This window comes from Sapajus apella, unplaced genomic scaffold (assembly GCF_009761245.1).
Source record: "Sapajus apella isolate SASKATOON/1434 unplaced genomic scaffold, GSC_monkey_1.0 scaffold14, whole genome shotgun sequence".
NCBI classification, from domain to species: Eukaryota; Metazoa; Chordata; class Mammalia; order Primates; family Cebidae; genus Sapajus; species Sapajus apella.
In genome coordinates, this window is record NW_022436954.1 from 34,036,085 (window position 1) to 34,180,263 (window position 144,179).

General features: G+C 36.1%; 1 protein-coding gene and 1 long non-coding RNA gene across 7 annotated transcripts in view; both read right to left on the reverse strand.

Moving 5' to 3' along the window:
• Positions 1-19,630: 19,630 nt before the first annotated feature.
• LOC116555188 lies at positions 19,631-77,680 on the reverse strand. Its single transcript, XR_004270418.1, has 4 exons — positions 77,297-77,680; positions 75,788-75,895; positions 70,395-70,463; positions 19,631-21,488 (listed from the first exon to the last, which is right to left on the reverse strand). It is a non-coding gene; the product is annotated as an uncharacterized LOC116555188 (long non-coding RNA).
• A 13,658-nt stretch (positions 77,681-91,338) lies between these two features.
• The window catches only part of METTL15 (methyltransferase like 15), a 210,663-nt gene continuing 157,822 nt past the window's right edge, over positions 91,339-144,179 (reverse strand). For 4 of the 6 annotated variants that reach the window (XM_032283687.1, XM_032283685.1, XM_032283684.1 and 1 more), the window contains exons 5-7: positions 135,076-135,267; positions 130,960-131,138; positions 91,339-93,540 (exon numbers count right to left, since the gene is read on the reverse strand). In XM_032283687.1, coding sequence (XP_032139578.1) covers positions 93,098-93,540; positions 130,960-131,138; positions 135,076-135,267 — 814 coding nt within the window. In that variant the 3' untranslated portion in view covers positions 91,339-93,097. Of the gene's footprint in view, positions 93,541-126,474; positions 131,139-135,075; positions 135,268-144,179 lie in introns of those variants that run through there. The other 2 variants (XM_032283690.1, XM_032283689.1) reach the window with 2 other exon arrangements.

Consider the following 144,179-nt stretch of genomic DNA (forward strand, 5'->3'; position numbering starts at 1 on the left):
TTTGTAAATTCTGGATATCAGCCCTTTGTCAGATAGGTAAACTGCAAAAATTTTTTCCTATTCTGTTGGTTGCTGATTCACTCTAATGACTGTTTCTTTTGCCGTGCAGAAGCTGTGGAGTTTGATTAGGTCCCATTTGTCTATTTTGGCTTTTGTTGCCAATGCTTTTGGTGTTTTGGTCATGAAGTCCTTGCCTTTGCCTATGTCCTGAATGGTTTTGCCTAGATTTTCTTCTAGGGTTTTTATGGTGTTAGGTCTTATGTTTAAGTCTTTAATCCATCTGGAGTTAATTTTAGTGTAAGGTGTCAGGAAGGGGTCCAGTTTCTGCTTTCTGTACATGGCTAGCCAGTTTTCCCAACACCATTTATTAAACAGGGAATCCTTTCCCCATTGCTTGTTTTTGTCTGGTTTGTCAAAGATCAGACGGTTGTAGATATGTTGTGTTGCCTCTGAGGCCTCTGTTCTGATCCATAGGTCTATATCTCTGTTTTGGTACCAGTACCATGCTGTTTTGATTACTGTAGCCTTGTAGTATACTTTGAAGTCTGGCAGTGTGATGCCTCCCACTTTGTTCTTTTTGCTTAGAATTGACTTGGCTATGCGGGCTCTCTTTGGTTCCATATGAAGTTTAAGGTGGATTTTTCCAGCTCTGTGAAGAAAGTCATTGGTAGCTTGATGGGGATAACATTGAATCTGTAAATTACTTTGGGCAGTATGGCCATTTTCACGATATTGATTCTTCCTAACCATGAACATGGAATGTTTCTCCATCTGTTTGTGTCCTCTCTTATTTCATTGAGCAGTGGCTTGTAGTTCTCCTTGAAGATGCCTTTACGTTCCTTGTTAGTTGTATTCCTAGGTATTTTATTCTCTTTGTAGCAATTGTGAATTGCAGTTCGTTCTTGATATGGCCCTCTTTAAGTCTGTTATTGGTGTATAGGAATGCATGTGATTTTTGCACATTGATTTTGTATCCTGAGACTTTGCTGAAGTTGCTTATCAGTTTCAGGAGGTTTGGGGCTGAGATGACAGGGTATTCTAGATATACAATCATGTCATCTGCAAGTAGAGACAATTTGACTTCCTCCTTTCCTATTTGAATACCCTTTATTTCTTTTTCTTGCCTGATTGCTCTGGCCAGAACTTCCAGTACTATATTGAATAGGAGTGGTGAGAGAGGGCATCCTTGTCTCGTGCCACATTTCAAGGGGAATGCTTCCAGTTTTTGCCCTTTCAGTATGATATTGGCTGTTGGTTTGTCATAAATAGCTTTTATTATTTTGAGATACGTTCCATCAATACCTAGCTTATTGAGGGTTTTTAGCATAAAGGGCTGTTGAGTTTTGTTAAAGGCCTTCTCTGCATCAGTTGAGATAATCATGTGGTTTTTGTCTTTGGTTCTGTTTATGTGGTGAATTACGTTTATAGACTTGTGTATGTTGAACTAGCATTGCATCCCTGGGATGAAGCCTACTTGATCATGGTGGATAAGCTTTTTGATGTGCTGTCGCAATTGGCTTGCCAGTATTTTATTGAAGATTTTTGCATCTATGTTCATCATGGATATTGGCCTGAAGTTTTCTTTTCTTGTTGAGTCTCTGCCGGGTTTTGGTATCAGGATGATATTGGTCTCATAAAATGATTTGGGAAGGATTCCCTCTTTTTGGATTGTTTGGAATAGTTTCAGAAGGAATGGTACCATCTCCTCTTTGTATGTCTGGTAGAATTCAGCTGTGAACCTGTCTGGACCTGAGCGTTTTTTGGGTTGTAGGCTCTTAATTACTGCCTCAACTTCAGACCTTGTTATGGGTCTGTTCAGGGTTTCGGCTTCTTCCTGGTTTAGGCTTGGGAGGAGGCAAGTGTCCAGGAATTCATCCATTTCTTCCAGGTTTACTAGTTTATGTGCATAGAGTTGTTTGTAATAATCTCTGATGATGGTTTGAATTTCTGTGGAATCTGTGGTGATATCCTTTTTATCGTGTTTTATTGCATCAATTTGGTTATTCTCTCTTTTCTTTTTTGTTAATCTGGCTAGTGGTCTGTCTATTTTGTTGATCTTTTCAAAAAACCAGATCTTGGATTTATTGATTTTTTGAAGGGTTTTTTGTGTCTCTCTCTCCTTCAGTTCTGCTCTGATCTTAGCTATTTCTTGTCTTCTGCTAGACTTTGAGTTTTTTTGATCTTGCTCCTCTAGCTCTTTCAGTTTTGATGATAGGGTGTCAATTTTTGATCTCTCCTTGCTTCTCATGTGGGCACTTATTGCTATATATTTTCCTCTAGAGACTGCTTTAAATGTGTCCCAGAGATTCTGGTAAGTTGTGTCTTCATACTCGTTGGTTTCGAAGAACATCTTTATTTCTGTCTTCCTTTCATTGTTTATCCAGTCAACATTCAAGAGCAAGTTGTTCAGTTTCCATGAAGCTGTGCGGTTCTGGGTTAGTTTTTGAATTCTGAGTTCTAACTTGATTGCACTGTGGTCTGAGAGATTGTTTGTTATGATATCCATTCTTTTCCATTTGCTGAGGAGTGATTTACTCCCAATTATGTGGTCAATTTTAGAGTAGGTGTGATGTGGTTCTGAGAAGAACGTATATTCTGTGGATTTGGGGTGGAGAGTTCTGTAAATGTCTATTAGGTTTGCTTGGTCCAGGTCTGAGTTCAAGTCCTGGATATCCTTGTTAATTTTATGTCTGGTTGATCTGTCTAATATTGACAATGGGGTGTTAAAGTCTCCCACTATAATTGTGTGGGAGTCTAATTCTCTTTGTAAGTCATTAAGAACTTGCCTTATGTATCTGGGTGCTCCTGTATTGGGTGCATATATATTTAGGATCGTTAGCTCGTCTTGATGCATTGATCCTTTTACCATTATGTAATGTCCTTCTTTGTCTCTTTTGATCTTTGTTGCTTTAAAGTCTAATTTATCAGAGATGAGAATTGCAACTCCTGCTTTTTTTTTGCTCTCCATTTGCTTGGTAAATCTTCCTCCATCCCTTTATTTTGAGCCTTTGTGTATTCTTGCATGTGAGATGGGTTTCCTGGATACAGCACACTGATGGGTTTTGGCTTTCTATCCAATTTGCCAGTCTGTGTCTTTTGATTGGGGCATTTAGTCCATTTACATTTAGGGTTAATATTGTTATGTGTGAATTTGATACTGCCATTTTGGTGGTAGCTGGCTGTTTTGCCCAATAGTTGATGCAGATTCTTCATTGTGTTGATACTCTTTATCATTTGGCATGTTTTTGGAGTGGCTGGTACTGGTTGTTCCTTTATATGTGTAGAGCCTCTTTCAGGAGCTCTTGTAAAGCTGGCCTGATGGTTACAAAATCTCTGAGTACTTGCATGTTCACAAAGGATTTTATTTTTCCTTCACTTATGAAGCTTAGTTTGGCTGGATATGAGATTCTGGGTTGAAAGTTCTTTTCTTTAAGGATGTTAAATATTGGCCCCCACTCTCTTCTGGCTTGTAGGGTTTCTGCTGAGAGATCTGCTGTGAGTCTGATGGGCTTCCCTTTGTGGGTAACCTGACTTTTCTCTCTGGCTGCCCTTACTATTTTCTCCTTCATTTCAACCCTGGTGAATCTGACGATTATGTGCCTTGGGGTTGCTCTTCTTGATGAATATCTTTGTGGTGTTCTAGGTATTTCCTGGACTTGAATATTTGCCTGCCTTGCTAGGTTGGGGAAGTTTTCCTGGATAATATCCTGAAGAGTATTTTCCAGCTTGGATTCATTCTCTTTGTCGCATTCAGGTACACCTATCAAACATAGATTAGTTCTTTTCACATAGTCCCACATTTCTTGGAGACTTTGTTCCTTCCTTTTTATCCTTTTTTCTCTATTCTTGCCTTCTCATTTTATTTTATTGAGTTGATCTTCGACCTCTGATATCCTTTCTTCTGCTTGGTCAATTCAGCTGTTGAAACTTGTGCATGCTTAGCAAAGTTCTCTTGTTATGTTTTTCAGCTCCATCAATTCACTTATATTCCTTTCTAATTTGTCCATTCTCGTTAGCATTTTGTCAAATCTTTTTTCAAGGCTCTTTGTTTCTTTGCATTGGGTTAGAACATGTTCTTTTAGTTCACAGAAGTTTCTTACTACTCCCCTTCTGAAGTCAGATTCTGTCATTTCATCACACTCATTCTCCACCCAACCTTGTTCCCTTGCTGGTGAGGAGTTGTCATCCCTTGCAGGAGGAGAGGTGTTCTGGTTTCAGTTGTTTTCATCCTTTTTGCACTGGTTTCTTCCCATCTTTATAGATTTATCTACCTGTCATCTTTGTAGTTGCTGACTCAGATTGGGTCTCTAAGTGGACGTTCTGTTTGTTGATGATGAAGTTATTTCTGTTTCTTAGTTTTCCTTCTAACAGTCTGACCCCTCTGCTGTAGGACTGCTGAGGTACACTCTAGGCCCTGCTTGCCTGGGGATCGCCTGCAGCAGCTGCAGAACAGTAAGGGTTGCTACCAGTTTCTTCTTCTGCTATCTTTGTCCCACTAGGATACCCGCCAAATGTCAGTCTGATCTCTCCTTTATGAGGTGACTCTTTGGATATACAGGGGTCAGGGAGCTGCTTGAGGAGACAGTCTGTCCTTTATAGGAGCTCAAGTGCTGAGCTGTGAGCTCCGTTGTTCATTCAGAGCTGCTGGGCAGGTATGTTTAGGTCTGCTGCAGCAGAACTCATAAACCGCTTTTTGTTCCCAGGTGCTCTGTCCCTGGGAGTTAGGGCTTTATTTATGAGTTTCCATTGTGCTGCTGCCTTTTTTTTTTCAGGGCTGCGCTGCCCAGCAATGAGGCAGCCTGGTCACTGTCTGCCTGCAGAGGCTTTGATGAGCTGCTGTGGGCTCCGCCCAGCTGCCATGTGAACTTCCCTGCAGTCTTGTTTATATGGGTGTAGTTATAACTGCCTCGGCAATGGTGGCCCGCCTCTGTATTGGCTGACTCTCTCTGTAATGGCAGGTTGCCTTGGCAACGGCAGGCAGCCTCAGCAATGGTGGACTACTTCCTTAGTGGTGGAGTGCCTTGGTAATGGCAGACGCCCCTCCCCAACAGAGCTGGATCCTTCCGGGTTTAGCTGCACTTGCTTTGAAACTCTCAATCCAGAGAGTTTCTGATTGCTGTTCTTTTGTGGGGGTTGGACCAGCCGAGCCTGATCACCTGGCTCCCTGCCTCAGAGCCTTTTATTTCTTTTTTAGTTGAACTGTCGACTCTATCCCAGTCTCCTGCTGAAAGGGCACCAGGATCTGTGTGATTTTCCTTGCAGCCTCACTGCACCAGCTTAAACAGCGGAGCTGAGATTCGTGGAGCTTTTTGTGCCCAAGAATCTCCTGGCTTGGCTCCCTTTTCAGTCCCCTCTTTAATCAGATGAATAGATGACTTCCCGGGTCTCCAATCGCCAGTCAAAAGGGCACCCGGACCAGTGTATTTTGTATGGAGAACCGCCAGCCGGGGCGCCAACAAAGCAGCCAGCGCAAGGCAAAGCAGCTGAGCCGACCAAAAGAACTGCGCCGGCCAAAACAGCCATGCTGGCGACCCATGGGGCTCCTCCACCTAGGAATCTCCTGGTCCGTGGGCAATAAAAATGTGGTGCCCACTCACCCTCTGCGCTTTCACTAGGAGCTGTGACTCCAAGCTATTCCTAAACGGCCATCTTGGATCTTCCTCCAGCGATACCTAGACTTTTTAAACAAAGCAAGTCTGAATCCAGAATCTTTGCATTTAATTTATATAAAGATTTATGAGATTTATTTTACATTTTTTTTCTGACAAAAATGCCACTCAGTATTTTTTTTATTTTGTGGCAAAAAGTTAAATGCTGTTGATATGACTAATTAATAATTCATGGTAAGCAATTTTTATATTATTAAATAATATTCAAAGTAATGATTCTAATTATTGTGCATTTGATATCATATAGATGTACAACTATTTACTTAACCATTTCTCCTCTAGGTCTTAGTTCCCTCCATATTTAGTAACACAGATATCTTTTTCACTGGTTTAATTTGGCATGCAAAAAGATACAATAAAAATATTTGAAAACAACATTGATTATTTCCCCAGTCATGGCTTTGTCTGGGGACCACCAATACAGCCATACTCCCTCCTGCCTGACACCTATTGCCACAGTCAGGGTCTTAGCCCAGGTAGCTAAGAGACTAGGCAAAAGCCTCTGTGTCTACCCAACACAGGCACAGCTAACAAATAAAAAGCCCTAGGAGCAGCCCTGAGGACAGTTAAGCCAACTAAATGCCAAAATTGATGCCAAATCAGAACATTCTCTTATATCTGTCAACTCCACAGGTGAGCAATGAACCTACATGCTCTGCTAACATGTGGCAAGTTTCCAGACCCAAGGCATCTCCTCCAATTGAGAACCAATTATGCTGAAAGTACTTAACAATTAAAATCCTCCTCTCGGTATGTCCACAGTCCTATAAAATTCCAACAGATAATTGCAGTAGGAGTAAAAGACATCAAACTTAACAAGGCTTATAAAACACATCTCCAGTGACTCAAAGCTATATGATGTTAGTAGGATTATTTAGTACTCACGGAGTACCTTTTTACCTCCACCCTCCATTGATCCCACCCACAGGGATAATGAGGGAAGACAAATATAGAACTCTAAGTGAAACTGCACCATCAAGTCCAAGTTTAGGTACACGATGAGACATAATACTCAATAGATGAAATTTGGTTATTCTAAATTTCATGGACTGCTTGACTTGGAAACAATTTTCTTGATATCTCATGGACCACATTTGTCCCATGGTAACCCCTTCTTTTCTGCTGTCTTCATCCTGGGCACATGCTCAGCATAGTGAGCATTTATTATTCTTTTGCTAGCAGGAAGGTTAGTGGAAAGATTCTCAGAAATATATAACACACAATGGGCACCCTCCTGGGATTTTTCTAGGAAAGAAGTAGCCTTAACAAAATTGTCAACCTCTACACGTATCCTAGTCCCTTTAGGGCTTCAATTGTTCCCTCTATGGATTCTAAAATTGTTACAAGTTATGGCAAAAGAGAAAGTGCTCATCTAAGACTGAACAAAAATCCAGAGATCTTTAGCAAAAGGTAACAACTACTTTTCTCACTCTGCTGGGTCTTATGAGACATCCATCACAGCATTTATAGCACTCTTATTTATTTATTTTTTTTTGCATTCTTCAAACACACACACACACACACACGTACGCACACACACAGACACAATTAATGTTTTTTAAAGTGTGGTCTGGCCAGGCATGGTGGCTCACGCCTATAATCCCAGTACTTTGGGAGGCTGAGGCTGGCAGATCACCCGAGGTCAGGAGTTTGAGATTAGCCTGGCCAACATGGTGAAACGCCGTCTCTACTAAAATATAAAAATTAGCCGGGCATGGCAGCATGTGCCTGTAATCCCTCAGAAAGCTGAGGCAGGTGAATGCTTGAACCTGGGAAGCAGAGGTTACAGTGAGCTGAGTTTGTGCCACTGCACTCCAGCCTGGGTGACAGAGTAAGACTCCATCTCCAAAAATAAAAAATTTAAAAATTTTAAAAGTGTGATCTATGGACCACCAATATCAGAATCTTGGGACTGAGGTGGCTGATAAAATTCAGTTGGCTGGGACTCGGCCCCAGATCAACTAAACTTGAATGTTTAGAGGATGGGAAGTAGGATTCAGTCAGATGATAAAGTCTGACAACCACTTCAATGAACCCTAAATCTCTCAAGCACAGGGAATATGTCCCAGCAAGAAATAAAATATTTGGGACCAAAGTAAGGATTTTGTGATCTACCAGATAACCCCATGTAGGACGCAGGCACTGCCATTTCTGCCTAGAAGGGCAAGCCCAGTCCTACGTGGCCTGAAAAGACTCCAACAGCCCATATCCCTTGTTATAAACTCTGAAATAGTTCACTTTATAAACGAAGCTCCTGGAGAGAATAGTGCACAATTTCTCTTTCTCACTGCCTGGGAAAAGGTCTTTGAGCAAGAATGAAAACAAGGATAATAATAGAATTGAGTTCCTGGGCTGTTCTAAGGAATTACCATTAAAATCAACCATGAAATAATTTTCTAACATAAAGTGTAACTTCTTAAAATAGGAATAAGTCTGGATTTGTTTTCCCCCTACTTTGTTTATTAATTCATTTAGTTATTCAGTGATTCATTTTTTTATTCAGTAAGTATTTATTGAGCGCCTACCATGTACCAGGCACTGAACTAACAGCTAAGGATAAACAGAATAGACAAAGTCCCTGCCTTTGTTTGGTAGAAATTTGGTTCATTAATTTATGCATTCATTCATTTATTCATTCAAGAAATGTAACTAAACACACCATTTGGAAGAAACTGGGCTGGGCATTGTGAAGAATGCTTAGACAAATGACAGGTAAACCATATCCTTAAGCAGTTTTCACTCTAACTGGGGTGTCAGAGACCCAGCTAGAAATGATTTATTCTAGTATTAGGCAAAAGAAAATGACTAAGTACAAGATGAGATTGCTTCTGACTCAGATTGACTGAAAAGGAAAGATTTAAGCAAAGCTGTAAATTGAGGCAAATGTTGACATCCAGGTATGAAAAGAGCATTCATCTGCTGAAATCACAAGGGCAAAAGAAAGTATGCCCATGTAATATTTAAGAAAGTATAACAAGATGAGTGCTGTATAAGGTGTGTTTTAAAACTGGGGAGAAAAACATCTGACCAATTGAAGGATACCTGGCTAAAAATTTGGTCTATGTTGCATCCGGATATGTGCATCTTCCTTTTCCATTTATTTATTCAATTATTTATGCAAAATATCTATTAAGCACCTAATATTTGTCAGGCATCATACTAGGTGAGTGTATTAGGGTTCTCTAGAGGGACAGAACTAATAGGATATATGTATATATGAAAGAGAGTTTATTAAGGAGAATCAACTCCCACGATCACAAGGTGAACTCCCAGGATAGGCCATCTGCAAGATGAGGCAAGGAAACCAGTAGTGGCTCAGTCTGAGTCCCCAAAACTCAAAAGTAGGGAAGCTGATAGTATAGCCCTCAGTCTGTGCTAAAGGCCTGAAAGCCCCTGGCAAACCACTGGTTTAAGTTTAGGAGTCCAAAAGCTGAAGAACTTGGAGTCTGATGTTAAAGCGCAGGAAGCATCCCGCATGGGAGAAAGATGAAGACTGGAAGACGCTGAAAGTCAGCTTCACCCCCTTTCTTCTGCCTGCTTTATTCTAACCATGATGGCAGCTGAATAGATGGTGCCCACCCACATTGAGGGTGGGTCTGCCTCTCCCAGTTCACTGACACAAATGTTAATTTTTTTGGCAGCTCCCCCACAGATACACCCAGGAACAATATTATGTATCATTCAATCCAATCAAGTTGACACTCAGTATTAACCATCACACTGAGCACATATAAAAGAGATCCCTGATCTCTATCCTTGAAAACCTAGGAAACAAGAGACAAATCATGAGCATATGACATATGTGCTATCTTTGCTATCTCCCTTTCCCATGGCCGAAATCACGAATTAACAAAGGAGCCTTTTCAGCGGAGCCTATATACAGCCTTGCAACATTTAAAAACAGTATTCTGTGTAAGCATTTACAAAAAAAAAAAAAAAAAAAAAATTCAATGTAAGAGATACATGGAGGAGGGCTGAAATTTCCCAATCAAGGAGACCCTGGATTAGCCAGGTGCCAGTGGATCTGCCAGCTGACCACAGAAACATGAGCACTGATGCATTTGGCTTAGCTCAGATCTGCAAAATCTTCTATAAATCCATAGACTTTTAAGAAATAGTATACAGTTGTTATTTTAAGCCACTAAGTTTTGGAGTGGTTTATGATGCACAATAGCAAATTGATAAAGAACTGGGTATTGCACTTCTGTTCTGTCATAACTAAAACGTAAAAGATGTGACATTGGCTTTGGGTCAGAGTAGCTGGCAAAAGCTAGACTAATGGTGAGGAAGCTGTTAAAGGAGACTGGAGAAATGGTGATCCTGACATTCTTCACAAAACTGGAAAAAAACACCTTAAACTTCATATGGAACCAAAAAAGAGCCATACAAAGCCACGACAATCCTAAGCAAAAATAACAAAGCTGGAGGCATCATGCTACCTGACTTCAAACTATACTACAGGGCTACAGTAATCAAAACAGCATGGTGCTGGTACCAAAACAGAGATATAGACCAATGGAACAGAACAGAGACCTTGAGAGTAATGTCACACATCTACAACCATCTGATCTTTGACAAACCTGGCAAAAAAAGTAATGGGGAAAGGATTCCTTGTTTAATAAATGATGTTGAGAACACTGGCTAGTCAGGTGCAGACAGCTGAAACTGACCCCTTCCTTAGACCTTTCACTAAAATTAACTCAAGATGGATTAAAGACTTAAACATAAGACCTAACCCATAAAAACCCTAGAAGAAAACCTAGGCAATACCATTAAGGACATAGGCATAGGCATAGGAAAGAAATTCATGACTAAAACACCAAAAGCAATGGCAACAAAAGCCAAAATAGACAAACGGGATCTAATTAAACTTAAGAGCTTCTGCACAGCAAAAGAAACTATTGTTAGAGTGAACTGGCAACCAACAGAATGGGAAAAAATTTTTGCAAGCTACCCATCTAAAAAGGGCTAATATCCAGAATCTACAAATAACTAAAGTAGATTTACAAGAAAAAAACAAACAACCCATTCAAAAGTGGGCACTTTTCAAAAGAAGACATATATGAGGCCAAAAAACATATGAAAAAATGCTCATCATCACTGGTCATTAGAGAAATGCAAGTCAAAGCCACATTGAGATGCCATCTCATGCCAGTTAGAATGGTGATCATTAAAAAATCTGGAGACAACAGATGCTGGAGAGGATGTGGAGAAATAGAAATGCTTTTATACTGTTGGTGGGAGTGTAAATTAGTTCAACCATTGTGGAAGACAGTGTTGTGATTTCTCAAGGACCTAGAAATAGAAATTCCATTTGATCCAGCAATCCCATTACTGGGTATTTACCCAAAGGATTATAAATTGTTCTATTATAAAGACACATGCACACATATGTTCATTGTGGCACTGTTTACAATAGCAAAGACCTGGAGCCAACACAAATGCCCATCAATGATAGACTGGACAAGGAAAATGTGGCACATATACACCATGGAATACTATGCAGCCATAAAAAATGATGAGTCTGTGTCCTTTGTAGGGACATGGATGAATCTGGAAACCATCATTCTCAGCAAACTGACACAAGAACAGAAAATCAAACACCACATGTTCTCACTCATAGGCGGGTATTGAATGATGAGAACACATGGACACAGGGAGGGGAGCTTCACACGTTGGGGTCTGTTGGGGGGGCGAGGGGAGGAACAGCAGGGAGTGGGGAGATTGGAGAGGGATTACATGGGGAGAAATGCCAGATATAGGTTAAGGGGGTATGGAGGCAGCAAATCACATTGCCATGTATGTCTATGCAATAATCCTGCATGATCTGCACATGTACCCTAGAACCTAAGGTACAATTAAAAAAAAAAATTCAGTCAAAGCCTAATAGAACTTCTCTACTATTCAAAAGAGCTTAGAAGAACATTAAGTTGTCAGTTTTATCTCATGGAGTAGAATCCAACCATATTCATAGGAATTCACAATGTTTTTAATTCAGCTAGATTGGCAAATATTGCCAGCCCAGAGGAAGAAAGAATTGCGACTCTACAGAGGTGTCTCACACTTGTAGAAAGACATCTCTGCCCCTAATTTTCTATAGGCTGGAAGCAGGAATATTTTCCAACATTCTCTTCTGAAGTGAGAAAGAAAAGTGGAAGAGACATGCCAAGAACCATGGAGAACAATAGACTGAGGAGCCTTTCCAGAGAGCAGAACAAATCAAAGAACATTTCCCATCTCCAGAGTAGGGTAAATGGGAAACATCTGCCCAGAAAGACTTCAGAGTTTCCATGAACCAGTGACTGCTGTGTATTTTCTATTCCTTCCCTTTCTAAATGAGAATGCCTACATAGGTTATTCTGCCCTCATTTTGTCACTCTATGTTAAGTATGTTTAGAGCAAATGCTTTTTTTCTAGTACATAACTTTTTGAAACAAGAGGAGCATGTAACAAACTTGATATAGATTACAATGCCCTGGACTTCAAGCAGGATGCTGCAACTTCAGATTTTGGAGGGTCCTGGGATGGGAGGAATATATTTCACACTGGGAAGCATGTTAATAATGGTGCCCAGAAGGCAGGCTATGGTAGATAGAGTGGATCAGGGGACCCAGGTTTTCATAACTGCTATATCTTTCCCTTTTGGTACCACTGTCACACTCTAACTCTAGGCTTAATCAGGGGTTTTGTTTTGATGAGTGAGAAGAACTTGACAACAGCAGAGGCTTGAAAATTTGCTCGTGATTTCTGCCTTCCCTCTTTGATTCCTGCCACTGCCTGCTGAAGGGAATGAGAGACACATAGAAGAGAGACAAGTTGTTCTAGCTGAACCTATACTAGATTAAACCATCCCCCCTCAACTTGCCAGCTGACTGCAGATACCCAAGCTGGCAAAATGAGCTGAGCCCATCCTACATTATAAGGATCTTTCAGCCAGCCAGTACCTGCAAGAAATAATGACCACTAAGGTTAAGTTACACAGCAAGAGCGAACTGATAGAGACAGCATGTGTGATGACATCCATTTACTATCTCAGTAGTAAACTTCCTTTTAAAGAAGTTTGAGGCAATATTGAAGGATACTCCCTCATTAATAGATTCATCTTTTTAGTGATAGTCATAAAATATCAGCTAGATAGACATCTCTATATTTACAAACAGATAAAAAGAATAGCAGAGAGGAAATTACCAATATGAGAATTCAAGTCAATGTCTGAATCATTGAAAACAGCCTCAGTCAGAGATGTGATTATGCCATCTGCCTTAGTCCATTCTCACACTGATAATAAAGATATAACTGGGGCCAGGTGCAGTGGTTCTCACCTGTAATCCTAGCATTTTGGGGGGGCTGAGGCAGGTGGTTCATGAGGTCAAGAGATCAAGACCATCCTGGCCAACATGGTGAAGTCCTGTCTCTACTAGAAATACAAAAATTAGCTGGGCATGTTGGTGCACACCTGTAGTCCCAGCTACTCGAGAGTCTGAGGCAGGAGAATTGCATGAACCTGGACACGGAGGTTGCACTGAGCCGAGATCATGCCACTGCACTCCAGCCTAGTGACAGAGCAAGACTCCATCTCAAAGAAAAAGAAAAAAAAAAGGCATAACCAAGACTAGTAATTTATAAAGGAAAGAGGTTTAATTGACTCACAGTTCAGCATGTCTGGGCAGGCCTCAGGAAACTTACAGTCATGGTAGAAGAGGAAGCAAGCATGTCCTTCTTCATGTGATGGCGGGAGGAAGAAGAATGAGAGCCAAGCAAAGGGGGAAACCCCTTATAAAACCATCAGCTCTTGTGTTAATTTATTCACTGTCACAAGAACAGGTTGGGAAAAACTGCTCCTGTGACTCAATTATCTCCACCTAGCCCCTCCCCATGACATGTGGAGATTATGGAAACTATAATTCAAGATGAGATTTGGCTAGGGACACAGCCAAAGCATATCACCATCATAGACCAGTTCAGCCTCTTAAATGCAGAATGATACCAAGGAGACCATCCTTTACTTAGGAAGGAGTCTACTTTAATTACATTTAGCAATTAGATAATGTCTCAGTTAAAAAATTATACTTTAGATGAATGGGGCTTTCTCAGTGGTATGGAAGAAGAAAGGATTAATCTATGAGATGTATCAAGGACAATCCAACTAGTTACAGGGACTAGTTGCAGAAGGGGAAATGTGAAAAAGGAGGCATCAAAGGTCATCACAACTTAGTTATTAATCTACTTAACAAACCTTCAATAGCTCTATGGAAACTTATGTGATGTCTCTACTAAAGCCTAAACTCCATGAAGAACCAAATAATTAAAAATCATCATCATCACTATAATGAAAGCTAACATTTATTGAGTGTGTATGCATATTACATGTCAGGCACTAAGTGCACTAAGAAATTTGCCTTGTTTTACTATATCCTTGGAAAATAGGAATTGATATTATTCCCATTTTACACATGAGAAACTAAAGTCTAGGGAACTTGAAGTGGCTTGCCAATGGTCAGCCAACTAAAACACAATGGAGTCGAGTCAGGGTTCAGAGGACTTCCTCTGACTTGAAAGCATTTATTTCTAAACACTATCCTATTCTTCCACTCTTATTGGGATACTTGCTAGCTTCAAAATGCCATCTCCAGTTTGTCATGGTGTATACAATACATATTTGTTGAGTTAATGAATGAAATGAGAAGAAAGTAAATGAATAAAAGGATGAAATGACAACAAATGAGTAAGTGAATAATAGTACCAAGAACAGAGCCAAAAAAAACCTGAAAGAAGTACTGCAAGGAGAAGACAAGAAAACTTTGGACTTTATTATGCCAATAATAGAATGACAATTCCTCCATGTGTTCAGGAAGAAATTAGGAAGATGACATTTGCAAAAGAAATTAAGTGAACATAGGTTTTTGGCATATTTGATGTAAAAGAAAATGGGTTATTTATACAGATAAGAATGACCTTTGTATATCTGGAGGCAAAAGGCAAAAGGCAAAAAAAAAATTACAGAAAAAAAGAGGTCACCAAAATGAGCCAGTGCTTTGGGAGTTTGCTGCTAAGAAAAAATGCTTCACTAGGTTATGATCAAGCAAGGCCATGCTGTAAAGCATTCTTCCCAGGGCACCACTGCTTCCATATTACCTCCCCTAATTAACAAGAACAGCTGAGAATTCATTGATTATGTCCCTACACATACTATTCACTCTGCCAGACCCTTGACAATGGAATTCATAATTTAAGTTTCATGGAAACACTCTGAGTTCAATATTATTATTTCCATTTTACAGATGAAGTTCAGTGAGAGAAAGATCCTTCTGCTAGAAATGGTGGAGAGATACAAACTTAGATCTGTCTAACATTAAAACTCTTTCTCATTTTTCTATATCAGGCAAACAGAACTGCCAGACCACTGACTGTGAAAGAGAGAATTCACCCCTCTTGTATTCAATGGACAATACTGAAGAAGAAACTTCTCTTTCTTTTAATACATTTTTCCAAGAAGAGAAAAAAGTAATAAACATGAATGCTCATTTTCAATCATGTGGACATAAATAGACTCAGTTGAATGATTACAGCAATAATTATTGATTACTTTACTTAATTTCTTAAAAAGAAAGGTATATGCCCAACTTTGATTGAGCTACTGTAATATCATGAAGACAATATAAAACAGTTAAAACAGCAGCAAGTTGCCCTTTCTTTTCCAGCTTAGTGTCTTTATTCTTTTCCATCCCAATAACTATCTATAACATTTTTGTCCATGTCAGAATATAGGTTTGACTAAGAATTTGGTCAGCCTCATTATGCCTTGCATGGCACACAAGGTATTCTCCACGAGATAAGAGTCCATGTCACAGAAGGTTTTACAGTGGAAAGTTGGAGTCTTTCTATCACCTTAGTTACATACTCTGGTGTTACTGGAAGAGTTCCTCCATTCCTAATAGAATCTGGGAGAGTTAAGAATCCTATGATGGGCACCCTGTGGAGACACAGTTTGCTTGTTGTCCAATTAGCTGTTAGTCTGCCACGTTCCTGGAGTGTCAGTATAGATTCCACCAAACAAAAGCATTATCTTTCCCCTGTCTAATTCCTGTTTACTCTTTAAAGTTTTAGAAGCAGGCACTTTTTTTTTTACCAATACTTCAAGTTACTTCTAACTTTCAATCTTCTTTAATTGTCATCTAAGGACTTGCATTATCTCCCCCAAGACATTGTCGTTTCTTGTAAGCAGAGAAGCCCTAAACAGGAGTTTGGGTGATGGCAAAATAAAACTGAGAAGAGAGACCCAGACTGAGAAACTTACTACACAAAATAGTGTAGGATAAATAACAGAAGGCTGGCCCAGCTATACTCTAAATGAGTCATCAGAGCTTGGTAACCATACAGGAGAGAGGTAGCAGTCCAGTCAGACAGGCAGTATAATAGAGGGTTAAGTCAGTCAGGGAGACCATGGAGATGAACCTTCCAGATAAAGGTAATATGAATAGGTGGTCAGCACCAGAGAACTAGCATGGCAGCAGGGCCTGGGCTTTTGGAATAAGACTCCAGTCTTCAGATTGTAGGAAGGGGATCTGCTGGCAACAGATGCAGGCTCCAGGAGTATGAGAGTCCTGGAAAAGAAATAAAGATAGGAGAGAACAAGACAGAAATGCTAGAAGTGATTTAAGCTTAGGAGTTTGGAGAAGTTGGACTAGGTCATGGAAAATATGCCATATCAGCAGTCAGAATGATGGTTTTGAGCCCCTATGCCAGATTTAGAGCAAAGTGTCTCCCAGAGTACATGTTAGTGTTAGTTCTCAGCTTGTCTCAGGGAGCCATTTATGAGGTTTAGAGAAATTAAGCCAGTCCCTGAAATGACTTGTAGATTACATATTTTTAAATTCCACCACGGGTTTACATGTAGAGCTCTGTATGAAGAAGACAATTATCACATAGAACTAAGTGTATTATATGTGCTAAACACTAGCTAAGTGCTTGACATGAATTATCTCATTTAACGACATCCTAAGATTGTATATACTTGTATGTACAGCCATCCACCAAATAACATTTTGGTCGACAATAGACCACAGATGACAGTGGTACCAAAAGACCATAATATCGTATTTTTACTGTACCTTTTCTATTCCTAGCTATGTGTAGATACACAGATACTTACAAGTGTGTTATAATTGCTTATACTATTCAGTAACCTGCTATATAGGTTTATGGCTTAGGAGCAACAGGCTATAGTATATAGCCTGAGTGTGTAGTAGGCTACACCACCTAGGTTTGTGTTAGTACACTCTATAATGTTTAAACAAAGATGAAATTACCTCATGACACATTTCTAGAAATGCATCCCTGTTATTAAACAATTAATAATAGTACTATTATTACTACTTAATAGAAAGAAAGTCAAGGCCCAAACGGATGAAATAAATTGCCCAAAAGCTGGAAACACTCCCTTTGAAAACTAGCACAAAACAAGGATACCCTCTCTCACCAATCCTATTCAACGTCATATTGAAAGTTCTAGCCAGGGCAATCAGATAAGAGAAGGAAATAAATGTATTTGAATAGGAAGAGAGGGAGTCAAACTATCTTTGTTTTCAGATGACATGATCATATATCTAGAAAACCCCATCATCTCAACCCCAAAGCTTCTTAAGCCAGTAAGCAACTTCAGCAAAGTCTCAGGATATAAAAAATCTGGAGACAACGGATGTGGAGAAATAGGAACACTTTTCCACTGTTGGTGGGAGTGTAAATTAGTTCAACCATTGTGGAAGACGGTGTGGTGATTCCTCAAGGACCTAGAAATAGAAATTCTATTTGACCCAGCTATCCCATTACTGGGTATATATGAAAAGGATTGTAAATTGTTCTATTATAAAGACACATGCACACATATGTTCACTGTGGCACTGTTTACAACAGCAAAGACTTGGAACCAACCCAAATGCCCATCAATAATAGACTGGACAAGGAAAATGTGGCACATATACACCATGGAATACTATGCAGCCATAAAAAATGATGAGTTCATGTCCTTTGCAGGGACATGAATGAATCTGGAAACTATCATTCTCAGCAAACTGATACAAGAACAGAAAACCAAACACCACATGTTCTCATTCACAGCCAGGTGTTGAAAAATGAGAACACATGGACACAGGGAGGGGAGCATTATACACTGAGGTCTGTAGGTGGGGGCTAAGGGAGGGATAGCGTGGGGTGGGGATGTTGGGGAGGGATAACATGGGGAAAAATGCCAGATATAGGTGAACGGGGGGTGGAGGCAGCAAACCACATTGCCATGTGTATACCTATGCAACAATCCTGCATGATCTGCACATAAAGTACAGTAAAGTACAATAAAAAAAAATCTAAAAAAAAAAGAAAAGAAAATCAGTGTGCAAAAGCCACTAGCATTCCTATATGCAAACTGAAAGCCAAATCATGAATGAACTCACAGTCACAATTGCCACAAAAAGAATAAAATACCTAGAAATACAGCTAACAAGGGAAGGGAAGTACCTCTCAAGAAGAACTACAAACCACTGCTCAAAGAAATCAGAGAGGATAGAAACAAATGGAAAAACATTCCATGCTCATGGATAAGAAGAATCAATATTGTGACAATGCTCATACTGCCCAAAGTAATTTATAGATTCAATGCTGTTCCCATTAAACTGCCATTGAAATTCTTCAGAGAATTAGAAAAAAAACTATTTAAAAATTCTTATGGAACCAAAAAAGAGCCCAGATAGTCAAGACAATCCTAAGCAAAAAGAACAAAGCTGGAGGCATCACACTACCTGATTTCAAACTACAAGGCTACAGTAACCAGAATAGCATGGTACTGGTTCAAGAACAGACACATAGACCAATGGAACAGAACAGAGAATCCAGAAATAACACCACACACCTATAACCATCTGATCTTTGACAACCTGACAGAGCAAAGAATGGGAAAATAATTCCCTATTAAATAACTGGTGCTGGAAGAACTGGCTGGCTACATGAAGAAAACTGAAATTGGACTACTTCCTTATACCATATACAAAAGTCAACCCAAGATGGATTAAAGACTTAAATGTAAAACTGAAAACTATAAAAGCCCTGGAAGAAAATCTAGGCAATACCATCCAGGACATAGGCATGGTCAAAGGCTTCATGACGAAAATGTCAAAAGCAATTGCAACAAATGCAAAAACTGACAAATGGGATCTAATTAAAGAGCTTCTGCTCAGCAAAAAAGGGGAAAAAAAAGTATCGTCAGAGTGAACAGAATGGAAAAAAATTGTTTGCAATCTATCCATCTGACACAGGTCCAATATCCAGCATCTACAAGGAACTTAAACACATTTACAAGAAAAATAAATAAATAATGCCATTAAAAAGTGGGGAAAGGACTTGAACAGACACCTCTCAAAAGAGGACATACATGCGGCCAATCACCATATGAATAAAAGCTCAATATTGATCATTAGAAAAATGCAAATCAAAACCACAATGAGATACCATCTTATGCCAGTTAGAATGGCTATTACTAAAAAGTCAAGAAAACAGATGCTGGCAAAGTTATGGAGAAAAAAGAATGCTTTTATACTGTCAATAGAAATATAAATTAGTTCAACCATTGTGGAAGACAGTGTGGCGATTCCTCAAAGACAGAAGCAGAAATACCATTCAACCCAGCAATCACATTACTGGATATAGACTGAAAGGAATATAAATCATTCTATTATAAAGATACATGCAGCACTATTCACAATAGCAAAGACATGGAATCAAACTAAACACGCATCAATGATAGACTGGATAAAGAAAATGTGGTACATATATACCATGGAATACTATGCAACCATAAGAAAGGACGAGATCATGTCCTTTGCAGGGATTATCCTCAGCAAACTAACACAGGGACAGAAAACCAAATACCTCATGTTCTCACTTATAAGTGGGAGCTGAACTATGAGAACACATGGAAATGTTAGGGGGAACAACACACACTGGGGCCTGTCAGAGGGTGGGTGGGGAGGAGGGAGAACATCCGGAAGAATAGCTAATACTGGGCTGAATACCTAGGTGATGGGATGATCTGTGCAGCAAATCACCATGGCACACATTTACCTATGTAACAAAGCTGCACATCCTGCACATGCACCCCTGAATTTAAAATTTAAAAAAATAAATAAATTGCCCAAAGTCATGCATTGAGCAGATAGTGAAGCTGGAACACAGATTCAAATAGCTACTCAACAAAAGCCAATCTTTAAGATATATTGCCAGTGTTAGTCATACAATTTTACACAACAAATATCTGCTGAAGTCTTATGTGGCAGACTCTGTGCTAGCTATTAATGTCTCAACAACAAAAAATATATATAGGTACTATCTATGCCTTTAAGGAGCTTAAAGTATAAGGCACATAGAGATGCATTAAAGGTAGAAATACGTACTACAGCGCTGTGATGGGAGGCTAGAGGGTGCTATGAGAGCACTTAGCACAGGAACTGAATACTCCCTGAAGGTGAGGCCTCTTAGGTGAAGTGATGAATGATTAGAGGTCAAAGGATGGAGAGGAAGGGGAAAGACAACTTGCTCAAAGCTCCAAAGGCAGAAAGAAGCATAATTCTTTCAAGCTAGTGAAAGATACTCTGCATGACAGGAGTGTAGACTATATAAAAGGATGAGAGAAATCAAACAAGAGATGTCACTAGAGAAGTGGACAGAGGCCTGATTCTGATTATGCAGGGCCAAGGAGGTGACATTTAGGAGTCTGGACTTCACCTTGAGGGAAAAACTAGGAAAGGATTTAAAGAGGACAGTAACAGGATCAGATGCGTATTTTGGAAAAATTACTTTGACTTCTGTGTGAAAATAATAAATAAAAGAATGGGTGAATAGATGGAGGGATGGATTGATGGACAGAAAATCAATTCTTGCTCTTACTACTTTATAAAGCAGATTTAAGTAGGTTTGATTGTTCCTACAGCCCATCTGTCTCTCAGTATTCTGATAGGAACTAGAGCCCAGAAGATATCACCAGAGAGGCCAAGTCTACCAGCAGGAAAATGATCTTATTAAAAACAATGAATGTTTTTCACTTAAAAGTGGGTTATTTCCATGCTCTATATGGACTCTTATGCTCCCATCCCAGCAAGAAACTTGCTATAGTTCCAACAAGTCATCGACAACCAATCACTGCTATTACAGTAACTGTAAACATATGTTTTCTGCGTTTCCCACATCCCTATAGTGGTACTACAGGTTGTAGCTCAATGCAGAGAAAAAGGAGCATAGAGAAGGTCTGGAATGTCTGATGTCATACCAACCATGCACAAAGTTTTGGCCTTATGTGATAAATCATACCTTCCACATCTGTCGTGGGAAAAACTGAAAGTGGGCACATCTCTTCTGCATGTGGCCTAATGGTTTTCTCCCAACACTAAACAAGCCCATTTAAAGCACAGGTTGGCAGGGGTCACCATCCTCACCATCACACATGTTCTAACAATCCAGGTGTTCATAGAATATAAAAGTTCTGTAACGGACAAGAACCAAACAGCTTTGAAGAGCCTATGCTAATGCTTTTCAGAAGGGATTATGTGTAGACAACTCTAATTGTTGCATTGAATCTGTGCCCTTCTTTGCTTCCCTCCTACCTGTCTATGTCTTTTTTTATGTACGTGCCTTCTCTACCCTTTTACCTCAGGTTATCCTCCATGCAGAAAACTCAGTGGGAGAAAGGGGCCTGTAATAGTGACTCACCTTAAGCACCAGCAGACAAAGCAAAAGGTGGTGATTTTAGATCTTTTCCACAAGAACATGTGCAGCCTAGGAACAGAAAGGGCAAATTTTCAGAAAAAAGAAAACAAGCAACACGCTAGACAGTTTTTCTGTAAGATCAAGACACTTTCCTGTAAGATCAAGTTGAGACATTTTTACTTATTAGCAAGACTAGTTTAAGAAAATTTTTAAGTCATTACGTCTATAAAAATGACCCAATATTAACATCATACCAAACGACAGATGCAGATGTCAGTAGGGAGAACATATTGAACAGTATAAAGGGCTCTAAAAATGCAAAGCATTGTGATTAGGTTTTGCTTTCTTGTTTGGGTTGTTTTTTTTTTTTAATTTCATGAGTACATAGTAGGTGTATATGTTTATGGAGCATATGGTACGTTTTGATACAAGCATGCAATGTGTAATAGTCACATCAAGGTAAATGAGGTACACATCACCTCACGCATCTATCTTTTATGTTACAAACAATTCAATTATACTTTTTGTTATATTAAAATGTGCAGTTAAATTATTATTGACTATAGTCATTCTGTTGTGCTATCAAATACTAGATCTTACTTATTCTTTCTAACTTTTTTTCGGCCCTTTTAACTATCCCCACTAACCCCCATTCCCCTGCTACCTTTCCCAGCCTTTGGCAACCACCCTCTACTCTCTATCTATGGGTTCAATTGTTTTAATTCTTAGCTCCCCAAAATAGGTGAGAACATGTGAAGTTTGTCTTTCTGTTCTTGGATTATTTCACTTAACATAATGACCTCCAGTTCCAACCATATTGTGGCAAATGACAGGATCTCATTATTTTCTATGGTTGAATAGTACTCCATTGTGGAAACGTACTATAATTTTTTATTCATTCATCTGTTGATAGTTGCTTCCAAATCTTGGCTATTGTGAGTAGTGCTGCAATAAACATGGGAGTTCATGTATCTCTTCATTGAATATATTGATTTTCTTTTTTGCAGGGGGGCATCTACCTAGCATTGGGTTGATGGATCCAATGATAGCTCTGGTTTTTGAGGACCCTCCAAACTGTTCTTCATAGTGGTTGTACTAATTTACATTTCATCAACAGTGTATGAGGGTTCTCTTTCCTCTACATTCTTGAAAGCATGTGTTATTGGCTGTTTTTTGGATAAAAGTTTTTTTTAACTAAGATGAATTGAGATGTCAGTATCATTTTTATTTGCATTTCTCAGATAATACGTGATGTTGAACATTTTTATATACCTGTTTGCCATTTGTATGTCTTCTTTTCAGAAATGTGTATTCATATGTTCTGCCTATTTTAAACATTGAATTACTGAGTTTTTTTTTCTTATAGAGTTTGTTTGAGCTCCTTATATGCGTCATTTATTAACCCATTGTCAGATGGGTAGTTGCAAATATTTTCTCCCATTCTACGGGCTGTTTTCTTCACTTTGTTGATTGTTTCCTTTGCTATGAAGAAATGTTTTAGCTTGATATAATCCCATTTGTCCATTTTTGCTTTGGTTGCCTGCTTGTGCTTGCGGAGCATTACTCAAGAAATCTTTGCCTAGTCCAATGTCCCAAAGAGTTTCTCCAATGTTTTCTATCAGCAGTTTCACAATTTGTGGTCTTAGATTTAAGTTTTTAATCCATTTTGATTTTATTTTGCATATGGCAAGGAATAGAGGTTTGATTCTTCTGCATATAAATATCCTGTTTTCACAGCATCATGTATTGAACAGACTATCCTTTTCCCCATGTATGTTCTTGGCACCTTTGTGGAAAATGAGTTTACTGTAGATGTATGTACAGATTTCTCTCTGAGTTCTCTCTATTCTGTTCCTTTCATTGGTCGATGCATTTGTGTTTATACCAGTAACATGCTGTTTTTCATAATATAGCTCTGTAGCGTAATTTGAAGTGATGGAACATAACTCCTTCAGTTTTGTTCTTTTTGCTTAGGATGGTTTTGGATATTTGGGTCTTTGGTAGTTCCACATAAATTTTAGAATTCATTTGTCTATTTCTGTGAAGAATGTCATTGGTTTTGGATATCTGGGTCTTTTGTACTTCCACATAAATTCTAGAATTCATTTTTCTATTTCTGTGAAGAATGTCATTGGTTTTTTGATAGAGATTGCATTGAATCTATATATTGCTTTGGATGGTATTGACATTTTAACAATATTGATTCTTCGAATCCATGAACATGTAATAGCTTCCATTTTTTGTATCCTCTTCCATTTCTTTTATCAATGTTTTACAGTTTTCATTGTAGAAATATTTCATTTCTTTTGTTAAATGAATTCCTATTTAAATTTATTTATTTTACTTTAGGTGCATACTATATCTGGCATTTCTCCCCATCTTATCCCTCCCTTCCCTCCCCTCCCTCCCCACCCTCTCCTCCCTCCCCACCCCCTGCTGTCTCTCCCCTACCCCCACAACTGCACCCAGTGTGTGATGTTCTTCTGCCTGAGTCCACGTGTTCTCGTTGTTCAACACCCACCTATGAGTGAGAACATACAGTGTTTGGCTTTCTGTTCTTGTGTCAGTTTGCTAAGAATGATGGTTTCCAGATTCATTCATGTCCCTGCAAAGGACACAAACTCATCGTTTTTTATGGCTCCATAGTATTCCATGGTGTATATGTGCCACATTTTCCTTGTCCAGTCTACCATCGTTGAGCATTTGGGTTGGTTCCAGGTCTTTGCTATTGTAAACAATGCTGCAATGAACATATGTGTGCATGTGTCTTTATAGTAGAATGATTTATCATTCTTTGGGTATATACCCAGTAATGGGATTGCTGGGTCAAATGAAATTTCTATTTCTAGGTCCTTGAGAAATCACCACACTGTCTTCCACAATGGTTGAACTAATTTACACTCCCACCAACTGTGTAAGAGTGTTGTCTCCAGATTTTTTCATGATTGCCATTCTAACTGGCATGAGTTGATAATCTCATACAAGAAATAACTAAGTTTTAATTTTATATATATACTATTGTAAATGAAATTACTTTCTTGATTTCTTTTTCAGATTATTTGCTGTTGGCATATAAAAAATGCTACTGATATTTGTATGTTGATTTTGTATCCTGCAACTTTACTGAATGTGTTTATTAGTAATAGTAGTTTTTTGGTTGCATCTATAGGGTATTCAAAATATAAGATCATATCATCTACAAACAAGGATAACTGAATTTCTTCCCTTCCAATTTGTATGCCCTTTATTTTTTCTCTTGTCTGATTGTTCTAGCTAGTGTTTCCAGTACTACATTGAATAATAGTAGTAAAAGCGGGCATCCTTGTTATAGTCAAGATCTTAGGGGAGTTTCTGTTTTTTCCCATTTGTTATGATACTAGTTTTGGGTGTGTTATATATGGTTTCTATTATGACTATACCTTTTTTTAGGGGTTTTATCATGCAGGGATGTTGAATTTTTTCAAATGCGTTTTCAGCATCAATTGAAATGATTATACGGTTTTTGTCCTCCATTCTGTTGATATGCCATATGACATTGATACATTTGCATATGTTGAATGATCTTTGCATCCCTAAGATAAATCCCACTTGGTCATAATGAATGATCTTTTTGATGTGTTGTTGAATTCAGTTTGCTTGTATTTTGTTGACGATTTTTTCATTAATATTCATCAGAGATATTGACCTGCACTTTTTTTTTTTTTTTTTTTGATGTGTCTTTGGTTTTGGTAGCTGGGTAATACTGGCCGCATAGAATGAGTTTGGAAATATTGCTTCCACCTCTATTTTTCATAATAGTTTGAGTAGGATTGATATTAGTTCTTCTTTAAATGTTTGGTAAAATTCAGCAGTGAAGCTATCGAGACCTAGGCTTTTTTTTGTTGGGAGATTTTTCTATTATGGTCTTGATCTTATTACTTGCTATTGCTCTGTTCTGGTGTTGTATTTCTTCATGGTTCAATCTTGGTAGGCTGTGTGTCTCCAGGAATTTATTCATTTCTTCTGGTTTTCCAATTTATTCACATGTAATTACTCAAGTAGTCTCTAATTTGACTACTAATTTGAATTTCTGCAGTATAGGCTGAATGTCTCCTTTTGCATCCCTGATTTTTTTGGGGTCTTCTTTTTGTTTTCTTAGCTAATCTGGCTAAAAGAGTGTCCATTTTATCTTTTTCAAAAAAAAACAACTTTTAGTTTTATTTTTTCTATTGTTTTCTTCATTTCAATTTCACTTATTTCTGCTCTGATCGTTGTTATTTCTTCTACTAACTTTAGATTTAGTTTGCTCTTGCTTTTCTAGTTCTTTAGGATGCATATCTGGGTTATTTAGTTGAAGTTTTTCTTCTTTTTTGATGTACGCAATTATAAACTGTTAGTCCTACTTTTGCTGTATCCCACAGGTTTTGGTATGTTTTGTTTCCATAATGATTTGTTTTGAAAAAGTTTTTAATTTTCTTATTAATCTCTTCATTGACCTACTGGTTATTCAGGAACATATCATTTAATGTCCATGTATTTGTATAGTGACCAAAATTCTTCATTATTGATTTCTAGTTTTATTCCATTGTGGTCAGAGAAGATACTTGATATTATTTCAATATTTTTAAATGTTTTAAGACTTGTTTTGTGGAGTAACATATGGTCCATCCTTGAGAACGATCCATGTGCTAATGAAAAGAATGTGTATTCTGCAGTCATTGGATAAAATGTTCTATTACATAATTTGGTCTATAGTGTATATTAAATCCAATGTTTCTTTGTTGATTTTCTGTCTGGAAGATCTGTCCAATGCTGAAAGTAGGGTGATAAAGTGTCTAGGTATTACTGTATTGGGGATATATCTCTCTCTTTAGCTCTAATGGTATTTGTTTTATATATCTGGGTGTTCCAGTGTTGGGTGCATATATATTTTAAATTGTTATACGCTTTTGGTGTTCTATAACTTTCTGGTATTAGAATATTAATATTTGTCTCTAGGTCTGGAATGTTCTTTGTTTTTATCTCTTTAAATAAACTTTCTACCTTTGTCTCTTTCTCTACCTCCTCTTTAAGGCCAATAACTCTTAGATTTGCCCCTTTTAGGCTATATTTTCTAGATCTTGTAGATGGCCTTCATTCTCTTTTATTCTTTTTTCCTTGTCTCCTCTCACTGTATATTTTCAAAGAGCCTTTCTTCATGCTCACTAATTCTCTCCTCCGTTTGATCAATTCTGCCATTAAGAGACTTTGATGCATTCTTCAGTATGTCAATTGCATTTTCAAATTCCAGAATTTTTGCTTGATTCCTTTGAATTATTTCAATTTTTTTGTTAAAGTTATCTGGTAATATTCTGAATTCCTTCTCTGTGGGGTTTCTTTGAGTTTCCTCAATATAACTATTTTGAATTATCTGTCTGAAAGTTCACATATCTCTGTCTCTCCAGGATTGGCCTCTCACACCTTAATAGTTTGTTTGGTGAGGTCATGTTTTCCCGGTTGATCTTGATGCTTGTGGATGTTTGTTGGTGTCTGGGCATTGAAGAGTTATATATTTATGGTACTCTTCACAGTCTGGATTTGGGTGTTGTGATCTATGCTTTTGGTCACTGCAGCCATATCTGCATTATGGGGCACCCTAAACTCAGTAGCACTGTGGTTCTTGCAGACTTGTAGAGGAACATCCTTGGTGGTCTTGGACAAAATCTGGAAGAATTTTATAGATTACCAAGCAAAGACTCCTGTCTCTTTTCTTAATTTTTCTCAAACAGCAGTCCCTCTCTCTCTTTCTCTCTCTCTCTCTCTCCACCCCCCTTCCCCGCAAACCCACCGCCTTGCTGAACTGCATGGAGCTGGGGGAGAGATGACACAGGTACTCCTGTGGTCACCACCATTGTCAGACCTGAAGCTGGTATAGCACTGGGTCTTGCCAAAGCTTGGTGTAATCACTACCTGGCTACTACCTATGTTCACTCAAGACTCTAGGGCTCTTACAATCAGCAGGTGCTAAAGCCAGCCAGTCTTGTGTCCTACCCTTCAGGGCAGTGGTCTCTCCTCTGGCCCAGGCTATGTCCAGAAATGTCATCCAAGAGCCAAGGCCTGGAATTGGTAACCCGAAGAGCCCACTTGGTACTCTACCCAACTATGACCAAGCTGGTAGCTAAGCTGCAACACAAAGTCTTCCTTAGTCTCCTCTCTTCTTCTGTCAAGCAGAAGCATCTCTTCTTGTAGCCATCATAGCTATGACTATGCTAAGTCACACCTGAAGCCAACACATCTCAGTCTCACCCAAGGCCCATGGTATGTACTCCCTAGTAACCACTGCTGATTATTCAGGGCCCAAGGGCTCTTTAGTCAACAAGTGATGAATCCTGCCAGAACTAGGTTCTTCCCTTCATGGCAGCAGATTCCCTTCTGGCCCAGGGTATATCTAGAAATGTTGTCCTAGACCACGAGCCTGGAAAGGGGGCCTCATGACTCTGCCTGGTCCCCTGTCCTACCGTGACTGAGTGGGTATCCAAGTTGTAAGACAAGATCCTCTTTACTCTTCCCTCTCTTCTTGTCACATGGAAGGAAGGGGTATCTTTTGAAGCTGTGAGCTATACTGCCTTGGGTTCAGGGAGGTGTGATACAAGCAATCCTTTAGCTGCCTTGGCTGGTGTCTCACTAGGTCATATGCCCCCCAAGTCCATTGACTCCAAGCAAAGCACAGCATTAGAATTTGCCTAGGAGTTGCAGGCCTTTTGGCCTAAAATGCCTTTCAAGTTTATTTAGAACCCCAAAGCAGTTTAGCCCATAGTGGCAAGGCTTGCTGAAACTTAAGTTCTGACCACTGGGATGGGTGATTTCCCTCTGGCTAGGGCTGGTCTGAGTGTTCTTTCCATAGTCTTGGCTCAGATCTGCAGCACTGAGTTCCAATGCAAAGTTCCATATTTATTGCACTTTCCCTGCCCTAATTGTCACAGATTCTCTCTCTGCACCATGTAGCCACTGCAAAACGATGGGGGAGGGGTGGTGTTGACAATTCAAGACTGTCTTTTCTACCCTTTTCAAATGCCTCTTTCAGCAATATAAAACGAAAACCAAGTACTATGATTGCTCACCTAATTTTTCGTGCTTATGAAGGTGCTATTTTGTATAGACAGTTGTTAAATTTGGTGTTCCTGCAAAGACGACAATTCAGCCATCTTGCTCTGCCTCTGGTTAGGTTTTTCATTAGCCCCATATAACTATGGCATCCACCTCTAGTCAATATTCTATCATCCATCTTCAAAATAGACCCACTGAAAAGAACCACTTCACCTGCATGAAACTAAGTAATCCAGCAATCCCATTTTACTGAGACATAAAGAAAGAAAGTAAAATGGGCCACTGATCAGGCAAAGGTGCTATAATAAAGCTCGTGCACTTTTCTCACAGGAACGCTCTTGGAGGTAACAGTTGGAGTCAATTTGCTTGTATTTTAGGCACAAGTTTAACGAGCGTGATTGTCTGGTTTCCCAGTTCAAGGAATCCCAGAGGCAGCAGGTCATCAGAGAGACACACACTGGCAGTATCAAAGAGTGACAGCTGGCAGTATCAAAGACTGACAGCTGGCAGCTTGAGAGTTGATGAAGAGGACAGAAAAACTCTGAAAAGTTGATACCAGAACTCCAAACCGGATCCCCCACAGGTTCAAACACAGAGCCCTGCACTCAATAGGCTCTATTAAAGCCCGTTAGAATAATTTATGATTGAGTCATCAAGACAAGATCAAATTAGAATGTTCTATTTAATAAAGCAGGGAAGTATATATATATTTTTTCAAAGATGTTCACCAAAAATAGTTTAGATGAGCCTATTTTTATACATATGAACTTTGTAACCAGAACAACTCATTTCCTTAATGTTCCAGATAGAGAGTTGACATTTGACTGTACACTGGTCATGTTCCAATTTTAATCCTAAGCCACCTGCCCCTCAATGGCCAGGGAGCCACATGCAGGAAACACAAAGGCATTACGCTAATACTAGCCTAAGTTTAACAAAATTAGGTAGGTAAATCTGCCACCCTCTTCAAGAAAAATTACACACAGCCACTCCAACCTCAAATATAAAATCCAGAGTTATCTATGCTACCACCTGCTGCCAATCATATGTAACATACGTTAGCATGTATGCTGACCAACTTTAAATCAGTTTCAGCAGACCGCTTAAGAAGACATTCTTCTAATCTAACAATCTGAACTGTTTGTGATTCAATTTATCTTTGAATCCTTTGAAGCAGCTTCTCAAGAAATCAAATAATTGCCATCCAATATTACTGAACTCTTGAAACTAGAAGACAAAGACAATAGATGGGAACCTAGAATATGGAGCAAAGACTACCGTAAGTGATATTTTATTTTGCATAATTCTGCAAATACTAACAAGGGAAAAATCAGTGTCACCAACATCAGAGAAAACTTGAGATAAGAATTCTGCTGAACAGAATGCTTTGTATGCCTTTTACGTATGTCTAAGACATAGTCCTCCCTCCAAAGATGGCATGTGCAACACCCTTGTTCTCTCTCATAACCATGGAAGGTATTAAAAGTCAAGAAAAGTGTTTTTTTTCTCACTGAGTCCAGACATAGTCTCAGAATCCTTTACAACAGAGGGCTCCAAATAGCTGTGATTAATAAACTCATAGTGGTGGTTTTATTACAGATGGCATGGGTGGGGGAAGTAAAGCAATAGTATCTAAGTTGTTTCTCTTTTTATCTCAATAAATGATTATTTCCAAAGATGTTACAGAGGTTTGGGTTTCCTGTGGTCACACATTTCCATCTACATCTAATGTGTCTTCCTAAGTAATAAAAGCTGTAAAGACCAAACTGCATTTGCAGCTAACTTTCCACCCTGTTTCAGGTTCCACCAAAAGACAATGGCCTTGCAGGAAGATATTGGAACTCCTGGCAAACACAGGGCTGGAGGAGTTTGTTTCTCCTGAAGCAGCTGGTGGCAAAGTTCTATAGTCCAGTCCCTGGTATCAAAGTTACAAAAGAGCAAAATATCTGTGGCAGCCAGATTTATTTTTAACAAGTTCCTTATGGTGACTGGGCAATTCATTGGACTGCTTTACTTCTGAATGAGGCAATTCACCTATATTGGTTTTACTCTTAGATATAGGCAAGAGGGGCTCCAGTTCTGAACCCAACATGGTAGGGGTTCCTCACTGACTTTACCTTTTACATGGAGTGAGGAGTATATGAGACTAAGGAGACACACTTAGTTAGAGCTCTAGCCCCAGATGATGCCCTGGGAAATATGGACCCATATTCTTCACCCAAATGGCCCTAAGCTTGCTTCCAGGGTCTGTATGAATCTCTTTCCTGAGACCATTCTTTTGAGATGTCCCAGTCCACCAGTGTTGGCATCTTTGGGTCTGACAGTGACCACAGGGCAACTTGTTGCCAAGGGTATGATAGATCTTGGACATGTGGGCTGTAGTGTTCACATACATGCACACAAGGGGCTTACAGGACAGAATGAGCCAGAGGTGGGCAGAGAAGGGCTGGGAACCTCAGTTGGGAGCTGAGGCTATGCTTTCCCCAAGGCACTATGCTTTGGTGAGAAACCCAGAGAAGTCTATTGTAAAGTCAGTCTTGACTTTCCAGGTCATTTCAGAAGTACATTTCTTAAAGGAGAATAGTATTTTATTTAACGATTTGAAGATTACATTTAACTTTTAAGTATTTAGACATATGTTATGTGGGTTTCCACTTGTACTTTTATCCCAGGCCCCCACAAACGTTAGAAATAAGACTGCTTAGTTCTTTTTCCCTCCTATAAATTCTGTGAGCTACCTTGTACCCAATAATAAAAGCCCTTTCTGCCTAAGCTACCTAACATGGATTCTGTTTTCAATCACCAAGAATCCTGGCTATTACAGCTGCCTAGAAGTTTAGAAGGAGATGCTATTGTCCTTTTCATACACCTAAGTCTATATCAACTCAAGGAATTGATATAGACTTCATCAGATCAACTCTTCCAGTATCAGCTATAGCTTCTATTTGTTGTGAGTGACCCTTGCCATTCCCAAGGCTCTGTACTGTAGTAGAAAGAGTACTGAAGGTTGAATGAGAGTGTGGGTTGGAGACCTAGCTATGCATTCACTAGTTGGGCCACTTTGAACAAGTCATTTTTAACCTCTCTGAAACTATTTTCTCACCTGAGGATTGAATAAGATAATGTGTATACATATTCTTCATTGAAAAGCACTGAGCAAATGTAACATTTCCATTTCTAATGTTGGAACTAAGAAAATAGCTAATAATAGCTAGATTCATAGGTATATTCCCTGCAGTCTGTTCTCAGATACCTTTTCTTTTATTTCCTTCAAAAACATCTGCTCCAGCTACTTCTGCCTAAATAACCAATTCTACTGTCCTAACTATGACTCCATTAGAAAATATTTCTAGAAAGTCATTCAGATGTTTCCATTCACCAATTCCATTTTGGCACTGCAAGTTCTAACTCTGTATACTACAGAAAACCATTTCTTCCTTGCTCACTATTTAAAGTCTTCAAGAGCTTGTCAAGTATTATTATGTCATATTCACCCTACTCTGGGATTTAATCATATACTTCATCCACTTCACAACATATTCATTTTCTGGAGTGCCCAGTGACATGATCCACAATAGCAGAGATAAAGATTCAAGCATTTAAGTTCCTCTTGGATTTTCTTGATTTTCTGAATCTTAAGGAATCTTCTACAGTTAATCCTACAGCAATGTAAGCTTCAAATAGCTTTCACAACATAATGTATTTTCTTGTCATTATGTTTTTCAGATGAAGAATCTACTACAACAGTAGTCTTTGCAAGCAGGAAAATGAGCTTTCTGTGGCTTATAATCTTGGAAATTTTGATGGCATCCTTCGATTAAATGTCTAAGTATCTATGATGATATCAACAAAACTGCATTAGATAATTTTTATTTTCAAAAGATTTGTCTAGTTTCCAATTTTCTTCACCAGATAGTTCTGTGAAGTTCTCATAAACAAAAAGTAAATGATTGAACAAAAAATTGAAACTGTAGAACCATTTGAAAAACATGGCATCAAATAGATGAAACTTACATAGATCCTGTGAGAAAATGCATTAAACTTTGAAACAATATTGCCATAGGTGCTGCATTATTGAAACAATAATGCCAATAGTGCCATTGGGTGTGTCGGCTCAGAAACATTGCCTCCTATTCCTTCAAATCCATCTGACCAACTCTTTCTCTTTCATAAAATGACCACTTCTATAGTCAGGAGAAAAGGGGCCGTACAAATGCTCAGCAATTCGGAAATCATGAGTATTAGAATATAAGACCCATTTCATCCTTTTACTTCATTAAGAGTGTTTTCTATGTGGAGAAACCACTGTGTAGATTTGCATATACATTATTTTGTTTTACCCATAAAAATTATGTCCTGCAGGAAATGAATATAAATCTTTTTTTTAAGTGGAAATGTGTCTTTCCAAAATCAGTTTATAAAACATCTTAGTCTAAAAGCTTAGTTTGTAAAAAGGAATTTTAAACAACTTTGGGGAAAGACTGCTATCACTTTCAGGGAGGCAAAAATTAAATGAGAAAGAATGGTAATTAGGAAGCAAAAGAAGAAAAACTACGAAATAACTGTTCTGATGAAATAGATATGATGGCTAATTGAGCCCATATACAAATAAGTATCCTATTCCAGTTTGAGACAAAGATGGAAACCCACTTACTTAGTAGTATTTTTTGTCTTAAAAGGAAAGCATACTTGTTACAAAAAAAAGCTTTTAATTGTGTTGTGCATTGAAGTTTACAAATGATATTAGGGGATATATTATATTTTATGCATATAGATACATAGATACTTATAGATAGTATAATGGTTACTATAGTGAAGCCTATCAACATATCTAACATTTCACATAGCTACTATTGTATATGTGACAAGAGCAGTTAAAATTTACTCATTTAATAAGATCTCTAACGCAATACAATGTTTAACTTTAGTCCTCATGTTGTACGTTAACTCTCAAGACGTGTTCATTCTATGTATCTGCTATTGTATATTCTTTAACCTAAATCTCCCTTTTTCTTCTCCCCTGACCTCCACCCCTGGTACCAATGGTTCTTTCTCTGTATCTGTGCTTCTAAGCTCTCTTTTTAATATATTTTACATATGAGTAAAATCATGCAATATTTTTCTGAGTTTGGTTTATTTCACTTAGTGCAATGTCTTCCACATCCGGCCATACTGTGGCAAATGTCAGAATCTCCTTTTTTAAGGCTGAATAACCTTCCATTATTCCATATATATCCCACTAATATGGAAAGTGATATATGTATCACCTTAATTATATATCACCATAACAGAAAATGTGAGCTCTCGCTATATAAATAAAATATAGAAAACATTTTATTTTCTTTATCTATTCATCTATCCTAGGCACTCATTTCCATATTTTGAGCATTGTAAATAATGCTGCAATAATCATGGGCATGCAGGCATCCTTATGATGTGGTAATTTCATCTCCTTTGGGTATATACCCAGAAGAGAGACTGCTGGGTCATAAGATAGTTTTACTTTTAATTTCCTTGGAAAACTCTACAGTTTTCCACAATGGCTATACCAATCTACATTACTACCAGCAATATACTGCAGTTCCCCTTTCTCTAAACCTTCACTAACATTTCTTATCCCTAATCTTTTTGATAACAGCCACGCTTACAGGTGTGAGGTGATATCTCATAATTGTTTCAATCTGCATTTTCCTCATGATTAATGCTATAGAGTACCTTTTCATATACCTGCTGGACATCTTTATGTCTTCTTTAGGGAAATGTCTGTTCAAGTCCTTTGGCCATTTTAAAATCAGGTTATTTGTTTTCCTACAATTGAGTTGTAAGAGTTCTTTATAAATTTTGGATATTAACCCCTCATCAGATAGGTGGTTTGCAATTATTATTTCCCAGTTCAGAAAGTTGCCTTTTCATTTTGTTGAGTGTTGTGTCTGCTGTGCAGATTTTTAGTTTAATGTAGTCCCATTATTTATTTACGTATTTATTTGGTAGCCTGAGCTTTTGGTGTGATATTTTAAAAGAATCATTATCAAGGCCAAGGTCAAGGAGCTTTTCTCCTATGGTCTCTTCTAGGAATTTTAGAGCTTCAAGTCCTATATTTATTTAGGTCTTTTATCCATTTTGAGTTGATTTCTGTGTATGATATAAGGGTTGGATTTTATTCTTTGGCATATAGAAATCCAGCTTTTCCAACATTATTTATTAAAGAGACTATTGTGCCCCCTCTGTGACCCCTTGATGCCCTTGTTGAAAATTAGTTGTCCACATGTGTTTGAATTTACATCTGGGCTTTCTATTCTGTTCCCTTTGTCTGTTTCTGTTTTTATACCAGTATTATGCTATTTTTATTACTATATCTTTGTAATATAATTTTAAACCAAGTTGTAATGCCTCCAACTTTTTTTGTATTTATTTAGCTATTTGCAATTTTTGTAGTCCCATATGAATTTTAGAATTTTCTTTTGTTTCTGTGAAGAACATTAAAATTTTGATAGGGATTATGTTAAATCTATATATTGCTTTGGGTAGTATGAATATATTAACAATATTAATCATTCTGATTCATGAATGTTGAGATATCTTTCCATTTATTTGTGTTCAAATAATTTCATTAGTGTTTTATAGTGTTCAATGTATAAATCTTTTAACTCCTTGGTTAAATTTATCCCTAGCTATTTTTTGAAGCTATTGTAAATGGAATTTTAAAAATTATTTTCTTTAGTAAGGTTTTTTTTATGTATAGAAATGCTACTGATTTTTTTATATTGATTCTGTATCCTGTAACTTTACTAAAATCATTTATTAGTTCTTACAGTTTTTTATGGAATCTTTGGGGTTTTCTACCTAGAATCATGTCATCTGAAAATAAAAATGATTTTACTTCTGCTTTTCCAATTTGCATACCTCTTATTTCTTTTTCCTGTATAATTGCTCTTTCTAGTATTTCCAGTACTATGTTAAATGGAAGTGGTGAAAGCAGGCATTCCTGTCTTGTACCTGATGTTAGTGGAAAAGCTTTCCATTTTTCCTTGTTGATTATCATGTTAGCTGTTAGTTTTTCTTAAGAGGACTTTATCATGTTATAAATATTCATTCCATACCTAAATTGTTGAGCTTTTATCAAGAAAGAATGCTGAACTCTGTCAAATATTAATAATTTTTTGAGTCAATTCAGATGATCATGTGTTTTTACTTTTTATTCTGTTTGTGTGATGTATCACACTGATTGATTTGCACATGTTAAATCAGTTTTGCAGGCCAGGGATAAAACTTCCCTCTTAGAACTGCTTTTGCTGCATCCCATAGATTTGGATATGTTGTGTTTCCATTGTCATCTGTCTTAAGATATTTTAAAATTTGCCTTTTGGTTCTTGCTTTGATTCATTGGTTGTTGAGGAACATGTTGCTTTATTTCCACATATTTGTGAATTTTCCAATATTTCTGCTGTTATTAATTTCTAGTTCATAACATTGTAATCAGAAGCCATATTAGATATGATTTAAATCTTCTTAAAATCAAAATTGTTTCTTGGCCTGACATATGATATATCCTGGAGAATGTTCCGTAGGTAATAAAAGAGAATGTATATTCTGCTGCTGTTGGATGAAATATTCTATAGGTTTGTTAGGTCCATTTTGTTTAAAGTGTAATTCAAGTCCAGTATTTCCTTGTTAATTTTGTGTCATTGCTGAAAGTGGGGTGGTAAAGTTTTATTAAAAAATACTTACAAATATAAAGGAAAAATTAGTTTGTTCAGATATACATACCTGAACATTTTAAGGTATTTACTTCAAGATTTGCTATATATGTATACATGTGTGTTGTTTGTGCATGTGTTTGACAACCATATATTTATTACAAAATTGAAATGACGCTCTCAATATAATGTTGTATATTACATATGTCACTAAAATATTACATGGGCTTTTCGTCATCATTAAGTAGTCTTTGTGACTACTTAATATGATTTTGATAGCTCTATGACACTTTACTGTATTATCATTTATCCATTTCCCTATTATTAAATACTATGTTTTTCCCAATTTTTATTAATTATTGTTTTATAATTAATACATTTAAAAATTGTTCTTATACATGATTATTTCCTTATAATAACTTCTGAAGTGGAAATGGTGTAGTGAAGGTTGTGAATAAAGTTAAGCTGACACGACATTAACTCCATATAATAGAGAGAGACAAGCTTGAAACAGAAATAGAGGTGGTTTTAGCTAGCATGATTTTCTTGTTGTTGTTGTTTTTAATTTAATGTAATTATATTTTACGTTCTGGAATTCACGTGCAGGACGTGCAGGTTTGTTACTTAGGTAAACATGTGCCATGGTGGTGTACTGTACCTATCAACCCATCACTGAAGTATTAAGCCCTGCATGCATTGGCTATTTATCATGATATTTCGCCCTCAGCCCCCTGCACCGACAGGCCCCAGTGTGTACTGTTGCCCTACCTGTGTCCGTGTGTTCTCATCGTTTAGCTCCCACTTATAAGTGAGAATATGTGGTGTTTGGTTTTCTGTTCCTGCATTAGTTTGCTGAAAATAATGGCTTCCAACTCTATCCATTTCCCTGCAAAGGACACAGTCTCATTCCTTCTTATGGCTACATAGTATTCCATGGTATATAAATGCCCCATTTTCTTTATCTAGCCAATCATTGATGGGCATTTGGGTGATTCAATGTCTTTGCTATTATAAATAGTACTGCAATGAACATATCCAGGCATTTATCTTTATAACAGAATGATATATATTCCTTTGGGTATATATCCAGTAATGGGATTGCTGGATCAAATGATATTTCTGGTTCTAGGTCTTTAAGAAAACACCACACTGTCTTCCACAATGGTAGAACTAATTTACATTCTCACCAGCAGTGTAAAAGCATTCCTATTTCTGCACAGCCTCACCAGCATCTGTTGTTTCTTGACTTTTTAATAATTGCCATTCTGACTGGTGTGGGTATCACATTGTGGTTTTTATTTGCATTTCTCTATTGATTAGTGATGCTGTGCTTTTATTTACATTCTTGTTGGCCACATAAATGTCTCCTTTTGATAAGCTTTTGTTCATGTCCTTTGCCTGCTTTTTAGAGGGGTTGCTTTTTTTTTTCTTTAAAATTAGTTTAATTTCTTTATAGATGCTGGATATTAGACCTTTTTCAGAAGGATACATTTCAACCATTTTCTCCCATTCCACAGGCTACCCATCTACTCTGATGATAGTTTATTTTGCTCTGCAATTAGATTCTATTTGTCCATTTTTGCTTTTGTTGCAAATGCTTTTGACATTTTCATTAAGACATCTGCCCATCCCTATGTCTTGAATACTATTGCCTAGATTTTCTTCCAGGGTTTTTATAGTTTTGGGTTCTACATTTAAGTATTTAATCCATCTCGAGTTAAATTTTGTAAGAGGTGTAAGGAATGAGTTCAGTTTCCCTGATGAATATTGATGCAGAAATCCTCAATAAAATACTGGCAAACTGAATCCAGAAGTACATCAAAAGCTTATCCACCACAATCAAGGTGGTTTCGTCCCCAGGATGCAAAGCTGGTTCAACATATGCAAATCAATAAACATAATTCATCATAGAATTAAAGATTTAAAAAACCTGATTATTTCAATAGATACAGAAAATGCCTTTGATAAAATTCAACATTCCTTCATGTTAAAAACTCTCATAAATTAGGTATTGATGGGAAATATCTCAAAATCATAAGAGCCATTTATGACAAACACACAGCCAATATCATACTGAATGGGCAAAAACTGGAACCATTCTCCTTGAAAACTATCACAAGACAAGGATGTCCTACTCACCACTCCTATTCAACATAGTATTGGAAGTTCTGGCCAGGGCAATGTGGCAAGAGAAAGAAATAAAGAGTATTCAAATAGGAAGAGAGGAAATCAAACTGTCTCTGTTTGTAGATGGCATGATCCTCTATCTATTACATGACATCTCAGCCCAAAAGTTTCTTAAGCTGAAAAGCAACTTCAACAAAGTCTCAGGATACAAAATCAATGTGCAAAAATCACAAGCATTCCTTCACGTCAACAATAGGCAAGCAGAGAGCCAAATCATGAATGAAACGTCCATTTACAAATGCTACAAAGACAATAAAATACCTAGAAATACTACTAACAAGGAAAATGAAGAATCTCTTCAAAAAGAACTACAAACCACTGCTCAAGGAAATGAAAGGACACAAACAAATGGAAAATACTGTGAAAATGGCCATAACACCCAAAGTAACATAGATTCAATGCTATTCCATTAAACTACCATTGACATTCTTCACAGAATTAGAAAAAAAACTATTTTAAAATTCATATGGACCAAAATAGAGCCTGGGTAGCCAAGACAATCCTAAGCAAAAAGTCAAAGCAGGACACATTGTGCTAACTGACTCTAAACTATACTACAAGGCTACATTAATTAAAACAGCATGGTACTGGTACAAAAACAGACACATTAACCAATATAACAGAATAAAGATCTCAGAAATAAAACTGCACATCTACAATCATCTGAACTTTCTTCAACAAACCTGACAAAAGCTAGCACAGTTTTCATAATTGAATTTGAAAGGTAGGTGTGCCAAAGCATTAATTAAAATAGTGGTTATGTATTTCCAACAATCATTTGAAATGGGAGTTTAAACTAAAGACTAGTAAAGCTACAGCAATTCTTCATAACATGTGCTGCAAAACATTCATCATGTGAGATTTTCATAGGTGTTAACACTTCAAATGTGTTCTAAGGTATAGTGATTTTGGGAAATACAAATTTGGAGTCAAACAGAATTGTTGCTATTGCATTTTACTGCAGGTCTTCCCAGAGCACTTAATGTTCTTATATGCTTTTAAACACACCAAAAGGAGAATATTATCTGGAACACTTTCCATATTTATTTGGCCACAAAAACATCTGTGCACTAAGTACTTTGAGAAAAAAGTGTTCTGTGGAACAGAAGATTGAGCAAAATTACTCTGAATGGAATTGAGAAAAAGTAAATTATAGTTAAGACCAAATGGGAAAACCATGTCAAAATAAGTTAGATCAATTTTAATGGTCACACAGGCAAGTATTGCATGTCTTGAAATCTTGCTTTTAATTTCAATTCCTTATTTATCTCTTTAAAAACAGTGATTGATCTATACTCTTGTTAGCGCATTGCTCTAAATAAAAGTAATATTTGGCAGACCGTGAACTTAATCGCATCATGACATGCTTTTGAGGAGAGCACATAATATAGTGAAAAAGTCTTGAAAAAAAGTTAGGACAAAGTGGCCAGCTTTGCCACTAGCTAGTTTTGTATGCTTAGAACATTAACCCAAGCTCTATGAGTTTTTGTTGGCACACCACAGATGTACAACCAATGTTTGTTCAATGAATTATTTAAACTAGATGTTCAGAAGCTTTTAAATCATTCTTATTTTGTATCATTTATGGACTTGAAGAAGAACTAACCAGTTTTTCTATGATTGGCCTTACAAATACTAAGTTCTGATGTAATCATAATTTCTAACATTCATAGTATTTTTAATAATGATGCTATTAAGAGGAAGACAGATCATTATTCAACTTCTTATTAACAATACAAAAATAAATGTGTCTCTGTCCTGTCTTTTGCCTGGGCAGACATTTGTGCTCCAAGGATCAGGGGTCTTGCTCATCTACATTTTCTGCATTATCTCTGCAGTGCTACATTGGCCTATGATTTATTTGTCTTCTACAATACAGGTGTTTAAGCTGGGGTTACTAAGCCTCAAAGGGTCTGTTATGGTCTGAATGTTTTGTGTTCCCTCAAAATGTATATGTCGAAACCTAATCGCCAATGTGATGGTGCTAGGGGTGGGGGCCACTGGGAGATGATCAGGCCATGAGAGCTCCACCCTAACAAATGGGATGAATGCCCTTATAAAACTGTCCCCAGAGAGCTGTCTTGTTCCTCCCACCATATGAGGATACAGTAAGAAGGTGCTATCTATAAACCAGGAAGTAAGCCCTAACCTGACATCAAATCTGCTGGATCCTTGATCTTGGATTTCCCAGCCTCTAGAACTGTGAGTAATACATATCTGTTATTTATAAATGATCCAATTTATGGTATATTTTGTTATAGTAGTAACAACTATTTACGGTAATATTTTGTTATAGTAGACAGAATGAAGTATGGCAGGATTCTTGGACCCCATTGAACTGTGTGTAACAATTACTTTTTATGTGGACACATTTATTTTTCTGGAGAGAGACTCCATAGCTTTAAATAAATTTCCAAAAGACATCTTCAATCCCTCAAAAAGTTAAAAAATTATTGTGTATAGGTTTTATTTTCAGGTTTTTTTTTTCCTATAGACCTTCTCTGTGGTCATGTTTTCTAAAGTTTTTGAAGGAGTACATGAAGAACAAAACAAGCTGTAAACTAAAGCTTATGTTTAACACAGTGGTCTAAGTTATTGCTACAGTAATTTACCCATCATCAGAATGTATAAAAGCAGAAAGCATAGGATACAAAAACAGCATGGTTTAAAAAAATGAAGCTATTTAGAGGCATTTTTTACTCCTCTTTGCTTCCCCAAGCTTCTGCCGCTGTATAAGGAAAAGTAAAATTGCAAGAAAAATGTCCTAATGATATGCTATAAAAACAGCTATGCCATTATTGGCAAAAAAAAAAAAAATGAGATAACATTATCCCATTTCTTAGTCATGTTCCTGAAGTCCTTAAAAAGAAGCATTTCTATGAAATGGTCTTGTGTCATCAGAGTATCTATGACATAGTTCATTGTGTGTGGTTTTTATGAGATTTCTGGGAAAATCTATTCATGGGATAATTGGGCAATATTTTGCCTAATCCTGACTAATTTTGGTCATATATTATTTCCTATATGCTCCTGAGTTCCAAGACCTAAGTTATTAACCCCTATTCTAGATTCAAATCCCACATATACATATACCTCTGAACATCGTGTGACACTGATGATAAAATGTGGATGACAATGATAACTAACACTGATGTAATATTGAGTACGTGCCTCACAGAAAGCTTTTGTGGTCATTACTATTATTAACAAGTTTACAGACAAGGAAACTAAATCGGAGAAAAGTTAAGTAACTTATCCTGCAGCATAGAGCTAGCAAGTGGCCAAAGCAGGACTCAAACTCAGTCATATTCCAGCACTGATCATGCTATTTGGCCCAGGTGGGTAGTGTCAGACTTGAATTGAATTAAAGAACACCCAAGCCAGTGTCCACTGGAGGATCCACCAGAGAATGGCTTGGTATGTCTGGAAAACCCTCCTCACATCTGCTGTCAGAAATGTCAAATGACTGAAAGTAGAGATCTTACAGTAACATTTAAAGTGACTCCTGAACAATGAATAGAAGATGGATAAACAATAAGCAAGAATGTTCTGGATAGAAACAATGATTTCTTTTCCTTTGGGTGGATGGTACTGGAGGCTACTCTGTTTCTGGTGAAATAACTCAGAAACAGAAAGTCAAATATTACATCTTTCACTTATAAGTGGGAGCTAAATAATAGAGAAGGCATAAAGAATGGAATTACAGACATTGGAACTCAGGAGGCTGAGAAAGTGGGAGGGGGTGAGGGATAAGAAATTACTTATAGGGTACAATGTGCACAATTTGGCTATGGCTACACTAAAAGCCCAGACATCATCACTATGCAATATATCCATGCGACAAAACTGCATTTGTATCCCCTAAGTCTAAAAATTAGACTACAAATTAAAATTTTAAAAAGTTAAAAATGTTAAAATTTAAAAAAGAAGTTAAGCATTTAAATACAGCTCTTGCTTCTGGACCCTTGCATCTGGCCACTGCCTCTGGAAGTGTCCAGAAGCAAGAGCCAAAGTTGGGAAATTCCAAGTGACGAGTGTCACTAGAATTCAAGGTAAGAGTGGTAGTGAGAGATGACAATGCAAAAGTAGTAAGTAGGGTGTAGATCCAGAGGGACATTAGGTGACATTTAAGGATTTAAACTTTATCCTGAAGTCAGAGAAGCAATGGAGACTATAAATTGGCTAGGAAGTAGTGATTAGACTTACTTTGGCTACAGAGCAGAGAAGAAATGAGAGAGAGCCAAGGCTGAATGATAGCAAGGGATCAGCTGGGAGGCTGTTTCAGCAATCCAGGCTATGGAAAGGAAATGCACTGGAAAGATGTTTAGGAGGCAGAATCCACAGGTTGGATTGACTTGTTGCTACTGATGAGGGAAAGGAAGGAAGCAGAATGACATTCCAGATTCTAGCTTAGTTGGCTATTGTTTAATGATGACATTCCCTAACACAGAGACCTGAGTAATAGAAACAAATCTGTTCACAACTTTTTTGACCTATCTAGAATATTTCATAAAAGTTCTAGAAACTACCAAAACACTCTTGAATAAGTTTTAGAAGGCTTTATGCACATGAACAGAATGCTTGCTTCAGGTGAGAGTTTTTATATTTCTTTTACATTCACTGACAAAAAAAATGTCACTAAGTACATTTCTAAAAGTATGTTTTTATAGCTTAAAATTATTTTTGCAGAGATCTTGAATTACAATGAAAGTAAAATAAAGTTGTTGCAGCGTGACTTATCTGAGCTATCTTTGAAGTGTCGTGCTATTGAAGAAATTTGGCCTGAAGAGCTTACTAATTACAAAGAAATAGTGGTTCTTTATAGTCACTCTGAACTAGCCAAATGAGGGTTAAGTCTTCATCAAAGCCAAGTAAGTGCTTCCCTCCCGAGTTCAGCAAGGGCCAAGTGTAGGTCTGCTGTGCACTCTGAAGGCATTCAGTTATTTATCCCTGTGTGTGGGCTTGTATAGGCTTCACTGGTATTGCTGCTTACAATCCTCATTGAAAAGAAGAAAGATTGGAAAAGTTAAATACATGAGATAGAAATCATTGAAACAATTACTCACTAAAAGTGCAGAGATAAAAACAGTATGGTCAATAAAAGGAAAAAACATAAATCACACAAATATGAGGACCAGAAAATTCTCTAAATTTGAAAAAATTAAAATGATAAAACAAATTCTGAGTAATAATTACTAAAAAATAGATTAAGGGATTATTTCTTAATGGAAGTCTATGGGTAAAGTCCCTTCCAGATGATTGATTACCCCAGGCAGGTATTTGTGGACAGTAGCCATAGGCAGCTGATTTTTCTTTCAGGCAAGTCATGATTCCAGTAATCAATTCCCTAACTTAGGCTTTTTATTAAATTGAAACCACAAACATGGCAGTCTCACATCCACTGAAATCAGTAGATTTTAGTCAAAATTAAAATGATAATATTTGCCACTGGCATGTCATTTATTTTAGGGAAAATTATGTCAAGTATAAATCTATCTTTTGCTCTAATGAAAACTTGCTGGCTATTTTTAAAACAGAGATTGGTAATGACTTCTTCTTGACAGCTGTTCACATGCACTAATTTTTATTCACCACATAGGTTTAATGTCCTTTGTCCAATGGAAGTCTTGTGATTAACAAGACAAATAAGTCACTGCTCTTGAGTGTTTTCAGTTCCCTTCGATTCAATGGTGTTTGAGGCTGGTTACAGGAGAAACGCTTGTTTTTCCAGTTTCAGTCTTCTGAAAACACATTGTTGTAGTTAGGATGCATTACAAGACCCATCTAAATTTAGCAAACACTTTCATTCCCTTGACCAAGCCCACCCACAATAGTGGATGGAACTTTGCTTTTAGTCACATTCATCTGGGTAATGTAAACCCCTCAGGTTCTGCATAGCCCACTGAGCAAGAAAGCTGAATGAAGAAATGTCAGGAAAATATGTAACCTTTGGGCCTAAAGAGGGGTGAGAGATAGGGGTTAACTCAGACTCCACTGACAAATTAAAGTTAGTTTTAAACTGTTTCTCAACTTATCCACATCAGATCTCCTTTGTTTGCTCAGAAAGCAGCTGGAAGAATGACTAATTAGGGGAAACCAGCTTGATGTTTATCTGAGGTGCTGAACTCAGCAATCCCTATGGTTCACATCTGAGTGGGAGGTCAGTCCAAGGTGTCATATCTCCCCTCTATGTTAATAACTTTGAGTGCAGTCATGCTTTCTTAAAGGTTTAAAAAATGTGAAAGCTTAAAGTGGAGCTTGGGAGACTGAAGTTGAATGGAAGCTGCCTTGTTTGGTATATGGCTTCCACAGAGAGAAAAAAAGAGAAAATATGCTTTAAAAATGCTACACATAGTAGATGATCAGTAAATGATGGCTGAATAAATAAACTGTAACCATCGAAATAAAAGGCCAAATCTGTCATCCCAAATCAAATCTGTATGGTGAGATTTCTCTTTCTTTACTGCTTAAGTGCAGGGAAGAATGTAAGGAGGGGGAGAAAAAAGGGTGATCTAAGATTAGACAAATCCAGCTAATTGCAATAATTTCTGTAAAGACTTATTGTCTTAAAAGTTCATACAAGTATTACATATTATGTTGTGGTATATAGACATTTATTTCATGGCTTCAGGTATTCCCTTGCTAAATAGTTTGAGAAACATGACAATCTGTCATTCTGATCATGTTAACCCAAGAAAAATTTAGAAAAAGACTTTGGGGTTGTTTTTTTTTTCTTGTATATTTGTTTGAGTTCTTTGTAGATTCTGGATATTAGCCCTTTGCCAGATGGGTAGCTTGTAAAATAATTTTCCCATTCTGTTGGTTGCTTGTTCACCCTAATGATTGTTTCTTTTGCTATGCAGAACCTCTTAAGTTTAATTAGATCCCGTTTGTCTATTTTGGCTTTTGTTGCCATTGCTTTTGGTGTTTTAGTCATGAAGTCCTTGCCTATGCCTATGTCCTGAATGGTAAATTAGTTCAACCATTGTGGAAGACAGTGTGGCCATTCCTCAAGGATCTAGAAATGGAAATACCATTTGACCCAGCAATCCCATTACTGGATATATACCCAAAGGATTATAAATCTTTCTATTATAAAGACACATGCACATGTATGTTCATTGTGGCACAGTTTACGATAGCAAAGACTTGTAACCAACCTAAATGCCCATCAAGGATAAACTGGATAAAGAAAATGTGGCACATATAGACCATGGAATACTACCCGGCCATAAAAAAGGACGAGTTCATGTCCTTTTCAGGGACATGGATGAAGCTGGAAACCATCATTCTCAGCAAACTGACACAAGAACAGAAAACCAAACACGGCACGTTCTCACTCATAAGTGGGTGTTGAACAATGAAAACACATGGACACAGGGAGGGGAACATCACACACTGGGGTCTGTCAGGGGTGGGTGGCTAGGGGAGGAATAGCAGGGAGTCGGGAGATTGGGGAGGGATAACATTAGGAGAAATACTTAATTTAGGTGACAGGAGGATGGATGCAGCAAACCACCATGGCATGTGTATACCTATGTAACAATCTTGCAAGATCTGCACATGTATCCCAGAACTTAAAGTAAAATAAAAAAAGAAAAACACTTTGTGAATGACTTAATACCTAACTTGAATTTATGCATCCCAATATTTGTGCAAATCATACATAAAATTTTTTTAAATTTTATTTTTGGCATTTCATTATCAATAAGGAGATGCATTTTGATGGTAGATTAGAAAGCTTTTATACCTTAATATATGGAATTTATGTTAAGAAAGAAAGGTATGTAACAAAGTAAATGTGTATTAACCACTTCTGTGTATATAAGGTGTATATATGTCTCCACTATACTGTAGAATCAGAGGTTATAACAATTAGCTAATATTCTAATATATATGCTATAAAGATAAATGATTGTTTAAAAACCCTCTTGAAAATTAGACACATTGATTTTTCCGTCTTGTCTGTCCCAGGAGCTCCTAGGTGACTCTACCACAGTCCTTGTTATCCTGTGACCTGCTGGTACTGGGAGATCCCTAAGGGAGGACGTTGGAACATCTGGAGGCTGGAAAATGGCAATATAAAGGGAGGCTCTACCCAGCTTTGAATCCAGGCAATCGTGTTGGAAACAAAAGCAAGTGCTGGCATCTCCCAGAGAAGTTGATCATAATCCAGACATTATTCTTAATTTGAACGACCCTTAGCAGCACAAGAATATGCAAGTGTTGGGCACATATTGATTTCCACTGGAAATTTATTGTGTGACTCTTATTACAAGCAGATATGGGACTTGGCAGACCCAGAAGGTAAAGGGTCAATATTAGACAGAACAACGAGACAGAAAATCAACAAGTAAATCCAAGATTTCAATGCAGATGTGGACCAAGCGAACTTAATAGACATTTACAGAACTCTCAACCCCAAATCCACAGAATATACATTCTTCTCAGCACCACATCGCACTTACTCTAAAGTCGTCCATATAATTGGAAGTAAATCACTCCTCAGCAAATGCAAAAGAACAGAAATCATAATGAACAGTCTCTCAGACCACAGTGCAATCAAATTAGAGCTCAGGATTAAGAAACTAACACACAGTATTATTTTGCCATCCCTATTCCTTAACACAGTGCTCGATTCCAAGGAAGTGCTCAAGAAAAGTTTGCTGACTGGCACTCGCCTGAAAATCCGAATCTAGTCTCTTGTGCTTTACCTAACACCAAGCACAAAAGAAAAAAATCCTGAGTTCTCAAATTATGAAAGCAGAATCAGGTCCCTTCTGAAGCAGAAGGGAATTGTGGGCAAAGGATAAATGTCAGGCGATGGCAGAGAATTCTGCATATACAATAAACTTGTGGAAGAAACTCTCCAAAAATTGATTTTATTAAGTTTTATTGTAATTATGACTGATTAGTAAGGATCTGCTCATCATTACTGCAGATTTCAAAAACTGTGTGTACAGTAGTGAGAAATCAGCCATTGTGGAATCTTAAATATGATTGTTTTGAATGAATGGTTTAATTAATTAAGCTTATACTTAATAAGTATATATTATATATCAGACATTATGGTGTGTATAGAAAGATAAGTGACACGTGACTGTTTCATAGCCCAGGAGAGAGACCAGCACAAACTCCCAATTACAGAAAAGGAATCAAAGAAAGGTAAGGATTTTGTTGAAAAAGCCATAGGAGCCACTTCCAGTAGAGAGCAGCAATAATGTCTTTAAAAAGATGAAGAATCATTAGTATCTTTATGCGCACAACTCTTTTTCAGTGCATAATCTTGTCATGAGATAAATCTAGTATCTTCAGTGTATGAGGACCTCCAAGTAGAGGAAGATTTGAACTGAAAGTATCTGTGAAACATTTTAAGAATTTTTTAGTATTGAGAATTTTGATACTCTGCCATCTCCAAGACCACATACCTTTTTTATAAATTGCATCCTCCCATCTTGTGAGCCAGAGCATGTGAGTGAAATTTAAAAAAGAGGACAGAAAAGAAAATTAGGCCAAATACGACTGAATATGACTGTTAGAGATGTGCAAATTGAATGACGCCTAAGTTCGCACACATTCCTCAGCATTTGTATTGTGAATGGAAGCTTTTCTAACTCTTCCTGCTCCTTCTTAACTTCCTTTATGGAGATATTTTTCTTTGTTAACCATCTGTTAATTAACAGAAATAGAATTCTTATATGTCATAGAGCCTGTGACAATGAAACATAATTGCTCAAGATTGTTCCTTCCTTCCCTTACTGTCTTCTATTCTCGCCCTCTGTCTGCCCTGTCACTTCTTTCATTAATCTTTGGGCAAAACATGACACACAAAAATTATGAAAATCAAAAAAACATGACACACACATAAGGCACAAACCCTACTCACAGGATGCTCAGCCTAATGGAAAAGTCAGATACATTTAAAACTACACACATACACATATAAACACATACACACACACACACACACATACATATTTAAAAAACAAAACAGGATAATGGATGGAGGAGAAGCAGTTGCACTGTTTGGGAGATAATTTCAAGGAAGGCTTCCCAGAGGAATAACACCTAAGAAATAAAGAATAATGTGGTTGTAGACAACCTTCAAGATGACTTCCAGTGATCTTTACTTTCTGGTGTTCACATCCTTGTATAATCTCTTCCTATGGTGAACCAAGCCATCTAAGTGACCAAAAGAGTACTGCAGAAGTAATGGTGTGTAATTTCCAAGGGTAGATCATAAAAGGCATAGCTTCTGCCTTGGTGCTGGCGAGATCACTTGTTCTGAGAGAAGGCAGCCTCCATGCTGTGAAAACTGTCAAGTAACCCTATGGATAGACCCAGGTGGAGAGGCTGCCTGCCAACAGCCAGCCCCAGTTTGCCAACCATGGGTCATGTTATCATTTTGGAGATACATCCTCCAGCCAGCTAAGCCTTCAGATAGCTCCAGCTGGCATCTAACATCAACCCCAAGCCAGAAATGCCTAACTGAGCCACTTCCAAATTCTTGACCTATAGACACCCTGAACAATAAAAAATGATTATCATTTCTTTAAACTACTAAGTTTGGGGGTAATTTGCTATTCAGGATTTTCATTTTTAAAGGCTAAATAATAATTCATTGTATGTATATACCACATTTTCTTTATCCATTCATTCATAAATGGACCTTTAAGCTACTTCCACCTCTTGTAACTTTTTTGAATAATGCTTCAATGAGCAAGATTATGTAAATACCCCTACAAGATACTGCTTTCAATTCCTTTAAATATATATTCAAAAGTAAGATTGAAGGATCATATCACAATTTTATTTTTAATTTTTTGAGAAACTTCCAGGCTGTTTTCCATAATGGCTGCACCACTTTACATTCCCACAAAAAGTGCACAGGCATTCCAATTTCTCGACATCTTTGCTAACAATGCTGTTTTTTTTTCTGTTTTGTTTTGTTTTTTTCAGTTGTCATTCTAATGATTGCGAAGTGATATCTTATCATGATTTTGATTTGTATCTCCCTAATGAATAGTGATGTTGAACATATTTTCATAAGCCTGTTAGCCATTTGTTTATCTTCTTTAGAGAAATATCTATTCAGGTACTTTGCCCAGTTTTTAATTGGTTATTTGTTTTTTGTTGTTGTTGAGTTGTAGATCTTTATATATTCTGGATATTAATCCCTTTTCAAATAATGTGATTTGCAAATATTTTCTTCCATTACATAGTTTGCCTTTTCCCTCTGTTGTGTCCTTTGATGTGCAAAAGTTTTTAAGTTTCATGGAGTAGTAGTACCATTTGTCTGCTTTTGCTTTTGTTGCTTTTACTTTTGGTGTCATATCCAGTAAATCACTGCCAAATCAAATATCATGAAGCTTTCCCCTATATTTTCTTCTGGCACAGTTTCACATCTTATGTCAAATCTTTACTCTCATTTCTCATGTCATTTGTTGAAGAGACTGTCCTTTCTGCATTATATAGCCTTGGCACCCTTGTTGAAGATCATTTGACCACATACCAGAGGGTCTATTTCTGGGCTTTCTGTTCTGTTCCATGAGTCTATATGTCTGTCTTTATGCCAATTCTACACTGTTTTAATTACTTGAGCCTTATAACTTGTTTTGAGATCAGGAGTGTGAGGCCTCCAGCTTTTTCTTTCTCAAAATTGCTTTGGCTTTTCAGGGTATTTGTGATTCCATATGAATTTTAGAATATTTTTACTTCTTTGAAAAGTGTCATTGTGATTTTGATAGAGATTGCATTGAATCTGTAGAATACTTTGGGTAGTATGGACATTTTTAACAATATTTTCTTGTAATCCATGAACACAGAATGTCTTTACATTTGTTTCTTTTATTATTTCTTTCAGCAATGTTTTATAGTTTTTAGTGTAAAATATTTTACTTCCATGGATAAATGTATTCCTAAGTGTTTTATTCTTTTAATAGTATTATAAGTGGGATTATTTTCTTAATTTTTTTTTGCCTTGTTCCATGTATAGAAATGCAATTGATTTCATGTGTTGATTCTGTATCACGCAACTTTCTTGAATTCATTGATTAATTCTAACAGGCTTTTCTTGTGTGGAATCTTTAGTATTTTCTACCTACAAGATTACATCATTTGTAAATAGAGATAATTTCACTTCTTCCTTTTCAACTCTGATACATTTTATTTATTTTTCTTGGTTAATTGCTCTGGCTAAGACTTCTAGCACTATACTGAATAAAAGTATTGAGAGTGAGCATCTTTGCCTTATTCCTGATTGTAGAGAAAAAGATCATTAGAGGAAAAGATGTTAGTTTTTCAACACCAATATGTTAGCTATGAGAAGTTTATCTATGGCACTTACTATGTTGAGGTAATTTTCTTCTATTCCTAGTTTGTCCAGTATTTTTATCACAAAAGAGTGTTGAGTTTTCTCAAATGCTTCTTCTGCATCAATTGAAATGATCAAATAAGTTTTGTCCTCCATTCTGTTAATGCAGTATATTGTACTGACTGACTTTCATTTGTTGAACCATACCTGCATGGCAGGACTAAATCCCACTTGGTTGTAGTGTAGAATCCTTTTAAAGTATTTGCTAGTATTTTGTTGAGGAAATTTGTCCCAATATTTCTCAGGGTTATTGACATGTAGTTTTCTTTTCTTGTAGCATCTATGTCTGATTTTGGTATCAGAGTAACCAAAAAATGAATTTGGAAGCATTCCCTCCTCTTCAGTTTTTTGAAAGAATTTCAGAAGGACTGATGTTAATTTTTCTTTAAATGTTTTCTAGAATTCCAGTAAAGCCATCTTGTCCTGGGCTTTTCTTTGTTGGGAGATTTTGAAATACTGATTTAATCTCCCTACTAGTTATAGGTCTGTTCAGGATTTTTACTTTTTTATAATTCTCTTTTGGTAGTTTGTATGGTTCCATAAATATATACATTTCTTCTAGGTCATCCAATTTTTTGGTGTATTCATAGTATTATATCAGGATCTTTTAAAAAAAATTTCAGTGGCATTAGTTGTGATATCTCCTCTTGCATTTCTGATGTGTGTTATTTGATCTTTTGACTAGCTAAGGGTTTGTCAATTTTGTTGTTCTTTTCAAAAAACAGCACTCAGTTTCTTTGATTTTTATCCCTTGTTTTTATATTATCTATTTTATTTATTTCTACTCTAATATTTATTAGTTCATTTCTTCTGCTAACTTTGGGTTTATTTTGTTCTTTTTCTATTTCTCTGAGGAATGTAGTTAAGTTGTTGATTTAAGATCTTTCTCTATTTTAACATAGATTTTTATTACTAGAGCCTTCCAAAGCTCTCAGTACTGCATTTGCTGCATCCTGTAAGTTTGGGTATGCTGTGTTTTACTTTTTATTTTTATCAAGATATTTTCAAATTCCCTTGTTATGTCTTCTTTGACCCATTGATTCTTCAACAGTGTTCTTAATTTTCCTGTACTTGTAAATTTCATGGCTTACTTCTGCTCTTCATTTTTAGTATTATTTCACTATAGTTGGGAAAGGTATTTGGCATTACTTCAAACTTCTTAAATTTGTTAGGACTGATTTTGTGATCTAACATGTAATCTATTTTGGAGAATGTTCTGTGTGTATTAGGGAAGAATGTACATTGTGTTGGTATTGGGTGCAGTGTTACATATGTGTCTATTAGGTACAATTGGTCTATAATGTTGTCCAGATCTTCTGTCCCCTTATTAAGCATCTGTCTGGTTGTTCTATCCACTACTGAAAATAGAGTGTCCTAATATTAATACATTACCATTTATTTCTCCCATCAATTCTGTCAATATTTGCTCATATGTTTGGGTGCTCTGATGTTAGGTATGTATGTATTTATCATTGTTATGTCTTCTTGGTGAATTGATTTTTATATTATTATATAATGTTTTCTTTGTCTCATGCAACAATTTTAAACTTAAAGTCTATTTTTTTCTGATGTAAGTATGGTCACCTTGTTCTCTTAATTACCATTGTCATGGAATATCATTTTTCATCCTTTTGCCAATGTTTATAATGAGTCTCTTGTATACAGCTCATGGTTGCATTTTGTTTCTGTTTTTATCCATTCAGTCTGGGGTATTTAATTTATTTATATTTAAAGTAATTACTGATAGGGAAAGATTTAAAACTGCCATTTTAAACTGCTTTTTGTATAACTTGTTATTTTGTCATTCTTTACCCTCTTACTGCTTTCCTTTGTTTTGCTGATTTTTTGCAGTGACATGCTTGATTCCTTTCTCATTTTCTATGTATATCTTCTATAGGTATTTACTCTGTGCCTATCATCGAGATTATGTAAAATATTTTATAGTTATAATAATCTATTTTAAACTTCAATCAGATACAAAACTCTAGTCATTTATTTCCCCCATAATTTTTAAAAAATATTTTGTATCCATTAACATAATTTTACAGTTATTGGTATTTGTTATGCTTTTATCTTTAAAAATTCTATGCCAAAATCAAAAGCAACTTATGAGACTTCTGGTTCCAAAAGGGCACCATAGAAGTACTGACCTTATTTCCTATCCCCTCACACACACAGAGAAAATTAAAAACAAAAATGTACTTTCAAGATTATCATCACCTAGAAAATAATGAATATTATTAAAATGACCATACTACCCAAAAATATATACAGATGCTATTTCTATCAAACTACCAATAACATCCTTTGCAGAATTAGAAATAATTATTTTAAAATTCATATAGAACTTCATATGGAACAAAAAGGTCCAAAGAGCCAAGACAATCCTAAGCAAAAAGAACAAAGATGGAGGCACCATGTTACCCAACTTAAAACTATACTACAAGGCTACAGTAATGAAAACAGCATGATAGTAGTACAAAAACAAACACATAGACTAATGGAACAAAATAAAGAGCTCATAAATAAGGCTGCATACCTACAACCATTTAATCTTTGACAAAGCTGAAAAAAACAAGCAATGGATAAAAGACTCCTTAGTCAACAAATGGTGCTAGGATAACTAGCTAGCCATATACAGAAGGTTGAAACTGGATCCCTTCTTACACCATGTACAAAACCATCTCAAGATGCATTAAAACCTTAAATGTAAAACCCAAAACAATACAACTCTGAAAGACAATCTAGGCATACCATTAAGGACATAGGAATGGGCAAAGATTTCATGAAAAAATGTCAAAAGCAATTGCAACAAAAGCAAAATTTGACAAATTGGCTCTAATTAAACTAAAGAGCCCCTTCACAGCAAAAGAAACTATCAACAAATAGTTTGTTCTTCAAATAATGTATAACACCTCTAAATTAATTTAACCAAAGAAGTGAAAATTCTATACAAGGTTAACTATAATGACTCATGAAAGAAATTGAGAAAGACACAATGAAATGGAAAGATATTCCATGTTAATGAAATACAAAAATTAATACAGAATCAATGCAATATCTTTCAAAATATTAATGTCATTCACAGAAATAGAAGGAAGCTTTCCTAAAAAGTATATGGAACCACAAAAGAGCACATATAGCCAAAGCAATATACTGATCAAAAAATAACGAAGCCAGAGGCATCATGTTACTTGACTTCCAAATATGCTACAAAGCAATGGTAAACAAATAAGCATGGTACTAGAATAAATACAGATACATAGACCAATGGAATGGAGTAGGTAATCCAGATATAAATTCATACATTTATGCAAAGTTATTTTTCACAGAGCTTCTATAAAAAAGGCAGGAAATAATGCTGATGAAGATGTGGAGAAAAGGGAACACTAGTACACCATTGGGGGATATGTAAATTCACACAGTCACTATGGAAAACTGAAGTTTTCTCAAAACAAAAACAAAAACACAACTACTGTATGATATAGCAATTCTACTACTGGATATATATCTCAAAGAAAAGAAATCAATGTATCAAAGAGATATCTGTACTCCCACATTTATTGCAGCACTATTCACAATAGCCAAAATATAGAATCAAACTAAGTGTCCATCACTGGATTAATGGATAAGGTAAACATGATATATAGATATCATAGAATATTATTTAGCCATAAAAAAATGAAATCCTGTCATTTGCAGCAGTATGAATGAGACCAGAGGGAATTATGCTAGATAAAATAAGCCAAGCAAAGAAAGAAAAATATTGCATGTTCCCACTCATATGTGAGAGTTAAGTGGATCTCCTGAAAGCTTTAGTATAGATTGGTGGTTACCAAAGGCCAGGAAAGATAGGGGACATGGGGGAAATGAAGTGTGGTTGATTAATGGGTAGAAACATACAGTTTGATAAACAAGACCTAGTGTTTGATAGATCAGTACGGTAACTACAGTTTACAATAACTTATTCTATATTTTAAAATAGCTAGAAGAAAATAATTCAGATGTTTCTAGCATAAAGACAAATATTTAAGGCAATAAATATCCCAATTTCACTGATTTGATCTTTATAAATTAGATGAACCTATTAAATTTTTAACATATACCTCCAACATATATATACCTGTTATGTATTAATAAGGAAATAAAATTTTCAAAAGTGATTTATGTACTACCATTATTGTATTACGGGATTCTGTATTTGTTGATCTATTTACCTTTTCCAGAGATTTTTATTTTTCCTTATACCTTGGTGCTGCTGTCTCACGTCTTTCTTTTAACTTCAAGGACTCTAGCACTTCTTGCAAGTCAGGTCTAGTTTTGATGAACTTCATCAGCTTTTGTTTGTCTAGGAAGGTAACAAAAGATGGTATTTCTCCTTCATTTTTGAAGAATACTTTTGCCAGTTATAGTATTATTGTTTTGCAGGTTGTTCTTTTTCCAGCACCTTGATTATATAACCCAATTTCCTAATGTTTCGGCTGAGAAATCTACTAATAATTTATGGAGTTTCCGTGTATATGACAAGGCAGTTTCTCTTTCTGTTTTCAAAATTCTCATTGTCTTTGCCTTTGGACAGTTTGATTATAATGTATCTTGTTGTGGACCTCTTTAGATTGCATATTTGGGAAGCTTACAACCATTATTTCCTCATATAAGCTCACTATTCTCTCTCTTTTCTCAATGTATAAGATTTTGTTTGTTTGTTTGTTTTTTGAGACAGAGTTTCGCTCTTGTTACCCAGAATGGAATGCAATGGCGCGATCTCGGCTCACCGCAACCTCTGCCTCCTGGGTTCAGGCAATTCTCCTGCCTCAGCCTCCTGAGTAGCTGGGATTACAGGCATGCGCCACTATGCCCAGCTAATTTTTTATATTTTTAGTGGAGACGGGGTTTCACCATGTTGACCAGGATGGTCTCGATCTCTTGACCTCGTGATCCACCTGCCTTGGCCTCCCAAAGTGCTGGATTACACGCATGAGCCACCGTGCCCGGCCCTCAGTGTACACATTTTATAATACAATACTGGTCCACTTGATAGTGTCCCACAAGTCCCTTTGCTTTTTCTCCTTGCTGCTTTTTTATTTTTTGTGCTTTTGGCTTAATAATTTCAAAGTACCTGTCTTTGAGTTTGCTGATTCTTTCTTCTACTTGATTCAGTTTTCTGTTGGACCTCACGAGTGAATTTTTAAATTCAGTTATTATATCTTTTAGTTTCAGAGTTTGTTTGCTTCTATAGTTTCTATCTCTTGATTCATATTCTCATTTTGTTAATGCATCATTTTCATGATTTTGTTTAGCTGCCTATATGCATTCTTATACAGCACATAGAGGTTCCTTAACATATTATTTTACATTGCTTTTAAAGAATTCATATACCTTTGTTTCTTTTTGAGCAGTTTCTAGAGATTCATTTTGTTCCTTTGATTGAGCCATATTTTCCTGTTTCTTCATGTGCTTTGTTGTTGTTGTTGTTGTTGCTGCTGCTGTGGGGATTTGGGCATTCGAAAAACAGACACCTCTCTCATTCTTTATAGACTGTTTTTGTACAGAGGAAGATATCAATCAGCCTGGCTCGAGATGCTAGAGTCCTCTCAACCATTTTTCAGGAATGTGTTTTCTCTGAGCTTGTGCATTTACTTTCCTAATTAGAGAGGTTTTCTGGTTTCTTTTTTAGAAGCCCATATCTTTTTCTCCCATGGTATCTGTCTGTGTACTGCAGGTTTGGGAAATGTAGCAACAAGCTGCCTATCTTTTCTTTATTTTTTCCTCAGTGGCTCCCAGACATCTAAAGTATGCCAGTTCCCTGTCAACACTCTGAGTCAGATGAGACAGAAACCAGTCCCTCAGGCAGCCCCTGAAAAGCTGAAACATTGGACTACATTTCAGTCTTCTCTTTCCTGAGACAGAAGCCACAATTTGGACATTCTTTTTTTCCTGATTACGCTAAGCACTTAGCTGTGCTAGCTTGGAAGAAAGGGTTATCATGGGTGAAATGCAATGGCTTTTATTATCCATTTAAATGCAGCTATTCTTGGCTTTATGCTTGCTTGGGGTACTGTGACTTCTTAACTGATTTCTGGAGTTCTCATAAAGAACTTTTGGTCTATATATTGTTGTCAGGGTCTCTGGGGAGAAATGAGGGCTGGACATTTTATTCTGCCATCTTGCTCTGACATAGAGCTTTTAGATAAACTCTATTTAAATATGGGTTGACAGAGCATGCTGTGCCAATTTAGCCCCACCTTCATTCTTCCTCTTGTCTTATATATATATAGTCTCAAATGATACAGAATTTTCTTACAGGCTCTTACAGACATTTTATAGCCATGTTTTTTAGTCTTTTAAAATGCAATATCAACTACTTGCAGGAAGCCCTACTAGGTGGGCTCCTCTCTTTTTATGGGTGAAGTGACTCGCTGCTTCATGAATGAGTTAATTCTACTGATGGCAGTTATGGTCTTCAGAAAATGAATTTTTACTTTTTCTTCTTTATTGAGCTGTAATCTGCTTTCTTTATAGTTTCTACTCATTGCTCCTAGTTCCACCCTTAGTAGAAATGAGAATCAAGCTTATTTGAGATTTTGTTTTTATTTTTAATTACACAGGGCAGTCTTCTATTTAAAGATGGATATAATGCCTCACCATACCCAGGTCTGCTTCTGTATTAATATCCATAAGCTCTTCTGCCATATGGATTCAAGGCCTTCTCTCCATTCTTTTGCCCTCCGCTGAGTCAAATTTGCTCCTGTTCTTAAAAAAATATCTTTTTTACAAAGGGATCCCTGAACTAAACCCAAGATTCCAGATGATGTGTGACCAGTGCAAAGTGGAAAGGAACAATCACCGCCTGAAATTAACTCATTGTACTCCTGATGATGGGATCTTTACTTTATTTTTTATTATTTTTAAGCAGTTTGTTCAAGTTAAACTTCTGCTTTTTAAAAAATCCCTAATATATTTTTTTCATACACAATTATGCCAGTTCAAGTCTTCCTCATCCTATACTTACAAAAGAAGTACCACAATTTTCAGGTCCAGAGTCCTAAATGAGGAATGTAATTAACATAGAAAGCAGGAGGTTTAAAGAAAAAAAGAGAAGATTCACAAAAGTATAATTGGGTATGACAAAGATGACATTTCAGCCAATCCCACAGAAATACAAAGGATCTTCATAGACTATTATAAACACCTCTAGGCACACAAATTAGAAAATCTAGAGGAAATGGATACATTCCTAGAAACACAACCTCCTAAGATTGAATCAGGAAGAAACTGAAAACCTAAACAGGCCAATAGGAAGTTTGGAAATAGAACCAGTAATTTAAAAACCTACCAATCAGAAAGAGCCCTGAACCAGATGGATTTACAGCTGAATTCTACCAGAGGTACAAAGAACTGATACTAATCCTATTGAAACTATTCCAAAAAATCAAGGAAGAGGGGTTCCTCTCTAACTCATTCTATGAAACCAGCATCATCCTGATACCACCAGTTGGCAGAGACACAATGAAAAAGGAAAACGTAAGGCCAATATCCCTGATGAAAATAGATGTAAAAATCCTCAACAAAATACTAGCAAGCTAAATCCAGCAGCACATCAAAAAGCTAATTCACCATGATCAAATAGGCTTTATTTCTGGGACACAAACTTGGTTCAATATACACAAATCAATAAATGTGATTCACCACAAAAAGCTCATCAAAAACAAAAACCATAAGATCATCTCAATAGATACAGGAAAAGCCTTTTTAAAAATCTAACTTTCCTTCATGATCAAAACCTTCAACAGATTAGGCACTGAAGGAACATACTTCAAAATAATAAGAGCCATCTATGACAAAGTCCAACATCACACTGACTGAGCAAAATCTGGAACCATTCTCCTTGAGAACTGGAACAAGACAAGATGCCTACTCTTACCACTCCTATTCAACATAGTACTGGAAGTCCTAGCCAGAGGAATCAGGCAAAAGAAAGAAATAAAAGGTATCTGAGGAGGAATAGATGAAGCCAAAATATCCCTCTTTGCTGATGATATGATTCTATACCTAGAAAATCCTAAAGACTCTGCTAAAAAAGCCTCCTGGGCCTGATAAATTAATTGAGTAAGCTTTCAGGATACAAAATCAATGTACCAAAATCAGTAGCATTTTTATACACCAATAGTGTTCTAACTGAGACCCAAATCAAGAAAACAATACCCTTTACAATAGCTAAGAGGAAAATGAAATATCTAGGAATCCATTTAACGAAGGAAGTAAAAGACCTCTACAAGGAGAACTGCAAAACACTTCTGAAAGAAATAAGAAGTGACAGATATAAACAGAAAAACATTTCATGCTCATGGATTAGAAGAATCAATATAATTAAAATGGCCACACTGTCTAAAGCAATTTACAGGTTCAGCACTATTTCTATCAAAATACCAATGTCATTTTTCACAGATTAGAAAAATCAACTGTAAGTTTATTTATAACCAAAGTAGAGTCCAAATAGCCAAAACAATTGTAAGCAAAAAGAACAAAGCTGGAGACATCACATTGTCTGACTGCAAGCTATATTAGAAGCCTATAGTAATCAGAACAGCATGGTACAGACACAAAAACAGGCACATAGACCAGTGGAGAGAATAGAGAACCCAGAAGTAAACTCACAGACCTACAACCATCTGATCTTTGACAAAACCAACAAAAATAAGCAATGGGGAAATGACTTACTATTCAATAAATGGTACTGGGATAACTGGCTAGACATATGCAGAAGAAGAAAACTGGACTCCTACCTCTCACTATATTAAAATTCATTCAAAATGGATTCAAGCATTAAATCTAAATGAAAGTCATAGAAGAAAACCTAGGAAAGTCATAGAAGAAAACCTAGGAAATATACTTCTTGACATTGGCTTTGGCAAAGAATTCATGTCTAAGTTTCCAAAAGCAATTGCAACAAAAACAAAAGTTGACAAATGGAACCCAATTAAACTAAAGAGCTTCTGTACAGCAATAGAAATTACCAACAGAGTAAACAGACAACCTAGAGAATGGCAGAAAATATTTGCAAACTATGGATCTGGCAAAGATCTAATATCCATAATCTACAAAAAACTTAAACAAGATAAAAACAAACAATCAAATTACAAACTGGGCAAAGAACATGAACAGACACTTCTCAAAAGAAGACATACAAGTAAAGGCAAGGCATGGTGACTCACAGCTGCAATCCCAGCACTTTGAGAGGCTGAGGTAGGCAGATCATGAGGTCAGGAATTTGAGACCAACCTGGTCAACATGGTGAAGTCCCATCTCTACTAAAGAGACAAAAAATTAGCCACCATGGTGGCACACACCTGAAGTCCCAGCTACTCAGGAAGCTGAGGCAGGAGAATCACTTGAACCCAGGAGGTAGAGGTTGCAGTGAGCCAAGATCGCGCCATTGCACCCCAGCCTGGGTGACAGGGCGAGACTACGTCAAAAAAAAAAAAAAAAAAAAAAAAAAGACATACAAGTGGCCAACAAATATATTAAAAAATGCTCAATGTCACTAGTCATCAGAGAGATGCAAATAAGATCACAATTAGATACTATCTCACATTGGTTAGAATGGCAGTTATTAAAAAGTAAAACAACAATAGATGTTGGTGAGGCTGCAAAGAAAAGGGAAAGTTTATACTCCATTGGTGAGAATGCAAACTAGTTCAGCCACTGCAGAAAGCAGTTTGAAAATCTCTCAAAAAGAACTTAAAAATAAAACCTTTGTTCATGTGTGGGTATATATATCCAAAGGAATATAATTCATTCTATCATAAAGACACATGCACCCCTATGTTTGTTGCAGCACTATTCACAATAGCAAGGACATGGAATCAACCTAAGTGCCTATCAACAGTGGATTGGATGAAGAAAATGTGGTACATATACATCATGGAATACTACGCAGCCATAAAAAAGAACAAAATCATGCCCCTTGTGCAATATAGATAAAGCTAGAGATCATTATAAAATATGCATAAAGCTGGAGATCATTCATTATTCTAAATGAACTAATGCAAAAATGGAGAGCCAAATACCATAATTTTTCACTTATAAATGGGAGCTACACATTGAATACACATGATCATAAAGATGGGAACAATAGACACTGGGGGCCACTAGGCAGGGGAGAAAGGGCGTGGGGCATGAGCTGAAGAACCACCTGTTGGGCACTATGCTTGTGGCCTGGGTGATGGGATGATTAGGACTCAAAGCCTCAGTGTCACACAATTTACCCATGTAACAGATCTCCATGTGTACCTGTTAATCTATAGTAACAGTTGACATTTTAAAGAAGAAAGTAGGTTTTAATGTTTCAACGATACCAAATGTACTATGATATGTAATCTTCCTGATATGTCTTTCCTTCTACTTTTTCCTTGTGTTTTTCTTAATATCACAATCAGGACTGTTAGTTTAATTGCTATTGTATAATTATTTGTCTAATGCTATTTCTACTTGGCTTTAACTTTCATAAGGAAAGAAATTACATTTTGTTTCCTGATAAAATTGGTGTTTAGGATACTTCCTTACCATTACTGATGGCCACTATGTATTTAGTAAATAAATGGTAATACTCACTCCATTTTTCTTTGAAGGTCATCCAAGTTGTTTGGGTCTTCTAGGAAGCTGACACTGAGATGAAGTTATGAGAATAAGTAGTTTATTGGGGGGAAATGCCTGTAAAACATAAGAAACATAAGAAAGAAGCAGAATTGCACAGGGAGAGCCTCTGATAGTAAGGCCAGTCTTACAAAGTCTTGTCCCACCCAGTGAGGAGCTCTAGAGGGAAGACTACTCATTAGAGGAGTCCTGTGTTCAGAGGGAATGTCCAGGTTCCAGAACCCCAAATTCCTGGAAGCCATGAATGTGGTTTGGTAGTCTTTACTGATACAAAATAATTATTAAATAAATAGCAGTTCTATAGGACTTTTTTACCCCTCCCCCCACCCAGAAAGGAATTATGTGATTACAGGGAGAAATTTCAGGTAGTATATTTATTAGAACTCCTCGTTTAGAGGTAACAGAAACCAAATATAGCTGGAGTAAGAATAAAAGGCAGAAAGGGATATTTTCTAAGGATAAAGAGATGCTTTGCACATCCTGAAAGAAACATGAAGTCAGGCTTCCTAGATTCTACAGATCCTCTGGAACCCAGAATGAATGGAACATTGGAGATGAGCTAGGAATGAATGTTATAGTGCCTGTATTCCCGGAGATTTTATTTTTTTTTTTATTTTTATTATACTTTAAGTTCTGGGGTACATGTGCAGATCCTGCAGGATTGTTACATAGGTATACACATGCCATGATGGTTGGCTGCCTTCATCCCCCCATCACCTACATTAGGTATTTCTCCTAATGTTATCCCTCTCCAATCTCCCCACCCCCAAGAGCTTCTGCACAGCAAAAGAAACAATCATTAGAGTGAACTGTCAACCAATAGAATGTGAAAAAATTTTGCAAGCTACTCATCTGACAAAGGGCTAGTATCCAGAATATTATTATACAAAGAACTAAAACAAATTTACAAGAAAAAAACAAGCCCATCAAAAAGTGGGTGAAGGATATGAACAGGCACTTTTCAAAGAAGACATTTATGCGGCCAACAAACATATGAAAAAATGCTCATCACCACTGGTCATTAGAGAAATCCAATTCAAAACCACGATGAGCTACCATCTCATGCCAGTTAAAATGGCGATCATTAAAACATCTGGAGACAACAGATGCTGGAGAGGATGTGGAGAAATAGGAATACTTTTACACTGTTGGTGGGAGTGTAAATTAGTTCAACCATTGTGGAAGACAGTGTGGCCATTCCTCAATGATCTAGAAATAGAAATAACGTTTGACCCAGCAATCCCATTACTGGGTATATACCCAAAGGATTATAAATTGTTCTGTTATAAAGACACATGCACATGTATGTTCATTGTGGCATTGTTTACAATAGCAAAGACTTGGAACCAACCCAAATGACCATCAAAGATAGACTGGATAAAGAAAGTGTGGCACATATACACCATGGAATACTATACAGCCATAAAAAAGGATGAGTTCATGTCCTTTGCAGGGACATGGATGAAGCTGGAAACTATCATTCTCAGCAAACTGACACAGAGCAGAAAATCAAACACCGCATGTTCTCACTCATAAGTGGGTGTTGAACAATGAAAACACATGGACACAGGGAGGAGAACATCACACACTGCGGTCTGTCAGGGGTGGGTGGCTAGGGTAGGGATAGCAGGGGGTGGGGAGATTGGGGAGGGATAACATTAGGAGTAATACCTAATGTAGGTGACGGTGGGATGGATGCAGCAAAACACCATGGCATATGTATACCTATGTAACGATCCTGGAGATTTTAAAGATTTTAGTTACTCCCTAAAAGGCAAAACATTCTCTTAAGGCCCCTTCCAGCTCAAAACCATAATAAGATATCTTCTCGCACAAGTCAGAATGGCTATCACTAAAAAGTCAAAAAATAACAGATGTTGGCAAGGCTGCGGAAAAAAAGAAACAATTATATACTGTTGGTGGGAATTTAAATAAGTTCAGTCACTGTGAAAAGCAGTTCATAGACTTCTCAAAAAATTAAAATTACAACTACTATTCCACTTAGCAATCCCATTACTAGGTATATACCCAAAAGAAAATAAATCATTCTACCAAAAAATATACATGCACTCATATGTTCGTTGTGGCACTATTTAGACATGGCATCAACCTAGGTGTCAATCAATGGCATATTGGATAAAGAAAATATGCTACATATACGCCATGAAGTACTATGTAGCCATAAAAAAAAAATGACATTTTGTCATTTGCAGCAACATGGGTATGGCTGGAGACCATTATCCTAAGCTAATTAATGTAGAAACAGAGAACCAAATACTACATGTTCTCACTTATAATTGAGAGGTAAACATTGGGTACACCTGGGCATAAAGATGGGAACAAAGACACTGGGAACTACTAGAGTAGGGAGAGGGTGAAGAGGGCAAGGGCTGAAAAACTACCTATTGGGTACTGTGCTCACTACTTGGGTGACAGCATCATTCATAACCCAAACCTTAGCATCCTGCAATATACCTGTCACAAACCTACATGTGTACCCTCTGAATCTAAAATAAAAGTTGAAAAAAAAACCAGTAAAAAATTTTTATGCATGTAAATTTAAAACTAAAATTTGCTCTGTGACCCTAACAAATACTTAAGCTTTGGGGGTCTTGGTTTCTATAGTTTGTTTATTCTTTCACATATTCATTCATTGTTTCATTTAACAAACATATCTTGAATGTCTTTACTGTGTGAGATTCCATGCTAGGTTTTGGAGGGACAAAAATAAATCACACAGTCTCTCCCCTTAAGACATTCATACATTGTGAAGATGATCACATAAAAAATTACAAGAGACTGAAAAGTACTACAATGAAACTATATAATGGTAGTGAGGGAGTTCAGAGGAGCTGGTAGAAAAGAGCAATGGGAAGGTTTCAAAATCCTAACCTCTGGGATTCTAGGTAGAAGTGTTCTACTGTCTACCTCAGATCCAAAGTACTATATTCATCAGGGGACACTTCTTCTCTGAAGTGTTTAATTTTTCATTTTATATTTTCTGCTTCAGGGAAAGTTACAAACGTGGTGTATTCGGTTTTCCATTGATTCAATAACAAATTACTAAAAACTTAATGGCTTAAAAACCACACCCTTTATTCCCTTGCAGTTTCAGTAGGTCAGAAGTCCAGCATAGCATGGCTGGATTCTCTACTTAGGGTACCACAGGAGTAAAATCAAGGTGTCAGCCAGGGCTGTGGTTCTCAGCCTCTCCAGGGCCAGAATTCTCTTTGAGGCTCATTGGCTGTTGACAGAATTTAGTTCCTGTGGTTGTTGAATTGAGGTCTCTATGTCTATGAAACATGGTCTCCTTCATCTTCAAGCTAAGAACAGCAGATGGAATCCTTCTCATGTTTTTAATATCACAGATTTCCTGCGCTGCTTTAAAAGAACCATTCAATCTCTCTATCTTAATGTCCACTGATTAGTAATCTTATTTAAACCTGCAAAATCTCTTTTCCCACATAATGTTAACATTTGCATGAGTGTAACATGAGATAGAGAAAAGGTCATGGGGGCCCAAATTCTGCCTATAACACTTGACATACTAACATTGTTCTTCTCTCTTTGCTCTTTCATTTTTGAATCACCACAAAAAATGATCAGGGTCTTGGAGAGAGGAGATACTAATCCCAAGGCAATGCCTAAAAAAATGAAGATTTCTCTGCATTAGATAAGAAAATCAAACCCACTTACTCCCAATTTATAGTTTGCTTTTATTAAAGTCTCCCTGCATGATTTAGGTAGTCAGTTGAAGGTATAGGTTGGGGACTGAGATGGTTGATATTTATTGAGAACTTACCATGAGTCAGGCACCTCAAATCATGTGATTCTGAGAATACGCTTATAAAGTAGGATTATCACTGTGGTTATTTGACCATTAAAACAATGAAGATTCAAAGAGTTTAAATGGCTTGTTCAAGATTGTAAGCTAGGACAGAAAACTTTGGTATATAAACTGAAGTCTACTTGGCTTGAGAGCCAAAATTTCTGACCACTACCCAATGCTGTCTCCTGGTAATCAGAAAGGAACTTTTTTATGTGAAAACTAGGAGGAAAAGAAAGGGAGAGGAGAAGGAAATATTTATGTGTCAAACATATTCACAAGTACTATCTCATTGGATCTTCAGAAATATTCTATTTGGTAATATCTTTTTCATTTATTGAGGAGAAAATTAATAGTACGTTTAAGTGATTTTGCCAAGATCTTGGAATTCGTTAAGTGGTAAAGCCAAAGAACTGTATGCAAACCCAAAGTCTACTGTCTTTCCAGTCTACTCTACCAGCCTTACAAGTAACACACCTCTTCCAAAGTAAAAAGCAAATGTTCTGCCTACCAAGAGCAGGAAATAAAATGCAAAGAAGCTTTCTGTATAATAAGCATTCTATACTGAGCCAGGATGTTAATAGCAACTGTGAGGTTCTGGATACACCTATGGAGTCAGGCACAAGTGTGCAGCTAAATGTGCCCAGTCTCCTCAAGAAATGAGTCTTGAGGCCAGCACACCTGGGCCTGTGTCAGCTAGGGCCATGCCAGGTAATGCCTCTTCTTCCAAGGAACACATCCTGGTTCAGCCAGGATGCCATATGGGTCTCCGATTAATTTGAAGATGAAAAATTATGGCTTGAAGATGTTTTAGCTCCAAACACCAAGAAATGATGGTATTAACCTGTGAAATAATTTCAGCTTCTCCTACGAAATAACATAACTCAAATGTTGTTTTTGGTTCTAGGCCTCTGGTTTGGCATGGTTCATCTGGTCTGAAAATGTTCTGCCAAATGACAATTCATGCCACTGCCTTGACAGGAGTCACCTTTGGGGTCAGAAAATGGCAGGCTATTGTCTGCCCCAGTTAGAGATCCTGGTTTGTCTTTCTTTCTAAACAAATCCTGGCCTTTGGAACCTTTTCTGTAGAAAGTTTTCTTTTGCCTTCACTTTGTGCCTCCATGTGAATATGCTTGAATAATTTTTTCTCCCATATCTCTTAAACTTGTTCACTATTTTGAAGTGTTCAATCTAACCTTCCCATAGACTTGTATACAGAGAAGGCTCATGTCATTCATTTGACAAATATTGAGTGTCTACTGCATGCCAGGAACTATGCTAGCTACCTTGAGCAGTATGTAAACAAGATCAACGAAGTTTTTATCTCAAAGATCTTGAAATCCAGTGAGAGGAGACAGAAAATAGTGAAGCAAATACATAAATGGACAAAATAATTAGATTGTAAAAAAATGCTTAGAAACATACAAGCAAGGTTATGAGATATCAAATATCCAGCAAAGGCAACTTAAGGTAGAAGGCCAGGAAAGACCTCTCTGAGAGGGTAACATTTGAGCTGAGAGACAAGAGGGAATGAAGAGCTGAAATCACAAAATTATATGTTCCTTAGTAGCCTAGTGGTTAGGAAAAAAAAAAAATACACGTAGAGAGACAACACATGCAACAGCCCTGAGGTGGGAAACAGCTTTGTGCATTTGAGCAAGTTCCAGGAGGATAAGGAACAAGGAAACAAGATGGTATAAGATAAAGTTGGAAAGGTATGGGGACTCCAAATCATCTGAAGCCCTGTAGCAATGATATATATTATTTTATTCAATCCTTGCACAAATTTGTTAAGTACAGTTGTCCCTTGGTATCCCTGGGAGACTGGTTCCAGGACAGCGGCCCCCTCTCCAGGCAAATACCAAAATACAACAATGCCAAAATCTCTTATATTAAATAATGTGGTACTGTATATAACTTATGCACATCTTCCTTTATGCTTTAACTCTCTAGATTACTTGTAATGCCTAGTACAATGCAAATGCTATGGAAATAATTGTTAAACTGTATTGTTTTTAATTTGTATATTTTATTGTTTTTTTCCCCAAATATTTTCAACCTGTGATTGGTAAAATACATGGATAAGGAATTCACGGACACACAGGATCAGTTGTATTAATATGTCTTTTCTTTCCATGAAGAAACAGAGGTGTAGAGAATTTAACCAACGTGATAGTGAATTTTCTCCAAAGACCAAGAAGACCTGGGCATTGCAGAACTACTATTACCCTACAAAAATTTCCAAATTGACATTCTTTAATTAAAAATTTTCTCCAGGCTCTTGGATTGACTGGGCCTAGAAACACCCCAACATTTGTTGAAAAGTATGAATTTTTGCAGTCTTTCAAAAGAGACACCTTTAGCACAGTGACCTAAGGGTAAGTTTATATGATTTCTTCTCCCTAAAGGTGGTCATTGAAAACAGTTAATACAAGTTGGGATAAAGGGAGAAGGTGCCATTGAGCCTTGTCTTTGTGTAGTGGCAGGCAAGTACTTTAGGGGTGACCCATGAACACGTGGACACTTTGTGCTTTGTGAGAGTGCTTTTGTAAGTCCTTCAGAGTTCTCCTGTTTGGACCTTTCTCACTCCCAGAGATGCACTCTTCACCTGCTCTCTCATTATTTCTCTGCTAAGGGAAAGGTCCCCTCAGTCACCTATGTGCTGATGATTTTTAAAAACTGCTCAGCCTCAGTATCCCACCCATTTCTAGTTCCATGTCTCTCACTCCCTTCCACAGTGATTCACTATACATTTTTGTTGGCAACATACTTTGACATAACTCTAAAGATACATGAAGGGATTAAAAGATCAATACTGATTTTAAAATAAGTTTTGTAAGTTGAAAAAAGAAATTTACCCAATTAAAACACCACTCACTGATTTCCCTTAAGCTTTATGTCACTAAGTGAGTAGAAATATTCACTGCCCTGACCTCTCTTGCTTCTGTTGTTCAATGAGCTGAACTAAGTAGGATACAATAAAGTCAGGGTTTTTTCATCTTCTGCTGCCCTCAAGCTATTCTGCCAGATCTCTATTCTCTGTCCTCTTAGACCAATTCGATAGCTTTTCTGGCCATACCTGAATAATAGCAGAATATAATTATTTTGAAATATTAAAAATAAAGCTAAAACAAAATCCAATCTCTCAACCAATTTTAGGTTCCTCTCTTTCTTGGTATGCTATGACCCAAGAATTTTACAGATTAGCAGTTAAAAAATTGAGAACGCTCAATTCTTCACTGTTCCAACATGCTATTCTCCATCTTCTTCCCTTCCGTCACTGCGCTACTCTTGGTAACACCAGGTTGGGACAGAGAAAAAAGATGGAGAGGCAAAGAGGAAAAAGGTTTCATCCATGGAAAGTACTGCAGTTATCCAGCACCAGTGTGCTCTGTGGATATTTTCTGCTCTATGGGATTGTTTTTGTGGGTCCTTCAGAGTTCTGCTAGGACCCTTCCTAGCCCCAGAGATGCACTGTTAACCTACTTTCTCATTATTTCCTTCTCAGCTCCTGCTCCAATGGTACATTCCATAGACTCATTTCTTTGCTGCCTTTTGGCAAGTCCTGAGATATGTCCACCTTCTCTCTCAAAATAGGGGATTCTTCTCAGCCATTGTCTTCCAAGATAGGAAAAAGTCTCATGTGACATCTTATTGACTTAAATGCTTAAGAGGAAAAGATTTATTGCATCCCAGTTAAGTCCCCCATTTTTACATAAGTATTTTACCTCTTACTCCATCTTTCCCTCATTCAGTGGCTACCTGCTGTCCAGCACATTGTAGGCACTCTTGTTTTGACACTTCCTCTAACAGACATAATCATAAAAGACTCTGTTAGAGCTAAATAAATTTTACACATTAATCAAGGTCTGGTAGTATACTCTTTGAAGTTTTGATCCACTCCTGCCTTCCTGTATGTTTCCACTTGGATATCTCTTATCATTTCAAAATTAATATTTTCAAAGTAAAACAACACTCTTCTCTTCAAAATGGCTTCTTGTCAATAGGTAAGATATTCTTCCAGGCATTTATGATCGAAAACTTGGAGTCAACTTTTTGAGCCTTTTGCTATCTGCTGAGCCCAGTTGGTCACCACCCCCTTTCATACTTCTGGGGATCTTCTCCTTTAGGCCTCACATTACCTTACTCGGAATCTGCAGAGTCAGGTAACGTGAGGCCTAAAGGAGAGGCTAAAGCAAGGCTGCAGTAATCTTTTAATGAGCCCCGGAATACAGGATTTTCTTCCTCTAAGCCAGACTGAATATGGCTGACAAATCTTGCTTAAATCCTACTTTCGTAGTGATGTTCTAATTTTACTGCTCAAAAGCCTCTCTGTTTCCCTACTGATGCCTGAGAAAATTTCTAGACTCTTATCTATCTCTTAACACTTTAACCTTTTTTCCTGCTTTTCCATAACATGCAACTGATATTATAAACTAGACCATTGTTCTATGAATATATATTTTGATGTGACCATTTTGATTCTGGGACATTTTATTGTAAACATTAAGCCATTGAACTGTTAGTTTTTGCTGTTGCCTGGATGCCCAATTATCTATCCTCCCTCAATGTGCTTCACCTCATCTTGACCTTAATACATCCTGAATACATCCATGACCCTTGGAGGTGGGGTGAAGATTGGGGTGAGGGAAAGGAAGGGCTGAGGTACTGGAAAAATCAGACTCTGAGATAGAATAGAGTTCAAAGACAGGAGCAGGAATAAGGTGAAACTTAGGGATGGGAAAAGGAAGGGGAATGTATATAACATTTTGTGGTTGAAAAATGTTTTACATTTGACTCAGTATGTAAAAATGTCTGCACTAAATTTTGTTCATTCCCTCCTGGACACATAAAGTTTACAATACTTCTAAGCCCTTGCTGTTCCTTGAGTGCCCTCTATTTGTATACAGGTCCACAAATACTGAGTGTCTCCCCCTGTCGTAGTAGTTACAGTGACAGAGGTGAGTAAAACATGAGAGAAAATCCTTTCCTGAAGGATCTCACAGGCTAGGGGGTAGACAGGTTGGTTATTAAGTTTAATATGAAAAATGGCTTCAAATTGTGGGAGCACCAAGGTGACACAGCCATGTTGGTGGCTGATTTCATGGGTCACTCATTTTTGCCTAAGCACTTCCTTCTCCCGGCAGAAAGGTCAGACAGAATTTTCTTACCTATGCTGTGAAGAGGTGCAGGTTAGGCCTTGGGACATCTCCAAAAGAGTTTAGATTCTCCAGCTCAACCTGCACAGAAAGGAAGTAGATTTAAGGTAAACAGACTAATAAGTTACATTACACAGAATCACAATACCTATACTATATACACTTGCCTCATAATTTTATTTCTACAGTGCCAGTTTTCATCCTTGAAACTATGACACCTTATTGGGGGAAATCAAGGCAGAGAGGGTAAATGATTTGATTCATGGTTTCAGACAAAGTAAACCTCCTAGCTAAGTTTGTAAAACTTAAACAGTCTCTTGCAAGCTTTGGGTTTAGAGCCTTCCTAGCTATGAGCTTTCTTTATTTAAGACCTGTCAATACTGTCTATGATTCAGTTGTAAATTTCCTGCAACACCTTATTTCATCATTACTGGTGAATGTTGTTCTTGTCATACTTAAATTTACACTTAATTTTACACTTAATTTATACTCAATGCAAAGACATATGTATCATACTAGGGCATAGGGAGCAAACTGTTCAGACTCATGGAGTTGGATACTCCCTTTCACTTAGATAGTATGCCAAGGTTTATAAAGCACTTTCTCACATGAATTTAAAGTATTGACTTCTAAATGAGGTAGATAATGGTATAGAGATGTGGGGCAGAGGGCTAAAAAGAAAACTCCAGATGTTCATGCTGCTTGTTTATGTTGATAAATAATTGTTTCTAAATTCATAGCTTTGGGTCAGGTGCAGTGGCTCATGCCTATAATCCTAGCACTTTGGGAGGCCAAGGTGGGCATATTGGATTGCTAAGTTAAGGAGTTCAAGACCAGCCTGGGCAACATGGCAAAACCCCATTTCTACTAAAAATCCCAAAATTAGTCAGGAATGGTGGTACATGCCTGTAGTCCCAGCTACTCTTAATTGTTAAGAAAGTCTGTGTGGGAGTTTGTCATTTCTGCTTCACAAAATTCAAATGTTTAAGTGTAATTTATTTCCCTAAATACAGCATAAACTCTTGAGGACAGATAATTTTGTCTTATAGTGCTCAGTCAGTGAATACCTATTGATTGATTGATAGCATCAATTTTTGAATCATATGTATCCCATTTCACAATGTGCTAACTGCAGTACAAAATTATTTCTCTATTTGGGGTCAGGTGTTTGACCATAAAAAGACAAGAAGTCAAAAACAAGTAGAAAAAATGAAGGAGTATATTAAAATTTAGAAAGACCAGGCTCTTATCCAAAAGTCCTCAACCCAAAGTAATTTTGTTTATAGCTTGATTTTTCCATTAGAGGAAAAATTGTTTTAGGTTACTTGGATTGATTCAGTAGTTAACATGTTTAAATTGTAGAGACTGGGTGGCCTTTTTGTTTTGTTAATGCCAGATGTAATTTTGTAATAAAACAATTTTTCTTTATTTAAAAACCACATTCAAATTATGAAATAGGAATTCTACCCTCTTTGCTCTTCTTTTTTCTCATTTCCTTCAATTCCTCTGAAATTATCCTCTTGCAAATCAATGGATTTGTGAATTCTGACCATCATCCATAAGGAAGCAACAAGAATTTGTGGCCCAGATTTGTAAATAATCCCATGGATCAGATTATGGTGGCCATCTCTTTTTTGGATACAGGGATTATTTCTTATTTATCTACAGGTCCTAGAGCACATAGCACATAGGAGGTATATAAATAGTGCTTGAAAGAAAAGTATATATGGAAAGAGTAGAGAGAAAAGGCCAGAGCTTTTATGTAATAGCTTGTCTAATACTGGTGACCATTTCCACTGTAGCAACAGAAATATTTTTAAGGGAAAGACAAAAAGTCTGCAAGACATCCATGAAATAAGTCATTGTGCCCAGCTCCCATAATTTATGCAGCACCTTCTGTGAGATTCTATACTCCTTACATCATTGTTACCATTTGTAATCTTATTTAATTTTTTTATTAATTCTTTTTTCCTAAAAATATTTACAAAGGAAGCAAAAGCAATTCTGATACAAATCAGAAGAGCAGTTGCCCACAAAAGATGGAAATTGACCAGGACTTTCTGGGGAGATGAAAATGTTCTAAAGCTCAATGTGGTAAATATATTTGTTAAACTCATTGAATTACATGCCTAAGAACTGGGCAGATTAAGGAATTTATTTTTTTTCTGTAACTAAGAATATATTTAAGGTAAATAAATAGATCAAGTAACTAAATAAATCTAATAAATAGATCAAGTAACTAAACATACTCAAAATTAAAGCAAATAGTGTTATTAAATTCTAGATACTACTCCTTATAGAAGGCTCTAAACCTGATACCTGCTTTCTTTTAAAACAAATTACTAAGCAATTAAAAAAGAATAAAGACATGTTAGTAATTATACACATATGTAAACATAGATATATACACACAAATACATACGTGTGTGTGTATGTGTGTATGTGTGTGTGTATATATATATATATATTTTTCCCCCTAGATGGAGTCTTGCCCTGTCACCTAGGCTGGAGTACAGTGGCATGATCTCAGCCCACTGCAACATCTGCCTCCCAGGTTCAAGCAATTCACCTGCCTCAGCCTCCCAAGTAGCTGGAATTACAGGCGTGTAGCACCATACCCAGCTAATTTTCGTATTTTCAGTAGATATGCGGTTTCACCGTGTTAGCCAGGATGGTCTCAAACTCCTGACCTCGTGATCCACTCGCCTCGGCCTCCCAAAGTGCTGGGATTACAGGTGTGAGCCACTGCATCCAGCATAGTTTTATATCTTCTTCTTCCCTTTCCTTTATTTAGACAATATATTAGTACCCTGCCTTCTACTGTCAAATAGCCATATGTGAGGTCAGAAAAGACAGGCTTCCCAGATAAGGAAGGCAGACCTGTGCAGAGGAGGCTAATCTGAACACAGGGCAAATCCATTCGCCAGGGGTGTGGTGGCCCAGCACTACCAGAAGATTGGCCATACTCAGGGAGATTGAGCAGATAATAAATATATTGTGAATAACGAGAGCAAGGTTTTTCACTATTGGAAAGTTACAATTAAGGAAAAGATAAAGCAATAATAAACTCAGCCAATATCAGATTAAAATTGAAGGTACCAGAGTGAGCTATTAGTTTTAGTTGTAGATGTAAATAGAAATACATATAAACATAAATGTGTATGTGGTTCCTAGCTATCTGCTGAAAGAGCCTAAGAGCAGTGGTATTCCAGTAGTAATAATTACCTAACGCTCATATCTTCGTTTGAAATACAAAAATGAACGAAGGCTCCTTGAAGAAATGACTGAATCCAAGGCTGAGTCTGAGAAAGAATGTGATAAGCCTGGAACACCTTTCTTTCTTTTTTTTTTTAATATATATTTTATTGCATTTTAGGTTCTGGGGTACATGTGAAGAACATGCAGGATTGTTGCATAGGTACATACATAGCAATGTGGTTTGCTGCCTCCATCCCCATCACCTATATCTGGCATTTCTCCCCATGTTATCCCTCCCCAACTCCCTACCCCCCACTGTCCCTCCCTAGTCCCCCTCAACAGACCTCAGTGTGTGATGCTCCCTTCCCTGTGTCCATGTGTTCTATTGTTCAACACCTGCCTATGAGTGGAACATGCAGTGTTTTTCTGTTCTTGTGTCAATTTGCTGAGAATGATGGTTTCCAGGTTTAACCATGTCCCTACAAAAGACATGAACTCATTGTTTTTTATAGCTGCATAGTATTCCATAGTGTGTATGTGCCACATTTTCCCTGTCCAGTCTATCAACGATGGGCATTTGGGTTGGTTTCAAGTCTTTGCTATTATAAACAGTGTTGCAATGAACATACGTGTGCATGTGTCTTTACAATAAGTAAGGAAATACTCAAAGAATGAGGACATATTAAAATAACACAGAAGTAAGCTTGAAGGAACTGGCTCCCAGTGACCAAAGTACAATTGGAGCATTAAAATAATACTAAAATAACAAATTATAACCCATTGAATAATCTAGTACCCCATTGATAAAAATAAATAAATGGATAAGCCAGGTGCAGTGGTGGCTCATGCCTGTAATTCCAGTAATTCCAGCACTTTAGGAGGCTGAGGAGGCAGTGTTATTTGAGTCCAGAAGTTCAAGACCAGCCTGGGAAACATAGTGAGACTCCGATCTCTACAAAAAAATAAAATAACTAGCCAGGCATGGTGGCATGTACCTGTAGTCCCTGCTACTCAGGAGGCTGAGGTGAGATCGCTTGACTCTAGGAGGTTGAGGCTGCAATAAGCCATGATTGTACCACTTCACTTCAGCCTGAGTGACAGAGTGAGACCCTTTTTCACAATAAGAAGAAATTAAATAAATGGGTAGAAGAGTAAGCTCTTCCTTACACTAGAAAGCTTCCAATTAAATGTGGAAGGAATATTGTCTAAAAAGTTTACCATTTGGCAATAAACGTAATAATAATTAACCCAAGCAAGAAACTTCAATGGATACTAAAACTAGTAGGTCAAAATGAGGTAAGGAAAGAGATTTTTACATAGTCCCAAAGTATCTCCATTGAAAATATTTGTTAATTACAAAGGGAAAAAAGAAGTAGAGAAACCTGGTAGACCTAATCTTAATCAAGGGATTGAAACAAACACCATCAGCAATGGGACACATAGATATCATGTGCAATCAGATAGGATGGTAATGAAAATAAAGTAGTAAGAGTGACAGTCAGATCAAAAATGCATAACCTAGGTCTAGTCATAAGGAACCACTGGCGAACTCAAATTGAAGGATATATTGTAAAACAACTGGTCGATCTTCAAAAATGCTGAAGTATGGGTGCAAAAAGAGGACATTGTCTAAATTCTGCTTAGAGATGTTAGGAAAGGCTTACTAAAGGAGATAACTTAGATATAGTCTTGTAAAATGAAGCCGTTGTCATATAAATTAGAGAGGAAGTCATTCTGGGCATACATGACAGCATTTGCAAAGGTGTGGAATTCTGGGGACCAGAGTGAGTTGGATGCCTAGAAAGCACAGAAAGATGGTAGCTGCAGCCAGGGAGATGGGCTGGGGCCAAATTATGAAGGATCACTCTGTATTTTGCATAGTAAAATGAGTTCACAAAAATTGAGTGATTAATTCTGGAAGCGTTGGAAAAGACATTATAGCTGATGGGTTAGTCCAGGTCCTCTGAGAAGCAGATGCCGAGTCTGGATTGAATACAGAAGGAGTTTATTAAGAAAAATGCACGCATGAAAGAAAATATGGTAGGAGCTGGAAAGGGCGGAGAGAGCCATGAGATTGTAAAGTATGACCCCAAGTGAAGATGAGAGGTAAAGATATTCAGCAAAGCCATTCATGAATCCTTCAGCCAAAGGAAATGACAGAGTAGTCCCCTTCTCTCCCAGGATTCAGGCTGCCTTACGATTCCTACCTCATTTTGTAGTTGGTAGGAACTAGCCTATGGTAGGCATGGCCTCAGTGGGAACACAAGACTGGGCTTCAAAGTGCAGCAGCAGGGACCCTTGGTCCATTATGATCCCTGTAATAGAAAGACAAGCACATTCTCATTACCACCACATATTTTAGAAGAAGAGGTGAAGGTAATTCCAGGGAGACGTTTGAAGGATTTTAAATGCAAGTATTTGGTATTTCACCTTTCTTTTTAAGTATCAATTTCCCCTTAGTTACAAGAGTCATGGACATTTTTTAGCTGAGCTGTGATCACATTTGTCAATTTGTGGTTAGTAAACATGGACATCTAATCTGGGAGAGTCTATCATTTTGCTTTGCCTTAATGTGGTTAGTCTTCTGTTTTTAGTCTCCAGTGTACCTGTGGAGGCTATCCTCAATATTACATAACTGTTTTTTCCCTGGAGGTACTTGATGTGTTATGGAACACAAGTTGTTGTACACTGAACACATGCTGGTTAGTAACTACATATGCCTCTAATAAAAATAGAAAAATAAATTCAACTTCTATTTAGTAGAAAGACACATTTCTTCTTAAACATTGTTATTGGAGAAAATTGGTAGTAAGAAACAGCAAAAGTATTTTTGATTTTCAAAAGGTTGGGAACAATTAAAATCAACTAATTTTGTTGAGATTCTGATGAGTTTGAAAGGACTATAAATCCATAACAAAATTTCCAGTTGCTTTAGCTTATTCTTAATTGCAAATTTTCTAAACCCCATTAAAGAAAAGAAATCATCTTTCTAGACTCATTTTGTCAGGTATGGAGTATCTTCCTTCTTTATCAAGTACATAAAAAGTCCCCCAAATTGCATAAGAAACACCTATATGACTCATTGCATATTTGGTGAGTAATGAAATTAACACTACTTAAAAAATCTTTAAAAGTCTTTAACTATTTAAATATTGTAGCCACTATTTTTAAAAATCTTATTTACATTTATTAACTGCTAGCAGTGGGAACTTTTTTAACTCTGAGAAACAGATTCAAGATGCCCAGTGTAGATTCAAAAAAACTTAACAATGTGCCCTTTCCTCAAAGGATAATGTATCTGTTCCAAATGGTGCCATTTAAAAACACAACAGAGCATTTAATTGGGTAAAAAAAACTGGTGCCTAAATTTTATAACATTTTTTCATTCAATGGTAAGAAAATTGTTATTTTAAAAATGAGATACATACAGGAGGTAGCTTAACTGAGGAATCACGCTAAAGATGTGTCTTTAAAATAGCTGCTACATGAATGATAGCTTTGACATTTGGTCTTCAAGACTATTCTGTTAAATGCTCCACTATACATGAATAGTGCAGCAATATTTTTTTGTGTGATGAAGGTGGTGAAGAATTTCTAGGTTTTAGAAAATAATCATTTAATGGCTTTCATTATAAATGTCATTCCTGGCCTCATATATGCTGTGGTTACTTGTTCCTGGTCAGAAATGCATTGATTTGCTCAGAATAGACACTTACCTTTTGAAGAGCAATCCTGGTGTGGTCAGCCTGATGCAATTTTTATAGGACATTGCTATGAATTTGCTTGATTTTGGATGTGGGTACAAAGGTCGGTTTTGGTCATTTTATTTTAAAGGCTGTCTTGTAGGTGCACCAAATCCACTGGTCCTTCAGAGAAAAGGAAGGAAAAGATGCAGCTTCTTCATGGGTCAAGGTTGCTGCATTGCTTCTTATTCCACATGTGATGCAACAAAGTATTATACTCCTTTTTCTTCAAGTTAGAATTGTATTTCCCAAAATTACATACGACAGACCTGAGTTAGAAAAGATAAACAAGGCCGGGAGCGGTGGCTCCTGCCTGTAATACCAGCACTTTGGGAGGCCGAGGTGGGTGGCACCTGAGGTCAGGAGTTTGAGACCAGCCTGGCCAAAATAGTGGAACCCTGTCTCTACTACAAATACAAAAAATTAGGCAGCGTGGTGATGCGTGCCTGTAGTCTTAGCTACTTAGGAGGCTGAGGTGAATCGCTTGAGCCCAGTAGGTGGAGGTTGTAGTGAGCCGAGATTGCGCCACTGCACTCCAGCCTGAGTGACGGAATGAGACTCTGTCTCAATCAAAAAAAAAAAAAAGAGAAACTATTTATTCACTTATTGCCAGATACTTATTGTGGCAGAGAGGATTTTTTAAAAAGGTGTAAAATAGATTATTTCTTTAAGAAAGCCATATGTAACTGTAGTGATTGAGTTCTTAAAATGTGGTCCAAACTGAGATATGCTGTAAGTGTAAAATAAACATTGCATATTAAGGCCTTAAACAAAAAAGAATATAAAACATTCTATTTTTATGTTGATTACCTGCTGAAAAAATTTTGAATATATCAGTTTAAATGGACTATACTATTAAAATTCGTTTCACCTGTTTCATTTTCCTTTTCTCAATGTGGCTTCTCCAACATATAAAATTACAGTGTGGCTAAAATTTGTGGCCTGCATTGCATTTATATTGGACAGCACTAGTCTAGAATATTCAATCTATTGAAATCCTCAGACATCACTTAATCTCTTCCATTCTTTGTGCCTAGCACAAAATTTCTGTGAGGGTCCAGCTTAGCTTTGCAAGGACACTGGCCATGTTAATTGATGACAAAATTGAGATCCTCTAAGACAGTGTATAGAGCTGGAAGCACTCAGGTATGAAAGAACCAGATGAGGTTTAAAGGTAGAAACCTTAGCCTTTACCCTTTGACATATCACTGGGACACATGTGGAAAATGTAACTTGAATTGAGAGATGTTTCTGTAGTACAGAAGTTACTGGACTGGAGCCTGTGAGAGACCTGAAGACTTTTCATAAACCTCTTGATATTATAAACAAAATTAATGTGCAGGTGCTGTTTTTGTTAGTGAGCCTGTAATTTTAACTAGTTTTTTCAAAGGTTCAGGAACCATGGCTTCAAAAAGAATACTAATTCTAGGAAGATATGGCTCATTCAGACAGGTTATTATCTCATAATTACTGGTACGTTGTCATCCATGTCTGTGAATATTAGTATTCTTAATAATGTGAATATGTGCATTCATATGTCATGGAGATCTAAATGGTGTTTGGTCATCCTACAGACAACATTTTGAGAAAACTGTATCATGGAAGTCAAAGATCATGGTGATTGGTGAACAGTAACAGTAAGTGTGAGACAAGTAGACTATCAATGGCATTACAAGGAAAGGCTACCTGGCTGAATTACGTCCCAGGAAACTAAGCTATTGATGATTCAGTGAAAAACAAAAAAACAAAAAAAAAAACCAACAACTCTTGTAGTTCTCACCCTAAATAAATGTTATAAACCCAGTTCTTTTTGGAAGAAAACCTCATTCATTTCTTTATTTTTTTGGGCTATCAGAGCACTTTCCTTCTATTACAAAATATTCCCTGTTTATATTCTACGTTTCAAAATTGATATATCTGTCTCACTCTATACTAAAAAGAGTTCTTCAAGAACAAGAAGCACTTTTCTTTATTGCCCCCAATGCATTGCAAATAGACACTCAATAGTTGTTGAGTAAAATAATAAGTTAATGGTTGCTGCCTGATTTCTATACATTTCAAAATAAAAGACAACCTATGAACAAATACAACTTTAAAGATTAGAATTTTGAGGGGGCTAAATAAAAGGGTAGAGCTGTACAGAGTTTTAGTCACACCAACTAGATTTAGCATTTGACCCTGTTCAATGTTCAAAAATCAAACTGATCTGAAGAAAGATTGCATGCAGGACTGCAGCTGTGATATACTTCTCCCAGGCCCAAACTGTGCTGAGTCATTCATCACAGTTCGTTTGTGAGAGAAGGAAACAAACTGTTAAGTTAGAGAAATATAAGCAGTCGTAGATCTGGGAGTCATCAGGAAATATTTGATACTTTAAAGAACTGACTGAAAGTTAAACAGGTTAATGTGACATTTCAAAGGGATTTTGAAATTCAATAGCTTTCTCCAGCAGTTGATGTTTACTCTCTGGTTGTAAGGCAAATGTTTAATTTCTTCAAAGGAACAAAGATAGATTCTAGTATAACTAGATAGGTTCAACACTCACTATAAATTTTTGGTTTTTTTTTTTTCTCTTCTCCCTGACCCTTCCCCATCTCATGAAAAAATACTATGTATGTATGTATACAATGGAAATGAAGAAAACATCTGGCTGGCATTTAAACATGGTTTTCTTCATCATCAAAGGGGTTTGTATGAAAACAATAATTTTACAGTCAGAAGTACATTGTCATATAAAAGAGAAAAGCAGAATAATAAGGAATATACATCAATTCAGGAAGAAGACATATTCTTTTTCTTACCAAATCAGCACTGTATAAAAATGTAAGATGTTTGCCATGATTAAGTGAAAGTCGTATGAGTCAAATCATCTCTTTCAGAAGCACATTAACAAATGTTGGTTAGTAAGGCTAATAATGACAAAGATACGTAATAGAGCATATTGTATTACTTACAGACTAGGATGTAAATTGTTCAGTTGTGCATACAAAACAATTTTGCAAAGTTTTATTAAGATCCTGAAAAATCCTATTTAGGTGAATCAGTTACCATGTAAAGTTGAAGAACATACTTTAACTTAACATTCAGAAGAAAGAAGCCTTAAAATTCATCTATTCTAAACTTATTATTGATTTGGTTATAAATAACAGAAATCCAACCTGAATGGATTCCATTTTTTTAAAAAGGGGGAGAGAGGACAGAGAAATTTCATGGCTTGTAAAACCCGAGAATGGGGCCAGGTGTGGTGGCTCATGCCTGTTGTTCTAGCACTTTTGGATGCCAAGGTGGGAGGATCATGTGACCCCAGGAAATTAAGACCAGCCTGGGCAACAGAGAGAAACCTGTCACTACAAAAAAATTTTTTAAAAAAATTACCCCAGCCTGGTGGCACACACCTGTGGTCCCAGTTACTTGGAAGGCTGAGATGAGAGGACCACTTGAACCTGAGAGGTTAAAGCTGCAGTGAGCCATGATCATATCACTGCACTCCAGCCTGGGTGATAGTGCAAGACCCAGAAAGAGAGAAAGAAAGAGAGAAAGAGAGAGAAAGAAGAAAGAGAGGGAGGGAGGGAGGGAGGAAGGAAGGAATGAAGGAAGGAAGGAAGGAAGGAGGGAACGAACCCAGGAATGGGTACAAAACTAAACCATGGGCAGGGTATAGATACACCTGGACTTCTGAACAACTGGGATCAAGAATGTGAAAGCTCCCAAGAAGAGCTCTCCAACTCCTGCCTTTTTATTTTCCTTCTGCAAGTTACCACTCTTTTTTACATGGTGAAAATAAGGCCCTGAGAGTTTTTAAGTTTTACATCTTTCAGACTTTGAAGTGGGCCCAATAAATCCCCTTTTCTTATTAAATTTTTTTAAAAATAGGAAAGATCTAGGTTGGTTCAGTCTCCTTTAGCCAGATTAGCCTAGTTTACATCATAGACCACCCCTGGACCAATTAAATGTGATAAGAATGGAACAAGAAATTCAGGGTGATGGTGCAGTGATAGAGGGTGGTCATGAAATGACATGGAAGATTGCAAATGGCCACACAGAGAAGAATCAGCTCCGCAAGTGATTCTGACATGTCCAATACAAACTCCATCATTTTACAGGTAAGTAAGCAGAGATATGTTGTTTTAGGCTATTGGACAAACAAGTACAACTGGGACTAAAACAAAAATAAAAAAGATACTACTTTGTGCATGCCCTATTTAACCCTTGCATATATAAATATTCACGTTTAATACAACCACCTTATAAAATAGGTATTAACATTCCCATTTTTTAGATGAGTAAACTGAGGTTTAGAGATAAATGTATACACAAGACTCATTCCAAAATCTGTGCTCTTTCAAAATAATACTGATACATTGTTTTTGTAAAATGGATATATGTTCATTATAAACATTTTAACACAGAAAACCATTTTCAAAGAATGACTAAACATATCAAATCCCTACACCTAGAATTAAACATCACAATAAAAAATATCTTTTATGTATCACTAAGGACAGAAGAGTAATAGAAAAACACATTTTTTTAAGCTTTACTTTTAAGTTTTAGGATACATGTGCAGAACATGAAGGTTTGTTACATAGGTATACACGTGCCATAGTGGTTAGCTGCACCCATCAACCTGTCATCTACATTAGGTATTTCTCCTAATGTGAATGCTCCCCCTAATCCCCCACCACCCAACAGGCTACACTGTGTGATGTGGCTCTCCCTGTGTCCATGTGTTCTCATTGTTCAACTCCCACTTATGAGTGAGAACATGTGGTGTTTGGTTTTCTGCTACTGGGTTAGTTTGCTGAGAATGATGGTTTCCAGCTTCATCCATGTTCCTGAAAAGGACATGAACTCATCCTTTTTTATGGCTGCATAGTATTCCATGGTGTATATGTGCCACATTTTCTTTATCCAGTCTATCGATGATGGGTATGTGGTTTGGTTCCAAGTCTTTGCTATTGTGAACAATGCTGCAATATATGTGCATGTTTCATTGTAGTAGAAATGATTTATAATTCTTTGGGTATATACCCAGTAATGGGATTGCTGGGTCAAATGGTATTTCTATTTCTAGATCCTTGAGGAATTGCCACGCTGTCTTTCACTATGGTGGAACTGATTTACACTTCCACCAACAGTGTAAAAGTGTTCCTGTTTCTCCACATCCTCTCCAGCATCTGTTGTAGCCTGACTTTTTGGTGATCGCCATTCTAACTGGCATGAGTGCCGGGAACTCTTGACCAGCAAGAAGATTCCAACCTGAGTGGGGGGTGCGCAAGAAGAAAAGGAGACAGGAAAGCAGGGTCAGGAGGGTTGAGGAATCAGTGCTCCAACAACAACTTTATTCTTTCAGTCAGGACATATATACAGTTTCTCAAAAAAATTCTGCTTAGTTATTGCTTATCTGATAGATCACAAGCTCAGCACAAAACAAGTTAATGATTATTTTAGGCAGTCCTAAACATGCTTGCATAGATAGCATTGTTCCTAGTTTTTACATCCTCCGTCTGGGTATCTTTTTACTAGGTTCCCCTTTAGAGTTCCCAAATCTCAAGTTCTTTCTTCCCGGAGACACTGAGTCTGGGCTCAACCATCCGTATTGTGAAACCTGCTTTGAGGGTTTTCACATGGACGGGTTCCCAACACATGAGATGGTATCTCATTGTGGTTTTGATTTGCATTTCTCTAATGACCAGTGATGATGAGCTTTTTTTCATGTTTCTTGACCACATAAATGTCTTCTTTTGAGGAGTGTTTGTTCATATCCTTTGCTCACTTTTTGATTTTTTTTTTTTGTAAATTTGATTAAGTTCCTTATAGATTCTGGATATTATCCCTTTGTCAGATAGATACATTGCAAAAATTTTCTCCCATTTGTAGGTTGCCTGTTCACTCTGATGACAGTTTCTTTTAGAACAGCAAAAAAATTTTATAGAAAGGTCACATTGGACTTTGTAGCTTATTTTTTAATACAAGTTTAAGATTTAATTTTATTTGAATTTAACTGAAATTAGAGTAGAGGATTACTGACTCTAGATTTTTAGTACAAAAATGCCTTAATGTCACAAAAACTATACAATGTACAAAAATGTTAGAATCATTTTTAAAAAAATGATTCACATTTTGACAGGACTGACTCCTTGCTTCTTGAAACTAAATTAGTGTACTTATACTTCTCTATCTCCTGACCCTTCAGTTTCATAATTTCGGTGAGTTGTTAGTTTTATATTTTCAGACTTATGTTTGTATTTTGTTTTGGAACTGTAATTCTCATGATTGTTTACTCTTTGTTCTGTTTACATGGATTCTGAGCTTGTCACATTTCCTTTTAGCTGACAACTTCTCACTTATTGATTTTTTGTTTTTCGTATCTTGATTTGCTGGATTTTATCATCAAATAGTGCCTCCCTTTCTCCTCCTCATGGCTCCTGTGAGTTATATTCCTTGAGGATGCTTCTTGCCTTTTAACTCTCAGGGTTTTTTTTTTCTTCAATTTTGATTTCCAGCAGGTTTTACTATGTTGTTCCTTGGAAGTTTGGGAGCTCTTTGGAGCTGTAGTTTCATATCTTTCATCAGTTTTAGGAAATTCTGCCATTTTCTCTCCAAATATGGCTTCTGCTACATTGTTGCTGTTGATTTTGGTCATCTCTCTTTTGGGAATTCCAATTACACCCAAGTTAGACTTCTCATTGTAACTCTTATGTCTTTTGTACATTTTTTTTTTTTTTGCTTTTTCTTTATTTCTCATTATGCTTTATTCTAGATAGTTCCTTCTGAAATATCTTTTAGTTGACGATTTTTAGTTCTGTCTAATCTGCTGTTAAACCAATCCATTGCATTCTTAAAGTTGAGTGCTATAGTCCTCAGTTCTAGAATTATTGTTTTATTCTTTATAGTTTTCAGTTTTTAAATTTTTCTGAACATATTTATAGTATTGTGTGTGAATCCCTCATGGGTACCTTTTTTATTATATGTATTCTTCCTCTTTTAAAAATCACATCTCTTCATGACTGTTCATTTTTTTGATTTAGTGATAGACACTAAATATAAACAATTACAGAAGTGATTTTAGAACTATAACTTTTTCCCCCAAAGATTTTAAATTGCTTTTGAAAGGCACATAGGGACTCTAGCATCTAGTATCAGTTTAATCCAACTTTAAGAGCTAAAATAATTTAAAACTGAGCTCCAGTTCCTTCAAGGTCCAGTTTGGTTTCAAGTTTGCATGCACTTCCCAAAAGACTAACAAAAGTTCCTCTTAGTTTCTCAGCTGCCTTTTCTAAAACTCACAATTGGCAGCTACAAATTCTGAGCTAAACTCTGGGTTTTGTCCTACTCAAGATCTTTTTTATTAGCTCTCTGATGCTTTCACCTAGACTTCTTATAAAAAAACATTTTGTCCAGGGCTTCTAGTTGTTATAAATGGGCTGATTAATGCAAATTATCTTGTCATTAGCAAAGCTGGAGTCCTGGTTTGTAATCGGATGTCAATTTTAACATCTTGATTCTTGCTGGTTTAATAGCTACACTATAATAAAAAGTTTCTTTTATTTAAATCTAGGAAGACTCCAATCTCTGTTTCTTCCATTATTGTCTTGATATCTCTCATTGATGATCATGGAGGGATTTCACAATGTTACCCTCACTACATGCACATTCCTAGAACTAACTACCTTGTAAACAATTTGCATGAATAATGGTCCGGCTATAGAATAGAGAGAGAATGATTCAGTGAAAGAATCAGTGTTAGAGAGATGAACTGATTTTGGAGGATGCAATGGAAAAAATATTTTTATAGGAGGATAAACACTATCAAATCCTGTAGAGAGATCAGTTAGCTAAAGATGGTGATTAGGGTGCTGGGCCTGGTAACTAAAAAATGTTCTCTTAAAGAGAACATTTCTATAAAGAATACCCTAGAATAAATAATAGATGAGGAGTTGGATGCAGCGTAGATTGTTTAAGAAATCAAGTTTTGAAAGAAAATATAAAATAGGTCGTATTTTGGTAAGAAAAAGAGTCAAGGAGAGATTTAGTAGTTAGTTTGCTTTTAGCAGGGGCCCTTTTGAAAATGTTTGCAGACTGAGGGAAAGACACTAGCAAAGAAAGGCTTAAAGACTGCAGGCACAAGTAAAATTGACTGAACCAAGTCTTGGTGAAGACAGAAAAAAAAAAAAAGGAGCAAAGATAAACTTTCTGCTGAAACACAGGAGTACAAAGTAGGGATAAAGGAAGAGATTTATAAATGTCCAGATGAAGGCTAAGGGGGTGGGAATTAGAGGAATGCAGTTCTGATAACTTCTATTTCTGTGGTCTGTAAAAGGAAAGATCAGTTTAAGGGTAAGTGCATTCATGCATTGCTTAATGACAGGAAATAAATTCTAAGAAATGTGTTATTAGGCAATTATCATTGTGTGAAGTGTCCTTACAAAACCCCAGATAGTATTGTCTTCCACATACCTAGGGTAAATGGTATATAGCCTATACAAACCTGTACAGCATGTTACTGTATTGATAATGTAGGCAACTGTAATACATGGTATTTGTGTATCTAAACATATTGAAGATATAGTAAAAATACTAAAAACACTGAATAAAAGATTTTTTTAAAAGGTACACCTGTATAGTGCACTTATCGTGAATAGTGTTTGTATGACTAGAAGTTGCCCTCAGTCAGAAAGTTGTGAGTGAATGTGAAGATCTAGAACATTACTACACAGTACTGTAGACTTTATAAACACTGTATACTTACTTAGATTACACTAAATATATAAAAAAAAATTTTCCAGTGACTTGTACCTGTAGTTCTAGCACTTTGGGAGGCCGAGGTGGGAACATTGCTTGATTTTTCATTAGGGTATTGGGCCTCATAACTGCTTTACATGCATGTCTCAGTCCATTTTTATTTCTACAAAATTTTTACTTCTATAACACTCAGGAGTTCAAGACTGCAATAAGCTATGATCCCACAACTGCACTCTAGCCTGGGCATTACAGTGAGACTCTGTCTCTTAAAAAAAAAAAAAATTAAAATTAAAACATAAAGAATGTTATTTTTTCAATAATAAACTCACCCTAGCTTACTGTAAGTTTTTTCACCTTATAAACTTTTTTACTCTTTTGTAATAATACTGAGCTTAAAACCAAATATGCTGTATAGTTGTACAAAAATATTTTCTTTATAGCCTTCCTGTATATTTTTTGTATTAATTTTTAAAATTTACTTGTAAAACTTCTTAGTTAAAAACTAAGCCACAAATGAACACATTAGTCTAGACCTACACAGGGTCAGGATAATCAATATTACTATCTTCTCCCTCCGCATCTTATCCTACTGGAAGGTCTTCAGGGGTAATAATGTATATAGAACTGTCATCTCCTATGATAACAATGCGTTCTTCTAGATGACCTCCTGAAGGACCTGCCTGAGGCTGTTTTACAGTAACTTAAAAAAAATAAGTAAAAGGAGCACACTCTAAAATAATGATAAAATACAATAAATTCATAAAAAAGAAACAGTTATTTATCACCAAATATTATGTATTGTACTGACTGGGAGTGCAGGTTAGTCTTCCACACACCTAGGCTAAATGGTATATAGCCTAAATATACCATTTATATATGGTATATAGGCTAAATGTGATGAACAGCAGCTTCATCACAAACATGTGACTATTACGTTGCCTGTGACATTACAATGGTTAAGATGTCACAAGGTGATAGGAATTTTTCAGCCCCATTATAATTTCATGGGGCTACCACTGTAATTTCATGGGTCTATCATTGACTGAAATGTTAAGGTGCATGAGTGGAGTCCACCTATCTTTCACCAGTTGTTTTCCCTTTAAGACCTGCAACACACACTTCTATTGTACCTGTTTATTGTCCCCTTCTCACTGGATTTAGAGTGCAGAATTAGAAAACTTTTTCATAGTCCTGCAACAATCTTCCATCTAATATTTCACAAATTTCTCATTTCCTTTCCCCTCTCAGTAAGCATTTTGGAGAATCTGACTATAAAGACTCTGTAGGTTGGCCAATTACTGATATGAAGGTGTAGGAGGACAAATACTTTCTCTTACCTTAATGAATGTAACTTCAGCAATTGGTTCCTTTTATCCCATCTTTTCTTATAAATGGAAACTCCACAAGAGCAATGGCTGTTTTATATAACCTGTCAAGGTGTAGCAAATATTGCGAGTGTTTAATAAATAATAAATGGGAATGAAATCCCCAAATAATAAAACAGACTATAACCTTATCAATTGCTGCTAGTGATGCAGAGGCTGCACTTAAAACTACCAAAGGAAACGAAAAAAAGACAACCTTAGCCATAATGCCCAGAAATGTAAGTTATATTTTGGTAAATATTTTCCAGCAAAAGAATAGCACTATGTACTCACTGAGTATTTACAATGTGCCCAAAATTGTGCTAACTGCTTTACATGCAAGTCTCAGTCCATTTTTATTTCTGCAAAGAATACCTGAGGCTGGGTAATTTATAAAGAAAAGAGGCTTATTTTGCTTATGGTTTTGTAGGCTGTACAAGAGCATGGCACTATCAGTTGCTGGTGAGGGCTTCAGGCTGGATCCTCTTATGGCCAAAGGCAAAGGGGAGATGGTGTGTAATCACACAGCAAGAGAGGAAGTCAGAGGCAAGAGGAAGGTACAAGGCTTTTTTTTAACAACCAGCTCTCTGGGAACTGATACAGCAAAAACAATGGTTTCTATGGGGATGGCACCAAGCCATTTATGAAAGATTCTCTCTCATGACCCCGACATCTTTTTATTAGGTCCCACCTCTAACATTGGAGGTTAAATTTCAGTATGAGATTTGCAGGGGTCAAATAAATCATCTCCAAAATATAGCAGTGCATTATCTCATTTCATTCTTACTACTTTCAGTTCCTAAAAATTTATCTTCTATTTGATTCACAGCAACCTGAGAAAGTAACAATAAGATCCACATCTTAAAATGAAACAAATGAGAATTCAGTAGATTAAATAGGATGCCCAAGTTTGTATATTCGGCTATTATATGCAGGCCAGAATTCAAACCCTCAGTTTTCGGAGTCACCAGCCAATAACGTTATTCACAATGCTATACAGTCTTCTCAACTTAGCACCTATACGACTTGAATAATAATACTTTTTCTTGTAAAATTATGAGGAATCATATCATTTGATGGTTTAATAACACAAATCCTCACCTGTGTAAGGCAGGCAAGTGTTATTGGTCAAAGCATAAAGATGGGGTTTAATGAACAGCAGTTATTCAGGAATCAGAAAAGAAGCATGTCCTCTTGTTTGATTTCAGCTTTGTATTTAACTTTTGAGCAATGATATATTTAATAGGACAACTTCTAATGGTAGAAAACTTATTCAGTATTTAAAGTAACATTACTAAAACGATAATATCTTGCTTTGCATATTAAAATATTAATTTCTTTTAACTTTGTTGACTAATAATTTGGTCAGATTATGAGAGAAGGAAGTGAAGTGGTCAAAAAGTCAGTGAAAAATTTTATCATAGACATTATAAACTATGACCATTGTATATTGCACAATTCTGCATTTTAAATTTTTTCTTCAAAACTTCATGCTGTAACTAGACTTAAGAAAATAATTTATATGTAAACTTTCTCTTAGCATTCACACAGATCATCCTGTGTTACCAAACATTACTTGGAGATAGTAGCTATAAACAGATAAAATTTGAGAAAATAATATAAAAATAGTTGTGTTTGTTATACAACCCAGCCTCTTTAGAATATAGTGTTAATTTTTACAAACCATGCTTCAATCAACATCAAACATATGGTATTGTGGTTATGAGAAAAACATATCTTTGATCAGGGTTTCAAATTTGTATATATCAAGCACCTCACAAAATTCTCTGTTTAAATGCTTATCCCTTTCTGTTATAGGATGCTGCTACACAAAAAATATCAATTAGAATACTAAGCAATTATGAAAACTAAATAGAAAAATAGTTGCAGTAAAATTAATAGTATGGAATTTTAACCAGAAGCAATTCTTAGTGTTTATTTATTAAAAAGATTTAACATGAAAAGCTTAGTTTATCATGGTATGTGCCAAAATTACCTAATATTTCTTTTGCCAGAGATAATTAATGTCACCTCAAAATCACATAGCAATGTGAACAGAGAAGGAGAAGGGATGGTATATAAAAGGAGAAAGAGTAGTGAGAAAGTTTTTTTTTTTTTTTTAATTTCTTCCTAAATAGCTTCTAATATATGCTTGAATGAATATATACATATATTTTTCTCCTTTTTTAAGCCATTAAATCTCATTAAGAACTGTCTCATAGTTTTTGAATAAGAGATCTCAAATGAAAGTAATATTATTTTTTAAAAGTCTGCAGTATAGACTCATTATTATCTCTGCTTATTTGAAAACAAAAATTAGAAACAAAAATTTTAAAAACCTCTGATATGTAATACTCTGCAAAGACTAAAGAAAATATAAGTTTCAAATATTTGCAAGTGAATTTTAAGAAATACTAGTTCATTTCAAAAACCTAATTAGGCATACTATACTCTCTTATAAACTACTGGTTATAGCACAACAAATAGTTCACTATAAATGAATTTAAACACAAATAATATATCATATACTACATGAAACAGAAAAGACATGTGGATATGATTAGTGTCTTTCAAGAACACCCTAGACATCTAAAAGAACATAGCAACTAATACATTTTAAAAATAAATAAAAATAGGGATATTATCTAAAAATTGTAGTTATTAAATTTTATTTCTGAAGTAATAAGCTAAAAACTGTTAAGAACTGATGTACTACACAATGACATTGATACTATGTTAAAATGATTCACAGAAGGCAGTCAAGACAGAGATTCAGAAATATTTTATTAGAAAAGTAATGCACATTCTTTGTAACATCAGCTTTTATTTCTGTGTACTATATGAACTTCCCAAAATCATTCTCCAAACTCAATCATTTAAAACTCATTCATGTATTTTATGATGCATCCTACAACAAAGACTAAAAAGCAGGCAATAATAACTATAAAACACAGCCTAATTACAGCAAAGTTAATCTATTTTTACACGAAAACATTTTGAAACCAATTTTGTGTTTATTGAAGAATTTTTCTCATGCATATTATCCAAGAGTTTTTTCTGTCAGGGTATTAGTTTCTTAGGATTGCTATAACAAATTACCACAAACTGGGTACCTTAAAACTGCAGAAATACATTCTCTCACTGTTCTGGAGGCTAGAAGTACAAAATCATGTTAGCAGGGTTGGCAACTGCTGGAACTCTGAGGGAGATTCTATTCTATGCTTTTTCCTATCTTCTGATGGTAGCCACGATGTATATGACTCCAATCCCTGCCTCTACCTCCATGTGGCATCCTCCTGTGTCTCTATCTTCATTCTCTCTCTCTCTCTCTTTTTTTTTTTTTTTTTTTTGTTTCTTTGGTTTGAGACAGTCTCATTCTGTTGCTCAGACTGGAGTGTAGTGGAGCGATCTCGGCTCACTGCAACCTTCACCTCCCGGGTTCCAGTCTCCTTGGTAGCTGAGATTACAGGCACACAGCCACCATGCCTGGTAATTTCTGTATTTTTAGTAGAGATGGGTTTTCAACATGCTGGCAAGACTGGTCTTGAATTCCTGGGCCTCAAGTGACTCACCCAGCTTGGCCTCCCAAAGTGCTGGGATTACAGGCGTTAGCCACCACGCCCACCCTATCTTCTCTTATGAGGAACACCAGTCATATTGGATTAAGGGTCTGCCCTGCTCCAGCATAATCTCATCTTAGCTACTTAACCGCAATCACAGTATTTCCAAATAACGTCACATTTTGAGGCTCTAGGAAGTACATGAATTTTGGGGGAACACTGTTCAACCCAGTGCATTCAGTTTCTATTTAACATAAAAAATAAGTCCTATACTATACAGGATGAAAAAATGACTTATGAAATAGGTGAATGAGTGTTGAATATATAAATGTGATCTTTCATTTTCCAATCACATACAGGAATAAGGATTTTTTGGGAATATGTTTCATTAACAAATATGTGTTACATCCAAAAAAAATTTATACATTGTTCAAGTAGGATTCAGGGAATTAACTTAGGTGCATTCTCTTGTTTCTATTTCAAGCATATTGTTCTCCAGATTTTTTTTTTTTCTAATTCTGATTTCCTTGTGAGGATTATTCAGATTTAAATAAAGTCTTTAAAATAGAAGTAGTAAACAAGCTTGGTTACTAAAGTTAAATATTACAAGGTAGATAAAATAAGACTGAGGTAAATTCATGTATTTAATTCTTATCTATTTTGTCCATACAGTTATGCTGATATTTCATTCACTTGGATTCACCAACTTAAAATTTGTAATCATAATGGAGAATCTTTTCCCTGTGTTTGAAAAAAGTTTACTGAGCAAATTAATAGTATAAATATGATTTCAAGGTTAACTATTTAAGATAATATTTATTTATATGTACTGTTAATCAACATGTCCCCTTCTTTACCCCATGTACCCTTTGACAAATTATCTCCAACTCATCTTTCAGGTCACAAGTCAAGTATCATGTTCTCATACCTGGTTTCTGACAACAGATAAAATACTTACTAAATGGTCTTACAGTACCATTTATGATTTGTTTGTAGTATTTACCACAGTGTCCATTTTATATTGACTTTTGTGATTATAACTAACAATTTTCCTCTACTAACTCTATAGGACATGTACTGTGGGCCATGTATATTGTACTTACCTTTGCTTTTCTAAACAAGTTCAGTAGTTGCTGAATAACTGAATAAATTAGAAAGATATATTACATATAAGAAGTGGACATGTGAATTATGAATCAATCTCATCAATTTGTTAAAGAATCTTCTACCAAATACTCTTCCTGAATAAGCTTTTACACTTATTATAGTTACCATATCTTTGTAAACAACATTAAGGGAACACTGATTTTACTATATTAAATAGATAGTTTTCTATTTCAAATAGACTGGGCTGAATTACTTTGATTAGCTCAAATGAAAAATACAAGATTCTAATAAGAGACTTTATTACTTACTAAAGGCACTGTGAGCTATTATTAAAATACAATTGACATGAAATATAAATTTTGTGAAACAATTCTCTGTAAGGATTTTACATTTTTATTTTGGAGTATATGAACAAAATGGCCCATATCATACTGAAAAATCCCTTTAAAATAATAGACTATAATTCGAAAAATGAAATTTTAGCAGTATTACACATAAACTAATATTTAAAAATTTTAAATCTGTAAAAAGCCTACATTTGAGAAAGTTATAATAATTATTCACAAGTAGGGACATTAAAAGTCCATTCCATAATCATCATTATTTGAGCCAGAGAAAGACTGTTGCAAATTGGAATATCTAAATTCAAAATTTAGGACATGTAGGTATGATTATCTATCTTTGACAGCTTGAGTTTACATATTTAGATAAACACAACATAGTATTATTTTTAAAAAAATTTCCTGGCCAGAGGAAGTGTCCAATATGATGCAAAGATTAACAGGTTTCCAGTTTTGAGATGCTGCTGCTCCCTGAGTAGAACTTTCTCTGTCATGCTAATATTTCCTACAGTTTCTTTTTGAGGGGAAAAAAAACGCTAAATGCTATCAGTTTTCAGACTGTCTCACACTTAAACCTTTATCAAGACATTCAGGAACATAACATGAGTAAAGATTAAAGAAATTGTGAGATAAAAAATTCCGTAAGATGATGGTAACTTATAATTTGATAGCTGCTCTAAGCTTGGCTGAGCGCCCTCTGGGGTTATCTTGTACATCCTGAGATTGTGGACTAAGTACCTTCTTGTGTATCAATTTCCACATTAAAGGAGCTCTTCTCATAGAGACTTCCATGTTTTCGTGATCTGAACCTAATTGCGATGCTTTCATCACTTGCTGTCTAACACTTAGGTTAAACCTTTCTGTCATGCTTATTCCAAGCAAAAATCTTTTGACGATGCGATCCTCTAGTGAATGGAAGGAGAGGGCAACAAGACGACCACCAGGTCTCAGAAACTTCTGAGCTGTCTTCAGTCCTGTGTGGAGTTCATTGAGCTCATTGTTTACAAATATGCGAAGAGCCTGGAAAGTCTTGGTAGCAATATGAGTCGATCGCTGTAGCAAGTCTTTTCGTGCATAAATGGCAGAGGGAGAAAATGCACCTAGGAATGGATTTTGTAAAGACAGAAAAAAAAGACCGGTAACATTAATATTTTTCACTGTAAATCTAAAGAGTTGTATGGTTGTATGTATATTTAGTGAACTAAGTTTTCTTAGAAATTTGTGGTGGCATTTCATTCATACTTCCCCCTCTCATTTCCAAGCATTCTTCTAAGGTTTAAAACTATGTGGCAAAAAATCCTTGTGTAACTCATAAGGATAACTGAAGTTGAACAATGAGCACAGAAGGAGAAATGGTGGAAACATATTTAAAGAAATAATAAGAAAATCCTTCTCAAATTTGGTGAAAAACATTAACTCATAGATGCTCAATGAACCACAAATACAGTAAACAAAAAAGGCTGCACATAGGCACATCATAAAACTACTATAACCAAAGATAACAATAACAAAAAAACATGCCAACAGAAAAGAAAATTCATTACATAGAGAAGAACAAAAACATTATTAACAGCTAATTTTTTATGAGCACAATGGAGGCCAGAAGATAGTGGAATAATATAAACAGTGTTGAGAAGAGAACTCCGTTTACTAAGAAGGCTAAGTGTAATAAGATATTTATCCAAAAATAAAGGTTCAAAGACATTTTAAAGAAAAAAATAGTGAGATAATCCACTGCTAACAGGTCTGCACTCAAGAAATTGAAAGAAAATACTTCATGCCGAAACAAAATGATGCCAGGTGATCATTTGGATAGACAGATGGGAATGAAGTGATAAGGTCATAGCTATAAAACATTTTTGAAATAAATTAAAGACTTATATAAATGGAAAACTACTGTATGTTCAATGATTAGAAGATGGCAATACTACCCAAACTGACCTAAGATTCAATGTAATCCCTATCAGAATTCCAGCTGACTTCTTTGTACAAATTAACAAGCTGATTTTAAAATTCATATAGAATTGCAAGGCACCCAAAACAGCCCAAATAATCTTGAAAAAAAATAATAAAGTAGCAGGACTTATATTTATGAATTTCAAAGCTTATTACAAAGAAACGATAAGACAGTGTGGTACTGGCATAGCAAAAGGCAGAGAACAAAAGAATGTAATTGAGAGTCAAGAAATAAAACCATACATATACAGTCAACTAACTTTTGACAAGAGTGCCAAGATTGTTCAATTGGGAAACGTCTTTTGAACAAATGATGCTGAGACATAAAAGAATGTAATTAGACTCTTCCATCACATACAAAAACAAACTCAAAATGGATCAAAGACCTAACTGTAAAAATACAAACCATAAAACTCTTAGAATAAAATATAAGGTTAAATCTTCCTGACTTTGAATTTTGCAAAAGATTCTTAGATATGACATCAAAATTGTAAACAACAAAAGAAAAAAAATAGATAAATTGGACTTCATCAAAATTAAAAACCTTTCTCATTCAAAGAAAGCCAACAAGAAATCAAAGACAACTCAGAGAATGGGAAAAAATTTGCAAATCATATGTCTAGTAAGGAACATGTATCTGGCATATATAAAGTAAGTAAACTGCAGAATACATGTATATTATTTACATCATATTTTAAAACGTGCATATCAAAACATATAGTCCCATCTACTTTAATAACTGAGATAAGCAAAAATTTCTAATTTTTAAATAAACCAATAAATATAATTTTCCTTAAGTTTATAATCACTTGCATACAAAGATATTAAAGTGTAATGTCCAATGGATTTATACAATTATTTTTTAATTTAGAGTCATGTACCTGAAGAGTATTATCCCATAGAGAAGTAGTGTTTCTAGTACAGATTTGTTCTTAATGAAGATCTCAGAAAATAACTGCAATCTTGGCATTTGGATCTCCTATGTTTCTTAAAGAAAAGTTAATTATACAAGGCTGGCACCTTAGTTCACATTTTAGTAATCTAAACACCTAGTAGTAAAGTTCAGACACAGCAGATTAATATTCTTTGGGAACTAGATCAGAAGAGAAGAGAAATAGTATCTTACATATATCAGAGAACTGAGAACCTGGTGGTTTAAAGTAAACCAAATCAGTGTGATGGTTCTCTCTTTCCTCTACAAAAATTACTTTGCCAAAAGTCTAAAGAATGGTAGACACCAGGGGTTTTATCTTCCAACAACCAGGTCTCTCAGAAACATGATGTCAATATAAAAACTGAAGAGGAAGGTCAGCTTCTTACCATTTGCTATTTAATTCCTTCATTTTCTGGATAAAGAGTTTGGGTCACTGGGAAACGTGTTTCAGAGTATTCTAAGAATTTGAACAAACATGCAACTATTTATATTTTGGAGCCTGGATTTAGAGGAAGCGTCAGAAAGGTTGCATTCTTGAAGACCTTGCATGATTCAAATTTTGCATAATTCAAAACGAATTTTCTCAAAGAAGAAATGTAATATAAAATACATTTTAATGTACATATATTTTCATATAAAATAGGAAGTAAACATTCATGGAGCACACAGATCAATAAGTACTGTAGGATATTTCTGCTTTTATGGTTTTAAAAAATTTTTTTCTTAGCATTATCTCTAATATTTTGCAGAAATTAAAAGCATGGTTCAACATGCTAACTGCTTAACTTTCTTTACATTTTAATGTAGAACTTCTTAATTCATAAAATAATAGGCAGAAAGCTTAATAAATGTTTGCATAATATTGTCAATGAATGTGTTTTTTAAAATTAACGAAAATGTAATATTTCATAACAAAAAATAATGAAATAATGTCTGAAATCACAGAAGTTCTAATATAAACAACAGCACTGGTTAATTTGACATTAAAGTTTGTTAGACATTTTGGCTTACTAGCTAAAATAGCACCTTCCTATGGCAGAAGGATGGACATAATTTATAATTCATTTAGTTAGCTAGCTGTGAAACTATGAGATTCCTAATTCCTTTCATTTGACAAAATCAATTTTCATTTCAAAGCATTCACCCAAAGTGAGATTTTATTAGTATTCTGTATTATAGAATTTCAAGTTTATGTAAATCATATTCACATTAAGTATATCCCCCAGTATATATGAATCTGCAGTGACAAATTACAACCACTGCAATCAGACAAGGTTTTCTTTGTAAGATCAATTTGGCCTTGCCAATGTCACAAAGTTATGGAGAATGGACATTAAGAGTTTTCAGCTATATATGGGAGTAGATGGTCTTAAAGACAAAAGGGGAACTTAATCTATGAAGCTTTCCTTCTGGGGCCTTTTTACACTTGTTTGGAGAATTCTGATGTGTATTACGTCTGATGAATTTCCTAGAAGAGATTTCTAGATGTGGTCCTGTCAACCTCGTTAAGTCCCACCGTTAGAGACCAAGAGATGACAAGAAGTCTGTAATGAGCAATGTGTTTTTTGGAGCTTTCTGGTACTTTTCTGGGGAATCAAAGGCATATATCTTTCCTTATTTTAGATAGGTTAAACTTCCAGGGCTATCTTTCTTTTATACTGGTACCTCATGCCTGTAATTTTTTCAAAGCAGATTGTGTAAAATGAAATTAAAAAGAAACAAAAGAATATAAAATAGCATGTGATGCTGGGCACAATGGCTCATGCTTGTAGTCCCAGCACTTTGGGAGGCTGAAGCAGGCAGATCTCTTGAGCCCTGGAGTTTAAGACCAACTCGAGCAACATGGGAAACCCTGTCTCTACAAAGAAAGAAAGAAAAAAAAACTATAAAATTAAGCCAGGCACGGTAGCGCATGCTTGTAGTCCCAGCTACTCCAGAGGTTGAGGCGGGAGGATCATCTGAGTCTGTGGAGGTCAAGACTGCAGTGAGCCATGATTGCACCACTGCACTCCAGCCTGAGAAACAGGGAGAGACTCCATCTCAAACAATAATAATAATAATAAAATAGAATGGCATACAATAATGGAAATTAAAGTGATAAGAACAAAACATCAACTGGCAACGGGACACATGGATAAGAAAAAAATCAACCACGAAGGATTAGGAAAGATCTTTGAATTATTAAGTTTAAAGACAATAAATGTTCTGTGCCTATGAGGAAGCAAAAATAGGTTTTCTAGTGACAGTCACTGGTCAGAGAGCAAGGAACAGAGTTATCTTAGGTATGCACAAACTAGGTAAGAACAGCTGGCTCCTAATTTCATCAGGAAAACAAGATTTAAAAAACTAACAGATTCAATGCCTACTCATATTCTACACTCTGAATTATGCCACAGGGAGAAAAATATTAATATGACAGAAAAAGGGTCCCTGACCTTGAGGAGCTCACTGTTTTGCAATTCTTCTTCACCTCCTTTACATCTCCCATATACTGTTATTAGAAATAGAAACTGGTCTTTCTGTTTTTTCATCTCCTGAGTTTCACCAGAGTCTAGTATGGCTAATTCATTTGAGTAAGGAATAGAGTAGGTAAGATGAAAAAATCACAATTTGTGTTATTAGGTTTGATGATGAGAGAAAAATCTCCTTTTTGTGTGTTATAGTCCATCAAAGGAACTAGTTAACATAGTACCAATGTATATGGGAACAGATGTGCTTACCCTTAGTATAGCACTTATACTCTTCTGTAATTACTAGTTTACTTGTCTGTCTCACTCACTTGACTCTGATCTCCTCGTGAACAGGAACTATTTCGTGTTCCCTCTTATATCCCTAGTACTTGACGGAGAAGCTTGTGATTCTTAATTCTGACTGTACATCACAGTCACATGTGCTGCTTTTGACAAAAATGCCTGGTTCCACTTCAGACCTACTGAATCAGTTTCAGGGGTTTATTACTCAGGAATCACTAGTTTTAAAAAGCTTCACAGAGGATTCTGACATGCAGCCAAGATTAAAAACTACTTTTGAAAACACTCAATAAATGCTTCTTGAAAAGATACTGAATAGATAATAAGTGAAAAAATAAATAAGTGAATGAATGGATAAAAATCCAGGGTCACTGGCACAGTTTCATTCACATCATTGGGTGTGTAAGCGCTGTGTGCCAATCCTGTATATCAAATCTATGTGCCCAAAACTTATGTATAAAGCCTGGGTGTCTATTGAGCCTATGTACACAAAGCTTATGTGTATAACCTGTGTATCCAAGACCTATGTCTCCCTTGGCCTACAGGGTGGAGTTTAAGGAACATGGCTGTGATTTGGTCAAAGAAAGGCCAAGGTAGGATGCTTACAACCTGCATGACTCGGAGAGTTTAGAGCACAGGCATATAACGCCACTTGTTATCATAGCCATGTAGCCGTAACATGGGAAGGCCATCACTTGGCTCTATGCTACTATTGTCTGTAAAAGGTATAATTACCCTGCTGACACTGTGCAGGTGCAGGTGCCCAGAGTAAAAAAGAGAAAGTCAGAGCTGTCTGTCTTTGTAGACGGACAGATGGGAGCCAGGACACAGCTCAGCTCGCTCATGCCCAGAGAGAGAAAGAGTTAAGCTGCTGACCCTGAAGCCGAGGGAGAGTCGACCACGAAACTGCAGGCATGAGGGGAGCTACAGAGCCTGAGCAAACAGCTAAAATAAAAGCAAACAGTGTAGAGAGCTATCATAAGAAAGCTGTTGATGTGAGCTACTGCTAAATAAAATCATCTTCACCTGCCTATGACCCCCTGAGTGTTTTCTGCTCATCCACCCACTCCATTTGGAACTCAACATGACATTTCGTATACTCGTGAACCTGACAGAGTGAGTCTATAAAGAGCATAATATTCAGTCATACCAATAAGTGACTAAATGAGCAGCATCATAATTTTAGTCACAGGAAACATTATGAAAAGACTTTTGAAATGTCATGATATAGGTCCAGTCCTCTATGCTACTTTTTGGATAAATGTGATTGTGGGAACCAAAGTATGATTTTGTTAGGGCAAGTGAACTTTCAAATTTGCCAGCAATTTCATGGTTTCAATATAACTGATTGCATGCACTTAATTATACCTTACAATGATTGAGAACATCCTTAACTCATCAATTATTTGCACATGCAACAAAGCACCTGCAAATAATTTTAACCTCAGAAACTCCACAATTGGAAGCCTTTATTATCTCAAGTAGGGGAAAAGTTCAAGGTAAACTTTATTTTTGCATATTGCTTTTGGAGAATAAAATGAGACATGAGAATATAACTGTAAAAAATAGCCTTTTACAGTTGTTTTTATATTTGAAAAATGAATGCTTAAAAATTATATAAAATATAATGTATAAAATTATACTTTAAAAAGTTCTCAAGATCTTCAGTGATTTAAGTTCAAGTTTTCTTCCCAAAGATTAATGTACAATATTAAGATGTTATGTAAACTTTTTTTTAACTTAACATCTATAAAATCCTAAACCACAAATTTTCTCATTTCTTCAAAATAGCAGAACTGTTTTCCTCCTTATACTTTAAAATAGAAAAATTTGTTTGTAAAACTGACTACAAAAGGAAATTAAAGGTAATGTACATTTAATGGCAAGATGTTGTCATGTTAAATACACTTTTAAAAGTGAGTGTGTACTAAAACCAGTATGGGAACAAGTTCTAATTTCAATACAATTTTGAAACATTATTTGGCACTTACCTCTCTCATAGTAATGCTGGGAAAATTCATGACATAAGGGATTGACCTTAGCTGTGAAAGAAAATTGTTAAAGAGTTCTGCCTTATTAGAGGCACTCCATTCTCACATTCTAGATCAGGTTTGTTGATGGTGGTGTATTTTAAGACTCTTGACAGTTTAATATCCTTTCTGTTTTCCTTGCCTCACATCAGCAAATTTTGATGGCTCGATATCTGGGATATATCCAGAACCCCAGAACCCCACCATTTCTTACAAGCTCTACCACTAGGACCCTAGTCCAAGCCACCATCATCTTTTCCACACGTCCACCAGACTGATCCTTTTAAATACAAAAATTAATCATGTCAGCACCTCCCACATCCCCTGACTTTGCTCTTAATAAACCTTGGCATGGTCCTGCCTAAGTCCTTTGACCTGTACTTAGAAGATCTGCCTTTGGGCCAGGCATGGTGGCTCACTTCCGTAATCCCAGCACTTCAGGAGGCTGAGGTGGGTGGATCACCTGAGGTCAGGAGCTCAAGACCAGCTTGGCCAACACGGTGAAACACTGTCTCTACTGAAAATACGAAGATTAGCTGGGTGTGGTAGTGGTGGTGGGGTGCCTGTAATCCCAACTACCCAGGAGGCTGAGGCAGGAGAATCACTTGAACTTGGGAGGCAGAGGTTGCAGTGAGCTGAGATTGCGTCATTACATTCCAGCCTGGGGAACAAGAATGAAACTCCATCTCAAAAAAAAAGATCTGCCCTCATACTTACTCACTACTTCATTCAAGTATCTTTTCAAACATCACATAATTCAAAAGGCAGTCTCTATGCTTATGAAAAACAGCACCATGTCACCAGTCCCCTTACGTTGGTTTACTTTTCTTCATAATACCTTATCAAAAACAAATATTTATTTGTTTACCATCTGTCTTCCTCCATTAGAATATAGACTCAAGAAAAATAGAGACTGTACTCACTGCTGTGAAACCTTTGCACCAAGAGCTGGTGGATTGAAAGACTGATTACATTTGTACTTTCAAGTTATTAACAGAGTCATTGTTAAAAAAAGTCAAAGGAAGTATTATCATTTGTATATGTAGTCAATAGTTAATGTCACTACTCTTTAAATTCTGCCTCTATACTTCCTTTTTTCTTCATACACTCGTATTAAAAAAATATATATATGGATATGTGCATATATATATATACATATATTTATGAGAATCATCTGAAAAATAATCTACAACTTAGTTAACTTATCTTTAAAAAATAATTTCAGTTGTAGAAATGCATTATAATTCATTTGCTCATTTAACAAATGTTTTTAGTGTCAAGTACCAGCCAAATGGAAACACAATGGTAAATAAGATAGAAATGGTCTCTGGAGGAGCTCACATTGCTACCACAGTAGGAACATTTAGGATGGTTTTTATTTTTTCCATCACAAAAAATGTTGCAGTAAACAGGCAAACTGCACATTTAAAAATTCTCCATTGCAGAAAAACTCTACAAAGTAAAATGACAGTCATAGTCTGGGAAAAATATTTCCAACTGTATGTGAAATCTTGTATGTCTGTAGAGTTGGAGTTGTTAGGTCAAAGGGTATTTATGCCCATTTAAATTTGGACCAATATTTCTAAATATACTCTCTAAATAGATTATACCAATTTACTTCCATCAATAGTATATGAGTGAGTCCATCTCCTCACATCCTTACCAGTACTAGAAAGTATCACTCTTTAACCCTCACTAGTTTGATAGTAGGTAAATCTTAGCTTACTGCTGTTTTAATTTTCATTTCTTCGGTAATTATTAGGGTTGGACATCTTTTTAAATCTAATAAGCATTTGATTCCAGTCAGAAATTGCTTGAACAAATTCTTGGTCCATTTTCTTGATATGATGTTGGTCTTTGCTTTATTGATTTGGAAGAACTGTTTATAAAATAAGGATATTAACCCTTTGTAAACTATTTATATAGTTGAATTTTTTTTCCTGAATTGTGAATGCCTTTTAATTTTGTAGAGTTTCTGCCATACAAAAAATAAACATTTTATACAGACTTTGTTTTTTAGGTAGTTTTAATTTTTATTAAATTTAGGAAGGCTCTTCCCACTATAAGATTACAGATATAGTCAACTCTATTTTTTGATGTATTTCTGGTTTTATTTCTTATATTTAACTATTTAATAAACACTAAAGTTGTTTTTTAGTATATGAGGTTGGAATCTAACTATTTTTTTTAAAAATGAGACAGTCAACGATCCTATTTATTAAACAGTACATTCTCTTCCTACTCATTTGAAGTACTCTCTTGTTCGTATACTACATTTCCATATACAGATTAATCTGCTTCTGGATTCTCAATTGTGTTCCATTGATGCATTTATTCTATTTTTTTTGCAAATGCCAGATTATTTAATTATTGATTATTAAATTTTTTTTCCAGCAAGTTTTGCTATCATGTGGGGAAACTTTCTCCCCATCACTGTCTTCCCCCCAGTGCATGATTATACTTCTTTTCAAAATTATCTTGGGTATTCAAATGTATTTATTGCCCCAAATTAAATTTAGAATCATAGTATATAAAAATAAAAATTTTGATTAGAATTATAGTAAATGTGTAAATTTACTGGAGTAAAATTTAATTATCATAATATTGAAGCAAGGCATCCAGGGAACATAGTATTCCCATTAATATTTTATATGTCTGTTATTAAAGTTTAGTAGTTGTCTTCACCTAAGTTATGGTCATGTTACCTGCAAGCACTATGTTTATGTATATACATTTTAATCACTCCTATGAAAAAGCATAAGAAATGTCAATACTTCTATTAGAAAACATTGTGTAATGAAAATGTCATTGACCTTCAGAGAAAGGGCTCTAAGTTCAATTTTCAGATCATTCATTTTTTTAATGGCTATTTATGTAGGGTAAAACATTTCACTTCTGAGTTTCTCCATTATAGGATGAAATAATAACCCTTCTGACAGAATTATTGGGAAAATCATGTTAAAAAATGTTCAGAGCATTTAGTGCATACTTGGCATAAAGTAGTCATTTTATGAATGGCATAACACAGTTATGTACTCTTCTCAGTTGTAATATGCAGTAGGTAGGAAGGGGTTTTGATACGTTAATTTAAAGGTTCTGCCAAGCTTATTCTACTTTCAGCCTGGACTAATGGAAAGTGGGTAAGATAAAGGGCTACTGAAAATCCCTGAAGCATCTGAATAATGCTTACTCAAGTTAGGTATTGAACAAAAAGATTTCAGCATCCAAAATGAAGTATAAAATTTTTCTAATGTATAAATTTGTAGAACATTCTCAAATTTACAACGTAGTACTTAGGTTTTAAAAGTATAAAGACTTAGAACGACATAAATATGAAAAATCTTTTTTAAAAAAAGTTAGCGTTTACCCTATTTAGTAACTGATGCTAAGAATTTTAAGAGACCAAATTTCATCAATCTAAGCTTCCCAGGTTGTATTTAAACCACCTAACCAGAAGAATTATTTTCTACAATTAAATTTCCAGATTTCTCTTTCCACCTAAGTTCTATACAACTTGCATTTAGGCATTTTAAGAATGCATTTTTGTTTTTTCTCTATTCTTTTCTTCTGTGCCTAGTTTTCATGGAGCACCTTTCTTTTTTTCGGCGGGGGGAGGGGGGCACACAGGGTCTCACTATAACCCAAGCTGAAATGCAATGGCATGATCACAGCTCACACTGTAGCCTTGAACCCTGGGCTCAAGTGATCCTTCCATCTTAACCCCCTGAGTAGCAGGGACTATACATGAGCATCACCACACCCAGCTAATTGTAATTTTTTTTGTAGAGACAGGGTCTCACTATGTTGCCTCGGCTGGTCTTGAACCCCTGAGCTCAAGTGCTATTCCTTCTACCTTGGCTGCCCAAAGTGCTGTGATCATAGGCATGAGCCACCATGCCTAGCCTTACTTTTTAAGCATGGCTCTACAAGGCTAAAATATATTGGAGTCATTTTAAACCATCCCCTTTGTTTTCACAGCTCAAACAAACAAGCAAAACCCCACTGAGTTTATTTAGTCTGCCTATCAACTGAATTGAATCTGAGGTTACTAGAAATTGTATGGACTAAAAAGATGTATTACCCACAATGCATTAAACACTGGGGATTAAAACATTTCTGAATACATAGTCCTTGCTCTCATGAAATTCAAACCTAATGAAAAGAATGACATGTAAATATTATGATAAGTGCTATAAAGAAGAATTGTACATGCTATTATGAGAGTGAAGAGGAAAGGCAGAAGAACATTGACCCGTCTTGCACAGCATTTTCCAAACTTCAATGCCCAACCAAACACCAGTGTGTCTGTTGTCAAGTATGTTTGGGAAATGCAGCATGTTACACTCCTTTTTCCAGGATCCACAATGCCCATTAACACTGTAAAGCTCTTAAGATAACCGTATAACTTTGTTTACCCAGAATTTCCCACCTTTTGGTAAGAAACTGTTTTAATTTTAATAACCATTCCACAGTACTTATTTTCTGGATAACACACTTGGGAAAATACTGGAAATAGACTTTGTTTTAATCATGTTCCATATATTTAATTCTTATAAAAATTTTGAGGTAAGAAATCGATATTCTGATTTTCTAATTTTCATTCAAAGGTGCCAACCTGAGGGGTTAAATGTATCTTCTCAAGTTCACAGGGATTGTAAGTAGTCTTGTTTAGATAGTTCATCTCAGATATGTTCTAGGAAATCCAGATCAGTATGAGTTTTCTCTTAAAAAAAAAAAAAAACTTTATTTATTGTATAATATATATTTATATTTTTTCAGTGTCCTAAGAATGATGTTGAGCTTTGTGTTTATGGGTACTCAAAACAAAGCAACAATTTTAAGATGATACGTTCACCAAGCCATCTCATCTTTTCCTGATTAGCATTTAAGGAAGTTAAGATGAGATAACCAGGATTAGAGTGATTTCCAGAAGCTCTAATTCCATGTCTGCTGTTTTATACAAGGATCTCATTTTCTAGGAGAAAATGAGTGTGGAATCTTTAAACCTGAATAGCCTTTTACTGAGAGATGTTTTAATGGAAGCCAAATCACTTTGCATCGAGTTGCAAGAGTTTGACTTTCTCTCCACATTTCCCTTGGGGAGGTGTGTATTGTCAGGCCTAAAGACACACATCTGGTAAAGGCGGCAACTGCCCTCCTCTCTTATCCTGGGAATGGTAATGAATACCTTTGGCTTTTGTCCTTTTTGTTCTATTGAAAATAACTTATTGTTAGCTCAGGTTATTTACTGTACCTTTGTCTCTTTTTCATCTGCTGTTTTGATAGTGGGTTTAAAAAGAATCAGTTGTTACTGCTGCCATTGTCAAAACTTATGGGCAGGTACTGATTACATGTGTTTGATTAAGAATCTACACTCATCCAATGCAGTACATATGGGCTTTTCTTGACTCACTAGGAAGGGAACCTTTTACAGTTGTTTTTATATTTGAAAAATGAATGCTTCTTATTCTCCAGTTAAGCAAGATGAAAAGAACAAACTTGTATACAAGTGTAATAAAAGGCTGAGATGGCTAAAACCTTAGGAAATTAAGCCCATCTTCTTAAATTTTGTTTTACTTAAAGCTTCTTAAGAAATGTTGATAGAGAAGATTAAACTTTTAAAATACATTTGTTGTTATACATTTCTTATAAATACAGTATTTTAGCAATGAAAGAACAGTGCTTCTTGTTCTCATTTCTGTGCTTCTGCACATACTGTTCCTTCAGCCTAGAATGTCTCCCTCTTCTTGTACTTTACATTACTTAATACTCAATAATGTGCTGTCTTCTCCAGGTAGTTTTGCAATTATATATATATAAATCAAATTATTTACCACTCTGTACTACTTGTCTACGAACTTCCACTAGGCTGTAAAAGGTCCAGAGACCTTTTCTTATTTTCCTTTATTTCCCCAATCCCAGGTTTAAGGCCTGGTGCACAGTAGGTGGCAAACAGAAAGTCCTCTCAATAAGACATATCCTTCCAGTCCCAGACAAAGATCAATATGTATCATAAACAATATTCTGAATACAGAAATTCATGAACTCCCTGAAATCTTCATAAGATTTTGCATGTACATGCAATTTTATGTGGAGATGCTGTACTGCTTCCATCAAATTCTTACATGAACTAGCAACCCACAGTAGGTAAATTTCTGGTAAAAGTAAATTGGGAGTTAGCTACTTAGTTGAGTTTTTAGCTTACAACTTACTACTTTAAATGATATCATCCCCAAAAGCTTAGGTATTTGTTTAATTTTGTTTTTCTTTACCCCCAGGAATATTCTACCACTTGGCATCATTGGAAGCACTGACTAAGAACCCCGTTTCATGTACGCTATCAGAAGTTGGGAACTCTATCAGTGATTTCAATTTTCTTATGACTCACAAAGGATTTCACATAAAGAGAAAATCTTGCTTAGTGACAGTCTGCACTACATATAATAATAGAACACAATTTGAATGTGAAAGCAGTAAGTTATATTTCATTCATAAAAAGTATCATGCTTCTGGCTAGATAAATGATTTGAAGTCCCAGAGGGAAATTATAATTTTTAGTTCTGGGATACCCTTACACTTTTTAAAATTTGATACATTCACGTGTTTAAATGTATTGAGATTTTTAAGCTTGTGAATGAAATTAGCAACGTGCTAGGCTGTCAATGTGATGCATTGCAATTCCCCGAGTGGTAGGGTTTAAAAATTAATTCAGCTCTTGCACCTGTTTGCCGGCATTCGGCTGTTGAATTTCCATCACATTTAATAAGTCTTGGTGACGCAACTCGTGTCCTTTTGCCTGGGCTCCTTTAATATAGTGTTAAATTCTCACCCATCTGAAATTCAAGTAATATTACAAATTTCAAACTGTTAATTAAAATCTGTGAACTTCAATGGTTCTGAATAAAATTGGCTTTACTCAGTGAGGCTCCTTTTAAACTTCTTCACAGTCTCATCTAATCCCCAACTCCTACCAAGTTAAGTCTGATGACAACATGATCTCACTATGGGTGGTTGAGATTTACAAATCCTCATACAATAGGGGGAAAAATAAAGTTATAAGCTTGAACAAAAAGGCAACGAGGAAGATTAACTGCTGAAATGAAACAAGAAACATGGCCCAGAATTAAAGGAAAGAACTGAAATCTTTCATACATTATTTTTCAATAAAACAAATTCTATACTACTATATTAGTCCATTTTCATGCTGCTGATAAAGACATACCCAAGTCTGGGCAATTTACAAAAGAAAGGGATTTAACTGGACTTATAGTTCCACGTGGCTGAGGAAGCCTCACAATTATGGTGGAAGGCAAGGAGAAGCAAGTCACGTCTTAGGTGGATTGCAGCAGGCAAAAGAGAGTTCAGGGCAACTCTCATTTTTTAAAACCATCAGATCTCATGAGATCCATTCACTATCAAAACAGCAAGGGAAAGACCCGCCCCCAAATTCAATCATCTCCCACAAGGTCCCTCCCACAACACATGGGAATTATGTGAGTTATAAGGTGAAATTTGTGTGGGGACACAGAGCCAAACCATATCATTCTGCCCTGTCCCCTCCCAAATCTCATATCTTCACATTTCAAAACCAACCCTGCCTTCCCAACAGTCCCCCAAAGTCTTAACTTATTTCAGAATTAACTTAAAAGTCCACAGTCCAATGTCTCATCTGAGGCAAAGCAAGTAAGTCCCTTCTGCCTATGAGCCTGTAAATCGAAAGCAAATTAGTTACTTCCTAGATACAATGGGAGTATAGGTAATGGGTAAATACAGTGATTCCAAATGGAAGCAACTGGCTAAAACAAAGGGACTATAGGTCCCGTGACAGTTCAAAATCCAGCAGGGCAGTCAAATATTAAAGTTCCAAAATGATCTACTTTGAATCCATGTCTCACATCTAAGTCATGCTGATGCAAGAGATGGATTCCCATGGTCTTGGGCAGCTCCACTCTTTGCAGGGTGTAGCCACCTCCTGGCTGCTTTCATAAGCTACTGTTGAGCATCTGCTGCTGTTCCAGGCACACGGTGCAAGCTGTTGGTGGACCTACCATTTTGGGGTCTGGAGGATGGTGGCCCTCTTCTCACAGCTCCACTAGGTGGTGCCTCAGCGGGAACTCTGTGTGGAGGTTCCCATCCCACATTTCTCTACCACACTGCTCTAGCAGAGGTTCTCCATGAGGGCCCTGTGTCTGCAGCAAATGTCTGCCTGGGCATCCAGGTGTTTCCGTACATCTTCTGAAATCGTGGCAGAGGTTTCCAAACCCCAATTCTTGACTTCTGTGCAACTGCAGGCTCAACACCATGTGGAAGCTGCCAAGGCTTGGGGCTTCCACCTCTGAACCAACAGCCTGAGCTATAATTTGGCCCCTTTTAGCCATGGCTGGAGTGACTCGGATGCAGAGTACCAAGTCCCTAGTCTGCACAGAGCAGGGGGGTCTTGGGCCTAGCCCATGAAACCATCTTTTCCTCTTAGGCCTCTGGGCCAGAGACAGAAGGGGCGCCGTGAAGATGTCTGACAAGCCCTGGAGATATTTTCCCTATTGTCTTGGGGAATAACATTTGGCCTCTCATTACTTATGCAAATTTGTGTAGTCAGCTTGAATTTCTCCTCAGAAAATGGGATTTTCTTTTCTATCCCATTGTCAGGATGCAAATTTTCCAAACCTTTATGCTCTGTTTCCCTAATAAAACTGAATGTCTTTAACAGCACCCAAGCCACCTCTTGAATGCTTTCCTGCTTAGAAATTTCTTACCCCAGATACCCTAAATCATCTCTCTCAAGTTTGAAGTTCCACATATATCTAGGGCAGGGGCAAAATGCCACCAGTCTCTTTGCTAAAACATAATGAGTGTCACCTTTGTTTGAGTTCCTAACAGGGTCCTCATTTCCAACTGAGACCATGTCAGCCTGGACTTCACTGCCCATATCACTATCAGCTCTTTGGGCAAAGCCAATCAACAAAGCTCTAGGAAGTTCCAAACTTTCCCACATTTTCCTGTCTTCTTCTGAGCTCTCCAAACTGTTCCAATCTCTGTTTGTTACCCAGTTCCAAAGTAACTTCCACATTTTTGGATAGCTTTTCGGCAACACCTCATTCCCAGTACCAATTTATTGTATTAGTCTGTTTTCATGCTGCTGATAAAGACATACCCCAGGCTGGGCAAATTACAGAAGAAAGAGGTTTAATTGGACTTACAGTTCCATGTGGTCAGGGAAGCCTCACAATCATGGTAGAAGGCAAGGAGAAGCAAGTCACATCTTACCGGGATTACAGCAGGCAAAAAGAGAGTGTATGCAGGGCAACTCCCATTTTTTAAAACCATCAGATCTTGTGAGACTCATACACTAACAAGAGAGCAAGCAGCACAGAAAACAACTGCAACCATAATTCAATCATATTCCACTGGGTTCCCTCCCACAATGCATGGGAATTATGGGAGCTACAAGATGAGATTTGAGTGGGGACACAAAGCCAAACCATAAAAACTACCCATGTCTTAATTTGCTCAGCATAGATGGGATACCTCTAATTGAATCATGATTCCTTTTCCCTATTTAGGTGGTCACCATTACATTTAATTATCGGAGCTTTAAGGAGTGATTGAAGCCTATTCGCCAGATGCTGTGAACACAAGGCAGAAGTCTAAGCAGGAGGTTCTAGAACATTTGAGACTAATTACAAGACAATTTATTTCAAATCTTTATGCATATTCTACAGGGCATGCAGTATTGCTCTCAGAGTTGGGCCATTTGCACTTCCCAGAGTTGGAAGATGGTAAAACACAGGTGATTAACAGTGCTTCTCTTTTTCTTGATGTCATCACATACTCATAATCAGTCCTTGAACTCAAAAGTTGCCTGCCTTCCTGCAGCATGCTTACCAGCAATAGAACACTTCTCAACTGTATTATAAATGCTCTTCAAAAACTATTTATCTCTCCTACTGACATATAAGCTTCCAGAAGGTAGAGGTCATGTGTTTTCATCATTTTTCTCATAACAGCCTTGTTGAAAGACCAACAGACTATCTGACTGAATTGAAGACTACATATAAAATTCTCCAATGTTTAATAGTATATGAATTTTAATTAAATCATAAATTATAAATATCATTTTTCACTCATATTCAAATTCAATACTGAACTTCTTCCTCCAGCTTTTATTTTCCTACCTGCTCTGTCCCACTAAATTGCTCTAGAAATAGTGACCAGTAAAGGCTTTTGGTTTCTAGAAGGACATGTATACATTTTGAAAAGCATGTTTCAACAGCTAAAGGTATATGTGTGCTATTAATCTCACTTAAAGAATTTAGCCTAGAAAATATCCTCCTTCCAAAATATCCCTTAAATATGACCAAATTATTTATTATATGGCTTTTAATAATAGCTCCCACTTTGGGGCCAACTATCTAATGATAAGTAAATAAATAAATTATGGTATCTCTTACTGATATCTAGTATACTGGCATAAAATTTAAGTAATATAATAGTAAGTAAAAATATCCAAAATTATACACTTCTAATCATTCCAACACAAAAAATATGAGAATAAAGGAGATAAAAGTAACATGCAAAAGCATATTTATGTTATGGTGGTAGAATATTACCAGGTTTAAAAAAAAAATTTCCTAACCATTTTGTATGATACATAAACAAAGATACTTTTATAATAGAAAAATAAAGATCCTGTACTTTATAATCTTGAATTTTAATGATCAAATCATGAACTCATTAATCATCATTAATAATTTATGATCTTGATGAATGCATGATCTTTATGATTATGAATTCAGGATCCCAATGACCATGTGTTTTAATTATTTTGCATGTGTTTGTGATGTTGATTTTATCAACAATTAGATAAGGTAAATTCTTTGTATTGTTTTTCTTTTGTCAAGTACCTATCACATGCCCAGAGCTAGGATAGGTAGTTTTAAAAGGTAATTTCTAATCATTACAATAGTCTTATAAATTAGAAAGCATTATCCTATTTTAGAGAGGTTTAGAATAGTTACGTCATTTATTCAAGTTCACACAGCTAGTAAATGGTAGAGATGAAATCTGAACCTAGGTTTTTGTATGACTCCAAAACTAATTTATTTTTCTGTTACTCAGTGATATAATAGAAAGCAGAGACATGAACTTTGACTAATAATATGAGAGTGAAGGGGCTTAAAAAAAAAACAACAAAAACAAGTCCTATGGCTGGAATGTGTTCCCCAAAGTTCATGTGTTAAAACTTAATGCCCAATGCAACAGTACAGTACTGAGAGATGAAATCTTTAAAAGATGATCAGGTATTGAGGCTCTATCCTCATGGATGCTACTATCTCAGGAGTGGGTTAGGTCTTAAAGGAGTGAACTCCTTATAAAAGGATGAGTTTCCTCATCCTTTCTGCCATGACATTGGAAATAGCAAGAAGGCACTCACTAGATGCTGCTCTTTGATTTTGGACTTCCATAGTCCCCAGGACCATGAGACAAATAAATTTCTGCTTACTATAAATTACACAGTTTCAGGTATACTGCTGTAGCAGCACAAAATTGACTAAGCCAACAAGAAAAAAGAACAAAGCAATAAAGCAATGCAGCATACTGGCTTGGTAGTTTGATGGAAAAGTCCATTTTTCATCAAAGGAGTACAGAGATGAAGTCAACAACTTTTAGTTCCTATGTGGTAGATTATCATTCCTAGCTTCAACTTCTGAGATGGATACCTGAAGCCCACAGGGCTATAGTCTAATGTTTTATAGGAGACTATGCATAACTGTCAATATTTTTTTTTCTTCTTTTAGGAAACAAAGGTAGTAGCTTCAATATCATTATATATATGCTGTCTCTAAAACAGTTTAATGAATAATAACTTGACAACAGAAATCTCCATTCAACAATCACAACTTAAATTATAATTAATGATAAACTACCTTCTCTTGTCAAATTCCAAGCTTACAGCTTATTGTGTGAGGTCTAACATGTCACTTGGCTAATGAGCTGCTGGTGTACTTCAAATAAGTTGGCAGCCCTACCTAAGGGTTCATTAATGTGATGATAAAATAGCAGCTGAGAATAACAATTTCAGCATAAAAGGAATACTTTCCTCTGTCTTAGTTTTCTTACATTACTTCTTAAGCTTTAGGTTCCCAGTCCCTTGACTGCCATTGATATCTCTGCCTGCTGACATCTTAAGCATCCCTTGAAAGAGCAATGTAGCTGCTACTGGTATAGGAAGTCTTTTCTGATGAATCCATTAACGAAATTTATATGACACTTTCCAATTCACTCATTTAATTACCCACTAACTCACTCATTCTTATGTGTTCATTCAACAGATGTCAAAAATAAACAGATATCGGGCTAGACACGATGCCTCACCACTGTAATCCCTGCACTTTGGGAGGCCAAGACGGGCAGATCATGAGGACAGAAGGTTGAGACTATCCTGGCTAACATGGTGAAACTCCGTCTCTACCAAAAATACAAAAAATTAGCCAGGTGTGGTGGTACACACCTGTAGTCCCAGCTACTCAGGAGGCTGAGGCAGGAGAATTGCTTGAACCTGGGAGGTGGAAGTTGCAGTGAGCCGAAATTGCCCTACTGCACTGCAGCCTGGGCAACAGAGCAAGACTCCATCTCTTATAAACAAACAAACAAACAAACAGGTATCTCTAGACATCTAAAATATGTTGTCTAATTTAGTCATCCAAGAATCCTTTGATGTAGCTATTACTACCCATATTTTACAGATAAAGGAATAGATTCAAAGAAGATAAATTTACAAAGCTAGTAAATTACAGAGTCAGCACAAATCTATGTGACTCAGTAATTCTTGCTTTTTCTAGGGCAGTCTATTGATCCCTTTAACACACGATCTAAAAGATGTAAAGTATTCAAGTAAATTATATATGACTGCTCTATCCTTGAAGAGCTCACACAGTTTATAAGGTAGACAAAGTATAATGAAGCAAATGCCAGTCAGGCATATGAACACATAATGAAAAAGTAAGCAACTTTAGGAGGATGGCAAGAAGGAAACGTTCAGAGCAGGATCTAAAGTAATAATATATGAACTGAATCTTGAAAGTGAGTATGAATTTCTTTTTTGTAGTTTCGGGGTAAGGGAGGACTGTGGAGGCAAAGAAGAGGTGAGAAAGGACATATCCTGTGGAGGAAGATCATACATAAAAGGATAGAAGTGAGAAGGCAGAAAATTAGTTTTGGAACCTGAATGATGAGCAATTTGATGTTGACATAGGTTGCTGTGCAGGGAAAAGGACGGTGGAGAAATTTGGGTAAAAAGACAGGCAGAAGCCAGATCACAAACGGTTTACTTTCCACGTTAAGGAGTTTATTCTACAGATTTTATTCTACAGATTATAGGAATCTGATGAAAGATATTAAGGAGAGGTGTGATATTAGAAGATTTGTATTTTACAAATATAACTCTGAAAGAATACTTTATAGATGTAACTCTGGTATAGCTGAAAGGAATTTAGGCTGGAGGGAGTTGGGAGAGACAGAAAGGACAGAATCTATTTGGATAACTAGGATAATTTTGGCAAAAGAAAATAAAGACTTAATACAAAGGAAAGACAGTAGAAATGCAGAGAAAAAAGGAATTTAAGACATATTTAGGAGGAAGAATGGAAAAGTATTAGTGATATATATTCTCACTTCAACTCAAGGCTGATTTCAAGGTTTCTATTTGGGCTTTTGGAAAAATGTAGTTAGGTGCTCTGGAAACAGGAAAAGAGGCAGGATCAATGTAAAAGATAAGATGAGATCTGAAAATATTGAACTTCATCCATTTGTGGGATATACTGATTGATACATTCAGAAAGTAGTGACATGCTCTCATCCAGAAGTCAATTAAGAAAAGTAGTGCCAAATATTGGATGGAGCTCAGAAGAAAGATTTGAGCTCCAGATGGGCATAAAGAAAATGTCAGATCTGTGGACATTGATGTGGGTGCTTAGCATCATTTGAACAGTGAGCAAAGAACCAAGATTGAAATCCCAAAAAACACCAACATTTAAAGAACAAGAAGAAATAAGTACAATCAGAGAAGTGGGAAGGAAAGAAACAGGAGAGTATCATAGAAATAAAGGGAAGAGTGGTTAAAAAATGAGATAAAGGGAGTGGTAAACTATTCGGCATCATATTAAAATTATTTGCCTAAATGTTCAATATCCCACTAGAGTTCAGACTTCTTATGAACATAAGAGAAAAATATATATGTGCGTATGTACATATGGTGATGGTTAAATCTTCTGTGTAAACTGGGTTAAGGAATCCCGAGATAGGTGATAAAACATTATTTCTGGGTGTGTCTGTGAAAGTGTATCCAGAAGAGATTAGTATTTGAATCAGCAGACTGAGTAAAGATCTTCCCTCAGACTCGACCCAGTGTAGATGAGTATCATCCAATCCCTTGAAAGCCTGGATGAACAAAAGGCAGAGGAGGGCAAACTTGTTCTGTCTTCTGTAGTAGGGATAGTTGAGACATCCATCTTCTCTGACCCTGGGACATCCATCTTCTCCTGCCCTGGGACATCAAAGTTCTTGGTTCATGGGCCCTCAAACTCCAGGACTTAAAACAGTGCCTGCTGCTTCCAACCCTCTTCTCAGGCTTTCAGCCTCAACTGAATCACACCACTAGCTTTTCTGGTTCCTAGCTTGGAATTTGCATATTGCGGGACTTCTTGGCCTCCGTAATTGTATGAGCCAATTCTCACAATAAATCCACCCTCATATATCTATTTTTATCCTATTGGTTCTGTTTCTCTGGAAAACCCTGAGTAACACATATAGCATATACATTTTTTTTGAAAAAACATAACCACATATATGTGTGTGTGTGTATATATATATGTGCATATATATTTTTTAATTTTGCTAAAAGGAAAGTAGAAAAAGGTAAATCATCTAAAGAAAAAAATTATAAAAATTTTAAAATAAAAAATAATAAAAAAAGAACAATGAGAAACTTACACAAAACATAAAATAGTTAAATGAATGAAGCAATATCTAAGAGATAAGAAAATATTAGTGATTGAATAAGACACAAGAAGGCGACAATGCCATTGTTTATAATAAGAATTTTTGTTCTTCTTTTTTTTCTGTGCCTTAAAAACTCTCCTGAATTTGTCACTTGGTTACTTATTCTTCTAGTCCTTGCCTAAAAACCACTTCTTCAGGGAGGTCTCCCTAAGACCCTTGACTAGGCTAGGTATTCCTATTGTACTCTCTTATTTACCCTGTACTTTTTGATCATGACATTTACACAACTGATAATTATATATTTATTTGAATGATGATTTGAATATTTATTGCCTGTTTCTCTCACTGAGAAAGAGAAAGATTAAATAACTTTCCAAAGTCACAAGACCATTAAGTAGTAAAACAAAGATTTAATTGCAGGTCTTTTTGATAGTATAAAGCCTGCCATGCCACACTGGCAACAGGAAGATAAAAGATAAACTGCTGTTCTAGTTTAAATCAAAGATCAAGCCCAACTTGGGAATAATGGATGGTATCTCTCTTTATCTGTCTCTCTCTCCGTCATATACACACACAAGCAACAGCAGCATTTAAGCTAGGTCTTAAAGATGAAAATATTTGCAACTGGTGGAGATGTAAAGAGATTTTTTTTCCAGGTGGAAAATATGTCACAATCAAAGATAGAAGAAATATAATGTAAGACATGTTTAGGGAAAAAGGAAAGAACAGTCAGGCCAGAATGTAGGAGAATAGTAAGACAAAATATGAAAAAAGAATAGCTCAGACTAAAAAATGGGCCTTCAAAAATCAAGCTCAGGAGTCTGGGATCAAATGCATCTGTAACTGGAGTCATTGGAAATTTTCAGCAACTAAATGTTGTGATTAGTAAAGCTGTAATATCTTAGGGAATTGGTTGGATATTAAGAAATGGTGTAAACCTCACTCAAATTAAGATTCTGAACAATTATTAAAAGGAGGTATAGGAATCACAGAAATCCAACTGCAGAAAATATTACTAGGCCTTCAGGGAATTGAGAAGCAATCAGACAAGCATTCTTTCCATGACTGTGTTTTGTTATATATTCATGGGTGTGTGTGTGTGTGTGTGTGTGTGTGTGTGTGTGTGTGTGCACGCGCGTGCGTGTGTATGTGCGCACATCTCTGAACATTTCCTCCATTTTGTAGACATTCATTCTTTCCTCAAGCTAATTTCTTCATTCTGCTCTTGATTCCTGGTTTCCTAACTCTGACTTTCACCTTTCTTTGGATTGACAATTAGGCAAATCTGTCCCCAAATATATATTTCCAGTACCATCTAATTGTACTTTCTGAGTTTTCTGGCTCACATTTTAAGAGAAGTGTGTAATTTACATGATTCTCCAATTAGTTGCTTCTTAACTGGTATAAACATAGGTACCTAGGTTTCTTTATCAGGTATCTGGAGTTGATAGGGGTCTATGAAATTCAATGGGAAGAAGATATGGGTTGTGTAGAAACTCCAAAATATGTGTAATGCAGATGGATCTGAGTGGAAAAAGTGAATGTGGGTAGGCCTCTAAGAAGTCTATTGTAATAGTCTAAATAACAGATAAACAATGGTAGTGGTGGATATGGACAAGAAATGACTTAATTAAGAGCACAATCAGGACATTAGTTGATCAAATAAAAAATTGTGTGTGGGGGGCACAGAAAAAAAAATGATTCAGGGATATCTCTGAGGTTTCCATCCCAGAGACTAGGGTCATGCTGTTGTAGCATCATAAAACACAGGAGACTGAATGGTCTAAAAATACAGTTTCTCCTTACAAGAAAGGAAATAAATGGGAATCAGAGAAAAATTTATTTGTCTTGAGTAACAGTCAATTATTGGCAAAAGAGGAATCAGACTCAGGGAAACTGGACTTGGCCAGAGGATGGTGATAAAAGCCTGGACCATGGGTTGTGGGGTGTGCTCCAAGAACTCCAAAGCAATTGAAACTCAATGGGAATAATTAAAAATGCAAAGTGAAAGGCACCTATGTTAGTAAAGCAAAGACGAAAGGTAATAGCAGTAGACACTAAACAGTAAGAGACCAAGTAGAAGTTCGTCATGACTAGAGTTAGTCACAGTTGGGCAGGTACAGAACAAGTGAAAAACAAACGAGGACCAAGAACCAAGAACAGTTTAAGGAGGAGGTTTATCAGTCAACAGTGGTGGGGTGAGTCAAGAGTGAGATTTGTGATGAGTCAAAAGCGAGATATGTATATCAGCCAGGTAGTTGGCAGCAACCAAATGGAAGCCAGATATTACTTTAAGGACAACAAAGCCAAGAAGAGATGATTTTGATGAAGAATATACTGAAGATTTCAACACCGTACATTTTGAGACTGAAGTATTGACATGAAATTTTGGCAGATATACGGAGCAGACCACTACAAATGAGGGAGTACAGCTTGGAAATATAAGTCTGAGCCAGAGCCATCTATGTATGTATCTATCGATCTACCTATGATCAAACTATCTATTGACTGATTGATCAAACGGCTATCCATCTTGCCATTCATGTATACATGTTTATCTATCTATCTATCTAGCTATCTGTCTGTCTATCTATCTATGTGTCGTCTGTCTGTCAGTCAGTCAGTCATCTATCTTATCTATCTGATGAACCTGCTAAGAGAGACACTTTAGTGATGAAGAGGTTTCAATGCAAATGTTATTATGCTTTGGTGATATTATAGAATAACTGTCATTTAAAAAGCCCTCTCAACAAAAGAATACTAAAAAAGACATAAATTATAGGGTCCATGTGGTTCATATAAGATAGCTGAATTATTCTAAAGGAGAGTAAGAAACTTATGAACAGTTATAGCTAATTTCGAGAACTCTTTCTTCTTTGAAGCACTACTTAAAAAATTACAACCCTGGGGAGGTGTCTATTCTATAAGAGGTACTGCCTTAAGCAGTGCTTAATCTTTGGTTACCATGCTATTATCATGTAAATCTAACATCCCTATGATTTTAAGGCAGCCATTTTAAATGGAGCAGGTAAAAAACCTGCCAAACAAGGAAAACTACAGAACAAGTTAGATTCTTTATCACAGAGTGCATGAATGCCAGACAGGGGTTGGGGGACAAGAAGGGAGGAAAAGAGGGAGGTAAACAGGAGCAGTAGACAAAATAAGCAAAAACTGAAATCCATAGTAAAAGCATATATAAGATGTCTTCTATGAGGCTACAAAATAAGTCTAGTTGCTAAATTTATCAGTATCCAGAACAATCCTCATGCTGCCTCCCAGTCTCTCAGAGACCAGGCAGGAGCTGAGATAGCTATCTTTCTTATTAACATGTGTAGCTTTATAATAATCTTCTCATTATTCTTCCCTTCTCATTATCATGTATAGCTTATAATAATCCTTTATTACTTAAGTTTGCCTAAATACAACTTTGACTTCTACAACCTAAAGAAGCCTAATATGACACTTTTTGCTTGGCTAAATATGTAGCTGAATATGTAGGAAGGAAGGGAAGAAAAGCAGAAATAAGCATTAAACCCAAAGGGGATGTTTATATGAAAACCGTCTGAAGAAGTGCTGACTATATTTGCATATGCATATGCACAAACACACACATAAAATCAGCAGATGAAATCAGAAAGTACTAGACTTAAGAGAACATAAATATGAAATAATAATATATTTATTATGTTTTAAATGAAGTAAGATTTGAAATAAACAATAGAGACCATAACGAAAGAATAAAATGAATACTTTTAAATATAGAAATTTTAGGCTGGGCGTGGTTGCTCACGCCTGTAATCCCAGCACTGTGTGAGGCTGAGGTGGGTGGATCACAAGGTCAAGAGATCGAGACTATCCTGGCCAACCTGGTGAAACCTCGTCTCTAATAAAAATACAAAAATTAGCTGGGCGTAGTGGTGCACGCCTGTAGTCCCAGCTACTCGGGAGGCTGAGGCAGGAGAATTGCTTGAACCTGGGAGGCGGAGGTTGCAGTGAGCCAAGATTGCGCCACTGCACTCCAGCCTGGCGCCTGGCGACGAGGCAAGACTCTGTCTCAAAAAAAAAAAAAAACTTTAGGAGTGACCAGTGAATTAAAAAATTTAACAAATGGGTTAAACAGCTGATTAGATATATCTTAAGTTCAAACAAGTAAAATTTCTTACCTAGATTAAAACACAGAGTTAGAAAGATGTGGGAAATACAAGAAACGTGCTGCACAGGAGTAGAGAAAATGGGAGGGAAAAAATATGGTTAGAAATAAAGTCTGACATTTTCAGGAATATAGAAGTGGTAAAGAAGCTCATTCTGTTTCATGCAAGACCAATAAAAACAAAATCACAACCAAGCACATCACAGTTAAATATAAATGACAGGGAAATTTTAAAGGTAACCAGAGAAACAGAACGAATAACTATAAAATAATGACAAGCAGACTTTTCATTAGCCACAATAGATGTGAAAAGATAATGAAATAATATCTTCAAAGTACCAAATGAAAATAATCATAAACCTATCACTTCTACCCAACTAAGCATCACTCAAAACTGAGAACAAAATAAAGATACAGTGAGACAAATGTAGCAACATACTCTCATAATTTGTCTAACTCTGTCTTTATCTCCATGAAAAATATCTTAAAATATGTACTTGGATAGGATGAAAATTAATCTCAGAAATTAATAGGACTCATGAAAATATTATAAGCTAAGAAATCAGTAAAGATATACCTATAGCCAAATAAATACTATGAAGTCTGCTAACTAGGAAATATCATTTTTTGGTTAATTTTTAGAAGGTAAAGTATTTGTCTTCATCTTTATGTGCCTTCATCAGTGCCTAGCACAAAGTAGACTCAGAATAAATATCTGATGGTTAAATGGATACATAATGTGTATATAAAATAGGTATTTCTAGGTCAAATTCACTACTTTGCTAATAAGAAAACTGAAATTACAGAAGACTAACTCTGTATTTTATGACATACTGAGCCCAATTTACCCTTTAAGAGAACAGGAAAGATATTACAAGTGCAAAGACAATTTTTACGTTTTCTCTTATTTTTGTAGGTCTAAGTCTACCTAATATTAAGTGGCTATATGCTGAAGAAACTTGTTGATTAAAAGGCATTCTTTACTACTTGTCCCTGGTTGAGCCCATTGTGTAAACATCAAAACAATAAAAAAATGGCCATTCATTTATTCATTAGAGAAATATTGATTGAGCATCTATTTTAAGACAAATAGTATATCAAGTTTTGATGATGCAGCAATGAAGAAAACACATCTAATCCTTCCTCTCATATAGTCTGTAGTCCAATTGATAAGGAAGTCATTAAATAGATAATTATGTATTAGGAGAGGTAGGAAGCCAGCAAATATTTCTTGTTGCTTACTGTGTGCTATATGCCATTACACACAAAAAATGTAAACAGAGGTGATCTATTCTACAATTTATAATACAGTAGAAGTGATTCTAAGCAATATACAGTAATGAAGATTACAGTGATTAAAATCAATTAAAATGTTTGGGGAATGATGAAACTGCTAATATTTTTGATAAAAGTGAAGAGTTACAAGAGGGATAAAAATATATTAAAAGTTAACATAAATTCCTATTTTAAAAATTCTAAGAAACACATTTTCTAGATATTCTGTAGTTTTTCAAATTCAACCACAAAGCAAAAGATGCAATGTATAATAATTTGGAAGTATTATTCTTAATTTTTAGTAACAAAGTTTAAACATCAAAACTACTCTTTCTTCCATTATTCCCTCCTAGCCTTAAAAATGTAATCTTTCATCTCTGTCAATCCATTAAAATTAGGAATTATCTTTGACATTCTTTTACGATAATTTGAACATTTTAAACTTTAAAAGTGAAAGCATATGCTTGTCTTCAAAGAACATTCTGAAACACACAAAAAATATAATAGCTGATGTGTGACACTACTACTTTAAGGAGTAGAGCTGTATATTGTTGATTCTCTTAATATTTTCAGGTGAAGTAAAGAGAACATGTTATTGTACCTGCCACCTAGACAAGCTCTGAATCCATGTAAATATCAAAAACAAGACAGTAGTACAAATAACATGTAAGAGTGCCTGATCTAAATTCTCAAATAAATATCTACCATCAAATTCTTAAGGTTTCTGAATAACTAGTTAAAGGAACAAATAATCTTCCTTCTTTATTAGACAATAAAAAGGAGGAAAAGGTGGCCTAGGTAGTTATATGTATATCTTCACAGAATTAATATCAATGTGAAAACTGCTAATGTGTCAAACGTACAATGCCAGCAGGTTACTCTAATTTTCACTTGCAGAAGTACACAAAGTATAAACTAATAAGAGAAGGAGCAATGAGGTAACAGGATGAATTTTCCTTTCTCTTTTTCTCTAGAAGCAGTTTGAAATTCAGCCAGAATCAGGAAGATCTTCAGTACATGGTTATAGTAAATTGCTGTCCCAAAAATCTGATCCAGCTCAAGGTCATTTAGGAAAAGGGATCCCAAGATAATGAGGAATTCCAGGAATTTGGAATTCTATTTGGTCCTAGAATCAGACTCTGAATTGCCTGCCTTCTACTCATCTCAGCCCCCTGAAATCCCACCTACTTCTTCATTTATTTGTTCATTCATCTTTTCATGTCAGCAATTAATGAGTTTCTATTAGTTGCCAGTAACTCTTCCATAAATAGGCATCTTTTGCCCTAAAAGGCCTAACTCAAAGATCTCCTTGTCTATAGCCTCTACTCAACTCCTCTCCTCATTAAGTTTAACTTCTCACTTCATCAAAATAAATTTCTCCTTTTTCTGGTTTCCCATACCTTTTTGTTCATGACTCCATTATGTATAGTATTTATCAAATGACATAAAGTGCTGAGAGTATGTGATATCTTGAAGACTGAGATGTCAGCATTCTCCAGCAACACTGTTATACCTTAATCATAAGAAAGGGATCTAGATTTGTGTTAAAATTAACAACACAGAGTGTAAAACGAGATTACTAGCTTCTAATCCCGGCTTTAGTTGACAAGAAAGTAACCTAACCTTTTTATATTTCACTTACCTCATCTGTAACATGGGGATAAAACCAGTACCAGCCTTATGGGTTGCTGTGAGGATTAAGTGAGTTAATACACGAAAATGATTTCACATAGTACCTAGTATTTTTTCAGTCAGTATTAACTAGCATTATTATTTATCATTGTTATTATCATTAAATTAGGGTTGGGCCACAGTCAGTTGGGATTGGAACATTCCCTGTTCCCCATTTGGTGCTACAAACTGAGACTAGCTAGATTCTTTTAGGAAAAAATATTTAGGTTTTCTTTCTTTTTTCCACATGCTATTCCCTTGTGAGTTGGAGTTCATATACAGAATGTCTTTTGAAAGGCTTACTTATTAAAATAAGAAATAAAACATAAGTTTACTTAAGAAATGTCATTTGATAATTTAGTTAGCATGTCACTATACACACAGTTTGTAAAAGATTGAATTCAAGAAATTTGAAACAGAAGAATAAGTGTAATTATTATAGCAGTGGCAATGACAACTATGACATATTGGCAAGCCATCCAAATTCAACTGTAGGTTTGACCATGCCATTTTCCATCAGAGTGACAACTGAACACTCTAACACTTTTACTTTCATTTCTTGATCATGGTGATGCTAGTATAAAAAGTACATTTCGAGAAAAATGAAGGAAGCAACATGTAGGTTATTAAACAATAAATTATCTTGATCAGGAATAAGTTTATGTTCCAACTAAAATGATGGTAATAACTATTTCTTAATAAATTTTATTATTATTATTATTTTTTGAGACAGAGTTTTATTCTGTCACCCAGGCTGGAGTGCAGTGGTGTGATCTCAGCTCACTGTAATCTCTTCTCAGCTCACTGTAATCTTTAACTCCTGGGTTCAAATTATTCTCATGCCACAGCCTCCTGAGTAGCTAGGATTGCAGGCATGTGCCACCACACCTGGCAAATTTTTGTATTTTTAGTAGAGTTGGGGTTTCACCATGTTACCCAGGCTGGTCTTGAACTCCTGGACTCAAGTGATCTGCTTTTTCTGGCCTCCCAAAGTGCTCGGAGTATAGAGTGAGCCACCATGCCCAGCATAAATTTTATTTTTATCATTATATTTTATTTTGAAGGTTCTCTGAATTAACAAAATGATGCTGAAAAAAAAAGATGATGGTTTCAGATACAAGTTGCGGCATGAGCAGTCAATGCTACTGTGGAAGGATATACATTACATGTCCCAGTGCAGAAAAAGATGATGATCCTCTCATTCCTAAAAGTCACATAACTCCTAAGGGAAGAACATCTTGGAATGAAGTGATCAAACTATCACAAATCACACTGCTTGGATATGAACAAGAAAATACAACTGGAAATGGAAGTCCATACTCAGAGTTTCAACTACTACATTCCTTTACTCTCTGAATTACCTTAGTTATGAATACAGAGGAGAGAAAAAAATGCTTACAAGTATATTTGCACTTTAAATTTCACAGAGAACATTCCTATATACCATCTTATTTATTGGTTATAGCAAGATTAGTTATTCCTATTCTCCAGATGAGAAAATGAGGGTCAGGGAAGGTAAGTGAACTTACTGAAGTTCACAGAACAAATAAGAGGTACAACCAGGCACAAAACTTGAGAATTTTTGATTCCATGTCCTGGAAAGTCTTACCTATTCCTCAAGCTGCTTTAATTTATATGGAAGACTTTGATACTCAGGTTGTCTTCCTCTTCAACATGAAGGAAAAGTACAGTTTATCCTCAGTAACACCTAAGGACTTATATATTTTTTCCCTTGAATTTTCAATTTTACTTTGGCTAAGAATGTATGTATCTTTTTATTGATTTATTTGTTCAACAAGCATTCATTAAGCTCTGGCCATGTGCACAGTTCATGAGTCAGAGTAAAGGTTACATAAAAGTTTCAGGAAAGGAATACATCTATACATATAATCAACATGAATCACAAATATCTAAAAAGTTTCTTCCCCTCATTTCTCTCGTTCACATAATTATATTAGAAGCCTTCTGTCACTTTTTGATTGTTTAGAGATCAATTATCTATTTTATCAATTATTTTATTTTTATTTAATCTAAATCCCAATGATCTGAAAAGTGATGGGTATACTTCTTTGATTTTTAACATGAGCTCTGAGACTACAAGTGAATTTCAACATTGATTTAAGCAAAACATAATTAGCATGGTTTTGTTTACTAATGAAAATAATGATTATTATAATTATTATTTGCCTCCATTTTAAGATGAGGTCTGGAATTATTCAAGTTCACACAAACAGCAAGTTGTAGAACGAAGACTTGAACAAAGATGTTTTCATTAAACTAGTTAGCATTTAATTGGTAATTTCCTTGATGCAACCAGAGAACGAAAAGAGCACTACAGTATGAAAAAGCTCAGATATAAAATATGGGCAGCCAGCCTCATGAGGGAAATACCCAGATTTCTTTATTCAAAGGAATGTCTAGAAGACTATGCAAATCAAATATACATCAATTCTGCCAAATCCAGACCACAGCCATTTTTTCAAAATTAAGTGCATAAATTTTCTTTCTCCTGAAGAGCTTGAGAGTTTTCATGTGTCATTTATCAATATGAAGGATTTTTAATTAATGAAAATATTCTATCAAAGCATTATCCTTCTTCACAGCATTCCTAAAGAATAAGATAGGAATCTGTATCATTTCAACTTACAAAGATGAATAAAGTACTACAGGGCAATGTAGTTTCTGAACTTACCTGCATATGTTAGCGTTAATGTGGGGGATATATTAGTTGTTTTCATGCTGCTGATAAAGACATACCCAAGACTGGGCAATTTTCAAAAGGAAGAGGTTTAACTGGACTTACAATCCTACATGGCTGTGGAGGCTTCACAATCACGGGAGAAGGCAAGGAAGAGCAAGTCATGTCTTATGTGAATGGCAGCAGGCAAGGAGAGCTTGTATAGGTCTCAGATCTCACAAGACCCATTCATGATCATGAGAACAACATGGGAAAGACCTGTCCCCATGATTCACTCATCTCCCCGTGGGTCTCTCCCACAACACATGGGAATTATGGGAGCTACAAGAAGAAATTTGGGTGAAGACACAGAGTCAAACCATATAAGAGGACATTTGCTTCTTATGGCCCACAAGACTGAACATCAATTTTTAAAATTAATGTTGAAGTTATTTTACTGAATCCAAACATTCTAAAAGCAGAAATTTTCTGACTAAATGTGCATTTTGTTAACTATATAAATTTACATTGAAAAAGTATTGTCAGGAGCAGTTGCTTATACCTGTAATCCCAGCTACCCAGGAGGCTGAGCCAGGAGGTTGGGGATTGCTTGAAGCCAAGAGTTCAAGATAAGCAGGGCAACATAGTGAGACCCTATTTCTAAAAATAAAAATTAAAAAAATTAGCCTGCTGTGGTGTCAGGCACCTGTAGTCCCAGCTACTCAGGAGGCTGAGTCAGGAGGACAGCTTGAGGCTCACAGATCACTGCAGCCTTGAACTATGACTGCAGCACTGTACTCCAGCCTGGGCCGCAGAAGGAGACCCTGTCACTTAAAAAAAGTTTTTTGATAAAAAAAAGAATCTAAAAAATGTATTTACTAAATACCTTTCAAGGGTCAAACATTAGGCTAAATGCTGGGACACAGTACTTAGTACAAAAGTCAAGACAGTGCTTATAATCTTGGTGCTTATATTCTAGAACAATGCTGTCCAATAAAGACACAATGTGATTCATGTTACTTAAAATTTTTCTATAGCCATTATTTAAAAAGCAAAATATTAATTTAATATCACATTTGACCCAATATATCTAAAATATTACCACTTAAACATGTAATGAGGATAAAATTATTTTTATAATATTATATATATTTTTCAAACTAAGTCTTCAAATCTGGTGCATATTTTAGATTTATGGCACCTCTTAATTCGAAGTAGCTACATTTCAAGTGCTTTATAGCCACATGTGGCTGTTGGCAATGGTGTTGCACAACATAAATTTATGAGAGGCCAGGTGCGGTGGCTCATGCCTATAATCCCAGCACTTTGGGAGGCCGAGGTGGGTGGATTACGAGGTCAAGAGATCGAGACCATCCTGGTCAACATGGTGAAACCCCGTCTCTACTAAAAATACAAAAAATTAGCTGGGCATGGTGGTGTGTGCCTGTAATCCCAGCTACTCAGGAGGCTGAGGCAGGAGAATTGCCTGAACCCAGAAGGTGGAGGTTGCGGTGAGCCTAGATCGTGCCATTGCACTCCAGCCTGGGTAACAAGGGAGAAACTCCGTCTCAAAAAAAAAAAAAAAAAAAAACCTAGGGGAATATTTAAATAGTAAGCAAGCAATAAGATATAACATTAGAAGTGCCAGACAAGGGATACAGTACGATGGCAGCACATAGGAGAGCATCTCAACTAATGTGAGTAGGGTTGGAAAAAACTTTGTGAGGAAGTGACATTTCAACTAAGCTCTAAAGGATGAGCTGAAATTAGCCAGAGAAAAGGAAAGGGGTAGGGCAGGGAGATGAGAGAATAGGAAGGTCAATATTCCAGGCAGAAGGACATCCAAGGCCTGCAGGTGAATGACTATGGCGTACTGGAAAGACTACAAGAACTTCAATATGGCTGGAACAAAGACTATTATGTGGAAAGGGGAAGATGAAAAGACAGGTAGGAGCCAATTCATGAAGGAAGTTGCAAACCATTTAAAGGAGTTTGGCCTTTACTCCATTTAAAGGAGTTTGGCCTTTATTCTAAGAAATCTTTCCTTTCTAAAGCCTCTAGGACTGTATTATATTTATGGAACTGGCAACTTCAGACTGAAATGTGCTCATCTTCACTGGAATACAATGGGGAGTAAGAGACATGAAGATGAAGAGGCTAAAGCTGGATGACCATTTATTAGAGGTGATGAAGAATCTAGTTTGGGATTAGATGAGTCCCCTAGGCCATTTGCAACTCTTAGATTTTAGAACTGTTAACTCTTTAGCTAGAACATTAGAATAAACATTATGCTTAATAAAATGTGGATGTTATTTATAAATCATTTTTGTAAGGAACACTGTATCTAACACTGCAAATGTGTTAAATATTTATATTAAGATTCATGGCTGGTAGTTCTGAATAGTATATGTATGAACATTTGTAGTAATAAGAACAGTGAAATCCTACAGGTTGCTTTTGGAATTCTCTTGTAAGTTGCTTATAAATTACCGCTTTGAATAATTTGCAAAGTAATTCACAATGCTTATCAGTGCTCTGTTCGAACTTGGAGCCTTGAATCTGTCTTTTAGAACTCCCATGATATGGAAGAGTACTGGAACCGTAGTTATCAATACTAGCAAAAGGCACCAAACTTTATATTATACAGTTTACAGCTTAATTATCTGACTTACAGGATCCCACTGAGTGTGTGATTCCAAGTGCATTGTTTTTCCTTGTCCTACTGAATTATTAGCTTTTGGAAATTAAAGAAAGTGATTTATATTTCCATTCATATGTATTTTAATATGTGTCAAGAACTGTGCTGCATATTTCCTAGAGTGCTTGATAGTTTTGAACATATTTAGTATGAATTTATCAGAATCAGAAAACACATTTAAATATAGCCACTGCACTTTATATCTTGCCAAAATACATGTTTGTTAAACAAACATATTGCTTAGGAATTATACTGGATTTACAGAGTCCCCCACAATTCATGTCTACCCGGAACCTATAAATGTGATCTGACCTGGAAATAAGGTCTTTGCAGGTATAATCAAGTTATGATGAGGATACACTAGATTAAGTGAGGGCCCCAAATCCAACATGACTGGTATCCTTATAAAAAGAGGGAAATTCTGGGCACAAAGACAGATGCCCAGGGATAACGCCAAGTGACTATGGAGGCAGAAACAGTGATACATCTACAAGCCAAGGAACACCAAGGATTGCTGGCAACTGCCAGATGCTAGGAATAGTAAGGAAGGATTTTCCCCTAGATCCCTGCTAACATCTTGATTTCAGACTTCAGGTATCCAAAACTGTAAAAGAATAAATTTCTGTTGTTTTAAGACACCAAGTTTGTAGTACTTAGTAACAGCAGCCCTAGGAAACCCATACAGGAACCTGTGCCCTACCAATTGCACCTCATATTTCCTTTATATAGCAGCTCTTGATTTATTGGACTTGACAGATTTAACCCTTTTCTCTGTTAAACAAACTGTGTGAGGGTAGGATCCTATTCTTTGGATTCTCTGGTATTTCTATACAGTTCTAGTCCCATCAAAAGAGCTGTGCACTTCCAGCCCAGAATGTTCACTGTTGGAAACTTTGGAAACCCCTGTTAAAGGTGAATCACTTAAAAAATTCAATCAGATTAGGTATGAGTGAGGCAATTATAAAAGACTAAAATGAGATCATGAAAATCTAGAAAAAATTATCATTCCGATTGCTTTGCAAAGCCTTTAAAGTCTTACTTCATTTTACTAAAACTATAACCAGAACTTGTAGGACTTATGCCATGGGTGTGGTTTGTTAAGACTGACTTTGTGAAGTTGCAATTAAAACCCAAGCACGCACACACACGCACACACACACATATTTGTCTAGGTTCTATAATTCTCTGCTTTTATCAAATTTTCTATTGACCATATTATCATAGCTCTTGATTATAATAAATAAGAAAGAGAATTTTCACTGTAAGAAGTTATTACATGATGTTTTTATTTAGTTCCCTGACTATAATCTATTAGTCTATAAACTATATACACAGAGATTATACCTGATTCGCTCTTTAGTGTTTAGCATAGTGCCAAGTATAGAGCAGCTTCTCTCAAACTATTTTTTTAAATAAATGAGCACAAAATGAAAACACATTTTTGATTTTCCCTTTTTCGAAAAATCACATTATTAATAAAGTTTTATTATTATAGACTGATATTTAAGACATAAAAATGGCCTCATTACAGGTAACTTGATGTTTTAATGGCATTTACTAAAATGAGGTTTTATTTACCATATATGAATATTCTCACTTTTATTGTATTATTTCTCATAGCTCAATGTGCTTTCATATCATAATCTTTCTGAAAGTATTTAAATTGATCCAATTGTACACCTTCACATACTTTCTACTTAATGCCACAGTGTTATTTCTCCAAGTTTACAAAGTAGGATGCACAGACAGAAAAGGTAGCTTAAAGGCAGATTTTCAATTATGCCTCAAATTCATGAGCTTCCAAATTCTAGACCACTATTAACTCCGTCATTAATTAGGCTATAACCCTGAGCAAACTATTGATCCTCCTTGAGCCTTAGTTTCCTTAGTAATCAGATGAGGTTTTCTGACTGGACAATTTCTAGGATGCTCTCTAGTCCCAAGTCCTCATTTTCAGCACCAATTTTAGATTTGTTTATGAATAAAAAATATAGCTTCTCACTGCTTTTGTTTCCAATATGGGAGACAGAAAATAACATGTGTAGTTAAAGAATTACAGAAAGGATGCTGTGGAGATGTGTTACTGAGTACGGAGTAGGAAGAAGAAAAGGAATACCAGAGGGTGACTTTAATGTCAACATGCTTGGATAAGCTCTTTTTTGAGGAGAAAAAAAATGAAATATTTTATATTCATATAACCACAAGAATTCTCTTCTTAAACTTGCCCAAAAAAATCTCAATGGTAAGTTTGAAGGCCCCTGAGGTATGCAGCTTAAAAAATTAAAGGCTAGTCAACTCTTTATATTTTATTATAATAACTAAGTAGGATATAATCTTATTTAATTATGTAATAAAATAATTGCTATGATCTCTAAATCCTACTGATCTAAATGAATTTATAATTAAGTTTTACTCCTTAAACTATGGATAATATTAAGAAAGAGGCAGCTAAAACGTTCTTTTTATAAGTTACACAAATATTCCTTTTTAAAAAACTTCTTAAGTAATTTAATAGGAAGCATTGAAAAATACCTTAACACATTTGGTAAATAAAAATGATATAGGGTTTCAGATGGTCCAACAAGATGAAGAATTTACCATTGGAATTCTGTTAAATAACTGCAAGAGTTATAGTTTTACCTTGGAAAACTTTCATCATGGAACACAGCTGTGAAACAACTTTGGCTTCAAACAGAAAGACCATAATAAAAGCGCCTCCTAGCTAGAGTTAGGTTCAAGAGGTTTATGGTGGTGAATAGCAGAATAGCAGAAAAGATGAAACGTTTCAATAAGCCCCTCAGGCTGATTTAGTTAGCATTCACAAAGTGGAATAACCTATACATCACATACCCTTTGTTAGCTGGTTGTTTAGAATAGAAATATGAGTCACTGGATTTTATTTTAGCATTTGGGCAATGCAATTCTCCTTTTGCCCAAAATATTAAAATGCAGAAATGTGAAGCTAAGAGAAGTAATGTCAGATCTTATACAGGGTGCTTATCAACCATTGTGATGGATCAAGAAATCCTTTGGCTCATCATTCCATGTTTCACCTTGGTAGGCACAAATGATACATTATCTTATGTTAAAAAAATCCACATTACACAAATTATCAAACTACAGTACATTTTAAAAAACTTTTTATGTGAGGGAGAGGTTTTGAAGGGGAGAAGCTTGCAAAAGCAAAAGAAAACTGATATTGGAAAAGGATAGGCAAGATTCTAACCTGCGTGATTTCAAGTACAAATGAATCCCTCTGGGAGTTTGGGGGATTAATGCACACATACATGTATGTGCATGCATGCATACACACAAGCGCACACACACACATGAAAATATAATTTTTTTCTCTTAGGTACTGTTGAGAATTAATGAGGCTACCTGCAACGATGCTGGCAAGCTGCTGGGTTCTGGTAATGGGGTAGATGCTGCGTGCCTGAACAATTGCTGAAGCGATTTTCTTGGCATGCTTCTCCTCCCCATATGCTCTTAGGATAGATGCAAGTGCCTGTTGATCTAAAGCATTCACAACATCAGCAGCAGTGGGCATGTCAGGGTACCTATGCACAAGAAGAGCCAATTAGTTCACTGACGTCAGTTTTCACTGACAAGAGGTGAAACTTCAGAGTACTGAGATATAAAGTCAGACATATACACATAGACGAGGTTTTAAAGTCAGAGACTGAAACCTTAAACAAATGAAATAGACTTTCCATTTCAAATACTCATCATTATGGCAATGGTGATGGTTTGTGATATTTATCAAGGTCAAGGCAGCAGGAAGTTAAAATATTATACTAACCTTTATCTTTAATTCACACAGAAATGATACAAGGTATGTTGATGATATTTAAACGAGTCTAAATCTGAAGAACTTGACTAAATCTGAGGCTGTAAAATAACTGATTACTTGTGTAGACACAAATTGAACTTAGAAAATCTATACAAAAAGATACTGCTGGTCAGTTTCCCTCATAAAACTCAAAACAACCTTAATGGCAATAATGCATATTATTCAAATGTTTAACAATATTTGCTCATTCCTCCATAACAAAGATCACCATATGGTAAAACCCGGTAATCAAGAGGCAGTATTGATCAAGTCTAGATAGTAATTTTAGGTGGAGGAGAAATAAAAAAATACAAACCTTTGGTCAAATAAAATAAATTATAGTCAGAAATGACATTCACTCTGTCAGACCATTCCTGTTTACTTTAGAGAAATAGGCCAAAGAATTCTAAGTGATAAGCTAATTGTGACCTTACATATTAGAAAAATAGCTTTGCTAATGGTACAGTTACTTCTCGTATAGTTAATATGTTGGATTGATTGTTGGTAACACATTGTGAGTATTTACAAGTAACAAGAATATGGTAGCTTGAAGACCTAAGGGTCCAACCAGAGTGGGGTTGCCAAGATACACCTGAAATTCTCCTTAAAAATACTAAAATATACATTGTTAACATGTCTAGTGCCTCCAGGAGAAAATCTTTTTGTGGTCCTTGGCTTGTCCCCAGATTTGTCATCTCTTTCATCTCTCTTGATGTCTCTTTGTCTCTCTTTTTTGTCCAAACCTTGCTTTTCAGATCTTACAATAATTGTTTTTATGTAGGTCTGCCACTAAACCCACAGAACAATGAATATCTTTTAAGGTAGCCCTATTTCTGTATCAGTAGACTTTGCTTCTTCAGTTTTCAGGATGAAAATCTGGCCTTTGGAGTTCAATTGATCTGAATTAGAATCCTGGCCCGGCTACTCACATTGAGTATAATTTTTAACCTATTAGAGCCCCAATTTTTAACCTATGAAATGAAAGTAAGAATTCTTAACTTATAGAATTGTTTGAACAATTATTGGTATACATATTGTAAAACAGAAATATGATGCCTGGAACATAAGAGATGCTCAATGCATGCCATTGCCCTTTAGATCTTTCTCACTCATAAATTTGCAAGGCATAATTCGCGGCTTAAACAAAAAAATCCCTGTTAAACCTGACCTATTTGTGAATTCAAATGCTCAAACCACTGAGCATTTGAATTAACTCTGTTAAAGATGTGAAATTTAGAAATTTATACATAGGATACAGTCCAGCTTTACCAAGAGAATTTTATGATGAGTATGGATGTACTTAGCAGTTTTTAATGATACTTTTCTATCTTTAAATAAGAAAATTTAAAAGCATTTTGTTCAACACACATAATTTTACTCTGAATAAATAATTGGACAATACACATAATTTTCTCTTACTCTTATATTAACAGTGATTGATGGCATAGTTTCCATAGTGCTGCACTGGAAAGGTACAACACTGGAAGGTTTGGCAGGCTGCTACGCAGCTTGAGAATAGGCATTCATATGGTCAAGGAGTTAAGATCCAAGAGCTGCCCTCCAACTACAGGTTAATAGATTTGATCTTGTCAGTCCTCCAGAGTTCACTGACTTACAGTGACTAAGAAAATATAAACACAAGTGATAATTTATTATCTTCCAGTGAAAACTATAATTATTAACAGAACTAGACTCTCAAATTCCTGAAGCTGTGAATTTATTTCTGCGGCTTCCACAGGAGAAGACTTATTGTAATCTGAAAGCTGCTGTTGAAATTGGGATCAGCACAGAATAAATTATGTTTTAATACTCTACTGTTAAATGGTGACTGGTTAAGGAAGTCACTTGCATTTGTCTTCATCACAGGGATACTCTCTCCCTTCAGGAACTAACAGGCCGTATTTTTTGACCAGGAGTAGCCAAAGCAAACATATACCACTTGGATTAGCACTGCACATATTTGCATCTATGACTTTTCTTTTTCAATGATTTCATGTTAATCAACTCCCCCTTTTCAAAGGTCACATACTTTCTTCAGGTATGTTGTCATTTTTGATTAAGTTACAGTCTATACTATCTATCTGAAAGCCATTCAACATTTTAAGATATATTTACACAACTCATCCATTAGGTATTGATTTAAGAGTTTAATTCTTAGTGTCAATGTTATTTTCAAGCTCTTGGGAAAACCTCAGGGACCCTGATTCACAAACTATAATTTGCTAAGTCTTTAACAATATGGGATTTATTACTAGTAACTAGAAGTTTTGTTCATTGTATTTCAGAAACTGGCTTGATGTTTTATTACCTCTGCACAACCACCTCCATCTCCACACATGAGAATATATTTGAACTTTATTATTAGTTACTTGTTTTTAAATGCTTTTTATTATTTTCTTTTATAATTATACCCTTCATTCTGTGAATGCCAACATGTGCAAAAGAAGGTAAAACACTTGGGAACAACAGGGTCCCAACAAATATAGGTCATGTGCCAAGTTAACAGGTCATATCACAACATAGGGAAAAACGCTATATGTGAATAATTACCACAAAACAAAGCAGTTTGTGATGAGGCATGATATGAGAGAGAAAAGCACAGTTAAGTTTTACAAGTACAGGCTGTCCATTCCCTAGGTCAGTATTGAGAATAGACACAGGTCCTAATCTAAGCTTTTAACATTAATTTGGACAATAAATACAAAGAAATTGTTGGCTGGGCATGGTGGCTCACGCCTGTTAATCCCAGCACTTTGGGAGGCCAAGGCAGGCAAATCACATGAGGTCAGAAGTTTGAGACCAGCCTGGGCAACATGACAAAACCCCGTCTCTACTGAAAATACAAAAATAATTAGCCAAGTATGGTGGTGCATATCTGTAATCCCAGCTACTCAGGAAGCTGAGGCATGCCAATTACTTTAACCAGGGAGGAGGAGGTTGCAGTGAGCCAGGATCATGCCACTGCACTCCAGTCTGGGTGACAAAGACTCTGTCTCAAAAGAAAGAAAGAAAGAAATTATTTCTATACTTTCCTAGAATATGATTGTGTTATTTAATATATTTGAATAATGGAAAATAAATTCTAGTATTTCCAGAAAGAGGAGGTTAAAAGATATCCTATGTATAGGACTATGTTTGATATAGTACCATAAATTGCAGATTCTCTGGAGAAGGTTCAAACAAAGTGATTGTACAAGACAGGACAAAACACACTTGCTGACCTCTAAGATCTTACCTTTTTTTGTGTGTGTGTATTCTAAAAGAGGATGCATTAAATATATGTAGTTCTTTTGGCTTCTCACAAGAGACACAGTTGGGCATGCATAAAAATGGAATCATTGTTTCAGCATCATGATATTTATTGATATTGGTTAACACTCTAAAACCTATATTGTGTAAGTAAAAAAGATAATCCGAGTGAAAGTTATCCTTGTTATCCTCTTCACTATTTTATGTAAAGGTAGTAATTGTTTTTCTTTAAACATCCCAAATCCAGAGAAACATTGATGTGTATAATGAGCATCGAACAAACTGATTTATTATGTATTGGTGGCGTTAGGTCTAGGCATGTGTTGGAAATTTTGTAGTCTTAAAAAAATTAAATTCAGAGCATTTGTGACAAATTGATTTCTTGTTGTTAGAAGAAATGCTTTATCAATACTCACCTGTCACCATCCATCCTCATGTCCAAGGGGCCGTCTTTCCGAAGGGAAAAACCTCTTTCAGAAGTATCAAGTTGCATGGAGGAACACCCAAGATCCATAAGAACTCCATCAAAAGTCCCTGGCTGCACTTCAGCTTTCATTAATAAGGTTTCTGCCTGGCTGAACCGGCCCAGCATAGCTCGGATTTGTTTACTGTGGGTAAACCCAGGAGATAGCGAAAACACTTCTGTTATATTAAAGTCTTTCTAAAGTCTATGATCAATGGAAGAGAGCACATTCTATTATTACATGATTTAACCATTATATATTTACCGAGTGCTTGGTGTTGTATAAAGACATGGATATGGAAACTATACATCTTGAGTTTCAAACACCAGAGCTGGTTTAATGTAATTTTATTACTGCTGATAAACACAATTTATTGTATATCTTTGTGAAGGGATACAATATACTCCTAAGTTAGAAAAATTCTTTTGTCAAACCAGGTCTTTCAAATCTTCTTTAAAAATTCTTAAATCTATGGGTAGAGAAAGAAGCATATGTCATTCTATCAAAAGAATAATGAGTAAGTCAATTTAAATACAATAATAAAATAGAAATCATAAAAAAGATGTCAAATATGTTCAGTCCAGTCATTTTAGCTTTCTCCATGTTTTTCCTATAATTTAGAAAAGGGTATGCAGCTATAAACTCCAGGAATGAAACCATGACTAAAATAAATGCCTTCTTGCAGAAGCAATGTATTATCTCTCAGCAGGGATTCTGAAGTCAATGGAGCATTCAGAACCAACAGACAGACAGGAGTTGGGATCACCTTGTAGCTATACTAATGCTTCGTCCTACACAAAGTGAGATGCTGCCTTCAGGGTTCTTCAGAAGCCTTAAGGCAACTAGCATGCATTTTGGAAAGTGAATGAGAAGAGATTGGGCAATACTCTCAAGACATCATTCCCTCTGTTTAAAGGTGGGTAGAGTGAGTTTGGATTTCAAACAGTGTTAGAGAATTTACATTTACAATGTTTACTTATACGTTATGTTGTTTAAGGTGAACTTCACAGTTCATTAGTAACTTTTTAATAAAATTCCAATGGAGAAAGTAATTGAATATCTGCTATGGGTCAAGCATTGTTATTGGGAGTGTACATAAAGATTAATAAAGCATGACTTTTTGTGTTTTGAGCTACGAGGAAAAGATATACAAACAGTTTACAAAATAATCTGATGGTTGCCACTAACAGAATGATGAACAAATTGCCCTGTTTTTATTTGGAGAATAAAAATGCCAATACTAGCATTGGAAACATAGAAATAACAGAATCTTACTACTGAAAGGCAACTCCCAAGTCATTTATTACTATTACATAACTAATATTTGTATTTTTCCCCAATCCAACATCACTGCTAGGTGAGTGGGCAGAAACATGGAGACTACATAGATATAGTCACTGTTTTAAGTACCTCCTGTATACACCATTGGTGAGAGAGGGATTCCAATTCTAAGGTTGTTGAGATGGCCAAACAGGAATTCATCTAGCCCAACACTGGCCAGATGAAACAAAAGTTTTTTTTTTTTAATTTATTTTTTATTTTATTTAACTTTTAAGTTCAGGGGCACATGTGCAGGTTTGTTATATAGGTAAACTTGTGTCATGGGCGTTTGTTGTACATATTATTTCATCAACCAGTTATTAAGCCTAGTATCCATTAGTTATTTTTCCTGATCCTCTCCTTCCCCCTACCCTCCCCACTCTGGTAGGCCCCAGTGTGTGTTGTTCCCCTCTATGTGTCCATGTGTGCACATCGTTTAGTTCTCACTTACAAGCATGAGCATGTGGTATTTGGTTTTCTGTTCCTACATGAGTTTGCTAAGAATAATGGCCTGTAGCTCCATTCATGTTCCTGCAAAGGACATGTTCTTATTCTTTTTTATAGCTGTGTAGTATTGCATGATGTATATATAGCACATTTCTTTATCCAGTCTACCACTGATGGGCATTTAGGTTGACTCCATGTTTTTGCTATTGTGAATGAACATATGTGTGCATGTGTCTTTATAATACAACAATTTATACTCCTTTGGGTATATACCCAGTGATGGGATTGCTGGGTTGAATGGTATTTCTGTCTTTAGGTCTTTGAGGAATTATTACACTATCTTCCACAATGGTTGAACTAATTTACACTTCTACCAACAGTGTATAAGCGTTCCTTTTTCTCTGCAACCTCGTCAGCATCTGTTATTCTTTGCCTTTTTAATAGTAGCCATTTTGAATGGTGTGAGGTGGTATCTCATTATGGTTTCGATTTGTATTTTTCTAATGATTAGTGACACTGAGCTTTTCTTTCATATGTTTAATGGCTGCATGCAAGTCTTCTGAGGCTGAAGTTTATTAATCACGTATATTCCCCTCCCAGCCAAAGGGAAGAAGACATTACTTGCCAGGCAGGGTCACATGGGGGTTATACTCAGCAAGAGAGTAGACAACCAGGGGTTGTGAGAAGTAGATTTTAAGAGATTGGGTGCCCCTGGGTTTCTAGAAGGATGTGATTGGCTTGTTTGGATAATTCCTTGAGCTGGCAGGAACTGAAACTGCTAAGGGAGGCATAAGCAGAAATCAGCCTGATCCCTTTGATAAAAAGGGGTTGTTTGGCAAGGTAACCTTATCTGTAAGAACATAGTGGGGAGAGGAATTTGTGGCTAGGTTATTTGAGAGAAAAATAATTTCTTTATATATATATATATATATATATATGTATTATATGTTAAAAATATAAATCACAGCTCCTTCCACACCACCACAATGGTGCACATGGATGTGATCTCAAAAGCTGATGCTCTCAAGAGCATCAACAATGCAGGAAAGAGAGGTAAATGCCAGGTTCTTATTAGGCCGAGCTCCAGTTATTGTCTGGTTTCTCACAGTGATAATGAAGCATGGTTACATAGGCGAATTTGAAATCACTGATGATCACAGAGTTGGGAAAATTGTTGTGAACCTCACAAGCAGGCCAAACAAGTGTGGAGCGATCAGCCCCAGATCTGATGTGCAACTCAAAGACCTAGAAAAATGGCAGAATAATCTGCTTCCATCCTGCCAGGTTGGTTTCATTGTACTGACAGTCTCAGTCTCAGCTGGTATCATGGACCATGAAGAAGCAAGAAGAAAACACACAGGGGAAAAATCCTGAGATTCTTTCTCTAGAGATATAATACATGTTTACAAATAAAATGCCTCATGAACACACACACACATATAATATATATATGTTATATATACATAATCAAACGTGTGTATATATATATATACAAGTTTTATATATATGTTGTATATATACACACAACACACACACACACACACACACACACACACACATATATATCTATATATGTGTGTGTGTGTGTGTTGTTATAAATAAACATCAAATAGTACCTAAGATATTATGTCAGGATTCTCCAGAGAAACAGAACCAGTAATATGTACACACACACTCACTCACACACATACACACACACACACACACATTTTATATATATATATATATATATATATAGTGTTTTATATATAGTGTGTGTGTGTGTATATATATACATATAGTTGGAAAGAATATCTATATATATATAGATATATAGTTGGAAAGAATATATATATATATATATATATATCCTCATTCTTCCTTTTACATATATACATGTATACAGTCATATATATATACTGTGTGTGTGTGTGTGTGTGTGTGTGTGTGTGTACATACTACTAGTTCTGTTTCTCTGGAGAATCCTGACAGACATATCTCAGGTACTACTTGATGTTAATATAAGAATAAAATAAAATTATACCTGTTTTCTCGTGAACTTCACTTAAGCAAAACACTATTTTCCCAAGAAGTTAAGGAACACGTAATGACTGGGCCTTAATTTGGGGTCTTACACCATAGTCCTTAGCTCACGTTTGAACATTCTCAGTAATAGGAACTCACTACTGTTTTGTTAAACAGTTCTTTTTTAGTAGATAGCTATTTTATCACTATTTCTATAACTTTTTCCCTAGTATTCCCCTATGTTAAGCAAGTTGAAAACCCAGTCCCCAGAGCAGCCTTTCATACATGTACTGTTAGCTACTCTAAGAGATATTTGTTGGCTACCTTAGTTGCCAATCTGTCAATTCCAAAAGCAACTCAAAATTGCAGTCACATATTTTGGGAGAGATTGATCATACCCATGATAGTTTATTGTCAACTTGGCACTATAGTGCCCAATTATTAAATCAAACACTAACTTATGTGTTGCTGGGAAGGTATTTTGTAGATATGTGTAATATCTACAATCACCTGACTTTAATTAAAATCTATTATTCTTAATAATGTAGATGTGCAGCCAGGCATGGTGGCTCATGTCTGCAACCCCAGCACTTTGGGAGGCTGAGGTGGGCAGATCACCTGAGGTCAAGAGTTTGAGACCAGCATGACCAACATAGTGAAACCCTATCTCTACTAAAAATACAAAAAAAATTAGCCATCTGTGGTAGCAGGCACCTGTGATCCCAGCTACTCAGGAGGCTGAGGAAGAAGAAACGCTTGAACCTGGGAGGCGGGGGTTGCAGTGAGCTGAGATCGCACCATTAAACTCCAGCCTGGGCAATGAGTGAAACTCCATCTCAAAATAAACACATACATATGTACATACATATATAAATACATACATACATAATGTAGACGTGCCTCATCCAATCAGTTGAAAGGTCTGAAGTTTCCTAGAGGAAGAAGAAATTCTGCCTCAAGACTGCAACATCAGCTTCTACCAGATAGTTTCTAGCTTCCTGGCCTATCCTACGGATTTCAAATATGCCAGACCCCACAATCAGGTGAGCTGACTCCTTGAAATGAATTTCTTTATGTAATAAGATATCATACACACACACACATATATACATACACATATATATTTTATATGTATATAAATATACACATACACGTATATAAATGTATATACACATGTATATATGTATATAAATGTATATACACATGTATATATGTATATAAATGTATATACACATGTATATATGTATATAAATATATATACACATATGTATGTGTATGTAAATATATATATATATTATATATATATACACATACATATGTGTATATATATTTATATACATATATACATGTATTTATCTACTTCCTATTGGTTCTGTTTCTCCTAGTAGCCTGATAGATATAATATCTCTCGTCAAGAGGTAGATTTTTGATTAGCTACATTACTTCGTGTACATTATCCCCATGGTCTACTATAATTGGTTCAGAAATTGGCACAAGTCACAACTCTGGCCAGTGAGATACAAGAGATACTTCCTGGGGTCGGGGGAAAGAAGATTCTTCTTTTTTCCACTGAGCTACTGGGGAAAAAAAGGTGTTTCGAACACTTGCTTGATATGAAAGAAGCAGCACATAGCTCTGATTACTGCTAGCAAACCAGCAGCTAAATTGTCCCAAGGAAGGAGAAGGTAGCAGCCAATTTTGGCCAACATTGCAGAAAGCAAAGTAGAGAGAAAGATTAACCAGGCCACTGAATTGTGCCTCATCTAAAATACAATGTACCCCTGAAGTTTTAAGAACCCAGAAATTATCTTTGTTATTTAAAAGTTTGATGGGTTATCATTTTACTTGTAATTGAAAATATGCTAACTAATATACCTATCATGTTCTTTAAGTCTTCTTTACTCCAAACCAGGGGTGTGCAATCTTTTGATTTCCCTAGGTCACTGGACGAAGAAGAATTGTCTTGAGTCATACATACAGTACACTAAAACTAAGGATAACTAATGAGCTAAAAAAAATCACACACACAAAAAATCTCATAATGTTTTAAGAAAGTTTATAAATTTGTGTTGGCCCACATTAAAGCTGTCCTGGGCTGCATGTGGACCCTTGGCCACAGGTTGGACAAGCCTGCTTTAAACCATGCGTGTTAGTTCATTCTCATACTGCTATTAAGAACTGTTCGAGACTGGGTAATTTATATAGGAAAGAGAATTAGTTGACTCACAGTTCTGCATTGCTGTGGAGGTCTCATGATTGTAAGGAAACTTATAATCATGATGGAAGGCAAAGGGAAAGCGGGTACCTTCTTCACAGGGCGGGAAGATGGAGAGTGTAAGCAGGGGAAATGCCAGACGCTTGTAAAACCATCATATCTTGTGGGAGCTCACTCACTATCACGAGAACAGCATGCGGGAAACCGCCTACAAGGTTGGATTCCTTAACCTGGTTCTGCCCTTGCCAAATGGAGATTATGGAGATTACAATTTGAGGTGACATTTGGGTGGGAACACAGAGCCAAACCATATCACCATGTATATCTTGTTTCTTTAGCCATTCTCCATATAAAAAAAATCTTCTCCATGCTGTCTACTCTTTTCTGAATGTGTTCCAGTCTACCTATGTCACTAGATCTGAATTCCATAATGATCAGCAAGAATAAAGTAAATTCTTGCTTCCCTTGTTCTAGTTATATTAATAGAGCTCAAGGTGAAATTAGTTTTAGAATTTACTTCAGACTGTTGACTTACACTGCCTAAATCCCTTTAGTCTTTTTCATGTACATTGCAGCTAAGCCTATTTCCTCCATATTGTACTTGGGCAGTTTTGCTAATTTTTTTAAAATTTAAGTACAAGTTTTGTCTTATGCATTTTCTCCAGTCCTTTTAGGATTCAGGGATTATCTTTAACCACAGAAATCTTCTTCATACTGCAGCAAAAGCCTGTAACAAATCACTACTGTCCAGTCTTAATTCCTTACACATTTTACTTATTATCCTGCTTAAACCTAATGTACTTGTAAAATAAACATAAGATCTTATAGAGGATGTTTGCATTTCTTGGATGTCTTCATGCTTAATTGTTTAACAGAAAATATTCATATAGTTTCATAACTCACTATAAGTAAATAATGAAGATGTAATAATCATTGTGGTATAAAACTCAGCATTATGATGTACAAGTATGGAAGTATGAAAAAAATATCATTATGCACCACCACAAAATAAATGTGTTTAAGACAGAGTTTTCTGATGCTACATCAGTTATGTGTTTCTAGAACTGAATTGTTCTCAGAGTGAAGGACACATCCATGAAGTTTGCTAACCAATTGTTGAAAACTCAGCCATAACTTCAGACTCTGCTCATTAACTCATATATGCAGTTATGTTGAGGCTAATTTTCCAAGATAGGCAGATTACATGCCCGCTTTTCTCTCGCTCGCTCCCCTTTCATTTCTCTCTTCTTTCCTTTACTTCTTTTCCTCCATTCTTCCTTTTTCTTTCAAACTTTGATTTTCAGTCTTTTTGCGGGTGCATTTCACAAGTGTTACAAGAAACAGAAAAGTATCATTCTGTGTTCTCCCGATGTAAGTAGAATGTTGCTTGTGCTGCAGAACATTTGCTAAATGAGAACAGTTTCTCAATCCAACCCCAATAAAAGTCAAGCGATGCAGCAGTGGAATGCAAACAATTCCTTAGCTGTAGGCAGCCATTTCTGAGGTTCTCTGGCTGTAATAAGTACTGTTAATACTGACACTGGCAAGTCATTTGAACTTGTAGTACAAGTTATGAATCTATTTTGCTACAAATGACTAATGTGCTCTAGTATATATCGGAGGCTGCTGATATAAGAATAGCTACCACTTACTGTGTACTTATTAGAATTTAACATGGAACTTCATCATTCTTATAAGGACATACAGTGTAATAAGAGGAACAAACTGCCCCACAAATTATAAAAGTCAATCTACTCACAAGGTTGGGCATCCTGTAGTTAATAAGTGCTCATCCATCTTGGCTACAGAAATCCAAAACTCCCATGGTTTCTATGGTGCTTGATATAAAAGGAAGTTTTTTGTGGTCCAGGAATAGGTAATTTTGTTCCACAGATAGAAGACTTGTGTAGAAACAGATAAAATAAAAAACAAAAGCAAAACTAGGCTCCTGCATAAAGCAATTAAAAAATATAAAATCTGATCACAAATTTTCAAGAAAAACTTTGAATTTGGAACTAACTTTCTGAGAGAGCACAGGAAGAAAAACATCTACTATGTTTATCCAGTATCACACTCTTCCAGCCTAACCAATAGTATTAAATAAAGGCTTTAAGTCATTATATATCTTTAATGAATACTACCATAATATACAAACACATGTAGAATGCAGACATACGCAACTGATAAAAACATAAAAATGGCCTATGAAAATGATTAATAGTGATGGTCATGATTCTTTCTGGTTAAATTTGTTGTTCAGTATTTATTTTTTTGTAGCTATGGTAAGTGGGACTGTCTTCTTGATTTCTTTTTTCAGTTAGGTCATTACTGGTGTATAAAAACACTACTGACTTTTGTACGCCAATTTTGTATTCTGAAACTCTAATGAATTCATTTATTAAATCTAAAAGTTTCTGGTTGAGTCTTTAGCTTGTTCCAGATATAAGATTATGTGATCAACAAAGAGGAACAATTTGTGATGACTTATTTCTTTCTCTTGCCTGCTTACTCTGGGTAGTACTTACAGTAATATGCTGAATGGCAATGGTGAATGTGAGCATCTTTGTCTTGTACCAGTTCTTACAGCAAAGACTTTCAACTTCTCTTTATTCAGTATGATGTTAACTGTGGGTGTATAATACATGGCACTTCGTATTTTAAGTTAGGTTCTTTCTATGCCTAGATTTTTGAGAGTTTTTTTTTTTTATCATGAAGGGATGTTGAATTTTACTTAATGTTGTTAATACATGGCTTTTGTACATCATTTTGTTGATGTGATGTATTATGCTTATTGATTAGTGTATACTGAATCATTCTTGCATCCCAAGTATAAAACTCACTTGATTGTGGTAAATCTTTTTCATGTGTTTTGCATTATTTGCTAGTATTTTGTTAAGGATTTTTGCACTTATGCTAATCAGGGCTACTGGTCCATAGACTTTTCTTCTTGGTATCTTTGTCTGGTTTTGATATCAGGGTGATTCTGATCTTGTAGGATTAGTTAGGGAGAATTATCTCCTCTTTAATTTTTTGGAATAGTTTCAGGGAAATTCGTACTAGTACTTCTTTG